Source organism: Carcharodon carcharias, chromosome 30, assembly GCF_017639515.1.
Source record: "Carcharodon carcharias isolate sCarCar2 chromosome 30, sCarCar2.pri, whole genome shotgun sequence".
In the NCBI taxonomy this organism is placed as follows: Eukaryota; Metazoa; Chordata; class Chondrichthyes; order Lamniformes; family Lamnidae; genus Carcharodon; species Carcharodon carcharias.
In genome coordinates, this window is record NC_054496.1 from 13,012,491 (window position 1) to 13,138,144 (window position 125,654).

The 125,654-nt window shown below is 44.2% G+C and overlaps 3 protein-coding genes across 8 annotated transcripts; all 3 read right to left on the minus strand.

Moving 5' to 3' along the window:
- Positions 1-7,856: 7,856 nt before the first annotated feature.
- rnf11a (ring finger protein 11a) lies at positions 7,857-24,542 on the minus strand. Of its 3 annotated transcripts, XM_041177248.1 has the most exons (5): positions 24,320-24,455; positions 19,659-19,893; positions 10,826-10,891; positions 10,230-10,399; positions 7,857-8,095 (listed from the first exon to the last, which is right to left on the minus strand). In XM_041177248.1, the coding sequence occupies exons 2-5, from the start codon at positions 19,734-19,736 to the stop codon at positions 7,924-7,926; spliced, it is 486 nt and encodes a 161-aa protein (XP_041033182.1). In that variant the 5' UTR covers positions 19,737-19,893; positions 24,320-24,455; the 3' UTR covers positions 7,857-7,923. The 3 variants fall into 3 exon arrangements, with proteins under 3 accessions (XP_041033182.1, XP_041033180.1, XP_041033181.1); XM_041177246.1 differs by lacking the exon at positions 19,659-19,893 and having other exon boundaries at positions 24,320-24,542; XM_041177247.1 differs by lacking the exons at positions 10,826-10,891; positions 19,659-19,893 and having other exon boundaries at positions 24,320-24,533.
- A 7,983-nt stretch (positions 24,543-32,525) lies between these two features.
- On the minus strand, positions 32,526-72,048 carry kri1 (KRI1 homolog). Of its 3 annotated transcripts, none has more exons than XM_041177243.1 (19): positions 71,926-72,048; positions 70,619-70,692; positions 65,086-65,191; positions 63,364-63,469; positions 62,622-62,673; positions 59,854-59,903; positions 58,788-58,878; positions 55,943-56,020; positions 53,466-53,578; positions 47,118-47,250; positions 45,535-45,630; positions 44,856-45,026; positions 44,665-44,740; positions 43,491-43,606; positions 41,284-41,425; positions 40,378-40,508; positions 38,655-38,719; positions 38,044-38,139; positions 32,526-33,124 (listed from the first exon to the last, which is right to left on the minus strand). In XM_041177243.1, the coding sequence occupies exons 1-19, from the start codon at positions 72,020-72,022 to the stop codon at positions 32,617-32,619; spliced, it is 2,301 nt and encodes a 766-aa protein (XP_041033177.1). In that variant the 5' UTR covers positions 72,023-72,048; the 3' UTR covers positions 32,526-32,616. The 3 variants fall into 3 exon arrangements, with proteins under 3 accessions (XP_041033177.1, XP_041033176.1, XP_041033178.1); XM_041177242.1 differs by having other exon boundaries at positions 63,364-63,472; XM_041177244.1 differs by lacking the exon at positions 71,926-72,048 and adding an exon at positions 71,309-71,354 and having other exon boundaries at positions 63,364-63,472.
- A 5,042-nt stretch (positions 72,049-77,090) lies between these two features.
- On the minus strand, positions 77,091-85,148 carry LOC121271305 (cyclin-dependent kinase 4 inhibitor D-like). 2 transcript variants are annotated; one of them, XM_041177201.1, is made up of 2 exons: positions 84,982-85,148; positions 77,091-81,226 (listed from the first exon to the last, which is right to left on the minus strand). In XM_041177201.1, exons 1-2 carry the CDS (start codon positions 85,117-85,119, stop codon positions 80,852-80,854), a joined length of 513 nt encoding a protein of 170 aa, XP_041033135.1. In that variant the 5' UTR covers positions 85,120-85,148; the 3' UTR covers positions 77,091-80,851. The 2 variants fall into 2 exon arrangements, with proteins under 2 accessions (XP_041033135.1, XP_041033136.1); XM_041177202.1 differs by lacking the exon at positions 84,982-85,148 and adding an exon at positions 81,365-81,849.
- Positions 85,149-125,654: the final 40,506 nt, after the last annotated feature.

Below are 125,654 nucleotides of genomic sequence, written 5' to 3' on the forward strand. Positions count from 1 at the left end.
GCAGTTGTTGTTCCTAGATTAATAATCCAGAGATCTGGACTAATGAACAGGAGACGTGTTCAAATCCCACCACAGCAACTGAGGAACTTAAATTCAATTAATTAAATCTGGAATTAAAAGTATCTTACTTGTGACCATGCAATTACCAGGCTGTCATTAAAAACACATCTGGTTCATTAATGTCCTTTATGAAAGGAAATTTTATCTCCAGATCATTAATGCCGCACATTGGACTGCTAGGCCAGTAACAACCACAATGTTGCCATACTGCCAACGTTAGCATTGGAGATTGGGAAAAGGAAATCTGGAGGCATTGGGTCCATCCTATCTGTGCCAATACTTTGTTTAGAGCTTTGTAAAACCACTTCTATATAAATACTGTGACTACAACAGGTCAGAGATTAGGAATCCTGTGGCAACTCACCTCCTGACTCCCCTAAGCCATCTACAAAACACAAGTCAGGAGTGTGATGGAATACTCTCCACTTGGCTGGATTAGTGCAGCTCCCACAATATTCGGGGAGTTTGACACCATCCAGGTCAAAGCAGCCCACTGATTGGCACCCCATCCACAAACATTCACTCACTCCACCACTGATGCACAGTGGCAGCAGTGTATACCTTCTACAAGATGCATTGCAGAAACTCACCAAGACTCCTTATACAGCACCTTCCAAACCCACAATCACTACCATCTAAAGGGACAAGGGCAGCAGGCATATCGGAACACCGCCAACTGGAATTTCCTCTCCAAGCCACTCACCATCCTGACTTGGAAATATATAGCCATTCCTTCCCTATTGCTGGGTAAAAATCCTGGAACTCCCTCCCCAACAGCACTGTGGGTGTACCTACATCACATGGACTGCAGCGGTTCAAGAAGGCAGCTCACCACCATCTTCTCAAGGGCAATTAGGGATGGGCAATAAATTCTGGCCTAGCCAGCGACACCGTCATCCAATGAATGAATAAAAAGTTCACATCCAACAGCCCCAGCACAATAATACCACAGGCTTCGTAGAAATCAATGTGCAGTTGATACTTTATTTTTTTTAAAAATATACATACTTTTACATGATTTATGTTACCAGCAGCTAGTATAAACTAACAAAAGATATCATTTGTACTCAAAATAGCGTATCGGGCAGTTTTGGATTTCAACATCTTGACTGAAATGTGTTTAGGTTGATTTGGGTAACAAAAATGAACTAATGGGAAAATAGGCTGTTCAGGGCTGAGCTGACGATCGCTTAAGGTGGTAGTCAGTGGGGGTTTTGAGGCTTGTAGCTAGCAAGAGACTGTGTGCAAGAGTTACCATATTGTCGTTCTATGTTCATTGTCGCAAAAAACAAGGCTCCTTTACACTCAAATACAGAACCAATATCTCTGCCCCAAGTGATGCAGAAGATAGTCGTGCAAGGCTGAAGATAGGAAGAACTTGGAAATATGAGGCATCGTTAATGTAGAAAGTCTTATGTGCAAATTAAACAACCACCATTTTAACATTGGGAATACACAGCAACTGCAACTGAAAGAATAAGCCCTTATAATAGAGAGATTCTGACAAAGTACCTCTGCCACAAACAGGGAGCTGTGTATATTGTCTCTTTCCTACTTTTACTTAAGCTTGCCATTTTACAGCTCCCCTTCTTTAACCTCTGCGGCTGCAGTTACTCTTGATAACATCAATTCTTGGGCTAACACTGAGATGCAGTCTCCAGCCTTGGACACTCGGGATTAATTCTCAGCCATGCGAGCGCATTGACAAAAAGTACTGACTGCAACTCCAAAAAGTGCAGATGATATGTTTTATTTATATCCTTGAACTTTTTGTATTGCTCACGTATTTTCCTCTCTGAGGACAACAACCTCTGTTAATTGTGATGACCTTCAAACTTAACAGATATGCAGAAACATCAGTAGAAACATGGGGTGACTGGCTGCTTCAATTCTAACCTGAGGGCACAGCCACCCACTCACATTAAGGTCAGGCACCGACCCCATGGGTTTCTGAAACCTGTTATTTTCAGTGTGCACTCTACACTATAAAATCACTTCTAAATGTTTGCAACCAATATTTTCCTCACCTGGGCTGTATGATTTTATCACATAATAAATGTTCACTCACTGCTGCCAATTCCCAGGCAAAGGTGGAAACTGGCCTCAGACTGGGGCCCTTTGCTCATCATTCATATAACATGCTAGGTATACATGTACAAGTTAACTCCTGTGACATTACAAACTCCAAGTACTATCTTTAAGTAAAGGGAAGTTAGAGAGCGGGTATCATTAAACCACAGCACACAGCCACAATTCAGTCCCCGTTTTAAAGTCATGCTGTGTATCCTTATTTTTAGATTTCCATTATAAATTCCTATGCCCACATTTATAATGGAAACTGCCTATGGGTGTGCAGCAAGCTTCCATAGGCAGATATGATTTCTAACATACTAAACAAGCTGCTACAGTCCTTAAGTATTGCACCTGATCCATGTGGATTTCAGTCACACAGTCTGAAAAGTTAATTAAATGAAATTCTCTCTTTCAGCTCTCCTCTCTCCAGGTAACAACCCAGGCATCATTCTCCCTGTCCAATAGACGGGTCAACCCAGCATTGCTCCCTCCAAATTACCAGGGTAAAATTAAGTTGCTCTTAGTAAAACAGTGCAAGACTAACAACGATGCTTAAAAGCCAATCATCTGATTACACTCTGTATGTATAGCAAGATCCAAAAATCAAACAGCCACAAACTTTAATCACAGGTTATAGTGCAATCCTAGAGACATTTCAGTCTGCAACAAGATCTGTGGTAGTGCATGGGTTAAAGAGCACTTCTAAGGTTTACCCCACTGTTAGCCCATTAGGTAAAGGTATCACCTGGTGTAATACTTAGCCAGAGACCAGTAAGTTATAGGTCTCATTATCGGTTGGTAATGAATAAGCTGATCTCAGTTGAGCAATGTGTTGGAGTGCTGTAATTAACTAAGTGCTGACAGACATCTCAGGCTGAATTTTACTAGCCCCCAGATGGGTTCAGATTGATTCCCCCCACCTTCACTGATTTTTAAAAATTTTAATTTACTTACATGATGGTGCCCTGAGATCGCAGGCATACCTCAGCAGCACATACCTCTCTGGATGGCACTGCTGAGGGTTCACAGCTACCTGCCCTCTGATATATGGCAGACTCCAAAAGCAGACAATTCGGAGCCTGTCCCACTGAGGATTTGCAACCCTCATTTCACCCTCCAAGTTGGGGGTCCCAAAAACTGTGGTAAAAATTCAGCCCCTCTCGTCAGTGTTCGAAGGAGGTCTTGTGATACAGCGGGTAGCGTCCCTGCCTCTGACCCAGAAGCTCTTGGTTTGAGACCCACTCCAGGACTTGACAGCCAAGGAAAGTACGTTCATAATGAGGCCAAACGGTTATCAACTTTTTTATAAATCCTTCCAACAAACTTACGGCAGGCGGTAAGAGCAGGAGAGATTCCTGGTCAGCCATGCTTGATGCAAGCTATAGCTCCTGGTGACAGGCTGATGACCTGTTCCAGGAACAAACCAGCCATAAAAATGGACATGAGCACATGCTTTGTCTGCCTCATGGAAGGAGAGCTCCAAGTCTAAACCAGTGTGCACTGCTGGACTGTCCGCACATGGACATGTCTGTGATAATGATTCTGTGCTTAAATAATACACCAAAAGTGGCTATGTACCACTAAGGTGAGGTGGAATTACAGTCATTCCTGGTGCAATCATACCCGTCTGAGTTAGCTTCAAGAGTGAGGGGAGAGAGATCCTTTTATCCCTCTTCCAAACAGAAATCAAGTCCAACCAATGCTGAAGTGCGACTGTTCTGAGATTACCTGAAACCTAACCAGCAGCTGAGAAATCTTAACGCTCAACATTCGAGCCTTTTGAGTGCAAATGGTATCACCTGATAATAATCCACAATTTAATATCTGGAATGGGCAGTTGTCTTATGAGGAAAGGCTGGGCAGGCTAGGTTTATATCCACTGGAGTTGGGAAGAGTAAGAGGTGACTTGGATGAAACATATAAGATCCAGAGGGGACTTGACAGGGTGGATGTGGAGAGAATGTTTCCTCTTGCGGGAGAATCTAGAACTAGGGGGTCACTGCTTAAAAATAAGGGATTGCTCATTTATGACAGAGATGAGGAAAGATTTTTTCCTCTTGGAGGGTTGAGTGAGTGGAATTCTCTTCCTCAAAAGGTGGTTGAAGCAGAGACTTTGAATATCGTTAAGGCAGGAGTAGATAGATTCTTGATAAGCAAGGTGGTGAAAGGTTATTGGGGGTAGGCAGGGATGTGGAGCTGATGCTAAAATTAGATCAGCCATGATCTTTTTGAATGGTGGAGCAGGCTCGAAGGGCCTATTTATTATGTTCCTTAAAACAGGAGGAGTTTAGATGAATGTATTTTGTACCGTACAATTTGAACCCAAAGAGGTTTGACTTGCTCACATTCCTGCCCAGGCTCCATAAGAACAGGAGGTCATTTAGCCCCTCAAGCCTGTTCTGCCATTCAACAAGATCGTGATCTGTGACTTAACTCCATCTACCCACTCACCTTAGCCCCATATCCTTTAATACCTTTGGTAAACAAACATCCATCAATCTCAGTTTTAAAACTAACAGTTGATCTAGCATCAATTGCTGTTTGCAGAAGAGAGTTCCGAGCTTCTACCACCATGTGTGTGTAGAAGTGTTCCCTAATTTCACTCCTGAAAAGTCTGGTTCCAATTTTTAGACAACGCTCTCTAGTCCTGGAAACCCCAGGCAAGTTGGAAACATCCTCCGAGCTGGTGACCCAAACCAAGAGTTTTTAAGTAAATAAGGCTGCCCTAGGATACGGAGGAAGGTTCTGGCTTCAACCCCGGCCTGTACAGGGTCAATGGATCTCAGTTGAGATTAACATCGTTGATCTTCCTGAATTCTGCTGGAGTCCCCAGGAATGAAGGGTTAGTCTGCTGAAAGCTGCTGCAGACCAGTGAAGGAAAAAATAAAATCATGCGGACATCGAAGTGTTTTTCATTTTCTATGAACTTTTTGTTATTACTTGTAAAAATATTGGAATATGGAGGGAAGAAAGTGTTGGATGATTCTTGAGTGGCTGTTAAGGATTCTAGGAGGTCTTGCGGCACAGTGAGTAATGTCCCTGCCTCTGAGCCACGGGTCCAGGTTCAAGCCCCACCTCCAGGACTTGATGACCAAGGAAGGTGCATTCATAATGCGGCCAAACAGGTGGAGTATCAACCTGCAAATCCTTCCAACACACACCAAAGGCAGGCGGTAAGAGCAGGAGAGACTCCTGGTCAGCCAGGATGGAACGTTGGAGCCTCCACCATCACTGTCCGTGGTTCCAGACTACAACATGCATGTAAAAGTGTACGTTACCACAGCAACTCAGGCTCCCTGGGTGAACTGTAACACACCCTCACCATCAAATACTCTATTGGCTTTCCACTTGGCATGTGAAGGCAGAGCCCTATGAGGATGGACAGAGTGGCAAACAAAGGCAGGAGGCATGTGGTGATACCCCCTGGCTTGGCAACACCTGGTTGCATTAGGGGTTGGATCATAATCCAATGATCCTCTGCTTGACAGTGCACATCAGTAAAGGGTAGGATAGGTCCCAGCCCATTGTCAAATAACCTGCCTGCACTCACAGTCCAGCCTGGTGCTTGAAGGCAGATAACTTGAGTATGACAAGGGAGAGCAGCAATCATCCTCGAAGAGCCCAGCGGTGGGGAAGCAGACTCACAGATGGCACCAAGTTACAAAGGCACTAGATTCAACAGGCCCGAGGAAGGTCTGCATTTCAACACTTCAAATGGTAAACAAAACAATCCTTCTATTACTTATAAATATTTAAAGGGGAAAAAAAACTACAGCACTGTGGGGGAAAATGAACTAAATGAGCAGGTCTACCAACAAGCCAGTACAGACATAAGGGGCTAAATGGCCTCCATTTGCACTGTAATATTTGATTATTCTAATTGACTATTTTACAGCTTTTTGGTTATTTAATCACACAAAATGTCAGAAAATCTGTTACTTGAGCACCTTAGGTACAAGCTCTCTGCAGTAAAGGATAAAGTGCTGTGAGACTGATTAAATCAAAGTCTTTCTAGCCAATCCCTCTCTAAGGCTGCGGGAACTCGTTCCTTCTTCCATACGTCATTGCTAGCTGACAGGGGGGACTTCAGCAGCTCTCTAGTGTTCCGGCAGTCCGCTGCATGGAAATGACTTAGTTCTCCTCCCAGGGTAGCCTCTGAAATGTACCCGCCCTTCACCACCCACCTCCCCTCCCCACGACAGTGCAGGGAAACGCACGAGCTCCACACTGCACTTGACTTCCAGCTGGCCAGGATCAGCATTCCAGTGGTGAAGCTGATGGGTGCAAAATGTCGACACCTGACGTCCACCACAGGACCCAGCAGGCTCTGCAAAACAGTGGTTAAAAAGTAAACACGAACCAGGGCCATCACTGTGCTATCTTGCTTATTCAAATGCAATTAGGGATGGGCAATAAAAGCTGGCTTAGCCAGCGACTCTCACATCCCATGAACGAATAAAATAAAAAACCATCACGTGGCGGTCTCAGAATAGGTTGTGCTAGAAGCTCAGCTGCCCCTGGTGCAGCACCGAGCTGGCTGATCTCAGCAGGGGACTATGGTTGCAGCCAGCTGGTGCAATCCCCCTCAGCTCCACGGGTCAGAGGAAGGATAATCTGAATTCCTGCCAGTCCAGTGACTGCTGAACAAGTGATGCTCAGCCAGGGAACAAAGAGAGCACGTACACAGGAAACACTCACCAGCTCGAAGCTCCTCCTCCAAGTCGCACAGCATCCTGAATTGGAAATACATCGGCCGCTCCTTCACTGTTGCTGGGTCAAAATCCTGGAACCGCACACAACCGCACCCCCCCCAACCTCCCCCGCTCCTCTAACAGCACTGTGGGTGTACCTACACCACATGGACTGCACTGGTTCAAGAAGGCAGCTCACCACCACCTTCTCAAGGGCAATTAGGGGTGGGCAATAAATGCTGGCCTGGCCAGTGACACCCACAACCCATGAAAGAGATGCACCTTCTTCCCCCACAACCAACTGGTTGAATAACTTTCCAACAATCTCTGTCTAGTCTCGGGGCACCGCAACATTTCAGAGGGAGAAGGGCCTGACCTTTGCATCCATTGTACCCTTTGTCTCCATGGCAGCATCAGGCCACCATCCCCTCTGTTCATTCAGGTGGCCCGTTCCTGGCACTGCTCTAACCCTGTCCGCTTCCAGTCCAAAACCTGAGCCCCATTACATCAGACGGGCAGGAAGCCTAACCGTCTCGGCGGGACATGAGGGAGCTGCCGTTACCCTACTGAATCCCAGGATGGGGCAGCACTTGGACAGAACATCGATGCAAAATCAACAAAGAAGTAAAAATCCAACTTAAAAGTCAAAAAAATGTACAAAGCTTTTGCCCTGGTCTCCCAGTAAGCAACACAGTTGTGTGTGTGTGTGTGTGTGTGTGTGTGGGGCCAGGAGCGAGGCAGCTAATACTGCATGTGTAGAGAAAGCTAAATCCAAAACTCCTTTTGTGCTGTTAGAGTGGGGCTACTGCTCCCACTTTGGTTTTAATCACATCCCTTTTAGCCAGTTAGTGTTAAGTAGAAGATTTGGCCAATTGACTGTTTTCCCAGTTGGAAAAATGCACTGTCTGGTACACACCTAAAAGCTATGGTTCGTTTTGGTGAGATGACAGGATATTTCTTTGGTCTGAGTGAGTGCACGATTCTTGACCCCCCCCAACCCGCATCCCCCCCAACCCACCCCCTCCCTTCCAACAATTTCTTTTTCCCTTTGGCAGCAAGACATTCAAAGTGCAGTGAGGCTTGGAGAGGCCGAGTTAAGTCAGTTGGTCTCGTAGGATGAGAGCAAAGCCGCGTCTACGGGTTCCATACATGAAGGGCATGTGAAGGATCTCATGAGCCACTCATCGATGCATTCCATGTGGTATATGTGCATGCATGGCAGAAACCGGATAGGATCGCCATACACAAAGTCCATCATACAGATCACACACCTAGGAGGGGAAACAAAGCATAGATTAAATGGTACAATTTTATAAAGGATGGGTGGTGGGGGGAGGGGGGAGGGAATGAAGGAGCAGGGAGATCTTGGGGATATACCCACATTCACAAATTTTTGAAGGTGGCAGAAATGGCAAGAAGGTTGGTTTAAAATTAAAAGCATAGAGGTTACAAATGCTGAACTTTCATAATAAATATAGACACAGAGTAGAAAGTTATGGTGAACCTTTATAAATCCCTGGTTAGGCCTCAGCTGGAGTAGTGTGTCCAATTCACATTAGGAAGAAGTATCAAGACCTTGGAGGGTGCAGAGGAGATTTACTAGAATTGTACTAGGGAAAGGGGAATCTTCAGTTATGTGGAGAAACTGGGACTGTTCTTCTCAGAGCAGAGAAGGTTAAGGGGAGATTTAACTCAAGTTGTTCATAATTCTCCGGGGTCTTGATAGTTTCCCCCGTTTTATTCTGTTTCCTGTTGCAGGAGGGTCAGTAACCAGAAGACATAGTTTCAAGATAATTGGGGGAAAAATATAGCGGGGGGGGGAGAAATGAGAATTGTTTTAACCATTGTGTTGTCTTAATGTGGATGGCGCTGCCTGAAAGAGCAGTGGAAGCAGATTCAATAGTAACTTTCAAAAGGGAATTGGATAAATACTTGAAGGGGAAAATTTTGCAGGGCTACAGGAAAAAATTGAGCGGTTGCAACGAGTTATACAACTCTTATAAAGAGCGGGCAAAGGAACGATGAGCCACCTGGTCTCCTTCTGTATGATTCTATGTTTAGAACTGATCCTGAAAGGAGTTTCTTGTAATGAGCGTGCACTCCCTGCCCGCCACACCAAAGGTCTAGGAAGCTGTTCAGCAGCCAGAAAAAAAGGGTGTTACGAGATCGAATTTCTAGGCTAACACCTGTGTTCTTTCCATTGTTAGGTAAATGGGAACATGCGAATTAGAGCAGGAACACAGCAATGCAGAGAGGAGCCAAGAAACAGCACCGCCACACCCTGGCGCCTGTTTTCTCTTCATCCAATACTAGTTACAGTATAGGACAGAAGCATGGAAAACTTTCCTTAGTAATATAATCAGCCTGTGACACACACATGAATAATGATCACTAGGACCAAGTACCAAGGGGGAAAGATCCACCCGAGCGACAGTCAGCAGGAGGGGAGAACGTTAGCAAATAAAAAATCCTTGTTTATCAGGCAACTCGACAGTGTTTCGATTTGATCCATTTCTGCACACTTGAAGGAGTCATCGATACGATGCAAGTTTACACCTGTTGTAAACAGGATACAAAGATCATGGACATATAAAATTTATTGCTGCTCCGTTCTTGACAAGAAATTTGTGCTCTGCCACTTATGGCAGAGAACACTCTGGGATATCGCCCAAGTCACTATTCCTCACACGTCAGTCTGTGCACATGCCTATCAACAGGCCATCTGACCATGGAACGCATCGCACCCAAGACCTGAACTTGTCCTCACCCAACACCCATGTTTGGGTTTTATTCTCTGCATTGTGAACAGGGCAGAAACCTCAGCTGAATGTTCCCTCCCTATTGCAGGGTCCAACCAAAAAACATTCCCCTCCCCCTGTTGAAATTAGGAACAAAGTCGGCAGCGAACCTGGGGCCTACTGAGTCCGTATTGCTCAGTGTTAGACTGGGAAGAGAACCAATCCACTAAGCAATCAGGGAATATTCGTAAGCTATTAATACTAGTTCATTTGAACCATGGAACCAAACAGCACAGAAGGCCATTCTACCCATTATGCTTCTGCCAGCTTTCTGAAAGAGCTATCCAGTTTATCCCACTTTCCTGCTCTTTGCCCACAGTCCTTCAGACTTCTCCCTTTGAAAGTTGAATCAGCTACCACCACCTTTCAGGCAGTGCATTCCAGATCACGACAAATTGCTGTGTAAAGAAAATGGTCTAAATCTCCCGACTGCAATAGTTTGCCCATTATTTTAAATCTGGGCCCTCTGGTTACCGACTCTCCTGCCAGTGAAAATAGTTTCTGCCTGACCACTCTGTCAGAAGCCCACCTTAGGAAAGGATAACTGGAGTATCCCAGCTTCCTGTCATGCTGCCCCCAGCTCCCTTTCCAACGCACTCATACTTACTCCTTTATTTTCTTGTTTTGGCTGTCCTTGCCAAAGTCAAAGCTGCCTTTGGGTAGGTGCTGGATCAGACCAAGTCTCTGCGCTATTCGGATCTGTTCTTCCTCTGTCAGCTGAGTTGCCAGGCGGGTCTGACTGGGTGTTGGGTGATAAACTGGAATTTGCACTTGTTCCTGAAACGCATGCAATTCATTTGTTAGGGAATAATCTGTATGCAACAAGATCCCCAACACTCACTCCCTCCACTACTGACGCACAGTGACAGCAGTGTGTACCATCTACAAGATGCACTGCAGCAACTCGCCAAGGCTCCTTTGACAGCGCCTTCCAAACCTGTGACCTCTACCATCTAGAAGGGCAAGGGCAGTAGGCACATGGAAACACCACCAGCTGGAAGTTCCCCTCCAAGTCACTCATCATTCTGACTTGGAACTATATCGCCATTCCTTCACTGTTGCTGGGTCAAAATCCTGGAACTCCCTCCCTAACAGCACTGTGGATGTACCTACACCACAAGAACTGCGTCGGTTAATCAATAATGATTATTAAATCTTCAATTAGGAACACAAATTAAAAAAAGGGTAGAGATTGAGTTTTACCAGGTTGTTACTAGTAGTGAAGGTCTTCAGTAGAGCGGAGAGCAGTCGGGATCTGGAATGTTCTACCTGAAGTAATTTTAAAAAGGAGTTGGACGGGTAATTGAGGATGAGGAACATACAGAGTTACAGACAAAAAGCTGGGAATGAAGGACTAAACTGGAATGCTCTTCCAAAGTGACATTCTAATGCTCTTCCAAAGTGGGCTGAATGGCCTCCTTCAGTGCTGCATGTTTGTATGACTCCACGGTTCAAAAAAACAGCTTATCACCTCCTTCTAGAGGACAATGAAGAATGGGCAATAAATGTTGGTCTTGCTAATGGCATTCTCGTCCCATGAACAACTAAAAAGATAAATAGGGACGAGGAAGGCCATTTGACCCCACTTAGCTCATCCATCCAATTATTTCTTACTATGTTTCTGAGGTTTATTAACCTCTACTCTCCCGTTTGCAGTGGAAGAAGGGTCAGCACCCAGAGGACACAGATTTGAGGTGATTGGCAAAAGAACCAGGGGCAACACGGGGAAACATTTTTAAAAAAATGCAGTGGGGTTGCTGTGATCTGAAAGCACTACCAAAAAGGGTGGTGGAAGCAGAATCAATAGAGAAACATTTGCAGGGTTAGAAAATAAAACGTAGGAGCATACGAACAAGGAGCAGGAGGAGGCCATTAGGCCCCTCAAGCCTGCTCCACCATTTAATAAGATCATGGCTGATCTGATAGTAACCTGAAATCTGCATCCCGCCTACCCCTGATAACCTATCACCCCCCCCTGCTTACCAAGAATCAATCGATCTCTGCCTTAAAGATATTCAAAGACTCTGCTTCCACAATGTTTTCAGGAAGAGAGTTGCAAAGACTCATGACCCTCAGAAAAAAAAATTCACCTCATCTCTGTTTTAAATGGGCGACCCCTTAATTTTAAACAGTGACCCCAAGTTCTAGATTCTCCCACAAGAGGAAACATCCTCTCCACATCCACGCTATCAAGTCCCCTCAAGATCTTATATGTTTCAATCAAGTTGCCTCTTACTCTTCTAAACTCCAGCAGATACAAGCCTCACCTGTCCAACCTTTCCTCATAAGACAACCCATCCATTCTAAGTATTAGTCTGGTAAAACTTCGCTGATCTGCTTCCAACGCATTTATATCCTTCCTTAAATAACCAATACTGTACATATTACTGCAGATGTGGTCTCACTAGTACTCTGTATAACTGAAGCATAACCCACCCTACTTTAGTATTCAATTCCGCTCACAATAAATGATAACATTCTATTAGCTTTCCTAATTACTTGCTGTACCTGCATACTAGCCTTTTGTGATTTATACACTAAGACACCCAGATCCCTCTGCATTTCAGAACTCTGCAAATCTCTCACCATTTAGATAATATGCTTCTCTTTGATTCTTCCTGCCAAAATAGACAATTTCATATTTTCCTACATTATACTCCATTTGCCAGACCTTTGCCCAATTAATTATCCTATCTATATCTTTTGGTAGCCTTCTTTTGTCCAATTCACAAGTTACAAAGATTGGTAGGAAAATGTCATCAGCAAATTTGGCAACCACCCCAACCATCCCTTCATCCAAGTCATTTATATAAATTGTAAACAGCTGAGGTCCCAGCACTGATCCCTGTGGCATGTCACTCGTTACATTTTGCCAACTTACTTATGCCTTCTCTCTGCTTCCTGTTAGCCAGCCAATCTTCTATCCATCCCTATATGTTACCCCCTATACATGAGCTTTTATTTTCCACTTTATCAAATGCCCTCTGGAAATCAATCACAGTACAAGCGCCGGTTCTCCTTTATCCACAGTACGTTACTTCCTCAAAGAACTCCAATAAGTTGGTTAAACATGATTTCCCTTTCATAAAACCATGTTGACTCTGCCTGATTACCTTGAACTTAATCAAGTGCCCTGCTATAGCTTCTTTAATAATAGCTTCTAACATTTTCCGTATGATGTGAAGCTAAATGGCCTGTAGTTTTCCGCTTTCTTTCTCCCTCTCTTTTTGAATAATGGGGTTAAATTTGCTGTCTACCAATCTAATGGGACTTCCCCCAAATATAGGGAGTTTTTGAAAAATTAAAACCAATGCATCAACTATCTCACTAGCCACTTCTTTTAAGACCCTAGCTCCAATAATTTACTCAATACCCACTTCTCTGGTGATTGTAATTTTCCTGAGTTCCTCCCTCCCTTCCATTTTCTGATTTATAGCTGCTTCTGGGATGTTACTGTATCCTCTCTAATGAAGTCTGATGCAAAATACCTGTTCAATTCATCTGTCATTTCCTTGTTTTCCATTATCAATTCTCCAGGCTCACTTTCTATAGGACCAAAGCTCACTTTGTTAACTTGTTTCTTTTTAAAGTATTTATAGAAACTCTTATATTTGTTTTCATATTTCTGGCTACCTTTCTCTCGTGCTCTAATTTTTCCTTCCTTATTAATCTTTTAGTCACCCTTTGCTGTTCCTTATATTCTGTCCAATCTTCTGACCTTCCACCTATCTTTGCAGAATTATATGTTTTTTCTTTAAGTTTGATACTATCGTTAACCTTTCTAGTTAACCACAGATGATGTGTCCGTCCCTTGGACTGTTTCTTACTCGTTGGAATGTGTATTCTGAAATATTCCCTTAAATGTTTGCCATTGCATCTCGATTGACCTATCCCTTAACCTAATTTGCCAACTCACTTTAGCCAGCTCTGCTTTCATGCCCTCATAATTGCCTTTATTTAACATAGTCTCGGAACCACTCTTCTCTCTCACTCAAACTGAATGTAAAATTCAATCACATTATGGTTGCTGCTACCTATGGGCGTCTTCACTATGACATTAATCCCACCTCATTGCACAATACCAGCTCTAGTATAGCCTGATCTCTGGTTAGCTCCAGGACGTGCTGTTCTAAGAAACTATCCAAGAAACTTTCTATGAACTCCTCGTCTAGGCTATCTTTGCCCATCTGACTTTTCCAGTCTATATGTAGATTAAAATCTCCCATGATTATCACCGTGTCTTTCTGACAAGCTCCCATTATTTCTTCCTTTATATTCCACTCTACCATGTGGTTACAATTAGGGGGCCTGTACAGGGCTCCCACAAGTAGCTTCTTGCCTTTACCATTTCTCATCTCTACCCAAACCGTTTCCACATTCTGGTTTCCTAAACTCAAGTCATCCCTCTCTATTGTGCTAATACCTTCATTTGCTAACAGAGCCACCTCTCCACTTTTTCCTCACTTCCTATCCTTCCTAAATGTCCTATACCCTTTAACATCCAGGTCCCAATCCATGTCCTCCTGCAGCCATGTCTCTGTAATGGCCATCAAAGTGTACTTACTTATTTCTATATGCACTCTCAGTTCATCTGTTTTGTTTCAAATGCTTCATGCATTCAGATACAAAGCCTTTAGTTTTATCCTTTAATTCTTTTTATAACCTCTAGTCTCATCTGTTGATTTACTGTTAGATGTGTACACTCTATCCCTTCCAGTCATGGTCTGTTTTTCATTTCCTGTAATAATACTTTTTGCTTTTGCCTTGTCTCTACTCTTTGATTTACCACATCTTCTCAAATTTGATCCCTTGCCTCCCCCCACTACTTAATTTAAAACCCTCTCTACTTCCCTACTTAGAGGAACTAGGGGACATAGGAGCATTGGACTTATGAGCAGGAGTAGGCCATTCAGCCTTTCTGCCATTCAATAAAATCAACTTGGTGGTGGTCTCAACTCCACTTTGCTTCCATCCCCCATAACTCTACCAAAGAGTTGGCACAGGATGAACGGGCCGAATAGCCTCCCTCTTTGCTGCATTGTTCCATAATTCTATGATAAAGTTTTTAAAAAGCAGACGTCAGGTAGGAAGTGCATTGCCTGATAAGATAGGAGTTATACAAACCAAGAAGTCCTAAGGTTGACCTGAGCTGAACCCAGGATTGCAACAATTCATCTGAGCACGCAAGGGCGAGGAAAGAGCAAGGCAGGGGAGGGGTATATGGGCTAAGGACCTGGCCCTGATCACTGTCCTGTACCAGGAGGTACCAGCGAGGGCGTTAAGCAGGCCAGTCGCAGATGCATCTGTCCATGATAGCATTGATAGGAGTGACCACCACACAGTCCTTGTGGAGACAAAGCCTCGTCTTCACATTGAGGATACCCTCCATCGTGTTGTGTGGCACCACCGCCGTGCTAAATGGGATACATTTCAAACAGATCTAGCAACTCAAAACTGGGCATTCATGAGGCACTGTGGGTCAGCAGCAGCAGAATTGTATACAACCACAATCTGTATACATATGCCCAGGCATATCCCCCACTCTACTATTACCATCAAACTGGGGGTATCGACCCTGGTTCAATGAAAAGTGCAGGTGGGCATGCCAGAAGCAGCACTAGTCGCACCTAAAAATAAGGTGTCAACTTGGTGAAGCTACAGCACAGCACTACTTGCGTGCCAAACAGCAAAAGCAGCATGCGATAGACAGAGCTAAGGGATCTCACAACTAACAGATCAGATCTGAGTTCTGCAGTCCTGCTACATCCAGTTCTGAACGGTGGTGGACAATTAAACAACTAACCGGAGAAGGAGGCTCCATAAATATCTCAATCCTCAATGATGGGATAGCCCAGTCCATCAGTGCAAAATACAAGGCTGAAGCATTTGCTACAATCTTCAGTCAGAAATGCCGAGTGGATGATCCAGCTCGGCCTCCTTCAGAGGTCCCCAGCATCACAGATGCCAGTCTTCAGTTAATTCAATTCACTCCACATGATATCAAGAAACGGCTGAAGGCACTGGATACTGCAAAGGCTATGGGTCCTGACAATATTCCAGCAATAGTACGGAACACCTGTGCTCCAGAACTAGCTGTGCCCTTAACCAAGCTGTTCTAGTACAACTACAACATTGGCATCTACCCGGCTATGTGAAAAATTGCCCAGGTATGTCCTGACAATAAAAAGCAGGACAAATCCAACCCGGCCAATTACCACTCCATCAGTCTACTCCTGATCATCAAGAAAATAATGGAAGGGGATTGTCAACAGTGCTATCAAGCAGCACTTGCTTAGTAATAACCTGCTCACTGATGCTCAGTTTGGGTTTCAGCTCCTGACCTCATTAAAGCCTTGGTTCAAACATGGACATAACAGCTGAATTCAAGAAGTGAGGTGAGGGTGACTGCACTTGACATCAAGGCAGCATTTGACTGAATGTAGCATTAAGGAGCCCTGGCAAACTGGAGTCAATGGGAATCGGGGGAAAACTCTCCACTTGGCAAAAAGGAAGACGGTCTTGGTTGTTGGAGTCATCTCAGTTCCAGGACATCACTGCAGGAGTTCCTCAGGATAGTGTCCTAGCCCAATCATCTTCAGCTGCTTCATCAATGACCTTCCTTCCATCATAAGGTCAGAAGAGATGTTCGCTGATGATTGCACAATGTTCAGCACCATTCGCAACTCCTCAGATACTGAAGCAATTCATGTCCAAATGCAGTAAGATTGGACAACATTCAGGCTTGGGCTGATAAATGGCAAGTAACATTCATGCCACACAAGTGCCAGGCAATGACCATCTCCAAAAAGAGAGAATCCAACCATCTCTCCTTGATATATAATGGCATTACTGAATCATATAATGGCATTACTGAATCATGGCTGAATCCCCACAATGAACATGCTGGGGGTTATCATTGACCAGAAACTGAAATGGACCAGCCATACAAATACTATGGCTACAAGGGCAGGTCAGAGGCTTGGAATCTTGCAAAGTAACTCATCTCCTGACTCCCTAAAGCCTATCCAGCATCTACAAGGCACAAGTGAGGAGTGTGACGGAATACTCCCCACTTGCCTGGACGAGTGTAGCTCCAATAACACTCAAGAATTTCAACATCATTCAGGACAAAGCAGCCCGCTTGACTGGCACCTCATCCACTTACTCCGCCACCAACTCACAATGGTAGCAGTGTGTACCATGTACAAGACGCACTAGAGCAACTCACCAAGGCTCCTTGGATAGCACCTTCCAAACCCAAGTCCTCTACCACCTAGAAGGACAAGGGCAGCAGATACACAGGAACACCATCACCAACAAGTTCCCTCCCAGGCCACTCACCATCCTAACTTTGAATTATATCACCGTTCATTCACTGTCACTTGGTCAAAATCCTGGAATTCCCTCCCTAACAGCACTGTGGGGTACATACATCACATGAACTGCAGCACCTCAAGAAGGCAGCTCTCAAGGACAACTGGGGATGGGCAATAAAAATGCTGGCCTTGACAGTGATGCCCACACCCCATGAAAGAATTTTTAAAAATACCCTCTGCAGCAGGCACAGAATGCTGGCACTCAATTCACAGCACATACAGATTGCTACTGGCAGCGGAGCAACTGTACACCAGGGAGCATCCAGGAAAAAAGGGTGAAATATCACAGGAGCATCAACCCAACAACTGCACTCTGGAAACCCATCATTGTTTACCCAAATTATCAGAACTCGGGGCTCTTAGATTGTAAATGCAGCAACACGACCGAAAATAGTGCTTTAACAGACCAATTAAATTACTCAACTCTGCTAACCAGGCCACTTTTTAAAAAAAAATAAAGTGCTTGTAAGCAGATAGAATGTACACTTAATTAACAGACTCTAAATGAAAGAGGAACATCAAAATAACTTGCAGTGAAATCACTGCTTTCTTTACATCACTCGCCCTCCATATATTGTGCCGTTCTCTCAGCTGTTCGAAGCTCTGGTTACAGCACTTGGAAACTTATGCCATTAGGTAACTGGATTGTGACATCTTTATCCTGCGCAGTGCTTTGAGTAAATGGTGTTTTTTTTTTAAGTTCCTATTCTTGTGAAACTCTCTGCTTCCCCCACACCCAGTTTCAGTCTTCTCACAAAGTGTTCTTGTGAAAGCCAGGCTTCAAAGATGTTTGGGTGCCAGCTGTGGCTCAGTGGGTAGCACTCTCGCCTCGGAGTCAGAGAGTCAAGAGTTCAAGTCCCACTGCAGAAACTTCAGCACATAATCTTGACTGATCTTCCTAGTGCAGCTTTTAGGGGAGTGCTGCCCTGTCAGTCTTTCAGGTGAGACATTACATTGAGGCCCTGGCTGAGCCAGAGTGGATGGGGAAGATCCTGTGGTCGCTACGTGAATAAAGTATCCGAATTTGGAGAGGAGGGGACTGGAGGAGTCAAAGGATTAAACAGATAGAGTTGGAAAGGGGAGGAATTAGTACAAAGGCTACCCAGTAGTTAGCGGAATCAGTGTATGTTCTGGTACACTTATACCCACTAAGACCGGAATTGAAACTAGCCAAACCTTGCAGCAGGATTAGAACCCCAGTTTAAGAACTAATGTGCCAAACATTGCACCACTCAATTCTCCCAACTACCCCTGTTCCCCCCTAAGAGCACTGTGGGTGTACTTACACCACAGGGAGCGCAGCACATTAAGAAGGTGGCTCACCACCACTTTCTCAAGGGCAATTAGGGATGGGCAATAAATGCTGGCCTAGCCAGTGATGCCCACACCCCATGAATGAATAAATTAAAATCCTTGCCTACGAAGCAGATAAATTCAGATTACAGGTACCAACACTGAAGCAAAGAGTCAAAGTTGCTTTCTGTATTCAGTAACGATCTATGTTAACATGTACATTAACCTACTTAACATGCCTAGTACAAACAGGGCAGAGAATAATTGACATCCACAATGTGCAATGTTGCATGTGCAAAATTTAGCCACACCAATTCCTGAATAACTAACCTCACCTCTGCCTGTGGCAAAACAAACATGGCAACCAGCAGCATTCAGCACAGCTGGAGACATGTCAGGATCACCAGACACCCCAGTGATGCTTAGGGTAGCCCACTTGGCGAGGTGACTTGCTGTGCCATCCCACAGGCACCCTCCCAAATCCCATCTAAATGACTGAATAGTACAGCACAATAGGCTATTCAGCCTGAATCTGTGATGGCTCCTTCCAAGAGCAATCCAATTACTCCCACTCCCTTGCTCTTTCTCCATATCCCTGCAATTTTTTTTCTCCTTCAAATTATTTATTCAACTCCCTTTCAAAGGCTACTATTGAATCTGTATCCACCGCTCTTGCAGGCAGTGCATTCCAAATCCTCACCACTCACTGCCTAAAACAAGACTTTTCTTGTGTCGCCTGTTTTTTGTTGTCAATCTCCTTACATTTGTGCCCTCGGGTTATCAGCCCTACAGCCACTAGAATTAAGTTCTGTTCATTTATCTATCTAAACCCTTCTTGATTTTAAATGATCCAGGAGCTTCAGCGGTGAGAATTGGGCTATTGGACCACAGACACGAGGGGGCCCGTACTCACTCAACATTCTGCAGCTTGCACTTCCCAGCAGGAGTGAGGTTACTGGATAGTGATCAGGAGCAAGAATCTCAGGTAATTTTCACCCCCACTCTCCCACCCCACCACACCCACACCCCACTTTGTCTAACCCAAAGGCTGCAAGGCCAAACATCCTGTCCACCCGATTTGAGATCACCGAAGCAGGTCATCCAATTGTCCCCTTTGTCCGCGTGGTGATTTTGACTGCCACTGCGGTTCAGAAATCATCAAGAATGATTCCTGAGGTAGAGCATACCGCTGGCACAATATTCTCTCTATAAATGTGAATTTACATCACATCCCGAGCTTCACCTTATTAAAAGCTCTCAGAAAGGTTTGAGTGGTATTTTCAAGTACAGAGGCTGCCAGTGCTGCTGCAAAAGTAGCTTCAGTAAATCCACCAGCCCGTCAGTAAATCCGCTCGCTTCTCACTTACTGTGCTCTGTTCTCTGTGAGCCCTTTTCCCTTTCTGTTCTTCCCGAATTCTGATCCTCTCTTTCTTACTCTCAGCCATGTTGTGCTGTTTCCCTCTCTCACTAAGCCCGTGGCCTTTTCTCTCTCTCTTTTCTTTTTTGTGTGTGGCGCACTCTCTGGTCTCCACTGGCTTTACTGCCTCGACTCTCTGGTCTTCTATAAGCCTGCTGACGGGCTGATTATTGTAGAAATCCTAGCTGCAAAAGAAAAAGCCACACGGTGGTCAGTATTGGGAGCTCTGGTGCTTTAATGTTCTAAAGCGTAGAAATAACATCCTTCACATAATAAAGCAGGCTTTATAGTTTCCCACATTTTGGACAGTGTGATCCTCCTTACAGCAGTGGTATGCATAGCCCCAAGCTCTATTTACAGTCCATCCCTGTACCCAAGCTCCAAGATCCAATCGCAATCCTTCACCACCATAGCTCTGCTCCAACCTTACAGGCCTCACCCCTGTAACTGTGGCCCTTGACTTGTTGCTCCATCATCCCTCCATTCATGGCCTGCCCGCCTGTGGGGTGTCGAATGAGTTCCCAAGCAGCGATAACAAAACCAGAAACCCCCTAAAGGAATGCCAACACAGTTTACCCACCCCACCCCCCTACCACTCCACAACACAACAAAACTAAAATAGAGCTGGACGAGTCTGTTCTTTCTTCATATGGGGGAAGTGCCTGAAATCTACTTGGCAAAAAATGCCCACGGTGGCATCTTTGAAATCAGAGCATGTGGAATCAGGTAGATCCCCTATCACGTCACTCAGTAAAACGCCATTCTCTGGCAGTCCTCAACCATGATGCCAGCTTGGAAGGCCCTTAGCAAAACTTCCTCAAGGGCCGTGAAAGAAGGGTCTTTGAATATATTTAAGGCAGAGGTAGATAGATTCTTGATTAACAAGGAGGTGAAAGGTTATCCGAGGTAAGCGGGAATGTGGAGTTGAGGTTACAATCAGGTCAGCCATGATCTTATTGAACAGCGGAGCAGGCTCGAGGGGCCAAGTGGCCTACTCCTGCTACCAAATCGTACGTTCATATGCCAGTTAACAGTGCCACTGAGTATACAGCAAGCATCAAGCCAGCCCTCAGTGAACAACCATCTTCACCAAATGGATGAAAAGTGACGCAGACATTCAAAAGAGTGTCCAAAGGTTAAGAGCTCAAGAAAAAAGGCAGCCTCCTGAACAATTACACAGCGAGACAAAAAAAAAGGTACCTGGAAAAACTCAGCAGGTCTGGCAGCATCTGCAGAGAGGAACACAGTTAACGTTTCGAGTCTGCATGACTGTTCAACAGAACTAAGGAAAAATAGAAAAGGGGTGAAATATAAGCTGATTTAAGCGGGGGGTGGGTGGGACAAGAAGAGCTGGATAGAGGGCCAGTGATAGGTGGAGATAACCAAAAGATGTCACAGACAAAAGGACAAAGAGGTGTTGAAGGTGGTGATATTATCTAAAGGAATGTGCTAACTAAGAGTAGAAAGCAGGATGAGCAAGGTATAGATAGCCCTAGTGGGGGTGGGGTGAAGGAATCGAAAAAGGTTAAAAAGTACAGATAAAACAATGGATGGAAATACATTTAAAAATAATGGAAATAGGTGGGAAAGAAAAATCTATATATATTATTGGAAAAAACAAAAAGGAGGGGAAAAATCGGAAAGGGGGTGGGGATGGAGGAGAGAGTCATGATCTAAATATTGTTGAACTCAATATTCAGTCCGGAAGGCTGTAAAGTGCCTAGTCGGAAGATGAGGTGCTGCTCTTCCAGTTTGCGTTGAGCTTCACTGGAACAATGCAGCAAGCCAAGGACAGACATGGCATGAGAGCAGGGTGGAGTGTTGAAATGGCAAGCGACAGGGAGGTCTGGGTAATGCTTGTGGACAGACCGAAAGTGTTCTGCAAAACGGTCACTCAATCTGCGTTTGGTCTCTCCAATGTAGAGGAAACCACATTGGGAACAACAAATGCAGTAGACAAAATTGAACAGCGAGAGTGTGCTCATGATAAATGATGCAGCTCTCATAGGTAATCCTAACCTTACTCTCTTACTAGCTGCTGAAAAGTTATAGAACCAAGGCGAGTAGGCAGAGTTAATCACTCATGACCTACTTGAATAACAGAACTGGCTCAGAGGGCTAAATGGCCTTCTCCTGTTCCTATTTTTTCCCCTTTTCAATCACTTAAACTCCTCTTACACACCGAGAACGTTTCAAACAGTTTCTCAAGGTGGTCAATAAATTTCCAAAGGCACTAATTCTGATTGTTCAAGCGCCCTCTCTCTGAAACCCAACATCTGGAAGAAACATAAATGAAAAATGCCATACCTCTCCCCTCACTCTCATTCAGTTCACAGCATTTCCAGATCTGGTAGTAGCTGAGCCGGATCCAGATTAAAGTTCTATTTACTCAGTCCCAACCACACTGTTTAATGCCATTCTCAGAACTGGGCCCTCTAAGATTCTCATTTCTCTTACACACATGTTTGATCAACAGGTGCGTTTGAAGGGAAAGCTGGTAAACAGATGAGGGAAGGAATAAAAAGTTACACTGAAAGGATTAGAGGAAGAGGGCAACAAGCAAGTTTGCGTGGAGATTAATTGCTGGGCTAGGCCTGTTGGGCTGAATCAGGGTTTCTCACCTGCAGAAAGAATTTAACTGTGTCAACCCCATCTTTACTGTTTATTCTTTCTTGGGATGTGGGCATTGCTGGCAAGGCCAGCATTTGTTTCCCATTCCTAATCACCCTTGAACTGAGTGTTTTGCTAGGCCACTTTAGAGGGCACTTAAGAGTCAACCCCATTGCTATGGGTCTGGAGTCACAGGTAGGCCAGACCAGGTAGGAGTGGCAGATTTTTCCTTCCCTGAGTGAACTAGATGGGTTTTTATGACAATCATTGATAGTTTCATGATCACCATTACTGAGACTAGCTTTTAATTCCAGATTCATTAATTGAATTTAAACTCCACCAGCTGCCCTGGTGAGATCTGAATCCATGTCCCTATAGCATTAGCCTAGGCCTCTGGATTACTAGCCCTTAACATCACTGCAATGTCACCACCTCCCCCTATTGAATCTTCTAAACACCTCGGTTAGATCACTAACCAATCTTCTAGACTTGCAGAAATATGGGGGAGAGGAGCAGCGAAGTGGGTGTTGAAATCACTCTCTTTTGAGCCACTCAACAGATGCATCATCATTTTAATGTCAGCAAGCCCATGTCAAAATAAGACAAGTCATCAAAATATTTGAAGGCTTTGTGTACTTATATACAAATTTAAATTCCAGATTACTTGAGGGCAGTTAACCTCGCTGCATTGAGAATAAAATTAGGAAAGCTATCTTTCAGGATGTGTGTGTTTGTATTGCTCTGAATGGAGACTGACAAATTTGATGAAAGAAAAAATATTTATATGGAATAAACCTTGAACCCATTTAGGACACGTGAATTATTACTCAGAAAAGCAACTCATCTATTATAATCTCAAAAATGCTCACCAGCATTCAATTCCAGTACTGTTAATGCCTTTCTTTACTGGGCAAATTCTGCTGAAGCCACAGTCTCCTCCTGGCAGTTCCACGGGACTGATTCCCCTCCAATCTTTATGCTTTGAGCCTTGGCAGGCTATTGGGCCATGAAGTGCATCACAGACACATTCCATCCCATCCCCCATCAAGCACTGGCCACGATAAGTGAATAGGAGCAGGGACCTTGCCTGATTTTTCACAACCTTCACATAAAGGTACCAACAGTCCGGCATCCAGGGCCGCCCAAGCCATTAGGGAATCAGCGTTCTGCACACTCTATCTAGCTCGGTGACACACTGGCTAACCAATTAGACTTAGGGCAGAAGGAAACTTGGAATCTCTTTTCATATACTTCAGAGACACAAACGCAAGATCAGTTCTGACACTCCAGTGCAGTACTGAGGGAGTGCTGCACTGTCATAACAACAGTGGCTGCAGGCTTCAATAAAGTATTTCACTGGGTGCAAACGGAGGTTGCGAAAGGCGCTACATAAATGCAAAATGTTTTTTTTTAAATTAAAAACACTTCGATAAAAAGTAACGCACCGAACGCAAAAGGAGGTTGCAAAAGGCACTATACAAATGCAATTTTTTTTCAATTATACACGCTTCAATAAAGGATTGCACCGGATGCAAAGAAGTGTGAAAGGCCCTACATAAATGCAGAAGTCTCTTTTTAATTACAAACGCTTCAACAGAAAGTATTTCATCGGGTGTAAAAAGGGGAATTGGGGGAGAGAGAGAAAGAGAGGGGGGGGGGGGCCGGGTCGTGAAAGGCGCTATCAAAATGCAACAACTCAAATGCAAATGTTTATTTTTCTTTTAATGGGAAAGGCTTCACTAAAGTGCTGATCGGGTGGAGGGGCAAGCGGTATGCAAACGCAAAAGTTTATTTCTTTAAAACCCGCTTCCAATAAAAGAGTTGGAACGGGAGGTCGCGGAAGGCGCTATTCAAATGCGAAAGTTTGTTGTTGTCGTCGTCGTCGTCGTCGTCGGGTTTTTTTTTCGCGATCCTCCCAGACTTTTTTTTCCCCTCCTCTCTCTCTCTCTCTCTCTCTCTTTCTCTCTCTCCACCCCCACCCCCACACCAACACACACCCACCTGGTAGAGTGGTGAAGGTGGCGGTGGCAGCATGAGCAGCAAACCCGGGGCCGGCTCCGAATCCTGGGCTCCCTCCGCAGCGGCTCCCGCTCCGGCGTAACTCGCCGAGTCATTCAGCAGCGAGATGTCATCGCCCGTCTGCGATTTGAAGCAATTGCCCATATTTTTTATAGTTTTTAAAAAAAGGTGTTTTTTTTTAAAAAAAAAAGTTTAAAATGTTTTATTTATATCTATATATTTATAAATATATATATATATTTATATCACCAGTGCACCAACCCTCGGCCCGGCGCCGGCCTCCGACATTTTTTTTTTTGGCCTCGCCTCGATCTCTCGCACTAACCTGATGGATGCTGATTTGATTGACACTCGGCTTCACCCAATCGCCTGCTCCGTTCGGAGAGGGACGGACCAATCAGAAGTGAGAGGACGCAGGTTTCCGAGAGGGGAGCGGGGTTTTTTTTTTCAAACCGGTCGGTCCATCCGAACTTGCTGGGTGGGTTTTGATGGACACCTGGTCTTGCAAAGTGGGGCGGGGCTGCTCTGGGCAGTTTGAGTGAGGGAGGGAGGGAGGGAGGGAGAGAGAGTCGGGGTGGGGGAGGGGGAGGGGCGAGAAATGGGCGAGGTTATACGTCAGATTGACAGCGACAAGCTGCCATTCACCGGCCACTCCGGGTTAGCCAATCAGCGTCGGGGAAAGGCGGGACCAAGTGAGGGCATGGGGTAATGATGTCCTGAATGGGCAACGTCAAAAGTCATGGGCTGACATTTCACTGTGGCTAGTTCAATAATGTGCTACATACCAGAGTCCATAGCCATGAGAGACACCAGTCTTTAATTCTGTACCAGCATACATTTATAAAAACAAAAAAACTGCGGATGCTGGAAATCCAAAACAAAAACAGAATTACCTGGAAAAACTCAGCAGGTCTGGCAGCATCGGCGGAGAAGAAAAGAGTTGACGTTTCGAGTCCTCATGAACCTTCGAAGGGTTCGAACCCTTCGAAGGTTCATGAGGACTCGAAATGTCAACTCTTTTCTTCGCCGATGCTGCCAGACCTGCTGAGTTTTTCCAGGTAATTCTGTTTTTGACCAGCATACATTTGCAAGGATGGACAGTGGTAATGTGGCTGGATTAGCAATCCAAAAGGCCCAGGCTAATGTTCTGGAGACAAAAACAAAAAATGGTGGGGAAACACAGCAGGTCTGACAGCGTCTGTGGAGAGAAAGACAGAGTTAACATTTCGAGTCCACGTGACTCTTCTTCAGGAGAGACTCTTCTTCTCCTGGAGACGTGGGTTCAAATCCCATCAAGGCAGCTGCTGGGATCTGAATTCGATGAATCTGGAATATAAAGCTAGTCACAGTAGTAGTGACCATTGCTTGTTGTAAAAACCCATCTGATTCGCGAATGCTCTTTAGGGAAGGAAATCTGCCATCCTTACCCAGTCTGTCCTACACATGACTCAGACCTTTCTTAACCTACAACCTCAACCACCTCGAAGGACAAGGGCAGCAGATGCAAGGGAAGTTCCCCTTCAAGCCACACACACCATCCTGACTTGGAACTATATAGCCGCTCCTTCACTGTTACTGGGTCAAAATCCTAGAACTCCCCAACAGCACTGTAGGTGTTCCTACACCACATGGACTGCAATAGTTCATGAAGGCAGCCTCACCACCACCTCCTCAAGGGCAATTAGGAATCGGCAATAAATACTAGCCTAGTCAGTGACACCCACACCCCATGAAAAAATAAAGACCCACAGCAGTGTGGTTGACTCTTAAGTGACCTAGCAAGCCATTCAGTTCAAAGGCAACAAATGCTGACATTACCAGTGATGCCCATATCCCATGAAAAAAAAAAATGAATATATAAAATGGAACTATATAAATTGCTGGATTTTTGCATACCGTTCTGGTCACATTAGAGGAAGGACATAATTACTCTGGAGAGAGTACAGAAGAGATTTACAAGAACGTCGCCAGGGCTGAAAAATTACAGCTATGAGGAAAGATTATGTAGATCAGGTTTTTCCTTAGAACAGGGAAGGCTGAGGGGTGACTTGGTTGAGGCATACAGAGGTCTCTTATCAGGGGCATAGATTTAAGGTGATTGCTAGAAAGATTAGTGGAGATACTGTGAAAACCTTTGCACCCAAAGTGTAATTAGCTGCCCGGATTGGTGGTTGAGGCAGAAATCCTCAATTAATTTAGAAAGGTACCTGGATCTACACCTGAAGTGCTGTAACCTGCAAGGCTACGGACTGGGTTCTGGAAGGTGGAATTATAATGGGCGGCATGGTGGAATTAGAATGGGCGGCTAGGTTTTTTAGCCGGCACAGACACGATTGGCTAAATGCCTCTTTCTGTGCTGTAACTTTTCTATAGTTCCAAAGATAAATTTTAAAAATCAAAATTAGCACAAGAATCCGAGGTGCCAGGAGGAAAATATTTTCTTACAATGCAGAGTGTTGCTAGCTGAAATGCCGAGGGAAGCAGATGTAATAGTAACTTTTAAAAGGGAATCAGATAAAAACTTGAAGGGAAAACATTTGCAGGGTTAAGGGGAAAAAAACAAGGGATTGCAATTAATTGGATAGTTCCACCAAAAATATACAACAGGCTGAACTGGCCTCTCCCTTGTGTGCCACATCATTCTATAACAGTTAACTAAACATCATGCACAAGGTACATTTACCCATATTGTAACTTAGTGCATGGATATTGAAAAAGAATAGGAACAGGATTAGACCATTCAACCATATAATTAGAGACTCCATCTAGCTGCTTCAGTTACATCACCCTTATTAACCCTGTCTAACAAAAATTGGATTTGAAGACCTTTGTAGGTGGTAACTGAGGGAATGAATTCCAAAGTGTAGAGTAACTGGGGAGAATCAACTTAAGAGCAGAAAAGATGGTGCAATGAATCTCACTGTGCACATTGAGGGGTTAGGAGTTGTGCAGGTATGGGTACTTAATAGTTTCAGTGCAAGAAAAGAAGCAGTGACCATGTTAGTAACAACACAGGGGAAGGCAAGGATGATTTAGAATAGTTGTGCAGCACTTTCATCATAAACGAATTATGAAGTGTTAGATTTTAAATGTGATTTGCATCACTGTATTGTGTTTTTATAAGCGTAATAAGGAGGTTGACCAGACAGACCCCTTTACCTGAAGATGGTCCCTGCCTGAAATACTATTTACTGTATTTCTGGGTAACGCCATCATGCACAAGATATGCTATACCTAACTCAGTTACAAATGGAGCTGAGATATCAGAAGAACCAAATTAAATCAGTGGCATTCACAGGCTATTCCCTCTAAACAAGACTTCTCCCTGTTGTGTGGAAGCATTGAATAGAGGCAATAGTCTGAGTATAAATACTGCATTCTAAGCTGAAATATATGATGCAGAGCTGACCAAAGCACATGCCAATCAGCAAGCTTGAATTCTCTTATTCTGATTTGAATCTGTCAACACCAAGTTAGCTTCCTATGTGAGTTCTTTGAGAATGAATGGCTTCCAAAAATTTCTATTGTCCTCATAATGCAGGACTCTGCTGCGGATTAGTGCTTGCTTATCAGCCAGACAATCTCGGACTGTGCTGTGTTCAGCTATTTTCTGATGCAATGCGAGATGTTTTTTGGAGTCCGAATACTCTTCCATTACACCAGCTTGATGAAGTACTGATCTTCATTCTGGCCAGAAAGTGTGGTTCCACTATTTGCATTTCATTGAAGCGCTGAGGCAATATGCTGGTCATTTATTTCATTTGCTGTTACATTTACTTATAACTATAGCAACTGCACTTCTAGGTCACAAGCAATCATACTGACTGAAAATGTTCACATGGGGCTGGAAAGTTGTGAAACTTTGTAAAGGATATTACACGGTGAGGAAATTGCATTAACATTGTTCTTTTTCAAAAAGAGCTCTTACGCAAAAGACAGTACATTCATAGTCAAGTCCAGACTGTGTGTGTTATTCCAACCATGGAGGGCATCACAGCTCATCCCTGTGTCATAACTCAATATCCATTTCTCGATAGGAGGCAACGGCCAATGATCAGATGCAGGAACAAGGGAGCAAAATACTGAGGATACTAGAAATCTGATATATAAACAGAAGATGCTGGAAACACTCAGCAGGTCTGGCCACATCTGTGTGGAGAGGGTGTTAACTTTTCAGGGTGTTAACCCTGTATCAGAATTGGTAGTGCTTTGAGATGTTTTTAAACAAGCAGAGGAGTGGCGGATGGGAGGACAAACAAAAACGGTAGATGATCTGTGATAGGGTGGAAGGCAGGGGAGGTTAACAAAAGGCGGGTCTAGAAGAGGTGTAAACGTGAAAAGCAGAATCATCACCAACAGCTGCCGTCCAACAGCAAACCAAATTAAAAAAAACCTGGGCGGAGGTTGTGATCTGAAATTGCTGAACTCAATCTTGGGTCCAAGAAGTTGGGCAGTGCCTAGTGAAAACATGGAATGCTGTTCCTCACGTTCAGAAATAGAAATCCTGCTTGGTTTGATTTCCCTCTGACTTTCTCATCCAAGAGCCCAGGGTCCAGTTGAGGTGCTTCAGCTTGAGATTAGCCAATTAGCCAGCACAGCACAGACCAGTGAACCGAACCATTTGGAGAGCACAAAGGCACAGTCTTCGCTACAAGTTCTATTACATTTGAAATTTGAATGTTGGTCGACATTACGTACTGATGATTTTTTTTAGATGGGATAACACAGGATGAGATTACTTCGTGGTGCAGCGGGTAGTGTCCCTGCCTCTGAGCCAGAAGCTCCAGGTTCAAGTCTTATTCCAGGAATTGATGACCAAGGAAGTTCCATTCATAATGTGGCCAAACAGGTCGCGTATCAAGCTGAAAATCCTTCCAACATACGTCAATGGAAAACACAATCGCAGAACAGAAGAGATTCCTGGTCAGCTATGTGATGGAAAGAAATTGGAGCCTCTATCATCACTATCCATAACAGACAGGCTGCGTCTGAATCTGTAACCTGTCAGAGGTCATAGAGGCATTACCCTTACCCTAAAGTATAAATTACAGGCAGATGCAGCTGAGCATTTAAGAAGTGAATTACTTGTGGTATTCAGCAGGATTAAAACGTTTGAAAATACTACGATCTGAGAATTATCTTTCCACTCATTTCGCACCCCCTGCCCCACAAACAACACATCTTGCTTATAATGATTTGTTGTTCTTGGTTTACACCAGCAACCCTTTGGCCCCAGAAAGTACAGCAACTGGTTCAAGTAGACCACCAGCTAAGCAGGGTGCCTCATGTTTTGATTTTGACAGGAACAAATAATGTGTTTAAATTACCCTCTCCGCTATTTTAATTGGAGTTGCTAATCTGTTTACTGTAAAAAGAATTAACATTCCAAATAAAACGATGATGATGAAATTTCATGCGGGTATACCAAGCATTCACACAATAAGATTCAGAGATGAGCTTTAAGCCAGAATGACAAAGGCAGACACACTTATAGGAAATTGTGTCTGTAGGGATTGTTACCAGAACGGTGTGCATCAGATGGTATACTGCAGTGGGACAATGCTGCAATGAAGAAAGCATCATAAATATTACATGGCCAAGTTATCTAAGGTTTAAGGAACAATGCTTAAATGCAATGAAAACAACTGAATTAAACTTTAACACAATTTCCATTAGTTTTCAATGTACTCATGCCTGTACTAATTTTCTAATATTACCTTTTATCTAAAATGAGCAACAGCATAGAGGGTGAGGGTGAGGGGGGGGTGGGGGTAATGAACTTTTATTTACACTGTTTCTGTAGAAAATGCTTCAGTCAAAATTTGGACTTGAGCACCCAATGGTACTGAACTGGCACAGGCTCAATGAGGCATCGAATCAGCTCTTTCTAGCTGGAAACCAACATGACTGGCTTCCATGAAGTCTGGCTTTCCAATGCAAGACAAAATGTATCTCCCTGTGGTCACAGATTCCAACCCCATTGTGTCCTGTGTTAGGTGGAATTCCAACAGGACTGCTCACAAAGCTACAAATTAGCACCAGAATTCCTGACCTAGGGTGAAAAATAGGGGAGAAAAATAAAGTCAGCCAAAGCTCCCGCTCCGGATCATGATCTGCATTAGAAATTGCTATGTTTACCTCTCCTTTTAGCTGAGATAACAGGAAGAACACTTAATACGCAAAGCCTAGAGGTGCACACATAAAGAACAAAGTGTGGCAGTCTTCTGTCTTGTAAGATGATGGTGGTCAACTCTCTGTAAGCCTTGCCTGGTGTGGCTCAGCGGCGCACTCTGGTTTGGCAGTGAAGACAGTGGGCTGAGAAGGTGCATGTTCGCCAGCCTCTGTTTTCTCGGGGCCCTCTTCTTGGCTGGCTGAGTTTTTGGTTTCTGCTCACTTCTTAGAATATTCATCCAAACAGTCAGCCTCCAGAGGTCATGGCCATCAGCAACTGTCCCCCAGCTGCCAGTGTCAATATCTGCCATCTTCATATCTCACTTGCAGGCGTCCTTGTAACATGTACGGACTCCCAGGAGGTTGTGACCAAGTGACCGGTTCACTATACTGAAAGTCTTTCAGATTAGGGCTGTCATCCATCAGATGAATGTGGCTGAGTAAGCGCAGACATTGTTGGTTTAGCAACAAGTGTACGCTGATGCCATTAGCACACTCCAGGACCTCAGAGTTGGTGACCTTGTCCTGCCAAGAGATGCAGAGATGTTTGAGACAGCAAAGGTGGAAATTGTTCCAACTTCTCTCCAGCCTAGGATATGTTGTCTAGGTCTCACCAATGTAGGAGTGCCCTGAGGATGCAGGCTTGGAAGACTCGGGGTTTGGTGTTCTCAGTCAGGTGGGTTTTTTTTGTTCCACACGCTCTTAGTCAGCTTGGACATAATAGCAGCAGCTTTTGCAAATTGCAAGTTGATTTTAGCATCAAACAACAGATTGTTGGTGATTGTGGAGCCTAGATATGTAAAGATTACAAGAACCTCCAAAGTCATGATATAAGTGCTGATAGATAGCAGATTGATAATATCCTAGACCATGAATGTTGTCATCCTGATGCTGATGGTCAACCAAACTCTTTATAAGCGTAAGTCTGTCCATTTGCCACTGAAAGTGTTCCACATAAAGAACAACCACTGAGTTAAGAGACTAGGGTGAACAGACAGGATATTTAATTTGAAAACCTTTGTCCTCACCTAACATTACCCCAGTTTTCCTTATTAGTGTCGGAGTCAAAACTGTTGCCAAGTATCACACTTTGTAGAAATAACTGCCCCAAAGTGTTGCTTCACTAGGCAGCATTGGCTCTCCTTCAGCTCACAGGGGTACTGGTGAACATAATTAAGCACAAATTAATGACAAGATTAAGCCCGATCAATTTACAGGCGCCAACATCTGTTCCCTTTCAACAGCAGCCAGCTACACTCTCGAGATCGGCCTTCAAATCTCACAGGAACATGCTTTTCTGAAGTTCTCAACCAGCTAGAGTGCTCCTTTGGAGGAGGGAGCTTTTTCCTTGATTACAAAGCATACCACAATTTGCAGAGTCACCAGATTGCAGCAAATTACACAATTGGAGCACAGTACAACGATTTTTTTTTTTTTGATGAAGCAACAGAGAAAGTTGACAAAGGGAAAGCATTGGACGTTGTCTATATGGATTTTAAAGTGTTTGACTAAGTGCCACACAATAGGCTGGTTAATAAAACTGAGGCTCATGGAATAGGAGGGTTAGTGTTATCTTGGATAAAAAATTGACTCGAGGACAGAAAAGATGAGGTGTGGTAAATGGTAATTTTTCAAACTGGAGGATGGTAGCAGGACACAGATTTAAGGGTTGGGCAAAAGATGCTGGGGGAACGTGAGGAAGAACTCATACACAGTGAATGATAATGAGCTGGAACACTCTGCCTATGAGGGTGGTGGAAGTAGGGAAAATTAATGATTTCAAAAGGAAATTGGATGGGCACTTGAGGGAAAAATACCTGCAGGTCTAAGGCAGGCAATGGGTCTGATTTTATTGCTCTACAAAGAGCCAGCATGTTGAGGGGGCAAATAGCCTCCTTCTGTGTCATAATGACTCTATGAAACAAAATGCCCTTCAGTGGGCCAAATGACTTCCTCATTCTTGATTTTTCTTCCATCCTTTCTTATTATACCAAACAAAAAAAAAATCAATAGGAGATAAAGGATTGTGTCATTTTATTTGACCATCTGTGATAACAAACCGGCTTATTTTCACATTATCATATAAAATAATCTCGCTCAGTAGAAAATCAGTCTTTGTTCTGTTTCTTTTTCTCTTTCTTCTTCTGCTCTCTGATTATTTGTTTAAATTTCAGTTTGCGTGGGTTCAGTCCATATGCCTTCAGCCTCCGGCCACTGAACAAATGTCCACCCAAATGCACTTGGGAAGTGAGCAGCATATTTTTCTTAGTAAATTTCTTCCTTTTCCTGACTGGATGCTCTGATTTTTTTTGGTGTGCAATGGGAGGAGCTGGAGATTTTTCTTTATCCTCCTCTTTGCTGGCTCCCACTTTCTGTGGGGCTGCTGCATTTGTACTGCTCTTTGAGTTGGCAACCAAGACGTCTTCATCCTCTTCACTGTCCAGTCCAAACACCTGCTTATTCTCGGCTTCCAACCTCACTTTCTTTGGACTTGATTCGGTGGATGCCTCCTCAGCCTCTTCCGCTCCCGGCAGTTGTGGCTTTCTCAGTTTGTCCCTTCTCTTCTTCCCAGGTTTGGTTTTGGCAGCTGCCTCATTCCTCTGTGATTCGTCTTCCCTACAAAGCAGCAATGGTTTTTTTTCCAGTTAGTACTTTTATCCATCAACCTTTAATACAACAGTTACAAAAAAGAGGATTAAATGTCTCAGTGGGGAAAAGACACAGCATATCAACAGGGCGGACTGGTTGTGATCTATGGTCAGCAGCAGTGACAGCAGAGGCTCTAAAGTTAGCTACAGCACCCTTTCAGCTGAGGGGGCTGGTGGCCGTCATGTCAAAGACACTGGCTTTTCAACTTTGTTCCTCAAATCTAAGCTCTAACCCAGAATGATGGATGAAATTCTCAGGAGAGAACTCTAGAGCATACGTGGACTCTATCCTAACAAATAATAGATTGGGGTGGAGGATCAGGCCAGAGTCAGAAAGGCAGAAGATGGATGCTGATAGGCAGGGCTAAAAGTGGTTTTAAAACTAAGGTGCAAAAATCTTTAAAATATTTTTTAAACCAGGTGAGAACTTTGATTTCAATTAAGATGTTGCATTATATAAATTAACATTTTCTTTGCATGTGTTAGATTTTTCGTTTGAAATTCTTTCCTCCCATTGCTGGCTGTTGAGAATAATAGCCTTGTGTGCACAGCCCTACAGCCAATCTTTACTAATGGGCAGTGGGGCTTACAAAGACAACAGGATGTCTGGCTACGGAGAAGGTTACACTGATGGGGTAGGAGATGCCCTTCTGAGGTTGGAGCAAAAGAATATCCTTGGGGTGTGTAGTTTTACCCTGTATCGTAATTGTGATGTAACAGAATTGGCAGTGCTTGATGCTGAAATAGAAAAGCATGCCAACAACCCTCACCCCTTAATGATAATTAATTAAGAAGTCATTAAATAAAAAGAGGGAGCCAGGATAAAAACAGCAGCCAGGAAATAAAAAATACAAAATCAATACTTTTGGGTATTAGTCTATACACTCCAGCTGGTGCTTAAATATGTGATTCTATATGCCAACTCAATTTAGGTACATATATCATATGTTTGCCAGTAAAGAACTTGAGTATTGCTGTAAAAAAGAAACATGTTGTTGAAGCTTTTCGTCTTGCACTCATCAGGACAGAATCACAACATCCAATCTCAAAGGGAACAACAATTTGTACTGTATGAGAAAAGGGTGCTAATTGTTGGCAAGTGGACTCTGATTGGTCGAAGTTGCCATGGAGAATTAAATTCAAACCAGGCAAGTTTCCTCTGGTTGGTCGAGGTTGCCATGGGGAATGTTCCAGCGAAACACTGTTCCCCCAAAGCTTTTGTTTGGTTAAAAAGGTGCAATGCCTGGGCATGTTCTTTTTATTTGCAGAAGATAGGCCCTGCGTGTGAATATATGTAGCTTCTACCAAGCATAAGTGAGCCCCATTGCAAGCCCAAATGATAATCTTGAATTGGTTTGTTGGTGTCATTCTTAGCACACTCAAGATTGTTAAGTAAGTGCTGCCCAATGGCAGACCCTATGCTCTGAGTTTTGCAAGCATGGCTGGTTGCAAACAGCTGAAGGGATGTGCTTTTTTCAAACGATCCACCAGTCATTGGTCCTATCTACTTGGCACAAATTCACACACCACATTACACATGCATGCAGTAGGCAGAATGCCTTTTTGGCTTGAGAGCAGCACCCTGTTAGTGGAGAATACCATCCATGTTGCTACTGCAAACGTTTAGCTTCAACCATTTTGGGATAATTTATCCTGAAACTGGGCACTTTACAGGTCCAAAAAGTGGTAGCCTTAGGCTCAGTCATGAGTTTGCATGATATATAGCAAGCAATGATCTGATTGCAGTAGCCATTATCCCGCAGGACAGCTTTGATGTGCCCTATTTCGACATCAAGCTTGCATGGTGAGCAAATGGCTCAGGCCCCATTTATGAGGCTGCAAATAAGGCCAATCTTTTCACATGTGCAGCTGTAGGAGTCCCAACACATATATTGACCGGTGAAGGTAGTCTTGCAGTAGACAGGAGTAGAGAACCCATTAGCAGATTTCTCAACTCACACGTCAATGAAAAGGAGCTTGTTAGACTGCTCCATTTTAAAGGTGAATCTGAGTACAGGAATGAAGCCCATTAAGGTGTATAAGGAAGTTCTTACATGCAGCTGCAGATTCAAATATGGCAAACGTATCATCTACATAATGGAAATATGCAAGGGAGTAGGAGGTTAGGGGCCATTCCATAAAAGACATGTTTCTCATGGAAAACAACAAAAATGTTAGCGAGAGCTGGGCTTAGAGGGAAACATCATCTATTGGGCATACATGGTGTCATTAAAGCTGAACTCAACTGCATGAGTTTCTAGGCTCATACAACATAGACAATGTCCAGATTGCCATGATATAGTGATGCGGCACAAAAGTCTATGGCTTCCTTGAGCGGTATACTGGTGAATAGGCTAGCAATGTCGAATGAGCACATGGACATAGCATTGCTATCAATATGCAGGTCTTGTATAGTCTTTGCAAAGGTGAAGAGATCCTTCACCATGACTTTGGAAACTTCACTCAGAACTGGTTGTAGCAATTCACTCAGCCATTTGGTCAGTTCACATTGTGCAGAACCAGTCATAGATAAGATAGGGCATAAAGGGACATCATGTTTGTGTGTATTGGGCAACTATTACATATGTGGGCATAGTGAACCATGGGGATGAATCCTATCATATACACCACCAGCCAGCTCATTACTCTTACACAAGTCTGGTTAAGCTTTTGTAACTCACTTTCGAGCAGAGTTGGACAGTCATTCTGCGCGGTGGGTCCAATGGATATGAATTTGGATCCCTCATTAAGAATGGAGTGCATTTTATATAGTCACACTGGTTAAGAATCTGTCAGGCTTATAGATATGTATATCCAGGTTGGCTGGGTTAGACTTGTGTAAGAGTAAAGAGCTACCTGGTGGTGTATATGATAGGATTCATCACCATAGTTCACTGTGCCACATAAGTATAGGTTGTCCATGACACACAAATGTGATGTTCCTTTATGCCCTATCTTATCTTTGACTGGTTCTGCACAACATGAATTAGCCAAATGGTTGAGCGAGTTACTACAAACAGTTCTGACCAAGGTTTCCACATTTACAGTGACAGATTCCTTCATCTTCACAAAGACTATACAAGACCTGCATTTCGATAGCAATGCTTTTTCCATGTGTTCATTCGACATTGCTAGCCCATTCACTAATGTGTCGCTCAAGGAAGCCAATCAAAACACATTGCTATTGACTGATCTATATTCATTGAACTTATGAACCTAGCAACTTCCACAGTTGAGTTCAGCTTTTAATGGCACCATGCATGCCCAAATAAATGGTGCTGCCATGGGAACCCCTCTACTCCCAGCTCTCGCTTACATTTTTGTCAGTTTCCACGAAAAATGTGTCTTTGATGGAATGACCGCTAACCTCCTCCCCCTTGCATATCTCCATTATGTAGATGATACATTTGCTATATTTAAACCTGCAGCAGCATTTAAGAATTTCCTTGCACACCTTAATGGACTCCATCCCACACCCAAATTCACCTTCAAAATGGAACACTCTAACGAGCCCCCTTTCTTCAATGTGCTAATTGAGAAATCTGCTCATGGGTTCTCGGGTGCTGTCTACCGCAAACCTACCTTCAACGGTCAATATACTCATTGGGATTCCTACAGTCCTACACAACAAGATTGGCCTTATCGGCAACATCTTAAATAGGGCCTGAGCCATTTGCTCACTGTGCAAGCTTGATGCTGAAATAAGGCGCATCTAGGCTACCCTGCAGGTTATGGCCACCCCGGTCAAATCATTGTGCGATATACAGCAAGCAAACTCATGAATGGGCCTAAGGCTGCCATTTTTGGTCCTGAAAAATGCCTAGACCACCTCAAGTTACCCTGGAAGGGTAAGTTATCTCAGAAATTTGAGCAACAGGTGAAGCTATGCAGTAGCAACACAAGTGGTGTTTTCCACTAACAGGATGCTGCCGTCAAGCCAAAAAGAAGCTCTGCCTACCATACAAATGAGTAATGCAGTGTATAAATTCCAGTGCCGGTGTGATGGCAGGTATGTAGGCTGTACATCCCAATACCTGGTGGATCGTATCAAATGGTACATCCCTTCGGCTGCTTGCAATAGACAGAGTAAGGACCATACTCAACAGCCTGTGCTTGCAAAACTCAGAACATAGGGTCCAATGTTAGATGTGATTCCGCAATTGGACAGCACTTACTTAACAATCTCAAGTGGGCTATGAATGAAATAACAACCAATTTAAGATCACCAGTCGGTCTCGCAATGCGGCTCACTTATGCTTCGTAGAAGCTACATATATTCACATGCAGGGCCCTGTCCTGTGTAAACAAAAAGAACATGTCCAGGTATTACGTCTTTTTCAACTAAACAAAACTTGGAGCACAGTGCTTCGCTGCAGCATTCCTCATTGTAACATCTCGTCCAATCAGAGTCGATTTGCCTGGTTTGAATTTAATCAAAAGCTTGGGAATAGCTGTTGCCTAGTGCATTCTCCATGGCAACCTCAACCAGAGTCCATTTGCCAACCAATTAGCATCCCTTTCTCCTACAGCAGAAATTGTTGTCCCCTTTGAAGTTTGGTATTCTTGCAATTCTGTCCTGATGAGTGCGAATTAAAAAGCTTTGAAAGCAGGCTTCTTTTTATAACAATATACATATAAATTAAACGTCGGGCATGCTGTTTTGGGCAAGAAAACAAAACTCACTCTAAGTGCAAAGCACAAAACTGGATATTAGGTATTGTGTGTTTTTTTGCCCTAAATGACATGCAAGCTTGTTCTCAAAATACAGCACGAACACTTAGTCATTACGATACACTTGTTGAAGCCGCCACTTCCTTCCTACAAACTAGTTGTTGCAATTATGAAGATTGCTGACAGTATTTGGTACAACCAGTGGATTACACTTACTGCAGAGCGAAAGACTTAAAGGTCTGCTGCTTTTTCCTCAGGTTCTGGGCTTTCTGCTTGTAAATCTTCAGGTCATGAAGCTCTTCCTTCTCAGTTCTGTTAAAATATAACTTTTTTTATTGGGTTCTCATGTATCTATACATGTACACATTTGTGCAATTAATTTACACACAGTTACGTATTCACACTAATTTTATGAAGCCATTGAATACTTAAGGGTACATTCATGTATTTTAATGGGGTCATTACACACAGAGGTGAACATTTACATAGATCAGCTAACTCTGCAAAACTCAGGCATCAAGCCTCGGATCTCCTTGGTCTGCCCCTTCCCGCCGGTACATTTTACCAAAATCTTAATTGCACAATCATGGATATTCCCACAAATGAAGCAACAACTTTAACAAAAAGGTCACATTTGGGAATTCCTAACCCTGCAAAGGAATAAACATAGATACAGTAAAGATTTACACCCCTGTAGGACTTGGGACTATGGACTTGGGATTATTTAATTTGTACCCAAGCCAGCCCAGCTGTACATTTCACAAAATACCAAATATATAGCGTGTCTAGCAGCATTGCAGGTCCTTGTTTCACTTTTACTCACTAACCTGAACTGGCAGGTTTTCTTTAGTGAACACCAAGCATTAAGTTCCTTATCATCTGCTGCCAAAATCTGCAAACAATGAGAAAAATGTTACATCTCTGGGTTGTCGAGCTAAAGACATACATGAGCATAAAGTTCACTGCAAATTTGTTGGTGAAGATGATCTCAGTTCAGTACGTCAAATGATATCGCAACAAGCTCTCTTTAGGAAACAGAGGAAACCTTCACAGGCACAGAAACGATGTCAACACGTAGCGACTGGAGGAATCTTCTTACTTATTCCTGCCATGTGGGTGCTGTTGGCAAGAATCCATGCCTGGTTACTGACTGAGTGCTGTTGCTTGCTTCATAGCAATGTTTGCACAAATAAGTAGTCAACCTGACTGCCTCAGAGGGCATTTAATGTCAACCACAGTGCGGGACTGCAATCACATACAGGCCAAGCCAGGTAAAGGTGGCACGTTCCCTTACCTGCAGCGAAGGTTTTAAATGACAATGCAACAGCTTTCATGGTAATTTTTCGGTTCCAGCTCACAGAATTACCATTTTTATTGACTTCCTAATTTGCCATAGTGGGATATGAATTCCCTGGGATTCTAGTTCAATATGTTGGTTATAGAAAGCTTAAAAAGTGACTCGTTCAGAAAGAACCTTAATCTAATCACTGAATCAATCTAATTCGAGGCTGAAGCGAAGTGTGAAGAACTCACCTCAGTAATTTTCCATTGTCATGCACTACTCACTGCAGAGAAATGACACTGTTCTGAAGTCTTCACCAGTGCATCCCTAAAACCAGTTTCTTGCTCACAAGCACCACGGCCAACTTACATATGGAGCCTTTGATGTAGTAAAATGTTCACAGGAGCATTAGCCAACAAAATTTGAAACCAATCCATATGAAGGCATATTAGGATAGTTGGGGGAGATAGTGGTATAGTGGTGATGTCACTGGACTAGTAATCAAGGGGCCCAGGCTAATGCTCTGGGAACATGGGTTCAAATCCCACCATAGCAGCTGGTGGAATTTGAATTAGATTAATAAATCTGGAATGCAAAGCTAGTCTCAGTGATGGTAACCATGACAACTATCAACAACTGCTGTAAAAACCCATCTGGCTCACTAATGCCCTTTAGGGAAGGAAATCTGCCATCCTTACTGGTCTGGTCTACATGTGACTCCAGATCCACAGCAAAGTGGTTGGCTCTTAACTTCCCTCTGAAATGGTCTAGCAAGTCACTCAGTGGATAGGCAACAAATGCTGGCCTTACCAGCGCCATCCACATTCCATGAAAGAATGAAAAAAAGTTGACTTAGGTTCTAAGGAGAGCCTTGAAGGAAGACAGCAAGGCAGAGATAGCTGAAGGCAAGGAGGGACGAAGGAGAGAGGACCATCCTTCCAATTCATCATCACTGGGCATGATTTCAGTCAACTATATTCTTGTGTTGAGGAATTCTCTCCCAAAACCATTATACCTCTGGCCTTCAAAAATTTCCCCCAAAAAAAACCCTCATCCACTGTGCTTTTGGTGTCTTTCCAGCTCAGTATCCACTTTGCTTACCCTCCCTGAGCACTCAGAGCATTATAAAAACACCAGGCTATTGTGACTGAAAGTTGGCACCATCTGATCTTTGGGTCTAAATAGCTTAGAGCACATTGTGCAATGGCTTTGTCCATTCAGACTCTGGAGGGCGTCGGGTTTTATCCACAAGAAGAGTACAAACATACCTCGTCTGTACTGAGCCCAAAGTCATTAGGCAGCACCTGCCTGTACTTGAACCTGCAAGGCAAGTCATCGATTATATCTTCATAATCCAGCTGGTAGTACTCATCCAAGTACTGTTCAAAGGTCTTGTCCTCTGTAATAAAAAAAATCTAGTCAAAAGCATTAAACTCGATAAAGGTTCAATGTTACCAGCCACCAATAACACATTTAAAATGAGTCAAGTGGAAGCGCACAACATATCTCCTCCCCTCCAATAAGATTGGTCATGTGAAGCACAAGTTAAAAAGAATTATACAGTTAAGTCCAACTGATCGATTTCAGTGTTTATGCTTCCCGTGAGCCTCCCGACACTTTGATCAACCCTTTCTACCCTGTACCGAATCTCTCCACTCCCTTGTCCCTCATGTATGCATCAAACCTATCAGGTTCAACCACTCCACATGGCATTGAGCACCATATTCTCATTGCGCTGAAAGGGAGAAGGGAAATATGCACCAAATTATGGGACGCTGCAAGAAATATACATATACATGGTTCAGGAAGGGGAACCAAGCATGCAGCCCAGCATGGTGTGGGGTTAGCTCGCTTGTTCAATTGCCATTCAATGTGCCATAAATAAAACCTTGAATTAAACTATTTTTTGTTGCTGTGCTTGAGTCAGGAACATTGTATATTTCTGACACTGGGCTCAGCATCAAGCACTTTTAGGTGAGATATAGCACAGCCAGAGGCATGGTAAAGCTCCCTCCATTCTATCCCATGCTACACCAATACGTGCGACATCAGTGACTTGGTTCAGACCGTCCACTCAAATTTATGATGTCAGAGAGATGAGCCACCATGAGGATTACATTTTTTTTTTAAACACTACCATGGAGAGTGCAAATCAGACCAGCAGAGACACTTACTGGGATCAAATGCTGGCTTCGATTTGCTAACTGCCTCTGCAAATTTAGACTTCCGCCTTTTCTTGCCTATGAGGGGAGCATCTTGTTTTTTTTTCTTCTTGGAGGAGATCAGTTGTTGACTGGGATCATAATCTGCATCCATCTGTTAGAGAAATAATGATCTTTCAGAGCTAATGCACAGGAGAGTAAAAACAAATGCAGTCTAAAGCCTCTCATCTCCCAAGTCTTCCACCTCTCTCCCCTAAAGGCATGGATTCATGGCTGCTCTGAGGAAATCCAGGTAATGAGTAGGAAAGGCATAAGACATCAATTCTTGTTTACAGGGATTGAACCCAAGATCTTCCATGATCTGGGAGCTGCCCAGCCTGTATGGCACTGCCACTAGAATGCAAGCGTGCCAGCCTCAGGTGCACATAGGATTGGGCACGCCTGCCGTGTCATCTAAAGCCATCACTCACACAGGAAGAATAGCCTGTTGGGTAAGATAGCAGTAGGCTGGTGACATCCATGGGTCTGTAGTTCAGCAAGAATAGGAAGGGAGAAAGTAGGGATCAAAAGTAATGAACATCTCCCTTAGCTGTTCATCAGCCAATCATTGGGACAGGTGTCTTTTTGAGCAGTGCAAAATGCAGACTCGCAAGTGGCCCAAATTCAAGTTCAAGTTCAAAACAATTATTTTAAATGGGTTAATAATACCTGTGTGACAATAGTGCACACATGAATGCAAAACAATACCAAGTGTTTGCACAATAACAACAGTTGGAATTTCTAACTTCTAGGGCTGGATTTATGTTTCCCAATGGAGGTGCGAATTGGGTCTCAAAATGCTGAACTTAGTTTTTATTTGTTGGGAAAGCAATTTTTCTCTGCCTTCCTGACCCCGCCCCATTTTCATATGGCCTTGTTGCGGGTCGGGAAGGCCTTGGGTGCCAAATGCACACACCCCTTCCGAGATCAGGGTCCCTATTGTGATTCACCACAGGAAAGTTGCTTTTCCTCCAACACAAATTTCATTGCTGGCGTGAGTTTAGGAAACCGTTTAAAGAAAAATACAATTCCTTGGAGAGCTCGTGACCATTGTGGGAAGCTTGCTTAGGATTTTGGAACATTCCGAAAGGTAAGGGTAAAATGTTTTCAAACTTTCAAATGTCATTATTAGATGCTATGTATGGTAACATGGATGTGTTTTCAATGCAATAATTCATTATTGGGATCTGTCCTGTAAAGGTATGGAAAATAATGCATTAAAAAATGTAATAAAAAAAAAAAAATCCTGTCAGCCTCCGCTGTCATTTAAATTGACTAACAGCTCTGGCTATTAAAAAACAGCTCAGCTTAATAAAGTTGAAAAAATGTCTTCACCTGCTCCTCTCCATTTATTGACAGGCAGTCTGTTTTGAAATGGAAATGGGACACAGTTCAGTTCTGCCGGTTTCAGGCAAAGTGGCTGGAAGCTATTGTTATGACAGCCATAGCCATTACAAATGCTTGGCTGGGTTTCAAAAGTGTACAATGGATTCAGATCAGCAGGTGGTCTATTGATCCAATAATGATTCACACTTTTAAGCTGTAATAACAGAATATGCCTTTGATGTGTTTGTTTATAAACCTAATAGGCACTTAGAGGATTACATTTTTTACACTGGAAATAGTTCTTTTTTCCAATATCAATGACAGTGTTTTGAATTATTAGATTGGTAGAAGTTTAACTTTCCCCCCCACCCCCAGCGATTTTAAAATAATTCCCACTGTACATAGTGGATACTTGGTGAGTGCCTATGGAGGGGATGGGTGATCTGAGAGGGCATAGGGGTGTGGGTGGGGATGAAGGGTGATGTTTAGGGAGCTTTTAAATGATATTAGAAGCTGGGCTGCTGTGTTGGTGGACCAAGGCAAGTCTTCTAACAGGCCCACCTCCGCGCACACACTCCTCACAGACTTCATCACGGCTTGCAAAATGCACTGTGAACCTGTCCCCGGCGTGAAAAGACAAAAGTCCCGGACAAAGTCACACGTGGGTCGGACATGCATTTTGGAAAGTGCAGAAGTGCACAGGTCGGGTTCTCCTGAGCCCACAGGAAAATCCAGGGAAAAAATTGAGAAATCTCTCCAAAAAAAAAAAAATCATAGAATGGGAAATTTCTACAGAGTAAATTCAATTATGCAGCAACGTCAATTCACCATATGAGAATTCAAATAAAGCTTACAATAAAATCTGGATCATCGCAGTGTGGTTCAAAACTCTCATGCTGCCACTGTTTTTCTCCCTCTTGCTCTGCGTAGCCATCTTCCTTTCCTGTCCATGTGTCCCAATTCCACTCATCTGATATAAATGTAAATAAGAATTGCAATTAATTCATCTTATCTATTCAAAAAAGTATACAAGTAATGCATTCTTTGCTTTTTTTGCTAGAGTCTCATCTCATGTGCCCTCCTTTGCCAATAAGATTGGTTAAACAGTGGCTCTCAGGACTTGCTAATTATTTAACCATTATTAGCATTACATCTAAGATCCGCAGTATTTTCATCCAACGTCCATAGACAAACACAAATTTTTCCAGCAGAAGGCACTCAACAGCAATCAGGAATGGAAACCTTTCCTGAGGGTGACTGAAGTGCCACCTTGTCGCCCAACTTGAGATCAGCTAAAGTCGGAACAGAGCTGAGGTCAATCCTAGGGATGTGTGCTATAAGGTATGTTGAAACGTGCAAGGGAACATTCCCTCTTATGGGGTCCTGTCAACTCCATGTCACATGTTGGGAATGTTACAGGAATCACACCAACAGCACTCCTCAGTCACAGAATGCGCAAATGAAAATGCATGCTGTAACAATGTGTAGAAGGGCAAGAATGCAGTCAACACAAGAGCCATTTCAAAAATAAAACTTCATTGTAATTAAACTTTTGACAACTTGACATTTACACGCACACATACAAAACTAAATTTAAAAATAAATATGTTGCTCATTTTGGGCAGTGCATCAAGTTACAATAGCAGGGAAGAGGAGCAAACATGGCTCCAATGGATACACACAAAGCTGAGAACTGAAAACCAGAGTCCAGGCAAACAGAGCCCATTTCTTTTGAGTGACTTGGAAATGCAATCACTTAACATATTTCTAACCATACCTTTAAAAATGTGGCATTTGTCTTAGCAATTTAGCAATGGATCAGGCCTGGCTAGCACCTTAACGTGACAACTATGCCCCAGGTCCCAATCCACCCATCCATCCTGGTGACTCCACAAGTAATACTGAAAATGCATTGTGAATATGTAGTCCACCTCCCACGATTTCTGAGAGCGTGGAAACTCATGGACTTTAGTGTGGCTGTACTTAATTTACATCTTTCAATTAAATTTCTAAAAGATGATAAGTTACCACCGAATTCCTCCTCATTCTCAAACTGTGGTTTTTGCTCATCTCCCACTCCATAATAGTCATCATTGAAGAATTGCTGCAGGGAGAAAAATTAAGAAAAGGTTTTCTGGTCAGGAAAGCTTGCTTTCATTTTGTAAAGTGGCAAAACTAACTCTGCAAAGTCCAGTTTCATTTTGCATCTTGTATCAAACCTGCATGAGCTGGTCGTGCTTTACTGGGTCAAAATCCTCCTCCAAGTGCTGCTCATTGAAGCCAACGGTTTCATTCCCGGTTATCTCCTTTAACCGGTTCAGCTTGTTGATTATCTCCATCCTCTTCAGCTTCTTCAGCTGTTTTATCTCCTCTTGCTTCTTTTCCTTCTCCTAAAGGAACCATTGACGAAGATGGAAACAAAAATAGGGAGCTTGTTTATGGAGCTTTGCTAGGCAGGCCAGCGCCCTGCAATTTCCCTGCTGTGTTTGGATGGTGCTTGGGGATTTCCCAGACACAGTGAAACCGAAGAACTCACCATGTGCCGCATTGTGGGTGCACAACTATTTATCCCTCTGTGATGCAATGTGCTAGTCCACTGTATATCTGGAGCTGGTAGTGGGAATGGGAATTGAGGGCTGTGCTTTACACATTGGGAGAAAAGGCTGAACTTTATAGAGTAGTGATGGGACTAGAGGGCTGCATTTTATACACTGGGGGTAGTCAAGACTATTGCTAAGTTAATATGCACTGCACATAAGTTGGGTTAAAACTGGAGGAAACACGTTCAATACAATCAATAGGCAATCTGTGGAGAAATATTCCAAGCCCTCACACAGGCACCATTCAGCCTTAATGGTAATTTTAAATCAAGTGAAAATAATCGAAAAACACGCTTACTTTTTTCTTCCTTTCCTTGATTTCTTCTCTTTTGCGCTTCCTTCTGTCGTCCTTTGCTCTGACTGAGGTGGCAACTGTTCTTGGGTATGATTTTATCTTTAAAAGAGGGAGGAATGCATCAATGTTTTGGAGGGTCCCAAAGCCCCAAACAAAAAAAAAAATCATCAAACGACCCTGCAGAGGCTTCCAGGAGTGCAGCTAGATATGACACTGCCCTTTCATCACTGTCTTGCCATGGGTCTGTGCAAGCAAGGATCAGAGCAGAAAGGTGACTGAAAATACCATTTTATTTAAAAGGGGAGTTCTTATTCACAGAATCTCACAGTGCAGAAGAAGCCGTTCGGCCCATCAAGTCTGCACTGACACGTGAGGAACACCTGACCTGCCTACCTAATCCCATTTACCAGCACTTGGCCCATAGCCTTGAATGTTATGACATGCCAAGTGCTTATCCAGGTATTTTTTAAATGATGTGAGGCAACCCGCCTCCACCACCCTCCCAGGCAGTGCATTCCAGACCGTCACCACCCTCTGGGTAAAAAAGTTTTTCCTCACATCCCCCCTAAACCTCCCGCCCCTCACCTTGAACTTTGTACAGAAAAAATGGGAAATAAAGGAAATTCAATACCTCACACCAAATCTAGCTTATTACTGTAAAATGTACATGTTAATGTGCCCATCTTTACAACTATAAATTGCCATACCCATGTTTCCCATTGAATTTTGTGCATCAACTGTCACAACCATGGGGAAAATTTGCAGGACAATAGGGAGATTATAGCCCTTAATTGTTCAGTGCTTTCATAGAGCTGGAACAGGCACAACAGGCCAAATTGTCCCCTTCTTGTGCTGTATCATTCTATTATTTTATCAGTGGTGCTGCAACTTCTGTCCACCAGGGAGTTATTTGGAGCAAGCTTCAGAAATCAATTTACATTATTGCAATATCAACATTCCTGTTGTACTTTCAAAACTAAACTGGTTATTCATGGCTCTCCCCCAACCAGTTCCTTTCCACCATTCCTGACATCTTTCTCCATGTCTTGCAACATCACACGGGCAAACATATCATCTGCTCCTGGTCATCTTTCGGTGGCACTCTGCCATCTTTTCTGGAAGCCACATACATGAATTTAGCCACTATTTTGCTTTTTGTCTCCCCTCACCACCTCCGTCCATTATTACTTTCCTGAAGGCATTGAAATGTGCACCTGTATAGAGCGACAGAAGGCAGCTGGCCTGGGATCTCTCTCTCCTGGATGGCCATGCCTCACGTGGAAGCCTACTCGAATGCTGGCCGATAATTCAATAGCCAGACCGCAGCTGAACCCGATCCTGTCCTCTCCCAAAAGTCACTCTTGGGCAGTGGGTTTTGGACAATGATCAGGAGCAGGAAACCTTGTCAGTTCCTCCCCAACACATCTCTACCCAGGATTGGGTTGGTTTTAAGCAGCTAGCTGAGCAGAATGAACAGTGAAATTGGGACTTTACTTACATCTACAAATAAAAGAACAGCTGTTGTAAATGAGACTAATGAAGCGAGAGATAAAATGCTATCTATAGACAGACAGCTTTCTGCTTACAAATTCTGCATCGGGTTCTTCAAATCTGAAGTTATACTTTCTTTCAAAGTTTTCCTGTTTCCTCAGAAATTGCTCCCCATCATCTTCAGAGTCGTCCACTTCATCCTGAACAATCTCATCATAAGTGGGAATTCTTCAAGATCAAGACAAGGAAACAGGAAACAAACTATGAGCTTGCATCAAGCTGTCTAAAATGGAGGGAGCTTCCCACAAATGTCTGCAGTGTTACGACTGAAGAAACCAAATTATTATACGTATGAACATATGCACAAGTCTAAGACTAAACATACAAGGGTACCTTTCTCTTCCTCCTCAAGATCTGGGTCAGCTACAAATTGGTCAAAAGGTGAGCAACAGCAGTTGTGCTGCAATACAGTGGAATCTAGCCGTGTACAAGTTTAAGACCACATTTGGGGAGAGGAGGAGGAGGAGAGAAGAGAAGATTTCGGGGTTGTTGCAGATTACACATTAACACTTAGGTTGAAATCCATTGAAGGCAGGTGGGTTGAATGTCTCAATGCAGTTCCCAGTCCAGCATTATATGTTATTGTCATTCAGGGACCAAAGAATATTTTTTTCTCTTTTAATTGGCAATACTGGTGCAATTCAGGGTGCTTTTTGTTTGACAATTTCTCCATCACCAAAGCTGATGCCTCCCTGTTGGGATACAGCTGGAAAGGCCAGAACATCCTCTGTTGTTGACCTAAATTTGTTTATTGGCAGGATATCTGATTGTCATGCAGGGCATTTAAAGCAGAGCTCAATATGACTTGAACATGGAGACCAAATTATGTCTACTTTCCCTGGTCCAATGATCCCACAACCTTTAATCCCACTTAATCTGAAGATAACTCTCAGTCTTGACACAATTTATGAAATGTTACTGGACTTCAATTTAAAAATCTTCATTTTTTTCTGCCCCCCCCACCCCCGCCTTGAAGACATCTACTTCTGCTGATGCAGTTTTATCTACATCGACAATCTACTAGTATCTCAGCCAAATGGCCATTGAAGCGTCAGCCAAAAAAGTGACTATTGAACCATGAAGCACATCACTGTCAAGTCTGGCTTTGTCTTCACCAACAGTTTATGAGCTGGCAAACAGCAAGAATTATGATGTTGCCATTTAAAATAAATTACACTTTTCCCTCAAAGGTTTCCTTACACTGGGTCAGGAGCAAGTCTGGAGACACCCCACTCAGATCTCCACCTGTATCTCTTGTTGATGCAAAGGAAAAGGGGAAGAACAAAACTAGATGCAATCAATTTAAGATACTCATCATGAAATCAAATAGGGAATTCATGGGGATGCATGGGAACACCACCACCTTCAAACCACACACACTCCTCCTGACTTGGAACTCTATCGCCGTTCCTTCACTGTCACTGAGTCAAAATCTTCGAAGCCCCTACCTAACAGCACAGTGAGTGTTCCAACAACACATGGACTGCAGTGGTTCAAGGCGGCAGCTCACCACCACCTTCTCAAGGGCAATTAGAGATGGGGAATAATTGCTGGTCTAGCCAGTGACACTCACATCCAATAAATGAATAAATAAATAAATTTTAAAAACAAGGAACTTCTTTACCCAAGTAGTGGCGAGAACATGGAGCTTGCTACCACAAGGAGTGGTTCAGGCAAGTAACATAGACGCATTTATGGGAGGCTGGATAATTACATGAGGGGGAAAGAAATCGAGGGTTATGCTGATAGAGGTTAGCTGAGGAAAGATGGGAGAAGGCTCGAATGGAGCAATAAAGACCAGAATGAACCAGTTGGGGTGAATAACCTATTTTTGTGCTGGATAACCCCACGTAATGTAAAAGGAGTAGCATGCAATCAGCACTGATGCATCATGGAACATGATGCTGTGTACATTTTAGAAGCTTCCATTTTGGGGTAATCAAGAACTGGATCTTAATGGACTGTTTTTGTCCCTAGCTAAGGACTCGTGAAGCACATTGTTTGGCCTTGAGCATTGAACCAGGTGAGATTAGCTAACAGATTATGGATTGAATAAGGAACCTCTAATAGTCTATATGGCTGAGTAATACACCAGTTGGTAAATTTATCAGTCAAACCATAAAGAAACTAAACACTTACATATGGTGGGTTGGTGCTGATAACAACTTATAACTATATAGCACCTTTAACCGGAGCATTTATCAACCAAAATTTGACAATGATTCACATGAGGAGACAATGGGATAGGTGACCAAAAGCTTGGGTTAAAGGAGCATCAAAAGGAGAGAAAGGTAGAGAGGCAAAGAGGTTTAGGGGAGGGGATTCCAGTCCTTCGGGGCTGGCTTGGCAGCTGACGACATGATCACCAATGATGAAGTAATGAAAATTTGGGGTGTTCACGAGGCCAGAACTGGAGGGGCTCAGAAATTTACAAGGGCTGGAGGAGTACAACACCGGGGCTGTTCGCCTGCATGAGCTACTCTCCACCTTGCAGGAGCAGGGGATATAGCAGGGGCATCAGAAGAGGTCTGAATAGGGTGTCTCTAGACCCTCCTCTTGATCTAACCTAGTGGCATCTCACCAGGAAAAAAAGTAATTATTTTAAAATTTTAAAATAGAAGTTTCATAATTCCCACTCGTTGCTACCTCATATTTCATTAGTCAAGTTTTTTGATAACATATGATTGGAATTAGGCAATTGCTACCAGCAGTCAGAGGTCTCCAAACCCTCCCTTGACCTGGGTCAAGGAAGCTCCAAATTTGGAGGGAAAAATGTATTGTGTTAATTTTTAGATTAGCAGTTTCAAAATTCCCACTTGTCGCCAGCTAATGTTTCATTGGTTAAGACCTCTAACGACAAATCTTTGGAACTGGCCAATCAGCTGTTTATAATACCAGCAGTGAGTGGAATGATTTGCAGGCCCTCCTCCCTCGACCTGGGTTAAGCAGGTGACACTTTGGGAGGGAAAAAAGTAATTTTGTAATTTAAAAAAAAAAAAAAAAAACGACGGCCGATTTCGTAATTCCCGCTCATCCTCAATTTATATTTAATTGGCTGAGGCATCTGATGATTCACTGCAGAAATTACTCGACCAGGTTTCGATACCAGCAGCAACTCATCGAAAGACACGTCAGAGCAGCCAGTCAACCCAGAGCCAGAGAATTAAGTGCCTGTGGCTCAGTAAAATCATCGTTACTCCATCAAACAACACTGTATCAAGGTGACACATATCCTTTGCCCCAGATGGCTGACCTGCCAGTGCCCTAACTTTGACATGTAACAGTTCACCGGGGTTACAGTCAGAGAACTGCAGGAATTCGATTCGCAAGTTAGGACCATAGGAACAGGGAGGGCACCATTCAGCCCCTTGAACCGGTTCCTCCACTCACATAGATCATGGCTGACGTGCATCTCAACTCCATCCACCCACCTCAGTTCCGTAACCCTCAACACCCTTGCCCTAACAAAAAAACCCATCTAGCTCAGTTTTGAAATTTTCAATTGATCCACAGCCTTCACAGCTTTTTGGGGTTAAAAAAGTGTTCCAGATTTCTACTAGACTGCGTGCACCCTGAACACCCTAGCTCTAATTTTAAGGTTAAGCTCCTTGAGCTTCCACTTAAAATGGTGCTTACATTCTTACTGTAAAGATGAGGAAGAAAAGGCAGTTTTATTTTCGGAGGGTTGGGAGAGAGGGGAGGTGAGGGTGTGGCCGGGGAGGGAATAAGGAAAAGGAGGGAAAATGGTGGCTGTACGAGCATTGCATTGGGAACTATATTTTTTAAAAACTGAAAAGTTTATTCTCCTCTCCACTCCATCCCCCCATATCTATGTGCTGAATGGTGAGGTTACAGGTTCCACAGGGTTCGTATGCCCCACTTAATACCTCAAACAAATGGCCATTTCTCATGTGCAAAGCTGTGCTATTCAGCAGTGAAGGGCACCACCAACGCTTCAGCGGAGTCAGTAGATGGTGATCAAAGGCAAGAACCATGGCTGGTGGGTTTCCCTTCCCTAAACCCGAGCTCAATTTTACAGCAACATTCTTCACAAGATCTTCATCTCTAAGTTACATGATTTTAAACTTTTCTATAAAGAAGCACTCTTTGCAAATATACACATACTCCCAGAAGCCCCCTACAATTATACACACAATTCCAGAAACCCCTACAATTACACACACACTCCCAGGGGCCCCCTACAATTACACACACACTCCCAGGGGCCCCATACAATTACACACACACTCCCAGGGGCCCCCTACAATTACACACACACTCCCGGGGGCCCCCTACAATTACACACACACTCCTGGGGGCCCCCTACAATTACACACACAATCCCAGGGGCCCCCTACAATTACACACACACTCCCAGGGGCCTCCTACAATTACACACACACTCCCGGGGGCCCCCTACAATTACACACACAATCCCAGGGGCCCCCTACAATTACACACACACTCCCAGGGGCCTCCTACAATTACACACACACTCCCAGGGGCCCCCTACAATTACACACACACTCCCAGGGGCCCCCTAAAATTATACACACACACACACACACTCACTCCCAGAGGCCCCCTACAATTACACACACACACACACACTCCCAGAGGCCCCCTACAACTACACACACTCCCAGAGGCCCCCTACAATTATACACACACACACACACACTCCCAGAGGCCCCCTACAATTATATACACACACACACACACACACACCGAAAGGCTCCCGACAATCACACACTCCCAGAGACCCCTTACAATTACATACTATATGGAAGACACCTTGCAAACAACAATACAGAACAACATACAACAGGAACACCTGAAAATGAAAATCCAATTGCGGGCTACCCTTTATCTATATTTTCTGTTGATGTTGTGTTTTAAAAATGAGTCAAACGACAACAGAAATAACAATCGTGAATTCTTGAGACAGTGTGTTGTTAGGCGGCAATACACAGGGCCCCGATTCTTCAGACCCCTCAGTACTGCACATTTGAAAACATTATGTTGAAAAACTCCCATGGCATTATTTCAAAGAGCAGGAGAGTTCTTCCCAGTGTCCTGGAGTCAATATTTACCCCTCACTCAACATTACCAAAATCAAATTATCTGGACATTTACCTAATTGCTATTTGTGGGACCTTGCTGTGTGCAAATTGGCTGCTGAAGTTCCTACATTACATCAGTGACTATACTTCAAAAGCACTTAATAGGCTGTAACGTCCTTGGGAGCAACCTGAAGTCGTGAAAGGTGATACATAGGCCTGGTTCCTCCATCACCCCTGTGAATGCTGACCTACATCAGTTCCCAGTCAATGCAGTGTCTTGACTTAAAATTATCATCCTTGTTTTCAAATCCCTCCATGAACTCACCGGTCCCTATCTCTTTAATCTTCTCTAACCCTACAACATACCCTGCCACCATGTGGAATTTCTGCTCTCCTCAAATTCTGGCCTTTTGTGTACCCCCAATTTTAACTGCTTCGCTATTGGTGGCCATGCCTTCAGTTGCCTAGGCCCCACCTTCCCTACAACTCTCTGCTGTTAATAGAATCCAAGCCGGTTGGTGAAGTCAAAACCAAGACATGGAGCTTTTCTTTGAGACAGTATTGACTTTGTTTAGTTTTACAGTTCACCCCCCTCGCCCCCAGTGTCCAGAATTCCATAATTATACGAGCTCAAAGTACTCAATTAAACAATACCCTTGACCTGTGTATTCTAACAATATCATTAACAAACACCTCTCAAAGGAGGAAAGCAAGGTAAAGACACTTATTAAAACTTACCTCTTTGACCAGGCTTTTGGTCATCTGTCCTAATATCTCTTTGTGGGTCAGTGTCAGACTTTGCTTTATAATGCCCCTGTGAAGGGTCTTGGACATTTCACTATATTATAAGTTGTCATATAAATGCAAGGATTTTTTGAACTGTTATGATTAATATTTGCCAACTTGCAAGTACACTTCAATGCCCTTTTTGGTCAAAGCAACACCCGAATAAGCATTCCTGAGCTTTATCTTACACATACTGTACAACATGGACTGATAAAAGATATCAGCACCCAACAAAAATACCACTGCTGATTATTCAATTTTAAATGACTAAAATTGCATTGTGCAATAAAACAGCTGATTGTGTCCATAGTTCATCTTTCTAGTGCACTATTTTAAAGAAGCCATTAAATCATTTCAGATAAACATCTTGGCTAGAACATGAACACAGTCACGCACTCTTACCACACGGCACAATTTTACCTCAAATGGGTTCAGAACATCAGAAGGAACAACTTATTTCCAAATTACTCAAATGTTAAATGAAGTGATGGAATCATGAAAGAATTTGAACATGGCACTTAAAATTTATCTTACCTCTCTTCCTCCTCTTCCTCCTCATCAAGATATCGCTTATTGAGAATATAGTCCCGCAGGAACTTCTCTCCCTCTTCCAGCTGAGGATCATTCCAATAATCCCTCAGGTATTTCTGCATCACAACAAATTGAGATTCAGTAAAAGGAAATATATTTTGAATAAGTCTAGCAATTCCCAAACACTTAGCAAGGTGCCACAGTCCGGCAGCATAGCTAGAAAATAGACTTGAAACATTATCTCTCGGATTCCCAGTCTACATTAAACTGCCTTGGGAAAGTGAGAGCAGCGCAGCAAGGCACCTTCCTCAAAGGGAGGGAAACTTCAGGCAAAGATGCCATGCCATTCTGATGAGAAGCCAACAAATCCTCAGATAACAGCACTGCTGCAGTCTTGCCATCCACTGGCCAACAGAACTAGACTAATCTTAACAAGAATTTGATGTTATGCTACCTAGATTTATGTAGGATTACGTTTTTAAGGTGTTATTTTTCTCAATACGCTTTCTCTTTGTACAAATGACGTGTGCCAACATAGAAAGTGATTTTCTGAAGGGACGGGATCTTCTTAAAAAATATATTTTCTCAACAGCCATTGTACAGAGGGCAGATGATACACCCTCTGACTTCAGTGCAACTCTTGAAGCAGGTTACTAGTTGGCACAGGAACAAGGATTGCCTGCATTTCATTTAGCACTTTCCCACTAGAGCACATATGAGTTAAGTAATGCTATAAGTGAAGGGAAAAGCAATCAACAAAATGAATCCACGTCTGTGGAATGCAACTTGGCACAACATCTTTGATGAATTCTGTAATTCTGTACACTTAGAATGTGGAGTGTGACATGCTACCAAAGTACTACAGCGTGGCCTAAAACATTCACAAATGTACTCGTCTCCCAATGGGTCTAGGCAACGGCAGAGCACTGTCTCTCTCCTTGCATCCAGGGCTAGACAGAGAAATTCCTAAAGCTAGGCAGCTTTATATTTCAAACCAGACCAATTTATAAGGCACTTATTTTTTGACAACAGTGTTTGTAAAATAAGGCTTACAGTAAAATAAAATTAGGAAATAAATCATAAAAGCCAATGATAAAAGTCACCCCATGTGCTAATTAATACCATTTATATGACGTTTTTGATGCAGATAAACATGCCAAGCTGTTTGACATAAGCATGAGACATAGGGTTACTTTGGACAACCTGGAAAGTCACTAGATTTCAATACTGGTATATATACAGGGTAGGCCCTTCACTGAAAGGTTTCACATGGTCCGGGGTTACACTTTGAACACTTCTGGTTGAAAAAATTAATTTAGTTGTTTCAATGTAACGTTAAAAAAAACTACCTTTCAAAGCCACTTATTTAAGAAGTGTTCAAATGGAAATGGCTCATTTTTAAAAGCAGATTAATCCTAAGAGTAGCCAGTTTTTAGACAAAATTATATTTGCAGGGCCACTCCAGGATTAAAATTTGGCCTGAGCATTGGTGAAACCCTCCCTTGTCTGGTAATACATTCAGTTGTGGTGAGCCAATGGTACTTGCTGACATCAAGAGACTAATTTGTTTTTGACTAGGGTCAATGCAGGCAGTCATTCAAATGCAAGGGAAATGCAAAACCTGGTGATGCTAGCAAGTGCGCGGTCAACTATGGAAAACCCTCACAGGACTGAAACTCCCATGCATCAAAGTATTTGAAGCGCAGGAAATTACAGATCTAATCTCTGACATTATTTCAGCCTTGTGCAGGGTAATTATAAATTGCCTCTGGGCTATGAGCAGCAATGCACAACTTCAGGGAAGTGAAGTTGCTGTACTGCTATATTAAACTGTAAGAGGGGCATTTTTTTGATCACTGTGGCCATTCTTTACGTGAAAGTCTGGTTAGATATCTGCAAGTGCCTGCTTTACAATAAGTCACTGATCTGGCTATTTCGTCTCCCATCCAAAGCTCAGAGATATTACAATCCTTTGTAGCACCCTGAATACTGCCCCAGCCAGGATCAGCAAACAAGGTAATAAATTTGAAACTTTTTTTTTTGGCTAAGTACCACACCGGGGAATGCAATTTCTTGTTATAACATTCATACCACTAAAGTGCCAGGCAACGAATATCTCCAAAAACAGAGAATCTAATCAGCTCCCCCTAATATTCAACAGCATTACCACTGATGAAACTCCTCACCATCAATATCCAAAGGGCGGTGGGGGGGTTACCGTTTTCCAGAAACGTAACTGAACCAGCCACATAAATATTGTGGCTACAAGACCAGGTCAGAGGTATTCTGCAGCAGGTAACTCACCATGTGACTCCAAAAAGCCTTTCCACCGTTTATAAGATGCAAGCAAGGATTGGAACATCTTTGCGCCCATTTTTAATATTATAAAATGTAATATGAATCAGGCAGATTATGCATATGCACAGAGATCTCATGTTTGCTCATGCCAAGTTAATGATAATTAAATAGGGAGTACTCACCATGTCTTGCAATTCCTCCTTCGTTTGTAAATCATTTTGCCCTTTCAGCCAGTTAATGTAGGATTCTTCCTCTTTTTCCTTTGAAAGGGGAACAAGGATTGATCACTACTGACTAAATTAAACTAATAGGCACTAACATTTTCGTCAGTTTCCATATAAAAAGCGTTTTTGGTGGAATGACCCCCTAACCTCTTACCCCTTGCAGATTTCCAATATGTAGATGACATGTTTGCTATATTTGAATCTGCAGCTACACATAAGAATTTCCTTGCACACCTCAATGTGCCCCATCCTGCACTCTAAATTCAGCTTTGAAATGGAGCAGTCTAATGAGTTCCCTTTCCTTGACGGTTTTCTGCCAATGGGTTCCCTAGTACTATCTGCTGCAAGCCTACCTTCACTGGTTAATATCTGCGTTGGGATTCCTACAGCTCCACGGGCTACAAAATTGGCCTTAACGGCAATCTCATAAGTAGGGCCTGAGCCATTTGCTCAACGTGCAAGCTTAATGCCGAAATAGGGTGCGCATCAAGGTTAACCTGTGGGAAAATGGCTGCCCCGATCAGATCATTGCTCAGTGTATATCGCGCATGCTCACAAACGGGCCTACGCCGACACTTTTGGACCTGAAAAGTGCCCAGTCTCAGGGCAAAGGCTCTCAAAAATTTGAGCAACGGGCGAACCATAGAACACTACAGCACAGAAAACAGGCCACTCGGCCCTTCTAGTCAGTGCCGAAATATTCTTCCGCTAGTCCCATTGACCTGCACCTAGTCCATGACCCTCCAGACCTCTCCTATCCATGTATCTATCTAATTTATTCTTAAAACTTAAGAGTGAGCCCGCATTTACCATGTCAGATGATGGTAGCTCGTTCCACACTCTCACCACTCTCTGAGTGAAGAAGTTCCCCCTAATGTTCCCCCTAAACCTTTCCCCTTTCACCCTAAAGCCATGTCCTCTCGTGTTTATTTCTCCTAACCTAAGTGGAAAGAGCCTACTTACATTTACTCTGTCTATACCCCTCATAATTTTGTAAACATCTATCATATCTCCCCTCATTCTTCTATGCTCCAAGGAATAAAGTCCTAACCTGTTTAATCTTTCCCTGTAACTCAACTCCTTAAGACCCGGCAACATCCTAGTAAATCTTCTCTGCACTCTCTCAATCTTACTGATATCCTTCCTGTAGTTAGGCGACCAGAACCGCACACAATACTCCAAGTTGGCCTCACCAATGTCTTATACAACCTCACTATAAAATCCCAACTCCTATACTCAATAGCGAAACTAGCCATTTCACACTACCACTATGCAGTGGCAACTTGAGTGGTGTTTTCCACTAACAGGATGCTGCCGCCAAGCCAAAAAGACATTCTGCCTACCACGCCATGAGTAATATAGTATATGAATTTCAGTGCTGGTGTGATGCCAGGTATGTAGGCCAGATGTCCCAATGACCGGCAGTGGATCGTTTCAAACAGCATGCCCCTTCAGCTGTTCACAACAGGCAGAGTATGGATCATACTCAATCAACCTGTACTTGCAAAACTCAGAACATAATGTCTAATGTTAGATGGGATTCTGAGATTGGGCAGCATTTGCTGAAAAATCATGACTGTGATAAGAATTACACTAACAACCAATTTAAGATTATCAGTCGAGCTCACAGCGTAACTCATTTATACCTGCTAGAAGCTACATATATTCACATGCGGGGACTTGCCCTCCGAAAGCAAACGGATTATGTCCAGAAATTGCATCTTTTTTGAATAAAAAGCTTGGGGGACAGTAGCTTCCTGGTGCATTCACCATGGCAATGCCTCAACCAATCACAGCCAACTTGCCAACCAATCAGCATCCCTTTTCTTGAGCAGTATAATTTGTTGTTTCCTTTGAAAGTTGATATTCTTGTATCTGTCCTGATTAGTACAAGATGAAAAGCTTCAATAGCATGTCTCTTTCTTCAGCAATAACAGACACTGTTCACAACATTATCCACTGTACTCCCATGGGGAGGAAATGAAAATGTGGAAAGCAGGAAATTTAAGACAGCTGGGGTTCATGGCATTTTGAAGCAATGGCTCCAGTTAAGATTGAGCATAAAATAACAGAATGTTCGTTTTCCATCTTGAAAAGTGTCTAGCCTGGCCTCTCATCAGTCATACCTCATAAATTCGAACCGCCTAATTTTAAACAACACAGTTGAGCAGAGTCAAAGTTGCTCAGTAACCAATATCAGCAATGACCCCGAAACCCATGCTATTGGAATATTGAAAGTCGAGTGTTAGTTTATGAATGAACAGAAAGGATTGTACATTTTGCACTCATTTCAGTGTTCACCCCCTCACAACCTCGTTGCAATGTTACATTGACAGTAGGTAATGATAGGACATAATGTGACATATCTCATGTATTCCTACACACAATGTGGAATTATTACAATTTTATATGAAGAGTTAAGGCAACAATGAAAATGTGAATTGAAAACAAAAAATGCTGGAAATACTCGGGTCTGGCAGCATCTGTGGAGAGAGAAACTAAGTCAACATTTTGAGACATCTTCTTAACATTTGACTCGAAATGTTAATTCTGTTTCTCTCTCTACAGATGTTGCTAGACCTGCACTTTCCAGCACTTTCCGTTTTCATTTCATATTTCCAGCATCCGCAGTATTTGGCTCTTATAACGTGGAGCCGAGCGATAAGATAAAACATTTGCCACACAAAAAAAAAATTTCTCCTGGTAATGGATGTGGTGACCCACACTTGCCCCAAACTTGTCATCTTGCCCACACAGTCATTGCAGCAGAGAGATCAGGAACGGAGAATAAAAAAATAATCACCTTCTCCTCTTTAGATTTCATCCGTGGTTTCAGAAAACCAAAGTCACCATCGTCGCTGTCCTCATCGTTGTCTTCAACAAACTTACGAAAACTAAAGAAAGCGCAGAACAATCGATGAGAAAAGCTATGCAAAAAACTTTATAATGTGTAACTTCGAGGAAAGTGAGTGGCATGGCAGGTTAGTGTAAAATCTTTTCCCTCTGACCTCCGAATCCAGCTCGAGTCATTAAGGTGATGGAAGGTTATGGCCCTTGCCAACTGGTAGGGTCATACCTAGGTGATACGAGCTCCCATTTCACATTGCCAGCACAGTTCAGATGAGCCTCCTTCTGCCCTGCCTAGACCAGGCCTGGAGTATTATATAGGTAGCAGGTGGGGCTTCAGTTTAATATCTCATCTGAAAGACAGCAGCTCTGAGAGTGCAGCAATCCCTTAGCACTGCACTGGAGTGTCATTCTAGATTTTTCTGCTCAAGTTTCTGGAGTGGGGCTTGAGCTCACAACCTTCTGACTCAGAGGCTACCCATGGAGACGCAGCTAGACCGAGACAGAAACAATACAGACTCAGACTGTAATTTTTCAAAATTGGTGCCAAAGTTTTGGGGTGGCAAATTTAACTCCATTCTTCCACAATAGGAGATGGGATTAGGCAAGAAATTATGGGGAAGTTAGCCTAACCCATTGGTCGATTAACTGCCTCAACTCTATCACATGGGGTCAAATTACTTGCACTTGGAGAAACAGGAGTTAATTGGGGCTAGACTGCTAAAATGTCTTGACCAACTTTATATAATGCACTGAAGAAATTTCACAGAGGTCAGGAAAAGAAAACGAGGTGGATGTGTTTTATATACTTTTTTAATATACCCAATAAAGTATCATATGAGAGACTTCTGGCAAATAAAACGACGTGGAATTAAGAGTATCGTAGCCATTTGGACAGGAAGGTCATCAGAGCAACAAGTAAAGGGTAAAGGAAGATTCCTGGTCTGAAAACAACAATTAGATGGACGGACTAGGAAAATGTCATACTGCATTCAAGCAAGGACTAGTTCTTATATACTCACTTTTCTCTCAGTTGTTTCTGTTCTTCCATATAACTGGGGGATGTTGCTCTCTGAAAGAAGATCCAACATGTCATCATCACAAAAACAAAGAAACTTTACATTCTTGTTTGCAGGCACCTTTTAGAATAATGGTCTACAGAGACTTCTTCAGATACCTAGAACATTGAAAGCTGAGGGAAACATTACTGACATGTTCATTGAAAAGAATTCCAGCTTTTCAAGATACCAAAACTTGTTTTATCAAACTAAATTAATTCCCATGATGGCCTAGCGGATAAAGGTACGACTCTGTGTAAAGTGGCAATGACTAAATGATCATAGGCTTGGATGCAGGTCTGTGCTGAATTAGTTGATTTGAGTAGGGCAGTAGTGGGAAAGCCACAAATGATTTTGGCTATGTAGCAGAAAAATACATCAGCCAGAGTCTTCTTGTGACTGCTGTCCAGCAACCTTTGTTGGAAGGTACATGTGCACTGGTGGCAGGTAAAACGAATATAGAGTTCAAAACAAAAACAGAATTACCTGGAAAAACTCAGCAGGTCTGGCAGCATCGGCGGAGAAGAGTTGACGTTTCGAGTCCTCATGACCCTTCAACAGAACTGGGTAATATTAGGAGAGGGGTGAAATATAAGCTGGTTTAAGGTACAGGGTGGGGGGATGGAGGGAGAGAAGTTGGGAGGGGAGGTGTGGTTGTAGAGACAAGCAAGCAGTGATAGGAGCAGATAATCAAAAGATGTCACAGACAAAAGAACAAAGAGGTGTTGAAGGTGGTGATATTATCTAAACGAATGTGCTCATTAAGAATGGATGGCAGGACACACAAGGTACAGCTCTAGTGGGGGGTGGGGTGGAAAGACTAACAGGGCATAAAAGGTATAGATTTAAAAATAATGGAAATAGGTAGGAAAAGGAAAATCTACATAAATTACTGGAAAAAACAAAAGGAAGGGGGAAGAAACAGAAAGGGAATGGGGATGGAGGAATGAGTTCAAGATCTAAAGTTGTTGAATTCAATATTCAGTCCGGAAGGCTGTAAAGTGCCTAGTCGGAAGATGAGGTGTTGTTCCTCCAGTTTGCAATGGGCTTCACTGGAACAATGCAGCAAGCCAAGGACAGACATGTGGGCAAGAGAGCAAAGTGGAGTGTTAAAATGGCAAGCAACAGGGAGGTTTGGGTCTTTCTTCCAGACAGACCACAGTGTTCTGCAAAGCGGTCGCCCAGTTTACATTTGGTCTCTCCAATGTAGAGTCTGCATTGGGAGCAACGAATGCAGTAGACTAAGTTAGGGGAAATGCAAGTGAAATGCTGTTTCACTTGAAAGGAGTATTTGGGCCCACGCAAAAGATGTAACACGTGCCCTTTCACTTCCTCTCTCCTCGCCATCCAAGGGCCCAAACACCCCTTTCAAGTGAAACAGCATTTCACTTGCATTTCCCCTAACTTAGTTTACTGCATTCGTTGCTCCCAATGCAGTCTCCTCTACATTGGAGAGACCAAACGTAAACTGGGCGACCGCTTTGCAGAACACCTGTGGTCTGTCCGCAAGAAAGACCCAAACCTCCCTGTCACTTGCCATTTTAACACTCCACTCTGCTCTCTTGCCCACATGTCTGTCCTTGGCTTACTGCGTTGTTCCAGTGAAGCCCAACACAAACTGGAGGAACAACACCACATCTTCCAACTAGGCACTTTACAGCCTTCCGGACTGAATATTGAATTCAACAACTTTAGATCTTGAACTCCCTCCTCCATCCCCATCCCGTTTCTTCCCCCTTCCTTTTGTTTTTTCCAGTAATTTATGTAGATTTTTCTTTGCCTACCTATTTCCATTATTTTTAAATCTATACCTTTTATGCCCTGTTAGTCTTTCCACCCCACCCCCACTACAGCTGTACCTTGTGTGTCCTGCCATCCATTCTTAATGAGCACATTCGATTAGATAATATCACCACCTTCAACACCTCTTTGTTCTTTTGTCTGTGACATCTTTTGATTATCTGCTCCTACCACTGCTTCCTTGTCCCTACAACCACAGCACCCCCCCTTTAAACCAGCTTATATTTCACCCCTCTCCTAACATTACCCAGTTCTGTTGAAGGGTGATGAGGACTCAAAACGTCAACTCTTTTCTTCTCCGCCGATGCTGCCAGACCTGCTGAGTTTTTCCAGGTAATTCTGTTTTTGTTTTGGATTTCCAGCATCCGCAGTTTTTTGTTTTTATCTCTCAGTATAGAGTTCAGCCTGGGTCAATTTCAGCTTAGGGACAGATGAGGAGCAGTTATTTGGGGAAAAAGGGGCATCTCAGCTGACATTTTACTGTGTTAAGGGCATTATATAAATGCAAGTTAAGTCAGTGCCTCTGAGAAAAGAAGGGAAAGAGTTATAAAAATGGGCAGGGATTAATGAATCCTTTTTTCTCTCTACCTTTCCAAACCTATACCAACTGACCAGACTTTGCTACGGATATGCCAAACAATTCTGCAGACTCAACACAGAACCTTGCTCCTAGGTAATGATCCCAGGTAGTGAGCTAATCTTTACACTTAATCTTTCTGAATTTTTGGAAACCACTGATAATTTCAAATTGGTAACCAGAAGCTCTCTCCTCCCCCACCTCATGGTCACACTACATCAGAGTGAGAAGAATATCAAAAAGGTGAAACAAACACACAAAACAAAACATAAAAACTATGTACATAATCCCGTCTTCCATAACATAGGCTAACAAACCGCATAAACACAAATAAAATAACTTGCTGCATTCCTACCTCAATTTCAACTCTTGATTCTTCTTCATCACTCTCTTCATCTTCATATTTCCTTTGTAATAAAGATAAATACATTTAAGGAAAGGAATAAAAGAATAGTCGTTTGGTAGTACAGAACTTGAGCACTGCCAAAAAATACATTGTGTTGTAGCTTTTTGTCTTGCCCTCATCAGGGCAATTGCAAGAATACCAATGTCAGGAGAAGCAACAACTTTATAATGTATGAGAAGAGAGTGCTGATTGGTTGGCAAGTAGATTCTGTCTTTTTCAGTATTAAACAAAAGAATGTTCTGGGTATACAAATTTTACACAAAGATAATGGTGAAAATTGGTATCCACTGAAGACACTTTGCTTACAGAAGTAGTTTGCACTCATTGAAAGATTGGATCATTCAAACTTTTGATTCTTCCTCCAAGTGGGAGACTCCTTCCCCACACTGAGTGCCTTAACTAGCAGGCTGGCAAAAGGTGGATGAAATTCTTCTACTTCTATAAAAATGGGAAAACCATTCGTTTCTTCCCCATAAGCGATAGCCCTCTAACAAAACGATGAGAATGCATGGCAAGCAAATGCCAGCTTCTCACTAATAGAAGGATGGCGATCTCAACAAAAAGTGGCTTCAAACATCAGCCACAGATGTGAATGAAATTGAGACGGGATGGTAGCTGGACCAAAATAGATTTAAATACAGAGAACATGCTATAGTTCCAACATTCCTTAACATCGCCAAATATGACTTACCCCTCCTTTTCAAGAATGACCTTCCTTTCATAATCTTTCAGGTACATTGGTTTCTCCTTTTTCCTTTTATTTGCAGTCCTCTCCTCATTACCTTCTTTGCTGGATTCTGCTAATAGAAGGTTTGGGAGGTTACTGTCAGGTTCCCTCTAGTAACTGCATCATTTTTCCACCTGTCTCTCCTCCTTACCCACCCCCGGACTGATGCCAAATATTCATAAAATGAAACCATACTGGAAATCTGAAGTGGGAAAAAAATGTTTGATATGCACAACCGGTCTGTCTGTAGTTAAAAAAAAGAGAAAGACAGGTTAATATTTCGGGCGGAGACTTTATCAGAACAAAGCATCTCACTCGAGGCATGTAAGCCACTCTCTTTTAGATGCGGATGAACCTGTTGGACGCATCTGATATTTTCCATTGTTAGATAAATGTAACCAGGTGCATTGCTCAACCAATATTTCTGGCACTTGCTTACCGGCAATACTCAAGTTTGGTAACCATGTGCAGGTGTGGTGAAACATTATAGTAATTCTTAGTTTGATACTTAAATGGCTAGATAACCATCACTTCTATAGATAAAAGTAAAATACTGTGGATGCTGGAAATCTGAAACAAAAACAAAAATAGCTAGAAAAACTCAGCAGGTCCGACAGCATCTGTGGAGAGGAAGACAGAGTTAACGTTTCGAGTCCGTATGACTCTTCATCAGAACTTCTATACATCACTTCTATAGGTTCCACGAAGCATTAAATTTGGCTCAGTGATAGCATCATCTTGGAATTTAGAGTCACAGGCACAAGCTCCACTCCAGGACTTGAATACATAATCTGGGCTGACACTTCTGTGTAAGTACTGAGTGAACGCTTAATTGGCAGAGGTGTCAACTTTGGATGAGATGTTAAAACAAGGCCCTATCTCACATGGATGTAAAAAGATCCATTGAATCAGTCGACAAAGCACAGAGGAATTCTGCCAGTGACCAAATCGATATTTATCCCTCAGCTGACACCACTAAAATAGAATATCTGGTCATCTACTTTATTACTGTTTGTGAGATCTTGTTGCGCACTAATTGGCAGTTGTTTGCATACATTACAACTGTGGCTGTATCCCAAAAGCAATTCATGTGATGTGCCAATGAGTTCACAGCCAAAGATTGTGAAATACATTATATAAATTACACAGATAAATTAAAGTTTTCTTTTTGTCCTCAACAATGGGCAAAATATCATATACGACGTGTGTTTACATAGTGAATTTAACATAAGGGGGGGGAAAAAAGAGGGTTAGGGAGGAAATTCCAAAACTTAGAGCCTACATCACTGGTGGACAAAAGGGATGCCCAAGTGCCTGGAGTTCCAATATTTTAAGTGGAGTGGAGGAGTTTATAGAGATAGAGAAGGGTAAGACCAAAGCAGGAGTTGAAAATGGGAATTAGAATTTTAAAACTGATGTATTGGTTGTCCGGAAGCCAATGTAGGTCAGCGACCACAGGTGTGATGGTACAACAGCACGTTAAAGAGCCATGTCACAGATTGGTCAAAACTCCTCAAACAGAGGATGTGGGAGAGAGAGGTGAGAAAACATTGCCACCACTGAAATTTCCTAAATGACTGAGCATTCACCATGTGGGGGAAAGTACCAACACTTAGGCATTCAAAGTTGCTCAACTCAATTAACCACCTAGGTACCATGTACTAGTCAAACTGCAACAGGGCCTACCTTCCACTGTGTAAAACTGTGCATCTTTTTGGTAGATTTTGGGATCCTTCTTCTTCAACAGAGATAAGGTCCTGTAGAAGTCTGCATCCAGTTTGGGGTCAGTTTCCTTTTAAAGAAGCACAGAGGAATCTAATTATTGGTCAGACATATTTGATTTGACCTGCATCCCAAAACCAAGAAACACCTCACAGGTGTGGGAAAAAAATTCTCACTGCTAAAACAACATGACTTTGAAACTTGCAATTTGAGAATTATTTTGTTAGCGGGCCATTCATTTAGGAGGAAAAGCAAGACTCTCCCAATTTTAGTCAAAGTGGAATATTTTTCCCAATTTTATCTCATTCATGGTTAATTTTAGGTGCCAGAGTGAGCAGTCTCTGGGAAAAAAACCTGTGGAATGGGCTGATCGAAGACTGTCCATTGGTACACAAGCTGATAGAAGTGCCGAGGCAAGACACAAAGAACGTTTATGAGGTTTCATGCTACTCACAGCCAGCTTGGTTATGCTGACTAGCCAACCCTAGTCACTTTTTAATGCCAAAATGAGGTTAGGCATTTACTTCATATCCCTTTTGTGGATAAATATCTCAAAAGTTACCCAAAAGTTCCATCACCAAATGAACTTATGAAAATTCTTTACAGTTCTGGTGTCCTTCAGCAATCACTCTTACCAAGTTAGTGGTAATTTGACTCAGTTGCAATTGCTCATGAATCTCAGTCAGCTCATAGGTTCATAACCTGCTCCAGCACTTGAGCTTTTAAAATGGGCTGATGCTTCAGTATACTGCTGAGGGAGTGCTATACTGTTACAAAAGAGAACAAGAACTTGTACTTATTTATATGGTGCATCGAACACAGTAAAACGTCCCAAAGTGTTTCACAGGAGCGTTATCAAACAATATTTGAGGCTGAGCCACAGAAAATGATATTGGGGCAGATGATCAAAAGCTTGGTCAAAGAGATAGGTTTTAAGGAGTGTCTTCAAGGAGGGGAGAGAGGTAGAGTAATTTAGGGAGGGAATTCCAGAGCTTAAGGCATTGGTAATTGAAGGAAAGGCAGCCAATTAAGAAGAAATGAAAAATACATATGAATATACAAATCAGGAGCAAGAGTAGACCATTCAGTCCCTCGAGCCTGTTCCACCATTTGATAAGAACATGGCTAATCTGACTGTGGCCTCAAATTTACTTCCACGTTCACCCTCTATACCCTCTCACTCCCTTGTCAATCAAGAATCTATCTAATTCAGCTTTAAAAATATCCAATGACCCTGCCTCCACCGTTTACCAGGGAAGAGAATTCCACAGACTAATGACCCTTTGAGAGAAAACACAGGCCAGAATTTTCCCCGCGATGATTTGGGGGCGGGTCCCGCTCGCTGAGGGGAAAATGACGCGGGATGACGTCGGGAGGAATCCCTGGCAACATCCCGGGCCATTTAAATTCTTAGGAAGGCGAGCGGACCCGCCGACCTGTCAATGGCCAATTGAGGCCATTGACAAGGTAGTTAAGATAATTAAATACCTGCCCGTCCAACCTTAAGGCTGCCAGGCAGGCCAGAAGCCCCAGCAGGCTCCAGATTATTCATGAAACTTCATCCACTGGCGGGATGAAGTTTCGTGTCCGTTTTTTTAAAAACGTAATAAATTTTAAGTGTTTATTATTAACATGTCCCATCTCGTGTGACACTGTCATATGGGGGGGACATGTTAATTTTAATATTTTTCTATTTCTAGACTTTACTTACCTGTTACGAGTCGCCCTGAGACAGGACTTTGCCTCAGGGAGCAGTGCGCTCTTTCGCACGCAGGTGTAAAAGAGCGCACTTTGACAGATGGGGATTTGCTCTCCCCCCCCGGAATAGGAAGCGCTCAGGTAGGCCACTGGGCGGGCCTTAATTGGCCCGCCCACTCAAAATGGCGGCGGGCCCCGTTTTGGGGCAGGGGTCGGCTATCCGCCCGCTGCCGAGCTGGTGGGGCCCACACACCATCCGAGGGCAAAATTCTGCCCACAGTCTCATCTCCATCATAAATAAGAGACCCCTTATTTTTAAAAACTGTGTCCCCTCGTTCTATCTCTCCCATCCTCTCAGCATCCACCCAGTCAGTAGGGATGAGCAACAGATCAGAATTGGAGGAAGGCAGAGGTCTCAAGAGGTTAAAGCAGGGCCAGAGGAAGTCAGAGATTGGGATGAACGATGCCATGGAGGAATTTGGAAACAAAGTTGAGAATTTTAAAATTGAGTAATTGTCAGGTCAGATGTCAATGAGCATAGGAGGGACAGGTGATCGGGACTTGGTGCTGCATTCTTGTTTGTCTGTTCAGGTGGATACTAAAATGTTCCATGGTATTATTTGAAAAGCACCAAGCACCTCTCCTTCCTCACACTGCACCAAACATCAACCCCACCCCACCCACACCAGCTCTTCAAGCCTGCTCCACCATTTGATAAGATCATGGTTGATCTGGCTGTAGTCTCAACTCCATTTTCCTGTCTTCCCCTCTGTAACCCTTGACTCCCTTGTCTATCAAAAATTTGTCTAACTCAGCCTTGAATAAATTCAATGACGCAGCCTCCAATACTTTCTGTGGAAAAGAATTCCATAGACTAACAATTCTTATCTCCATCTTAAAAGGAATATCTCTTATTCTTAAACTGAGTCTCCTAGTTCTAGATTCATATAGATATTTGAGGGAATCCCCATCTGACCTCTACCTCGCAGAAGCTGAGCGTCAACTCGCAGACACTTGCTCCTACCTCTCCCTGGACCATGACCCCACCACTGAACATCAAGCCATTGTTTCCAGGACTGTCACTGACCTCATCTCCTCTGGGGATCTTCCTCCCACAGCTTCCAACCTGATAGTCGCCCAACCTCGGACGGCTTGCTTCTACCTCCTACCCAAAATCCACAAACAGAACTGTCCCGGTAGACCGAACGTGTCAGCTTGCTCCTGCCCCACGGAACTCATTTCTCGTTATCTTGACTCCCTTCTCTCTCCCCTTGTCCAGTCCCTTCCCACCTACATCCGTGATTCCTCTGACACCTTACGTCACATCAACAATTTCCAGTTCCCTGGCCCCAACCGCTTCCTCTTCACCATGGACGTCCAATCCCTCTACACCTCCACCCTCCACCAGGATGGTCTGAGGGGCCTTAGCTTCTTCCTCGAACAGAGGCCCGAACAATCCCCATCCACCACTACTCTCCTCCGTCTGGCTGAACTTGTTCTCACACTGAACAATTTCTCCTTAAACTCTTCTCACTTCCTCCAAATAAAAGGTGTGGCTATGGGTACCCGCATGGGCCCCAGTTATGCCTGTCTCTTTATGGGGTATGTGGAACATTCCTTGTTCCAGTCCTACTCCGGCCCCCTCCCACAACTCTTTCTCCGGTACATTGATGATTACTTCGGTGCCGCTTCATGCTCTCGTCGGAACTTGGAAAAATTTATTAGTTTTGCTTCCAATCTCCACCCCTCCATTATTTTCACGTGGTCCATCTCTGACACTTCCCCTCCCTTCCTTAACCTCTCTGTCTCAATCTCTGGTGATAGACTGTCCACCAATATCCATTACAAGCCTACCAACTCCCACAGCTACCTCGACTACAGCTCCTCACATCCCGCTTCCTGTAAGGACTCCATCTCATTCTCTCAGTTCCTTCGCCTCCGTTGCATCTGTTCTCATGATGCTACTTTCAAAAACAGTTCCTCTGACATGTCCTCCTTCTTCCTTAACCGAGGTTTTCCACTCACGGTCGTTGACAGGGCCCTCAACCGTGTCCAGCCCATCTCCCACGCATCCGCCCTCACGCCTTCTCCTCCCTCCCAGAAACATGATAGGGTCCCCCTTGTCCTCACTTATCACCCCACCAGCCTCCGCATTCAAAGGATCATCCTCCGCCATTTCCGCCAACTCCAGCATGATGCCACCACCAAACACATCTTCCCTTCACCCCCCCCGTCGGCAGTCCGTAGGGATCGTTCCCTCCGGGACACCCTGGTCCACTCCTCCATCACCCCCTATTCCTCAACCCCCACCTATGGCACCTCCCCATACCCACACAAAAGATGTAACAGCTGCCCCTTCACTTCCTCTCTCCTCACCGTCCAAGGGCCCAAACACTCCTTTCAAGTGAAGCAGCATTTCACTTGCATTTCCCCCAACTTAGCCTACTGTACTCGTTGCTCTCAATGCGGTCTTCTCTACATTGGGCGACCGCTTTGCAGAACACCTGCAGTCTGTCCGCAAGAATGACCCAAACCTCCCTGTCGCTTGCCATTTTAACACTCCACTCTGCTCTCTTGCCCACATGTCTGTCCTTGGCTTGCTGCATTGTTCCAGTGAAGCCCAACGCAAACTGGAGGAACAGCACCTCATCTTTTGACTAGGCACTTTATAGCCTTCCGGACTGAATATTGAATTCAACAACTTTAGGTCTTGAACTCCCTCCTCCATCCCCACCCCCTTTCTGTTTCTTCCCCCTTCCTTTTGTTTTTTCCAATAATTTATTTGGATTTTTCTTTTCCCACCTATTTCCATTATTTTTAAATCTTTTATGCTCCCCCACCCCCACTAGAGCTATACCTTGAGTGCCCTACCATCCATTCTTAATGACCACATTCGGTTAGATAATATCACCACCTTCAACACCTGTGTTCTTTTGTTTGTGACATCTTTTGATTATCTGCTCCTATCACTGCTTGCTTGTCCCTACAACCACACCTCCCCTCCACTTCTCTCTCTCCCCCCACCCCCCCACCCCACCCCACCCCACCTCACCTCACCTTAAACCAGCTTATATTTCACCTCTGTCCTTGGATTCACCTAGTTCTGTTGAAGGGTCATGAGGACTCGAAACATCAACTCTTTTCTTCGCTGATGCTGCCAGACCTGCTGAGTTTTTCCGGGTAATTCTGTTTTTGTTTTAGATTTGCAGCATCCGCAGTTTTTTGTTTTTATCTCATATAGATATTTGAGGAATTGGGCAACTGAGAGGTGTTCATTCTTGGGACTAGCCAGAAAGCCTCTTTCCTTATTTCACATTTTGCACTTTCCTATTCCCTGATGATCTTCCCTCAGCCACCTAAAATAGATAAACTGATCGTTCAGATCGTTGCTGTCGACTGCAGCATATTATCTACAAAATGTCCGCCCCACTAACCTTCACAACAACGCCCTTTAAGTAATTTACTGTACGTGAAGCACACTGGGACATCCAAGAAAGCTTTTCAGCATCTCACCTCAAAAAATGTGAAATCTTCTTCATAGGATCAAAGGAAAAGATACTTCTGTATTGCATTGTTACCCCCAACCCTTCCTCCTATTATTCCTCAAGATTGTAAGTAATCCAGGCCTTTTATCCCAAATCCAGGAAATCAGAAATGACTTAAAAATGATGGAATCTGACTAAGGTTCCCCTGTAAAACATTAACATCTTCAGTCTGCTGCTGTTGGAATTTTCACTTTTTAAAAATATATATTTTTTGGTAAGCGGGGAAAGCAAAATTACAAGTTTAGCATACTTACCACTTCACTCTCATCGTCAGATTCAGAGCTGGAAGTTTCTTCTTCACCTGCTGTATCCCCATAGCGATCCTTCACTGAAAAACAAAGAGAAAGATCTGACCGGTTTTTCTTGTAATCGGTATAACTAAAATTCTGAAAGCATAACATATTCTGTTCTATTTATCCTGCAGATTCATTTCTCCTTCACTCTGAGCATTACCCATTCACAAATTTAAACCACCATGAGAGAAAAATATATTTATATATACACACACAAAATATATTTAACATTTACAAAATTTGTAATAAGCCTTTGCTGCCATATTTTAAATATATATCAGATATAAACAAATGTTTTGTACTTATATTAAAATATATTAGTAAAACAATATTAGATTATATTTTATACATATATCTTTACTGTACCTATGGTATATATAAACAAATGTTTTGCACTTATGTACATAGGAGAAGAAGGTGGCACAGTGGTAATGTCACTGGGATAGCAATCAAAAGGCCCAGGCTAATGCTCTGGTGACATGCACTCATTCTGGAATTTGAATTTGATTGATAAAATCTGGAATCAAAAGCTAGTCTCAGTAACATTGGCCACAAAACCGTCATCAATTGTAACAAAACCCATCAGGTTTCAGATTTCCAGCATCCGCAGTTTTACCCATCAGGTTCTGTCCTTAACAAAAATAAAAATACCTGGGGAAAAACTCAGCAGGTCTGGCAGCATTTGCGGAGAGGAGCACAGTTATTTTTGTTTTGGTTTTCCAGCATCCGCAGTTTTTTTGCGTTAGGTTCTGTCCTTAGCTAGTGACTACCTGCATATGACTTCAGGCTTACAGTAACGTGGTTGACTCTTAACTGCCCTCTGAAACGCCCTAGAAAGCCACTCAGTTCAAGGACAATTACGGATGTGCAACAAATGTAACGCCCACATCCCATGAAAGATTTTTTTAAAAGAAAACACATATATATATTCCACTAATATATGTTTTACTGATATATTAGTTAAACATGCAAATAGGTTTTATATAAAATATATCTCTACCATACTTTGATGCCTATTTAATTCTACTGTAGAGATGGGTTATACATTGAGTTTTTCCTTTTACTTTATATTGATATTTACAATGCACGGTGAGGTGTTGAATACTTGCAGTGGTTTGATTGATTTGGGTGAGATTGTTCTGTAAGCGTTGGAGTCTGAGGCCTATTCCAACAGGCTTCGTGCTGCCACAAAGCTTTTTAAAAAAAAAACAAAACAAATCAAACCAAACCATTCCTTCGAAAGACGCCTTTTTGTTTGATATACTCACGCCGTTGCAGCTCCTCCTTCTGCCGGTATTTCTCGTACCTGCCGGCGAACCGCTCGTTGATTTTCAGCTCCAGGCCTTCCTCCATTGCTGTTGCCATGCTCACCGCCCGACCCCCCCCCCCCCCCAGCGCTTGCGGTCAAAGGTCAGGAGCCACCGCCAACCCTCCACCAATCACAGGCTGCAAAAAGGGCACACGTGATTGCAAAGCCCTCCTTGACCACAGGCAGCAGCAGTCTTGACCAGACCAGACTGGACTCAATTGTTCATTGTGTACGTTTTCAAAGGTAAGTTACTTCGAAATATGAATTCTAGGTAAAGTTCCTTCACAATTTAAAAAAAAATGTTTTTTTTAAAAAACTCACTTTTTAAATAAGTTTGCAATCTGGTACCAATCCTTTTTCTCTCCTTCAGATGTTTATTCTTATTGTTCTCCCCGGCACAGCTAATCCGTGCCTCATCCACACGGCCATTAACTTCTTTTTATTTATTCTTGGGCTTGGGTGTTGCTGGCAAAACCAATATTTATTTATGCTATATCACAACGAAAGACTTGCATTTATAGGGCACTTTTCATAGCCAGAAGATGCCCTCAAAGCACTTTACATTACAGCCAATTAACTGCTTTTGAAGTATATTATAATAATTTTAGACAATATTTGTTATATGTATTTGTTAGCTATTGGCCCCTTCAGAGGGCAGTTAAGACTCAACTTTGAGGTGCTGCAGTTCCTCTTCAGTGGTAGAGTGGAATTACTGTGTGACAAGTTGACATGGGAAAAAGAAAGATGTGCATTTAGATAGCACTTTCCACCACCAGATATGTGAAAGCACTTTATAACCAATTGGAGGAAGTGAGAGGAGTTTAAGGAGAAATTGTTCAGTGTGAGAACAAGTTCAGCCAGACGGAGGAGAGTAGTGGTGGATGGGGATTGTTCGGGCCTCTGTTCGAGGAAGAAATGGAGATGATCTAAAATAGATGATCTAGTCATTATCACATTGCTGTGATAAGTAGTTGAGAGTAGTTACTGTTGTAACGTAGCAAAAGTGACAGCCAATTTGCACACAGTAAGCTCCCACAAACAGCAATGTGATAATGACTAAATCATCTATTTTAGATCATCTCCATTTCTTCCTCGAACAGGGGCCCGAACAATCCCCATCCACCACTACTCTCCTCCGTCTGGCTGAACTTGTTCTCACACTGAACAATTTCTCCTTAAACTCCTCTCACTTCCTCCAAATAAAAGGTGTGGGTATGGGTACCCACGTGGGCCCCAGTTATGCCTGTCTCTTTATGGGGTATGTGGAACATTCCTTGTTCCAGTCCTACTCCGGCCCCCTCCCACAACTCTTTCTCCGGTACATCGATGATTGCTTCGGTGCTGCTTCATGCTCTCGTCTGGACCTGGAAAACTTTATTAATTTTGCTTCCAATTTCCACCCCTCCATCATTTTCACATGGTCCATCTCTGACACTTCCCTTCCCTTCCTTGACCTCCCTGTCCCAAGATTCATTACAAGTCTTCCGACTCCCACAGCTACCTCGACTACAGCTCCTCACACCCCGCTTCCTGTAAGGACTCCATCCCATTCTCTCAGTTTCTTCGCCTCTGTCGCATTTGTTCTGATGATACCACTTTCAAAAACAGTTCCTCTGACATGTCTTCCTCCTTCCTTAACCGAGGTTTTCCACCCATGGTGGTTGACAGGGCCCTCAACCATGTCAGGCTCATCTCCTGCGCATCCGCCCTCACACCTTCCTCTCCCTCCCAGAACCATGATAGGGTCCCCCTTGTCCTCACTTATCACCCCACCAGCCTCCACATTCAAAGGATCATCCTCCGCCATTTCCGCCAACTCCAGCATGATGCCACCACCAAACACATCTTCCCTTCACCCCCCGGCGGCATTCCATAGGGATTGTTCCCTCCGGGACACCTTGGTCCACTCCTCCATCACCCCCTACACCTCAGCCCCCTCCCACGGCACCTTTCCATGCAACCGCAGAAGGTGCAACACCTGCCCCTTCACTTGCTCTCTCCTCACCGTCCAAGGGCCCAAACACTCCTTTCAAGTGAAGCAGCATTTCACTTGCACTTCCCTCAATTTAGTTACTGCATTCACTGCTCCCAGTGCGGTTTCCTCTACATTGGAGAGACCAAACGCAGACTGGGTGACCGCTTTGCGGAACACCTTCGGTCTGTCCGCAAGCATTACCCAGACCTCCCTGTCGCTTGCCATTTCAACACTCCACCCTGCTCTCATGCCCACATGTCTGTCCTTGGCCTGCTGTAACATTCCAGTGAAGCTCAACGCAAACTGGAGGAACAGCACCTCATCTTCCGACTAGGCATTTTACAGCCTTCCTGACTGAATATTGAGTTCAACAATTTTAGATCATGAACTCTCTCCTCTATCCCCACCCCCTTTCCAATCCCCTTTTTTCCAATAATTTATATAGATTTTTCTTTTCCCACCTATTTCCATTATTTTTTAAATGTATTTCCATCCATTGTTTTATCTTTGCCTTTTAGCCTATTTCGATCCCTTCCCCACCCCCACTAGGGTTATCTGTACCTTTAATATCACATTCCTTAGATAATATCACCTCTTTTCTATTTTTCCTTAGCTCTGTTGAAGAGTCATACAGACTCGAAACATTAACTGTGTTCCTCTCCGCAGATGCTGCCAGACCTGCTGAGTTTTTCCAGGTATTTTTATTTTTGCTTTCATCTATTTTAATGTTGATTGAGGGATAAATATTGGCTATGACAGCTGCTCATCTTTAAAATAGGGCTGTGGGATCTTTTACGTCCTCTTGAGAGGGCAGAAGGGGTCTTGGTTTACATCACATCTTAAAGGCGGACTGATTTGATTATAAATATAAAGAGGAAAATTTATAATGGAACAATCTGACACAAAAAAGTTGACAATTGGAAGTAAGGTTTTGCGAACAAGGGAGTGTGCAGATTTAAGATTTTTTAAAGAAATTATAGATATCAATTTATATACTCAAACAACATAGCTCCAACTGTAGTCCTTGTTTGGAGTAAGACTGATGTTAAGATAGTTATGAATAAACCCAAAAGAGAATTCAGGTAAACCTCTACTCAGAGTGGTGAGAATGTGAAAGTCACTACCAAAAAGAGTAGTTGAGGCAAACAGTGTAGATACATTTAAGCGGAAGCCAGATAAAGGCATGAGGGAGATAGGAATAGAAGGTCATGCTAATTTGTTTAGATGAAGAGATGTGGGAAGAGGCTCACATGAAGCATAAACATCAGCATAGACCCATAAGCTCAAGTGTCCTGTTTCTGTGTGGTACATTCTATATAATTTAGTTTAAATTCATTGATCCCACACTCTCTGTGCAGAGAACCACGTTCAAAGGGAGCTGAGGTCAGAGACAGGGCTGGAACACTATAGCACTGAACTCTGACAGGTGCTCCCGAGTGTGGTTCCCCACATGGATTGGTAAATTTAACCACATGATTTTTGACTATTCATTTTGCTGATAAGTTCTCATCAGCATTGACAGCTTTATTGTTATAGAACATTTGTTTTTTAAAACAAGCAAGCACCAATAAAACTTGTGCTTATGTATCTTCTTACTATATTGAACTATCCTAAAGGTGATTCACCCAGTGAATTGCCTTTTCTTGCACTGTAATAAGAAGTGCAAAGTAACTAAGTAGTGCAGTGTCTAATACAGTATCAATAAATGCTGCAATGACTGTTGCTTTGTAGTAAACTGCAAGAAAACATTTTAATTTTTGCAGTAGGTAGGATTGTTGATATTCAGAGTGAGCACTTCCCATCTTCTCTCTCTCTCTCCCTCCAAATCACAAAAGATTAATTAGAATTGTCATCTGCTGCTAAAACTAAAGTAACATCATAGGGCAATGCTGAGGAAGAATAATTGTGAAAATGTTGGGAACACCCTAGTTCTATACTTACTTTTGTTATAGCCATTACCTGTTGGGATCCTGATTCGACAGTTCCGTAATAACTTGCCGGAAGGCGCAAAGGGTTTGTCTAAGGTGACTTACCTGAATATTGATTTGTGGAGCCTGTGCCCTGGTTCTGCTGTCCCCATTGAGCCCCATTTGGGATCAAGGACTTCTATGCATTTGTGCAAAGTGACTTTTTTCCACATCAGTTCACATTGTGATTATTCATTGTGCTGGGGTATTGCTGTTAGCTTTTTACTGGGAGAAATACGTCTCTTTTAACCACAAATTTATAAAGTTCTTCTCTTCAGTTCCATAGAATCATAGTAACTTAAAGCACAGAAGGAGGCCATTTGGTCCATTGTGCCTGTGCCGGCTCTTGAAAGAGCTGTTGTGCTTAATCCCACATTCAAGCCTTAAGAACTCTCTTCTGCAAAAGGCAATTGGTGCTGGATCAATTGTTAGATATAAAACGGATATTGATAGGTTTTTGCTAACCAAAGGTATTAAGATAGGGAACAAAGGCAGGTAGATGGAGTTAGGTCACAGATCAGCCATGATCTCATTGGATGGGAGAACAGCCTTGAGAGGATGAATGGCCTCTTTCTTCTCCGATACTTTTGGATGATAACCCTGTTATTTCCTCACCCATAAGTACCTGTTCAACTTCCTTTAAATAAAATATTAATGGAATAAGCTTCTAGTACCTTTTCAGGTTGAACATTCCAGATTCCAACAGTAAGGGATAATAGTTAAAGGGTTGTGAGAAGTCTTTTATCTCCCTGCTTGATGTTCGCTGTCTCTTCTAGAGGTGTTAACATATGATGGATACGGCTCCATTATTAACCCCCCACCCCCGCCACCCTACCACATACCCCCAACAGCGCTCACCTCCAAGCCAATGCAGTGGGCATTGGCAGTCTATCCAATCACAGAAGGCATCACAGCCAAGTATAATCCTGTTCTCATCTGGGAGTTCCACACAGGTGAGACTTGCACATGCAGTAAGAGTAAGCAACAATCAGAAGCAGGAACACTGGCTGATTTACTTTTTTTCTCTCTCCATTTCCCACTCCACCCCACCTCCCTTCAGTGTAATGAAAACAATTGTAGCACTCGTACTGCCAATTCCATCATGTCATGCAGTAAACCTGAGACCTTCACATCTGTGTGGCCCGTGTAGAGCAAAAAAAAACAACACACTCAATGTCCATATTAGAATTTTCCAAAAAAATGTTTTATAATTTATTTGCAGATTTTTAAAAAAGTATAATATCCACCAAACAACAAATGTCATAAATATTATAATTATGTGCAACATCAACCAAATTACAATCCAGCAACCTATAAAGTCTTTAAACATTCCCCACCCCTCCCCACCACCCCCTGCCAACCCAATCTTAGTTTTGAGTTTTGTCCCTTATTCTTCCCCACTTTCCATGAGGCCTGGAGTCCAACTGGGACAGGTTTCCACAATTTCCAGCCAGTGCCACACCTCATTTGACCATTCTCAACGTAATGTTTTTTAAATGTGAAAAAAACCTTTGTATTCTAGGCAAACTCCAAACAGTTTAAAAACGACAAACTCTTTATCAACAACAAAGTGCGTCTACACGGCACTTTTAATGTAAAAACATCCCCATGCACTTCACCAAAAGGGCGTACAATGTAAATGACCATTGAAGCAGAAAGGAAGAGATTAGGATGCGTAAAGAAAGGCTAGCTGAAAGACATGGGCTTTAAGGAAGAACTTTTAAAGATGGATAGAGAAGTGCAGAATCAGAACGGGAGCTCTGAAGGACAGGGTCGGAGTGACTGAAGGTTGGCCCACTAATGATGGAGGTGCAACACAGAGAAATTTGGAGTAGGAGCTCCGTGGATGGTGAGGAAATTGAGGGTGAAGGATGTGGTTCTCATGGATGAGGTAAGCTTGGAAAAGGCAGAGGAAAAACAGGAATAGGGGCAGGGGAGGAGAGATGGACAAAGAAACTGCACAGTCCATCATTATATCACTGCTAGAAAAGGAAAAAATGGCAAATTTGAATTCAATCTTTGGAACAAAAAGCAAGAATAAATATACATCTATTTTTTGATGTTCCCTTTCTTAAATTATAATTTTGGTTTTTCTCTCAGTCCTGAGGGACCGTTGCCTACTTCTTGCTGAACCTGGTTGCAATCACGTAATGACAGGCTAGTGGCCTCCTTCTGTGCTGTAACCATTCTATGATTCTGATTCAGCGGGGACTGAAATCCCTGACTGAAAACCTCTGGGTCACCTCTTCAGCACCCTCAGAACCAAAACCCAGTTAAAGGCAATACACCTACTCTGCAAGGAGCTAGTTGCCAAGTCCCTCTGAGTGTAGGAGCTGAATGGATAAATAACTTTAAAATAAACTGTTAAATTAACTTTTGTTTCTCCCATACATCTTATTGGAGTACCATCACTGGTAGCACACTTCTACCATCTAGACAAAGCTTCTTATATCTGCAGCACCACTCTTCTAACAAAAGATCATCAACCTAAAATGTTAACTCTATTTCTATCTCCACAGATGTTGCCTGACCTACTGAATATTTCTAACATTTTCTGTTTTTGCCTACCAAAGGGAAATTTAATCATCACTTTTATTTAACTAATGAAATGTTCCAAGGCACTTTGAAGAAATGAAGTTAATGAAACAAAACTTGACACTGAGCCACACAGGAGATATTAGGGAAGATGGCCAAAGAGGCATATTTTAAGGAGGGGCCTTAAAAGAAGAAAGAGAAATAGAAAGGCTGAGAGGGTTAGGAAGGAGATTCCAGAGCTTGGGTCCCAGGCAGCTGAATTCATGGCCACCAATGGTGGAGCGATTAAAATCAAGGATGGTTAAAAAGCCAGAATTAGAGCTGTGCAAATGTCACAGAGGATTTTTGGCAGGAGGAGATTAAAGGTAGGGAGGGACAAAGTCATGGATGGATTTGAAAATTAGGATGCAAATTTTAAAATCAAGGCATTGCTTGACTGGGAGCCAAAGTAGGTCAGCAAAAAAGTTTTGAAGAATGAGTGGTGATCTCATTGAAACCTGCAAAATACTTAAAGGGATACGGGTAAGATCTTTCCTCCTTTCGGGGAGTCTAGAACAAAATAAGGGAGAAACCACTTAGGACCAAGGTGACGAGAATTGTTTTTAATCAGAAGGTTGAGAGTCTTTGGAATTCTCCACCTCAGAGGGCTGTGGAAGCTCAATCATTTAGTATGCTTAAAACAGAGATTGACAGATTTCTAAATGCCAATGACGTAAAGGAATATGGGGCTAGTGTGGGGAAAAGGCTTTGAAGTGGATGATCAGCCATGATCATATTGAATGGCAGAGCAGGCTTGATGGGCTGAGTGACCTACCAGTGCCACTATGTTCCTAAACACAAGGTGTTGAGTGAATGAGACTTGGTGTGAGCAAGGACACGGACAGCAATGTTTTGGATAACCTCAAATTTACGGAGGTTAGAGTGTATGAGGCCAATTACGAGTGCATTAGGATAATCAGGTGTAGAGGTAATAAGATATGGATGAGGGTTTCAGCAGCGGAAAAGCTGGCAGGGACAGGGTTGGGCAATGATGTAAAGGTGGAAATTGGCAATCTTAGACATACTTGAACTGCTAATCAGTGTTGTTTTCTAAGGACAAGGAAGTTGAAATACCAAAATTTCACAGAAGCATTCATTGGCTGAGCTACTTTATCCATTTATTTGTATTCAGCTACCACACCCAGTGACACGAACACTATGTACTAACTCAATGTTAAAGAAAATCTTGTTCAATATCCCAATGCAAAGGATACTCTATAACCAATTTGCAGCTGCCTACAAATATTGGTAGGACTGTTGTTCACTCAGTAGAGCATTTACTATGACAATGTCATTATGGCAGCATATAGAGCATTATAATCAGTACCTGTATAATTCAGCACAAGCAGGGTTGTTACTTTATGATAAAAATAGATTTTAACAAAGTTATTACCAGACATTCAGGAACCTTTACCTGTACTTTGTGGATTATATTCCACAATTTTGCCTATTTATCCCATGGAAATTGAAAACCAGTGGTCTTGCAGTTGAACAACATTCAAATTGAGAACCTAAGAATTTCACATTTTTAAAAAGAGATTAAGTGTGTTCCCATTTTGGAAAAAAAAGACATTTAAAGCTATGCCTTCAGGATGAAGGGTAGTTAATCTTCAGATATAAATAAGCTTAAATATATATGGAATTAATAAAGCACCAATGACTGAAATTCGCTGCTACATTAACTGCTGTTTCCTTGTAAGAATAAAGGGAGAAAATAACACAAAGTCACTTAATGTGTACAGTACAACTCATTTCGCTTTGCTTTTTTTTTTACAGTATGTTAAATCATTGTAAACACACATTACTTAAAATAATGAAGTCCGGGACTTCATCTCCCTAATCCAGAAGATTTCTCTTTTAGAGACATTTGTCTTCCAGGAGGTGTTCCCAGGCTGAACAGTGAGCTCCATTCAACCTCAGAGACCCCCTCAATCAGTGCAGACCTCCACATCCAATTGACGGCTCCTGAGTATTCCGTAGACCAAACTTCTCTTCCATCAAAAGTCCCTTGGACTTCCTCGTATTATGCGATAGTAAATTAGTGGAACTGCACAGGTGTAATGTGCTTTGGAGCTCTCCTGCAGAGGACACAGTGCAGTGCTCAGGGCTCTTAAAGCGATACAAGCGAAACACCCTTGGCTCAACTGATGCTGGCCAGCAAGCATTTTTTGGAGGAGTTGCCACCGTGGGTCAAAACCTAAAGGGATGATTTCGGGGCGAAAAAAGGAACATTATACAATGGGTCCACAATTAGCAGTGCAAAGTAGGAGTCCGATATGGCGGAAAGGAAGGATTCACAGCATGGCTAAGACCATGGATTGAGCGAAGTAAATTATAAGCAATGTCAGCATCTCTTAACAGGCCCTGAATCAGTGTGGGGTTTGGATCTCCATAGCTTGCAACTGCTCCTCTAACCAGGCCACTACTCCAGTTCTGTTGGAGGCCCTTGCGAGGTCCAGTGGGGTTTGCCCATTGGAATTCTTTTGCAGGATGCTTGACTTTGGAGCCAGGTACTGGACAAGGTCCAAGTAGCCCTCTTTGGCAGCCAGGTGTATGGGCAGGCAGCCCGTGGCATCTCTGATGTTAACGTCCGCCTTGTATTTCGTCAGGACCATCATGGTATCCAGGAAACCATTCCGGGCCACATCATGTGCCGGAGTGAAGCCCCATTTATCCTGGACATTGGGCTCCGCCCCGTTCTTCAGTAGTTCCTCTGCGACCAACGTGCTGCCCAGCATCATCACCTGGACAGAGGAGCACAAAAAAGCAGGGGTTTAGGATGTTAAGTTTAACCAAGCAGCTAGATTTATGAGATTTGCCAATGAAATCAATCCAACCATTGATAGCGTGCGCCATGTACAGAAGACACTGCAACATCTCACCAAGTCTTCTTCAATGGTGTGTCCCAAGTTTATGACCTCCATCACCCAGTAGGGCAGGGGTAGCCAGCACATGTGGATTTCGTCACCTCCAAGTCATAGACATCCTAACTGGGACATATCTTGCCGATCCCTCATTGTCACTGGATCAAAATCCTGACGCTTCCTTCCTAACAGCACCTTCACCACACGGACTGCAGTAGTTCAGTGAAGACCTAGCACTGTATCAAAGGCAATTAGGGATGGGCAATAAATGCCAGCCTTGCCAGCAGCACCCACATCCCAAGAATGAATGATGAGATCGACATAGCAGTGGGAACAATATTGCAAAACGATGGAATGAATTTATTTTTATTTTAAACTAATAGATCTCATGTAACAATGCTCACAGTGAGTCAGAAGATGTGTGGATTTATCATGGAGCTGTTTTTCCAAAGTGGGTGTAACATTCGGACTAAATAAATCAAATTCTACTTTTATTAAATGGTATTTTGGAATCTATAACTGGTGTTTTGGGGGATTGAATTCTAAAACTTTCTCCACTTTACTGTGAAAGCTATAAACAAGTGACCCTTGTATATGCATTCCTTGGTCTTATTACAGGTATTGTTATCTCTAACCATTTGGGTAAGTGAAGAATATACGTGCGATCTGAAGTAGGCTATTCTGTCCCTCATACATGTTCTGCCATTCAATTAGACAATGGCTGACCTGTATCACAGCAAGATGGTAAACAATAAGATTTACCAATTGTAGGTGGACATTTGATCATTGAATGCACTGAGGATGGGAAATGAGGCTTAACTGCACTTGTGGGGCTAGGAGTGAGGGGTTGGTGAGTTGTGGGCTTTGAGAACAGTGGGGGGGATGGTTCTTGGTCTTTGGGGATGGGGCTACAGGGGCTTCACAGCATAGGATTTTGTTTTGATATTGCAACACTGTAGAGAAGGAAGCTAAAGTTAGATAGAACTGAAGGTTTAGCTCAATGGTGGATTCCTGCAGGAGTAATTACCACTTTAGGTAGGGGAGTGGAAAACTGGCTGTAACAGGCAGAACCTACTTGCTTCCCGTTTAAATTAGCGGACAGAGGGGAAAATAAAGTAGGGGTGGGAAGGTGTCACATGTCAGCAACCCTAGTTTGTTACTTTCTAAGGGATCTTTGTATATGTTGAATTAGATTTTTTTTGTGATCAGATTCTGGACATGTTTCTGTGTGCCCCGGCGATCTCTGTCTGTCTCCCTCTCCGTCTCACAGCTGTAGAATAATGTAAACATTCTAATCATGTATCTTTCTGTCTCTCCCACAGCTGCGAGAACGTGTAGACATTGCAATTACTACCTTCCCCTGTGATTGCTATGAATTTGGCTCTGTAACAGGCCCCAGGGCGCTGGGCCGGGCCGAATGAAGTCTATCACGGGAATTTAGACACTTAGGAGTCAAAAAAAAATCTTTTGCAGAAATTAAAAACTGCCCCTTTTATACAGCAGTGATAGGCTTTCAGAGTCTTGTAGAGTCTAGACACCAATGCCTTGCAACTGTCAATGGTACGGCATCTTCCACACAACAGTGTACTAATCTCAGCCAGGGGAGGCGCGGTGTGAGGCCAGATATATGGTCAAAGGAGGAAGTAGAAAAGGCTTGGGCACAGAACACAGGACTTTGGAGCAGGAGTAGGCCATTCAGCTCTTCAAGCCAGCTCCGCCATTCAGTAAGATCATGGCCAATCTGGCTGTGGTCTCAATTCCACTTTGCTGTCTGTGCCCTCCCCTGCCCCACCCCACCCCACCCCATAAACCTTAACTCCCCAGTTTATCAAAAATCTGTCTAACCCTGCCTCGAATAAATTCAATGACCCAGCCCCCACTGCTTTTTGGGGAAGAGAATTACACAGACAAACAACCCTTTGCGAGTGAAAAATTCTCCTCATCTCCATCTTAAACGGTTAACCTCTAATTCTGAAACTATGTCTCCTGGTTCTAGTCTCTCCTACAAGTGGAAACATCCTCCCGGTATCTACCATATCAAATCCCCTCAGGACCTTATGTGTTTCAGTAAGAAACCTAATATCCATAGCCAGACCATTCAGGAGTGAAATTGAGAACACAGGACTTAGGAGCAGGAGTAGGCCAGTTGGCCCTTCAAGCCTCCTTCAGTAAGGTCATGGCTGATCTAATTGTGGTTTTAATTCCACATTCCTGCCTGCCCTATCAGGAAATTATTATCTATTGGGAAACAACTCTAAGCGCAAAGGGTGATAGAAGTTTAGAACTCTTCTGTAAATGGCAATTACTTGGCAATTTGTTAATTTTAAAATTGAGATTGATAGGTTTTGTTAACCAAATGTATTAAGGGATATGGGACAAAGGCTGAGAAATGGAGATAGGAAAAGATCAATTATGATTTTATTGAATGGCGGTACACGCTCAAGGGGCTAAATAGCCTCCTCCGGTTCCTATGTTCCACTCCTCCCAAGACGGTGAAAACATTGGGAAGGAGAGCCAATGCACTTAAAATGGTAGCCATCTTCAGTATGGTAACACAGCATTAAACCTTGCCTGTAAAGTGTCTCCGACTGTGGGAAGACAAATAGTTTTAAGATCCACAGGTGCTGAAGTAGGAAATCTCAACGGGATCGGGCGGGCGGGCGGAATTGGTTGAGGACCACCACAGATTGCCCCAACTTCCCATCCAGGACCCTTCGCCCACCATCAGTGTGTGTGTGAGAGAGGAGGACAGTGTCGGAGTTGGCTATGGGCTCACTGCCTATGGAACAATACGCTCTTGGTACGGGCAGAGGGCCTTAGGGAGAGTCCGCTGTTAAATACTTACCGTGGACGCCAAAAAGCACTGTGTGAATATGTGACATCAACCCATAATAATTCTTCTAACCTCGCCCATTCTTTAAATGCTTTAACCCCGTTCTAATTTAAAAATGTTCTTTACTGGTTTCGGTTTTAATTAGGAGTCTTGTATAAACCGCAAAGTGTAAAGTTAGCTGAATGGCAATTCTGCAAAACAAGCTGTATCCGCCCTAGACATTCCCAGCTTCAGGCTCCGCCCTTTCGTAGTAAAAGTAACGTAATTACTGACATATTCCTCAATGATTGTCCCTTTCGCTATTGTTTTAAAATGAACAGCCGGACCTTTTGGCTCTGTCTCTACTTCCCCGACCTTCCACCCTGCCAAAAAAGCCGCTGGGGAAAAGTTTTGGAGGGACATGTCAGCGGGTTTTCAACATCAGCCGAGGGCTTCATTCACCAAACTGCGACGACCCCGACTGGGTTACCAGCCCAAAAAACTGCGCCTAAACAAACGTCTACACCTTTCGGCGCTGTCGCAGAACGGGTTAAAGCTTCCGCGACAGGTAGAACAGAATGACATCTTCCCTCAGATCGCAGCCCAGGGGCAGCGCCTGTACGGGTCCCGGTGCCCCTTGCAATTACAAATTATTAATGTGGTGCGTTCGGCAGCAATGCAGGACTTTCGGAAACCAGAACTTGTAAACAAAAGATGTCGACATAATGCCAAATGGCTTTAGCCCGGGATAAATGGGTGCGACCACAACTCGGGGCGAGGATACAAGTACCTCCCGATTAACCTTTCAAGAGGCACCACCAACCTGCAGTGCGGTTTGTTCGTATTTATTCACCGCATTAGCGTCCACCTTCTTCTCGGTCAGCAGTCGCTCCACTTCTCGCCAGTCTCCCCGCGCGGCAGCGTTGGTCAGCTTGTTCCCGTCCGATACGTTTTTGCCCATGTTTGTGGTTTTTTTTTTCCTTATTTAACCTTTCCCCCCCCCCCCTCCCTCCCTCCCCCCGGCGCCGCCAACACTGGACCCGAGTGCTTGCCCGATGCTGTTGTTGCTGCTGTAAGCTACAGTCTTGTCTCTCCGCTGCCGGTCAGTCAGTTCAGCGTCCCACCCAGCGGTGACTGACAGGCGCGACCACCAATCAGACCGGGCAGCCGCGCAAATTGCAACCCAACCTTCCGCGCCGGCCAATCGGAAGCGCGGAAGGCGCGCAAGCCGCTGCGATAACAGCTGACGTCAGTCCATTGTGACGTCGTCTGATTTTGTTACTTGCGCTGGCCGCACACGCGCGGAGACCCCCCCCCCCCCCCCCCTGCGTCCCCAGAGACAGTGACAGCTCCCAGGCAACATCACCACAACTCTGCACTCGGCATAGACTCAGTCAGCGACCACCTAAAATATCTCACTCACACGCTGACTTGCATTCAGCGACTTGATCACTCTGACAGCACAAGTGTTCTGTCATGCAGCCGCCAAGAATCCAGCCCCCCTTCCCCATCCCGCAGCGCTTAATCACAATCTAATTTTGATCTTGTGTCTCCGTACACACGCCTCTGAAATTCACAAGGAAATTCAGGGCCTTCCACCCCTCCCCCCCTCGCATTTACCCCTGATCGCTGTGCTGAATTTCTTGGTCATTAACTCGGGAGTCATGGAGTTATACAGCACAGAATCAGGTCCTTCGGCCCGTCGTGACCTATCTGTTCCAATGAAAAGTTCCAATGAAAGTAGAAACCAAAACAAAAACAGAATTACCTGGAAAAACTCAGCAGGTCTGGCAGCATCGGCGGAGAAGAAAAGAGTTGACGTTTCGAGTCCTCATGACCCTTCGACAGAACTTGAGTTCGAGTCCAAGAAAGAGTTGAAATATAAGCTGGTTTAAGGTGTGTGTGTGGGGGGCGGAGAGACAGAGAGAAGTGGAGTGGGGGTGTGGTTGTAGGGACAAACAAGCAGTGATAGAAGCAGATCATCAAAAGATGTCAACGACAATAGTGCAATAGAACACATAGGTGTTAAAGTTAAAGTTGGTGATATTATCTAAACGAATGTGCTAATTAAGAATGGATGGTAGGGCACTCAAGGTATAGCTCTAGTGGGGTTTTTTTTATAATGGAAATAGGTGGGAAAAGGAAAATCTTTATAATTTATTGGAAAAAAAAGGAAGGGGGAAACAGAAAGGGGGTGGGGATGGGGGAGGGAGCTCACGACCTAAAGTTGTTGAATTCAATATTCAGTCCGGAAGGCTGTAAAGTCCCTAGTCGGAAGATGAGGTGTTGTTCCTCCAGTTTGCGTTGGGCTTCACTGGAACAATGCAGCAAGCCAAGGACAGACATGTTGGCAAGAGAGCAGGGTGGAGTGTTAAAATGGCAAGCGACAGGGAGGTTTGGGTCATTCTTGCGGACAGACCGCAGGTGTTCTGCAAAGTGGTCGCCCAGTTTACGTTTGGTCTCTCCAATGTAGAGGAGACCACATTGGGAGCAACGAATGCAGTAGACTAAGTTGGGGGAAATGCAAGTGAAATGCTGCTTCACTTGAAAGGAGTGTTTGGGTCCTTGGACGGTGAGGAGAGAGGAAGTGAAGGGGCAGGTGTTGCATCTTTTGCGTGGGCATGGGGTGGTGCCATAGGAGGGGGTTGAGGAGTAGGGGGTGATGGAGGAGTGGACCAGGGTGTCCGGGAGGGAGCGATCCCTACGGAATGCCGATAAGGGGGGTGAAGGGAAGATGTGTTTGATGGTGGCATCATGCTGGAGTTGGCGGAAATGGTGGAGGATGATCCTTTGAATGCGGAGGCTGGTGGGGTGATAAGTGAGGACAAGGGGGACCCTATCATGTTTCTGGGAGGGAGGAGAAGGCGTGAGGGGGGATGCGCGGGAGATGGGCCGGACACGGTTGAGGGCCCTGTCAACGACCGTGAGTGGAAAACCTCGGTTAAGGAAGAAGGAGGACATGTCAGAGGAACTGTTTTTGAATGTAGCATCATCGGAACAGATGCGACGGAGGCGAAGGAACTGAGAGAATGGGATGGAGTCCTTACAGGAAGCGGGGTGTGAGGAGCTGTAGTCGAGATAGCTGTGGGAGTCGGTGGGTTTGTAATGGATATTGGTGGACAGTCTATCACCAGAGATTGAGACAGAGAGGTCAAGGAAGGGAAGGGAAGTGTCAGAGATGGACCACGTGAAAATAATGGAGGGGTGGAGATTGGAAGCAAAATTAATAAATTTTTCCAAGTCCCGACGAGAGCATGAAGCGGCACTGAAGTAATCATCGATGTACCGGAGAAAGAGTTGTGGAAGGGGGCCGGAGTAGGACTGGAACAAGGAATGTTCCACATACCCCATAAAGAGACAGGCATAGCTGGGGCCCATGCGGGTACCCATAGCCACACCTTTTATTTGGAGGAGGTGAGAGGAGTTGAAGGAGAAATTGTTCAGCGTGAGAACAAGTTCAGCCAGACGGAGGAGAGTAGTGGTGGATGGGGATTGTTCGGGCCTCTGTTCGAGGAAGAAGCTAAGGACCCTCAGACCATCCTGGTGGGGAATGGAGGTGTAGAGGGATTGGACGTCCATGGTGAAGAGGAAGCGGTTGGGGCCAGGGAACTGGAAATTGTTGATGTGACATAAGGTGTCAGAGGAATCACGGATGTAGGTGGGAAGGGACTGGACAAGGAGAGAGAGAAGGGAGTCAAGATAATGAGAAATGAGTTCTGTGGGGCAGGAGCAAGCTGAGACAATCGGTCTACCGGGGCAGTTCTGTTTGTGGATTTTGGGTAGGAGATAGAAGCGGGCCGTCCGAGGTTGGGCGACTATCAGGTTGGAAGCTGTGGGAGGGAGATCCCCAGAGGAGATGAGGTCAGTGACAGTCCTGGAAACAATGGCTTGATGTTCAGTGGTGGGGTCATGGTCCAGGGAGAGGTAGGAGGAAGTGTCTGCGAGTTGACGCTCAGTCTCCGCGAGGTAGAGGTCAGTGCGCCAGACAACAACAGCACCACCCTTGTCAGCGGGTTTGATGACAATGTCAGGGTTGGACCTGAGAGAATGGAGTGCAGTAAGTTCAGAGAGAGACAGGTTAGAATGGGTGAGAGGAGCAGAGAAATTGAAACGACTAATGTCGCGCCGACAGTTCTCAATGAAAAGATCGAGAGAAGGTAAGAATCCAGAGGGAGGGGTCCAGTAGAAACCGTGCTGGAAAAACTCAGCAAGTCTGGCAGCATACATATTTGAGTCCAAATTTCCAATTTCCTTCTGTGTTTCTATCCCCACAGATGCTGCCAGACCCGCTGAGGTTTTTCAGCACTTTTTGTTTCATTTCAGATCTTCAGCAACCGCAGTATTTAGTATTTAAGGTTGCAAATCCGGGAAATTACAGGCCGATTAGCCTGATGTCGGTCGTTGGTAAGATTTTAGAGTCCATTATTAAGGATGAGATTTCAGAATACTTGGAAGTTGCATGGTAAAATAGGGCAAAGTCAGCATGGTTTCATCAAGGGGATGTCATGTCTGACAAATCTGTTAGAATTCTTTGAGGTGGTAATGAGTAGGTTAGACAAAGGAGAGCCAATGGATGTTATCTACTTGGACTTCCAGATGGCCTTTTACAAGGTGCCGCACAGGAGGCTGCTCAGTAAGATAAGAGCCCATGGTGTTAGAGGCAAGGTACTAGCATGGATAGAAGGTTGGCTGTCTGGCAGGAGGCAGAGAGTGGGGAAAAGGGGGTCCTTCTCAGGATGGCGGCCAGTGACTATTGGAGTTCTGCAGGGGTCAGTGTTAGGACCACAACTTTTCAATTTATACATTAATGATCCAGATGAAGGAACTGAGGGCATCCTGGCTAAGTTTGCAGATGATACAAAGATAGGTGGAGGGACAGGTAGTATTGAGGAGGCGGGGAGGCTGCAGAAGGATTTGGACAGTTTAGGAGAATGGGTAAAGAAGTGGCAGATGGAATACAACGTGGGGAAGTGTGAGGTCATGCACTTTAGTAGGAAGAATAGAGGTATAGACTATTTTCTAAATGGGTAGAGAATTCAGAAATCTGGAGTGCAAAGGGACTTGGGAGTCCTAGTCCAGGATTCTCTTAAGGTTAATTTGCAGTTTGAGTCGGTAGTTAGGAAGGCAAATGCAATGTTTGCATTTATTTCGCGAGGACTACAATATAAAATCAGGGATATGCTGCTGAGGCTTTATAAGGCTCTGGTCAGACCACATTTAGAATATTGTGAGCAATTTTGGGCCCCGTATCTCAGGAACGATATGCTGGCCCTGGAGAGGGTCCAGAGGAGGTTCACGAGAACGATCCCAGGAATGAAAGGCTTAACATATGAGGAATGTTTGAGGATTCTGGGTCTATACTCGATGGAGTTTAGAAGGATGAGGGGGGATCTGATTGAAACTTACAGAATACTGAAAGGCCTGGATAGAGTGGACGTGGGGAAGATGTTTCCATTAGTAGGAGAGACTAGGACCCGAGGGCACAGCCTCAGAGTAAAGGAAAGACCTTTTAGAACAGAGATGAGGAGAAACTTCTTTAGCCAGAGGGTGGTGAATCTATGGAATTCATTGCCACAGAAGGCTGTGGAGGCCAGGTCATTGAGTGTATTTAAGACTGAGAAAGATAGGTTCTTGATTGGTAAGGGGATCAAAGGTTACGGGGAGAAGGTGGGAGAATGGGGTTGAGAAACTTATCAGCCATGATTGCATGGTGGAGCAGACTCGATGGGCCGATTGGCCTAATTTCTGCTCCTATGTCTTATGGACTGGTGCTTCGTTCATCCAGCATGTGTAAACGTTGAAATCGCGATTCATGGTGTTAAGATTTTTTTAAATTTTTCTCTATTTGCAGCCTTTGGCCCATAATTGTTGAAATAGCAGGAATGTTTTCAATGAGCACACTAGTACATTAATTGCTAATACAACCCGGAATGATTTCAACCAGGTAAAGGTGTACTCCCCTGCTGGAACTCCTCCAAGTATATCCTTGCAGTTTTGAGGGACAAGTTGTGTCAATTGGAGAGAGTTTCGGTTCACATAATGTTAAATTATATGGTGTAAGTCGGGTGTTGGGGCCCCCAAATAACTCCAAAATGGAGCCAGTGAAACCCAGCTGGCTGAGTTAGACAGATTTTTGATCAGCAAGGGCGTCAAAGAATACTGGGGGTGTGTCGGGGGAGGGGGCAAACAGGAAAGTAGAGTTGATGCCACAATCAGGTCACCTATGATCTTATCCAATGGCGGAGCAGGTTCCAGGGGGGCGAATGGCCCACTCCTGCTCCTAATTGTTTTGTTTTTGTGTTTTCTCTGCTCTGGGAGCCTCTCTGTTCGCTTCACTATGTGGACAGGTCAGTCCGAATCCAGCGTTAGGCTGAATTTGTACTAAGACTCCAGCATCACTCTAAAGTAGCCTTGCTTCGTGCAATTTGTGACGTAAACATGCCTTTTAGAATGGCTGGATTACACACTGACGCCACTCGGGTACAATATAAGGGAACACTTTATACTCTGTGGTTGTTGAGTTACTTGAATCCAATTTAAATTCTTTGGAAAGGAATAGTTCCTGGTATTAGACTGCTTCAGCAGGTAGCATTCTCTCATGAGAATTTGGACTCAAGCCCCACCTCCAGGATTTGAGCTAAAAATAAATGCAGACTGGTTCTCCAACCATGATAGCAAATTGCATTTAAGTAGCGTTTAAAATGTAGAAATTGTCTCAAGACAATATACAGAAGGTGGGTGGAGGCTTTGGTGGGTTGTGTGGGGGTGGGGGGGGAGGGGGGGGGTGTTGCGGGGCACGGTGATTTCCAAAGAAGTAGAGAGGTGGAATGAATTAAAGAGAAAGTTCCAGAGCAAGGAAGCTGCCTTCGGATATGGGAGAGCGTTATATTATTGCCACCCCTTCCGAACAGATGATCTTAGTCCCGTCTCTTGGTTCTTCGATGCTGTAGTTCAATGGAAAAGAAGTGCAGAGTGTTTGGTGTCTTGACCACATCCCTCCATAAACCCACAGCACTGGAAATACGTCAACTGCTGATTCATTCCGTGACTGTTTACGAGTTTGTTATTGAGCACATACCGCTCGCTACACTTGCCCACATAAAACCACAAATGTTTACAGTACGGAATGAGGTCATTCCGTCCATTATATTTATGCTGGACCAGTAATCCAGAGGCCCCGGCTCTGGGGACACGAGTTCAGATCCCACCACTGATAGTTTACCGAATTTAAATTCAAATCAATACAACTGGAATTGAAAGCTAGTCTCAGATGGTGACCATGAAACTATCGTGAGTTGTTGTAAAATGCCTTAAGGAAGGAAATCTGCCTAACCTGGTCTGACTCTTACCTACCCTCTGAAATGGCCGAGCAATCGACTTAAGGTCAATTAGAATGGAATGGGCAATAAATGCTGGCCCTGCCAGTGATGCCCACATCCCATAAGTGAAAACGAAATCCACATTATACCCTTCTCCCCATAGCTCAGCGTTTCAAACATTTATCCCAATTTGTGAAAACTGTGCATTAATTTACCCACCCCCTGCTGAGACTACCCCCTTCCCTCTCCCCCAACCGGAAGAACTTGGTTTCCCCTAACATTATTCCAGCTATTTCCACATTATTTTAAATCCGCTGTCTCTCTCTCTCTGTCCAAGTGGAAATAGTCCCAATTCTCCCTTGCTTCCCATCCTTGGCCATCCTGGTGAACGGCCAGCTGTGCCTCCAGTCAACTAGGCCCCAAGATCTGGAACCCCCTCCACAATATCCGCTGCCTCTCCACCTCTGGCCCTTCGATCCCTTAAATCCCGCCTCTTTGACGAAGCTTTTCGTCTACACCCACTAATATTCTTGGGTGTGTCCATGTTTTGCCTGATTATGCCTCTGTGAAGCACCTTTGGGAATATATGGTTTTTTTTTCTGCGTTTACAGGCATTATTTATTTTCAGGTTGTCGAAACTTCTCTCTGCTTTATGACATCAATTCCCACTCTCCAAAGTGGGGGTTAAAACGCTTCACAATACTCCAAATGTGACCTAACCATGTTTTTTGTACAACTTTATCATGACATCTTTGCACTCTGTGTCCTATTTATCAAACCTGCAATGATGTCAGCCTCTCGTGTACCTGGAGATTTTTTTTTCAATGTTATTGTGTGTGTTTGAGAGAGAGAGAGAGAGAAGTTGGTGTTTTGACAGATGTGGCAAAACGCGCTTTATAAATGCAATCCCTCTTAGTAACTGGGGAGATCCTTTGGGTAAAAGCTTGAATGGTTAGCGTATAAAGAACTCTGCAAAGCCCGCAGTGAAACTCGTGGGCTGAACCTTACTTGCTGCACGAATTGTTTTAAGTCCAAATAAAAGCAAAATACTGCGGATGCTGGAAATATGAAATAAAAACAGAAAGTGCTGGGGAAAACTCAGCAGGAGAGAGAAACAAGTTAACGTTTCCAGCCCGTGTGACTTCTTCGGAGGTGCTGCCAGACCGGCTGAGTTTTTCCAACATTTTCTCTTTTTTAAATTTTTGTTTTAAGCCACCGTGTTTGTTAAATACACCTTTAAACACTCTTGCCTTCATATACGGGGCTCAAATACACAGACCTTGGCTGTGAATACAATCTATGGGAGATAAATATATATGTATATATATATATATATATAAAAGAAAGCAATGCCTCCTTATACCGGGATGTGGTGTCAGTCCTTTTATGAATGGTATTGTAAGGGTTAACCATTGAGATTTGAGCACCTCCTATTCGCTTCCTGTTATTGACACTACGGGAGCTGTTGCTAGAGACGCGCTGTGGAGGCTCATCAACCAAGGGGGCGGGGGCCAAATAATCTGGACGGTCAGGTTTTTTTTTGTTTTAAAAAAAAAAGAAACACATAGTTCTGCTTGCAGACGGCCCGGCCTTCGGAGTAAGTAAATATGCAGTGTCATAAACCAGTTTATAATGAAATCCTAAACAAAAACAGAATTACCTGGAAAAACTCAGCAGGTCTGGCAGCATCGGCGGAGAAGAAAAGAGTTGACGTTTCGAGTCCTCATGACCCTTCGACCGAACTGAGTGAATCCAAGAAAGGGGTGAAATATAAGCTGGTTTAAGGTGGGGTGGGGGTTGGTGTGGTTGTAGGGACAAACATGCAGTGATAGAAGCAGATCATCAAAAGATGTCACAGACAACAGAACAAAAGAACACAGGTGTTAAAGTTGGTGATATTATCTAAACGAATGTGCTAATTAAGAATGGATGGTAGGGCACTCAAGGTATAGCTCTAGTGGGGGTGGGGGGAGCATAAAAGATTTAAAAATATTTAAAAATAATGGAAATAGGTGGGAAAAGAAAAATCCATATAATTTATTGGAAAAAACAAAAGGAAGGGGGAAGAAACAGAAAGGGGGTGGGGATGGAGGAGGGAGCTCAAGACCTAAAGTTGTTGAATTCAATATTCAGTCCGGAAGGCTGTAAAGTGCCTAGTCAGAAGATGAGATGTTGTTCTTCCAGTTTGCATTGGGCTTCACTGGAACAATGCAGCAAGCCAAGGACAGACATGTGGGCAAGAGAGCAGGGTGCAGTGTTAAAATGGCAAGCGACAGGGAGGTTTGGGTCATTCTTGCGGACAGACCGCAGGTGTTCTGCAAAGTGGTCGCCCAGTTTACGTTTGGTCTCTCCAATGTAGAGGAGACCACATTGGGAGCAACGAATGCAGTAGACTAAGTTGGGGGAAATGCAAGTGAAATGCTGCTTCACTTGAAAGGAGTGTTTGGGCCCTTGGACGGTGAGGAGAGAGGAAGTGAAGGGGCAGGTGTTACATCTTTTGCTTGGTCATGGGGTGGTGCCATAAGAGGGGGTTGAGGAGTAGGGGGTGATGGAGGAGTGGACCAGGGTGTCCCGGAGGGAACGATCCCTACGAAATACCGATAGGGAGGTGAGGGGAAGATGTGTTTGGTGGTGGCATCATGCTGGAGTTGGCGGAAATGGCGGAGGATGATCCTTTGAATGCGGAGGCTGGTGGGGTGATAAGTGAGGACAAGGGGGACCCTATCATGTTTCTGGGAGGGAGGAGAAGGCGTGAGGGCGGATGTGCGGGAGATGGGCCGGACATGGTTGAGGGCCCTGTCAACGACCGTGAGTGGAAAACCTCGATTAAGGAAGAAGGAGGACATGTCAGAGGAACTGTTTTTGAAAGTAGCATCATCGGAACAGATGCGACGGAGGCGAAGGAACTGAGAGAATGGGATTCATTTAGATAATATCACCAACTTTAACACCTATGTGTTCTTTTGTTCTATTATCTGTGACATCTTTTGATGATCTGCTTCTATCACTGCTTGTTTGTCCCTACAACCACACCAACCCCCTCCACTTCTCTCCCCCCACCCAAACCCAACCATCCCCCCCCCCCCCCACCCCACACACACACACCTTAAACCAGCTTATATTTCACCCCTTTCTTGGATTCACTCAGTTCTGTCGAAGGGTCATGAGGACTCCAAACGTCAACTCTTTTCTTCTCCGCCGATGCTGCCAGACCTGCTGAGTTTTTCCAGGTAATTCTGTTTTTGTTTTGGATTTCCAGCATCCGCAGTTTTTTTGTTTTTATCTATAATGAAATCCTGTTCAATTAGCACTTCCCCCCCCCCCACCCCCCTCCAACCATTAATTGATTGCACATTAATTTCCAGATACCGGCTCCGGGGACCCCCATCCTAACAGTAGCTGCTCGGAATTAAGCCCGGGTTTTTTTTTAAAAAAATGGTTTCAGCTCTCCCGTCAAGGTTATTTTGTGGTCGCTGCACCTCCACGGAGATAAAAATAAACTAGCCTTTGTCGAGTTGGTTCAGAAAGTTGTGGATGCGAGCTGCACCCCAGGATCTGAACATCTCATCCGGCCTGACACTTAACGGTGCAGCCGAGGGAGTGCCGCAGTGCCAGAATAGCCATTCTTATTTAAAAACAAAAAAAAAACTGCAGATGCTGGAAATCCGAAACAAAAATGGAAACAGAAATACCTGGACAAACTCAGCAGGTCTGGCAGCGTCGGCGGAGAAGAGCACAGTTGACGTTTCGAGTCCTCATGACCCTTCATTTGAGGACCCCAAACGTCAACTGTGCTCTCCTCCGCCGATGCTGCCAGACCTGCTGAGTTTGTCCAGGTTTTTCTGTTTCCGTTTTTGTTAAGCGATTCTTATTATTCACTCACCACATGGTCACTGACCATTATTGACCATTCCTAATTGCCCTTGAGGATGGCAACTGAATGGCTTCCTAGGCCAAGTCAGGGGGCATTAAGAGTCAAACCACTTACTGCTGTGGGTCTGGAGTCACCTGTAGGGCCAGACCAGGTAAGGACGGCAGATTTCCTTCCCTGAAGGACATGAGTGAAGCAGATTGGGGTTTTTGTGACAGTCGGGTAGTTTCATGGTCACTATTACTGCACTTTGCAAAGGAAGCTTCTAACTCCCAGTTGACACCCATTGACCCCTCTAGGTGTAGGCATCTCAGGTGAGGATGGGACGGGATCAGAGTGTAGTACTGGGCATGTCTTAGAATGGTACACTGCATTTACACTCCAACCATAGCCGTGTAACTGTAACACTGGCAGCAAAGTTGCAAAACAGCACGGACCAGCTAGTGATGGCCTAATAATATTGATGTTAACTAACAAACTCCTCCACAACCCACTGAAACTCAGCTTTTACACATTGAAACTGCGCAAACAACTCTCACTGCAAACTTCGATAAGGCCGATGAGTGGTTCTTCTGGTTTTCTTGATTTTCTTTCTTCTCAAAGCGGAAAGTGCGTGTTTGTTGACCCAAGGAGTCAGGTGTGAGCCAGGTAAAACATGAACAACTCTCGTGCTGTTTGTGGGAGCTTGCTGTGCATGCTGCATTTCTTACAATAAACGGTGACTACATGCTTTGAGACAGCCCGGGGTTGTGAAAGATGTTATATGGATGCATAAAATCATAATATAAATGCAGGTGCAATTGTGAATAAAATCTGTCTTGACCTCTAGGACAGGGACAATAACCACAACAAGGACTGAAACTAAGATTGCAGCCCAGATCTGTAAAGATGTTCTCAGCTCACGTGGCTTTGTACTGACAGGGAGAGACTTACACATTTGGCTCTTTTTCTCGCATTGCTGCTAACCAGTGGGCTTAAAACCAGATGCAAACTAGCGCACAAAGCTGAAAGCATGCTAACTATCTTCACCCACACACACTAGACTCATCACAGCGACCTACTGGACACACAGCCCTGTTCCCAAAGGCCAGTGGATTGGCCACTGGGTCACGACCTCCTGGACGCCATAATCCGCCACAAGGACACCTGCAAGTGAGACATGAAGCTGGCCAGATATTGACACTGACAACTGGGAGACAGTCGCTGACGGCCATGACCTCTGAAGGCTGACTGTTTGGAAGGGCATTGGAGGAGGCGAGCAGAAATGGAAAACTCAGCCGAACCGAGAAGAGGGCCCAGTGAAAAGAGGCCGGAAAATCAGGCTCCTTCTCAGACTACTGTCTTCCTCTGCAGCAAATGCGGCAGAGGTTGTAATACCAAAGCCACAGCAGGTGATGCTTAACACCAAGTTGACCACCATGGTGCAAACCATCGTCTTATGAGCTGGAAGGCTGCCACAGGGATGTACAGCCCAGTATCTTACTGGGATGGTAGAAAATTGTGTTTTTGTTTAAAAAGACTTGCTTTCATTTACCATCTTTCTCATTTCATAGACAATTGATTACTTTTAAGTCAAGCTATAACTTGGAGGGCAGAACCTTCCTCTGCTTCCTCTGGAGCCAAGTCAGGGTTCTAACCTCAGTTTTACACTAAAATTTCTTAACGTCAGCACATTTAAACCATTTCATAGTAGTGCCATAATTGTACAGTACTGTTAAGTGCAGGCTCAGACTGAACTAAACTGAAAACACTGGGAACTCTGTGACACAGCACCACCTAGAGTCTGTGTTCATAACTCCCACCCACACCTAGTACCATTTCGCCATCGAAATACAACAGCAATGGGCAACCTAGGCTGGTGAGTGAACCGCATGATTCGCCCTCCTTCATCTCAGTGGTGTGCAAGGTTGAAATCAGGCATGTGCGAAGGTTCACCAGACCGATTCCTGGGATGGGAGGATTGTCCTGTGAGGAGAGATTGGGTCGACTAGACCGGTATTCACTGGAGTTTAGAAGAATGAGAGGGGATCTCATTGAAACGTATAAAATTCTGACAGGGCTGGACAGACCGGATGCAGAGATGATGTTTCCTCTGGCTGGGGGAGTGAGGCGGGGGTGGGGGGGGCGCATCTAGAACAGGGGGTCACAGTCTCAGGATATGGGGCAGGCCAGGCCATGTAGGGCTGAGATGAGGAGAAACTTCTTCACTCAGAGGGTGTTGAGCCTGTGGAATTCTCTACCACACAGAAGCTGTGGAGGCCAAGTCATTGAATATATTTAAGAAGGAAATAGATTTCTGGACTCTAAAGGCGTCAAGGGGTATGGGGAGAGAGCGGGAGCACGGCGTTGAAATAGAGGATCAGGCATGATCGTATTGAATGGTGGAGCAGGCTTGAAGGGCCGAATCACCTAGTCCCGCTCCTATTTTCTATGTTTCTATCCATTATATAATTAGGGGCAAATGAAATTACTGGCAAAAGTTACATTAAAAAGCCCAACCTTCCACATCCACTGGTGTCAGGGCCAAGACGTTCTCCCGGGATAGGGTAATTTTGCTAACTCTGCTTGCGTATCTAGAATTTGTGGGGGGTGCCGATTGAATTGTAGCAGTGGTTTGACTGGACGCAGAAGGAGCACACGGCTCTCACAGTCAAAGTTGTGCGCAATCAGTACGTGCCTTTGCTTTGCGTACGTATCACTTTAGTAATACCGGTAGGAAACAAACTACACAAATGGAAACCAGTGGAATCTGGCAACCCTGCATGTGGGCAACAGTCAACAAAATGTCTCCTGGGCTGCATTCAGAACCCTGATGGGCCACAGGTTGCCCAGCACTGAAATACAGGCGTGCTCACTCTGTGTGATGATCAGAAAGTGCTGGGAACACTCAACAGGTCTGGCAGCATCTGTGGATAGAGAAACAATTTCAGGTCTGCGACCTTGCATCTGAGCACTTGTGCAGAAATCTGTTGTTTAACAGCAAAGGCCAGACCGGGTGAGGATGGTAGATTTCCCTTTTTACCCAGAGGGTGGTGACGGTCTGGAATGCGCTGCCTGGGAGGGTGGTGGAGGCGGGTTGCCTCACATCCTTTAAAAAGTTCCTGGATGAGCACTTGGCACGTCATAAATTCAAGGCTATGGGCCAAGTGCTAGTAAGCGGGGTTAGGTAGGTAGGTCAGGTGTTTCTCATGTGCCGGTGCAGACTTGATGGGCCAAAGGGCCTCTTCTGCACTGTGTGATTCTGTGAAAAGGGCATTAGTGAACTAGGTGGGTTTTTACAGCAATCAATGATGGTTGTCATGGTACCAATACTGAGACTAACTTTATATTCCAGATTTATTAATTTATTTTAAATTCCACCAGCTGATTAGGCTGGGCCTCTGGATTACCAACCACTGGCATTACCACTATGTTACCATCGTCCCCTAACAGTGTGCAATGTTTAACACTATTGACAATCCCATGCCACAGATATGCAATAATTTGCCCCCTAAGCGGACACTACATTCTCCTGGAATCAGTTCAATACACACTCACACATCCCATGAAAGAATAAAGGAAAAAATTTATTTCATTGGTAACGACAGCAAAACTGTCAGTGTTCACCGTCATTGTTCCATTGAAACTGACAGCATCTTTGGGAATCTGCACATTTGCAGAGAAGTGCCAAAGTCCAGAAGTGGCTGTCAGTGAGTCTAGGCTCCCCTGGAGGGTGCAATGTAGAGGTACCCACAGATTGCTATCTCCCCTGCAATTCCCCAAATTGATGAAAGCTTCACTTCTACACCATTAGGCCTTCTGTAAAAATACATTCAAAATTTCAATCTGCTTCTCGCTCACAGATGCTGCCTGACTTGCTGAGTATTTCTAGCATTTTCTGCTTCAAACAGAAAAAGTTATGCTTTGTCAAACGAGGTGTAACTGGGTTTTTAACAGCGTTCCAAGTTCAGAATCACTGCTAAACATCCTTCCTGTCCTGAATATTAATCACAGAATCACAGATTACTGTCCTGTCAATTACATTGTTAAGGCATGTTAATGTCAATTACATTGTTAAGGTTAAGAGAAATGGTGATGGTATGAATTGTCTTTGGACACATTCCGGTGATATGTCATGCCAAGTCTTTTAAGGAATTGGTGTGGGCAATACATAATGCTTTATTGCAGTGTCAGCTATGGCTCACTGGGTAGTACTCTTGTCTTTGAGGCACAAGGTTCTGGGTTCAATTCCCACTCTAATGGGTGGGACCACTGGAGCAAAAATCAAGGTTGACATTCCCAGTGCACTACTGAGGGAGAGCTGCACTGTCAGAGTTGCCTTCTTTTGGATGGGAGGTTAAACCGAGGGCCCCCATCTGCCTGCTTGGATGAATGTAAAAGATCATTAAAAGAGTATAAACAGGGGATGGGCAGACAGTGGCATATGGCTGGTGGAACATAAATTCAGTTAATAAATCTGGAAAATAAAATTAGTCTCTGTGTAGATTGTTGTAAAAACCCATCTGATTCACTAATGCCCTTTAGGGAAGGAAATTTGCTGTCTCCATGTGGTCTGGCCTTCATGTGACTCCAGATCCACAGCAATGTGGCTGACTCCTGCCCACTGAAATGGCCTAGCAAGCCACTCAGTGCAAGGGCAATTAGGGATAGGCAACATGTTTCACCCAGTAGAGAAGGAAGGAGTGGGGAAGACCTCCTTGTAAGCCTGCTCCTGGGCCTGGCCAAGGTGGCCATCGAGAAGTCCAGGCAGCTGGTGGTCAAGGGGGTTGTCCAACCTGGCTGTCTGCCTCTCTGCTGCAGCTATGTTTGTGGCCGGGTGGCCCTGGAGAGGGAACATGTGATGTCCACTGGTACACTTGAGGCCTTCTGCGACCAATTGGTGCTGCGGGGCTGGAGTGCATCATCAGCCCCGGGAATGATACTTTGGTTTAGTTAGTTAAGTTTCCTTTTACATTTTTGTTTTAGTTACAGTGCCTCACCAGGGGTTGTCACCCCCTCTGACTTATTGATTTTTTTGGTGTAATTTATTGATGTTATTTCATCAAAAGAGTCTATAAATAGGGGACAGCCGAGACACTGGGCTGTGCGGGAGGAGAGCTGCGAGACTGTACAAGTCAATAAACTCTCTCCTTAAAGAAAAGCTCTATGTCTTGGTTTCGGCTTCACCAACCAGCTTGGATTCTATTAACACCGAAAAGCTAATTTTATAATAATGGATTGTCAAATTTCTCCATAATGATAAAAAAAATTAAATATAAATAAAAAATTAAAATATACATATTGACCTTTCAAAAGTTTATCTTTATTTTAGCTTTCATTTTAATCTACTCAATCACATATTCAATTATCTGAAAATTTAAATTAAAAGCAACGGAAATTTGTAATTAAAAGTGAAGGTAATTTTAACTTCCTATTTTGACTTCCTAGTTTGCTGTGTGCGAATGCTTCAATGTGATTGGCTCCTTAACTGCTTGCTGACGTCATTGCTGTCGCACATCAAGACACCCCTTGACTTGGCGCCAGATTTGAACTGCCATCGGGAGAGGGGAAACTACGTCACAGACATCACTAGATCTTTGTGGGCAGCTTCCTTCGAGGTATTGGCAAGCATCTTTGCTTTACCACCGACCACAAAATCTGGGCTGTTATACTGACATCTTTGGCATATGGTGTAAACTATCAGGCCCTGAGGTTATTCTGGTGATAAGGAGCTTATTATATTGTTGAAAGGCTGAGGAGGCCGAGGCAAGTCGATGGAACTAAGATACAGATCAGCCATGATTTCGTTGAATGACAGAACAGGCTTAAAAGACTGAATTGCCTCCTCTTGTTCCTATGTCTCCTGCTGGTGCACAGCTGCCTGCTCTCCAGTGGACATTCTTTCTGTGCTGGGGCTTGACAGTGAACGCTGGCAACTAATGTGATCTGGAAGCCACAGCTGAGCTTGTGGACGAGAAGATTCTATTTTCTTTTTCTTTTTACCTTTTCTTTTTTCTTTTTTTCTTTTTACCCCACCCAACCCCATCTTTCCTAACTCATAGGCATTAAGGCCCATTGTAACACCCCTCTTTCCAACTTGGATGGGATTAATTATCTCGGCTTAGACTGGAGAGCCTTCCTGGCCTGTATAACTCAGTGCCAAACCAAGTAAATCGATTTTCCTGAAGAACATGGGAACAGGAGGAGGCCATTCAGCCCCTCAAGCCTGACCCTCCATTCAATGAGATCATGGCTGATCTGTGATCTAGCTCCCATTTTCCCCCATTTCCTTAAATACCTTCAGTTATGAAAAATCTATCAATTTCAGATAAACAATTAGCAATTGTATCAATTTCCATTTGTGGAAGGGAGTTCCAAACTTCTACCCCCCTTTCTGTGTAGAAGTGTTTTCGAATTTCACTCCTGAAAGGTCTAAATCTAATTTTTAGGTCTTATCACCTAGTCCTAGACTCTCCAACCAGCAGAAATAGTTTCTCTCAATCTACCCACGACTATTTGAAAAGCGACGTAACTTAATCCTTTCATATTGAACAACTACAAACAGTATGTAGGTGTCTAATGTTGAGTATGTAATAAGGTGAAGCCCAGCATGATTATATGTGAAATATTTATTTTAAGTTATACAAAAACCTAGGTTTAAGATAACATGCAAAGTAACAAGGGGAAGTTGAGAATTCTTTTTCACACTGAGTTGTTATGATTTGGAATGCCTGACAAGTATTTTGAAAATGGAGTTTCAGCTTAAGATTGCTAAACTCAAAGGGTCTGGATCCAGAACCGAGTTACATGGAATTATACTATATGGAAACAGGTCATTCAACCCAATTGGTCCATGCCGGTGTTATTCTCCACAGGAGCCTCCTCCCACCCTACCTTCTATCACCCTAGCTATCAACTTATCCTTTCTTCCTCATGTGTTTATCTAGCTTCCCCTTAAATATATCTAGGCTATTTGCCTCAACGGCTGCATGTGGTAGCTTTCCACTTTCTCTCCAGTCTCTGGATAAAGAAGTTTCCCCTGAAGTCCCTTTTGATTTTGTTGCTGGTTGGTGCAGTGGGTAGTGTCCCTGCCTTTGAACCAGAATCTCCGGGTTCGAGTCCCACCCCAGGACTTGGTGGCCCAGGAAGGTGAGTTCATAACATGGCCAAAATGGTTGCATATTAACCTGCAAATTTTTCCAACACACCAATGGCAGGTGGTAAGAGCGGAAGAGATTCCTGGTCAGCCAAGTGATGGAAAGAACGTTGGAGTCTCTACTATCACTATCCATTGTTCCAGATTACAACATGCATGTAAAAGTGTATGTTGCCTGCACAGCAACTTGGACTCACTGAGTGAACTTTAACACACATCCACCATCTTATTGTGATGTTGGACACCACCCCCCCCGCCAAGTAGAAACATCAACATATTGGTTATGTGCATACTTAAGTTTTCAGATAGTTTAAATGGATCACTGGCAATGGGGATCAGTGCTGGAGCCACAATTATTTACAGTATATATTAATGACTTGGATGAGGTAAATGAATGTACTATCACCAAGTTTGCGGATGACACAAAAATAGGTGGAAAGGCAAGTGGTGAGGATGACACAAAGAGTCTACAGAAGGATATAGACAAGTTATGTGAGTTGGCAAAAACATGTTATTTGGAATATAATGTGGGAAAATGTGAGGTTTTGCACTTTGGCAGGAAGAATAGAGGAGCTGAATATTACTTAAATGGAGAAAGACTGAAGAAAGCTGCAACACAGAGGGATTTGGCGATCCTTGTGTATGAATCCCAAAAACTAGCGTACAAGTTCAGCAGGTAATAGGGAAGGCAAATGAAATGTTGGCCTTTATTTCAAAGGGAATGGAGTGTAAAAATAGGGAAGTCTTGCTAAAACTATACAAAGCGCTAATTAGACCACAACTAGAATACTGTGAACAGTTTTGGTCCCCTTATCTAAGGAAAGATATATTGGCATTGGAGGCAGTCCAGAGAAGGTTCACTAGGTTGATCCCGGGTATGGAGGGATTTTCTTATGAGGAGAGGTCGAGTAGGTTGGGCCTGTGCCCATTGAAGTTTAGAAGAATGAGAGGTGGCCTTATTGAAACATAGAAGATTCTTAGGGGGCTTGACAGGGTAGATGCTGAGAGGTTGCTTCCCCTTGTGGGTTAGTCTAGGACCAAAGGGCATAATGTGACCACCACACAGCTGTTGTGGAAACAAAGTCCAGCATTCATATTGAGATTAACCTCCATTGTAAAAACAAAAACAGAATTACCTGTAAAAACTTAGCAGGTCTGGCAGCATCGGCGGAGAAGAAAAGTGTTGACGTTTCGAGTCCTCATGACCCTTCGACAGAACTTGAGTTCGAGTCCAAGAAAGAGTTGAAATATAAGCTGGTTTAAGGTATATGTGTGGGGGGCGGAGAGAGAAGTGGAGTGGGGGTGTGGTTGTAGGGACAAACAAGCAGTGATAGAAGCAAAACAAAAACAGAATTACCTGGAAAAACTCAGCAGGTCTGGCAGCATCGGCGGAGAAGAAAAGAGTTGACGTTTCGAGTCCTCATGACCCTTCGACAGAACTGTGATAGAAGCAGATCATCAAAAAATGTCAACAACAATAGAACAAAAGAACACATAGGTGTTAAAGTTAAAGTTGGTGATATTATCTAAACGAATGTGCTAATTAAGAATGGATGGCAGGGCACTCAAGGTATAGCTCTAGTGGGGGTGGGGAGAGCATAAAAGATTTTTTTCAAAAATTTTTTTAAAATAATGGAAATAGGTGGGAAAAGGAAAATCTATATAATTTATTGGAAAAAAAAGGAAGGGGGAAACAGAAAGGGGGTGGGGATGGGGGAGGGAGCTCATGACCTAAAGTTGTTGAATTCAATATTCAGTCCGGCAGGCTGTAAAGTCCCTAGTCGGAAGATGAAGTGTTGTTCCTCCAGTTTGCGTTGGGCTTCACTGGAACAATGCAGCAAGCCAAGGACAGACATGTGGGCAAGAGAGCAGGGTGGAGTGTTAAAATGGCAAGCGACAGGGAGGTTTGGGTCATTCTTGCGGACAGACCGCAGGTGTTCTGCAAAGCGGTCGCCCAGTTTACGTTTGGTCTCTCCAATGTAGAGGAGACCACATTGGGAGCAACGAATGCAGTAGACTAAGTTGGGGGAAATGCAAGTGAAATGCTGCTTCACTTGAAAGGAGTGTTTGGGTCCTTGGACGGTGAGGAGAGAGGAAGTGAAGGGGCAGGTGTTGCATCTTTTGCGTGGGCATGGGGTGGTGCCATAGGAGGGGGTTGAGGAGTAGGGGGTGATGGAGGAGTGGACCAGGGTGTCCCGGAGGGAGCGATCCCTACGGAATGCCGATAGGGGGGGTGAAGGGAAGATGTGTTTGGTGGTGGCATCATGCTGGAGTTGGCGGAAATGGCGGAGGATGATCCTTTGAATGCGGAGGCTGGTGGGGTGATAAGTGAGGACAAGGGGGACCCTATCATGTTTCTGGGAGGGAGGAGAAGGCATGAGGGCGGATGCGCGGGAGATGGGCCGGACACGTTGAGGGCCCTGTCAACGACCGTGGGTGGAAAACCTCGGTTAAGGAAGAAGGAGGACATGTCAGAGGAACTCTTTTTGAAGGTAGCATCATCGGAACAGATGCGACGGAGGCGAAGGAACTGAGAGAATGGGATGGAGTCCTTACAGGAAGCGGGGTGTGAGGAGCTGTAGTTGAGATAGCTGTGGGAGTCGGTGGGTTTTATAATGGATATTGGTGGACAGTCTATCACCAGAGATTGAGACAGAGAGGTCAAGGAAGGGAAGGGAAGTGTCAGAGATGGACCACGTGAAAATGATGGAGGGGTGGAGATTGGAAGCAAAATTAATAAATTTTTCCAAGTCCCAACGAGAGCATGAAGCGGCACTGAAGTAATCATCGATGTACCGGAGAAAGAGTTGTGGAAGGGGGCCGGAGTAGGACTGGAACAAGGAATGTTCCACATACCCCATAAAGAGACAGGCATAGCTGGGGCCCATGCGGGTACCCATAGCCACACCTTTTATTTGGAGGAAGTGAGAGGAGTTGAAGGAGAAATTGTTCAGCGTGAGAACAAGTTCAGCCAGACGGAGGAGAGTAGTGGTGGATGGGGATTGTTCGGGCCTCTGTTCGAGGAAGAAGCTAAGGGCCCTCAGAGCATCCTGGTGGAGGATGGAGGTGTAGAGGGATTGGACGTTCATGGTGAAGAGGAAGCGGTTGGGGCCAGGGAACTGGAAATTGTTGATGTGACGTAAGGTGTCAGAGGAATCACGGATGTAGGTGGGAAGGGACTGGACAAGGGGAGAGAGAAGGGAGTCAAGATAACGAGAAATGAGTTCTGTGAGGCAGGAGCAAGCTGAGACTTTCGGTCTACCGGGGCAGTTCTGTTTGTGGATTTTGGGTAGGAGATAGAAGCAGGCCGTCCGAGGTTGGGCGACTATCAGGTTGGAAGCTGTGGGAGGGAGATCCCCAGAGGATATGAGGTCAGTGACAGTCCTGGAAACAATGGCTTGATGTTCAGTGATGGGGCCATGGTCCAGGGAGAGGTAGGAGGAAGTGTCTGCGAGTTGACGCTCAGCCTCCGCGAGGTAGAGGTCAGTGCGCCAGACAACAACAGCACCACCCTTGTCAGCGGGTTTGATGACAATGTCAGGGTTGGACCTGAGAGAATGGAGTGCAGTAAGTTCAGAGAGAGACAGGTTAGAATGGGTGAGAGGAGCAGAGAAATTGAGACGACTAATGTCGCACCGACAGTTCTCAATGAAAAGATCAAGAGAAGGTAAGAATCCAGAGGGAGGGGTCCAGGTGGAGGGAGAATATTGGAGATGGGTAAAACGATCCGTTGAACTGGGAGAGGACTCCTGCCCAAAGAAGTGAGCCCAGAGACGAAGACGGCGGAAGAAGAGTTCAGCATCATGCCGAGCCCGAAATTCATTGAGGTGAGGGCGTAAGGGTATGAAACTAAGTCCTTTGCTGAGCACTGAACGTTCAGCATCGGAGAGGGGAAGGTCAGGGGGTATAGTGAATACACGGCTGGGGTTGAGATTGGAAGATGGGGTGGGGACGGAGGGACGGGCAGGGGTGGAGGGTCCTAGATGGGTGTTGGTGTCAATGACCTGTTGGAGCTTGCGTTCCTTAGCACTTGAGAGAAAGAGAAAAAGTTTCTTGTTGAGGCGTCGGATGAGCCGAAGGATAAAATAAAACTGGGGGCACGCGCAGCTTTGAAAAAGGGTACGGCGGTGCTGCTGGAGGGAGAGGTCGAGTGCGTTCATATGGCGGTGCATGGCACTGAGTGTGGATTTCAGAATTTGACGGGAACAGCAGTCCGAGAAACGTTTTATGTCCCGGAGATACCTGTAATCCTGGGTGGGTTCGAAACATGAGGGGTGGAATTTCAGTTGAAATCCACGTGGGTTAAGTCGGAGATGGAGACAGTCACTGAGAAAGGAGATATGGCTGTGAAAGCGGGTTTTAGTAAACACCTTGTCAAACACCAGGAGAGAAATGGAAAGCAAGGAAGGTGAGCAGGGCAAAAGAGAGGAACGGAAATCTTGTCGCAGAAAAGAACAGAACTTCTACAAGGAGGTAGGCATTTCTTGAAGAGCAGTGGCAGTCAATTAAACACAGAGATAAAACCAAAAAAACTGCAGATGCTGGAAATCCAAAACAAAAACAAAAACAGAATTACCTGGAAAAACTCAGCAGGTCTGGCAGCATCGGTGGAGAAGAAAAGAGTTGACGTTTCGTGTCCTCATGACCCTTCGACAGAACTTGAGTTCGAGTCCAAGAAAGAGTTGAAATATAAGCTGGTTTAAGGTGTGTGTGTGCGGGGCGGGGGAGAGAGAGAGAGAGAAGTGGAGTGGGGGTGTGGTTGTAGGGACAAACAAGCAGTGATAGAAGCAGATCATCAAAAGATGTCAACAACAATAGAACAAAAGAACACATAGGTGTTAAAGTTGGTGATATTATCTAAACGAATGTGCTAATTAAGAATGGATGGCAGGGCACTCAAGGTATAGCTCTAGTGGGGGTGGGGAGAGCATAAAAGATTTAAAAAAAAATTTTAAAAATAATGGAAATAGGTGGGAAAAGGAAAATCTATATAATTTATTGGAAACAAAAAGGAAGGGGGAAACAGAAAGGGGGTGGGGATGGGGGAGGGAGCTCACGACCTAAAGTTGTTGAATTCAATATTCAGTCCAGAAGGCTGTAAAGTGCCTAGTCGGAAGATGAGGTGTTGTTCCTCCAGTTTGCGTTGGGCTTCACTGGAACAATGCAGCAAGCCAAGGACAGATATGTGGGCAAGAATGACCCAAACCTCCCTGTCGCTTGCCATTTTAACACTCCACCCTGCTCTCTTACCCACATGTCTGTCCTTGGCTTGCTGCATTGTTCCAGTGAAGCCCAACGCAAGCTGGAGGAACAACACCTCATCTTCCGACTAGGCACTTTACAGCATTCCGGACTGAATATTGAGTTCAGCAACTTTAGGTCGTGAGCTCCCTCCCCCATCCCCACCCCCTTTCTGTTCCCCCTTCCTTTTTTTTTCCAATAAATTATATAGATTTTCCTCTTCCCACCTATTTCCATTACTTTTTAAAAACATTTTTTAAAAATCTTTTATGCTCTCCCCACCCCCACTAGAGCTATACCTTGAGTGCCCTGCCATCCATTCTTAATTAGCACATTCGTTTAGATAATATCACCAACTTTAACACCTATGTGTTCTTTTGTTCTATTGTTGTTGACATCTTTTGATGATCTGCTTCTATCACTGCTTGTTTGTCCCTACAACCACACCCCCACTCCACTTCTCTCTCTCTCTCTCCCCCCCCCCCCGCACACACACACCTTAAACCAGCTTATATTTCAACTCTTTCTTGGACTCGAACTCAAGTTCTGTCGAAGGGTCATGGGGACTCGAAACGTCAACTCTTTTCTTCTCCGCCGATGCTGCCAGACCTGCTGAGTTTTTCCAGGTAATTCTGTTTTTGTTTTTGTTTTGGATTTCCAGCATCCGCAGTTTTTTTGGTTTTATTTTTTAACCTCCATTGTGTTGTATAGCACTACCACAATGCTAAATGGGATAGATTTCGAACAGATCTACCAACTCAAAACATCCATGAGGGGCATCCATGAGGCGCTGTGGGCCATCGGTAGCAGCAGAATTGTACCCAAACACAAATTGTAACCTCATAGCCTGGCATATCCCCACTCCACCATTACCATCAAGCCAGGGGATCAACCCTGGTTCAATGAAGAGTGCAGGAGGGCATGCCAGAAGCAGCACCAGGCATACCTAAAAATGAGGTGTCAGCCTGGTGAAGCTATAACACAGGACTATTTGCGTGCCAAGAAGCATAAGCAGCAAGTGATACACAGAGCTACGCGATCCCATAACCAACGGATGAGATCTAAGCTCTGCAGTCCTGCCACATCCAGTTGTGAATGATGGTGGACAATTAAACAACTCACTGGAGGTGGAGGCTCCACAAATATCCCCATCCTTAATGATGGAGGAGCCTAGCGCATCAGTGCTAAAGATAAGGCTGAAGTATTCGCAACAATCTTCAGCCAGAAGTGCCGAGTGGATGATCTATCTTGGCCTCCTCCGGAGGTCCCCAGCATCACAAATGCCAGTCTTCAGCCAATTCGATTCACTCCACTTGAAACGGCTGAAGGCACTGGATAATGCAAAGGCTATGGGCCCTGACAATATTCCAGCAATAGTACTGAAGAATTGTTCTCCAGAACTTGCCGCGCCCCTAGCCAAGCTGTTCCAGTACAGCTACAACACTGCCATCTACCCGGCTCTGTGGAAAATTTCCCAGGAATGTCCTGTACTCAAAAAGCAGGACAAATCAAACCAGCCAATTACTGCCCCCATCAGTCTACACTCCATCATCAGTGCAGTAATGGAAGGAGTCATCAGCAGTGCTATCAAGTGGCACTTGCTTAGCAGTAACATGCTCACTGATGCTCAGTTTGAGTTCCGCCAGGGCCACTCAGCTCCTGACCTCATTACAGCCTTGGGTCAAACATGGACAAAAGAGCTGAACTTCAGAGGTGAGGTGAGAGTGACTGCCTTTGACATCAAGGCAGCATTTGACCGAATGTGGCATCAAGGAGCCCTAGCAAAACTGGAGTCAATGGGAATCGGGGGGAAACTCTCCGCTGGTTGAAGTCATACCTAGCACAAAGGAAGATGGTTGTGGTTGTTGGAGGTCAGTCGTCTCAGTTCCAGGACATCACTGCAGGAGTTCCTCAGGGTAGTGTCCTTGGCCCAACCATCTTCTGCTGCTTCATCAATGACCTTCCTTCCATCATAAGGTCAGAAGTGGGATGTTCACTGATGATTGCACAATGTTCAGCATCATTTGCGACTCCTTAGATACTGAAGCAGTCCATGTCCAAATGCAGCAAGACTTGGAGAATATCCAGGCTTGGGCTGACAAGTGGCAAGTAACATTCGCGCCACACAAGTGTCAGGCAGTGACCATCTTCAACAAGAGAGAATCCAACCATCATCCCTTGATGTTCAATGGCATCACCATTGCTGAATCCCCCACTATGAACAGCCTGAGGTTTACCATTGACCAGAAACTGAACTGGACTAACCATATAAATTCTGTGGCTACAAGAGCAGGTCAGAGGCTAGGAATCGTGCGACGAGAAACTCATCTCCTGACTCCCCAAAGCCTATCCACCATCTACAAGGCACAAGTCAGGAGTGTGATGGAATACCTCCCACTTGCCTGGATGAGTGCAGCTCAAGAAGCTTGACACCGTCCAGGACAAAGCAGCCCACTTGATTGGCACCACATCCACAAACATTCACTTCCTTCACCACCAACGCACAGTAGCAGCAGTGTGTACTATCTACAAGATACACTGCAGGAATTCACCAAGGCTCCTCAGGCAGCACCTTCCAAACCCACAACCATTACCATCTAGAAGGACAAGGGCAGCAGATACATGGGAACACCATCACCTGCAAGTTCCTCTCCAGGTCACTCACTATCCTGACTTGGAAATATATCACCATTCCTTCACTGTCGCTGGGTCAAAATCCTGGAACTCCCTCTCTAACAGTACTGTGGGTGTACCTACACCACATGGACTGCAGCAGTTCAAGAAGGCAGCTCACCACCACCTTCTCAAGGGCAATTAGGGATGTGCAATAAATGCTGACCTTACCAGCAAAGCCCACATCCTGAGAATGAATAAAGAAAACACTAGACCTTTGTTCAACTGGAGACAGAATAGCTAAGAGAATGCATTACCACCAAAAATATCACTGGTAAGACCTTCCCCTCAGTGCCCTTGAATTGAATGGCTTGCTAGGCCATTTCAGAGGGCAGATTGCTCTGGGTCTGGAATCACGTAGGCCAGCAGATTTTCTTCCCTAAAGGACATTAGTGATGGTTTTTTACAACAATCTATACAGAGACTAGCTTTGTATTCCAGATTACTAACTAAATTTAAACTCCACCAGTTGTCATGGAAGGATTTGACCCCATCTCCTCAGAACATTAGCCTGTGCCTTTAGATTACTAGCCCAGTGACATTACCACTACACTACTGTCTCACCTCCCTGACCAAACTTGGCATTTAAAGTGATATTAACCGGTGCATGGCACATCTCTGGACAGATATAAATTTATATACTTAATTTTAAGACTATATTTTCACCAGATTCTTTTTGTTTAATCAGAAGAAGACTCTTTTTGTCTTCTCTGGTCCACTGTGATACTCCAGCAATTGTAAAATGGAGGATGGCCAGTGACTACAGATTGGTATTCCAGCAAAAAGTCTGTTTGTTCCTTATGGGGATGAGAGCAGAATGTTGAAAAAAAAGAGATGCTAAAACTATCTTCTGGTCTAAATGTTTCAGCACAGGAAATGTCAGGGCAGCTGCTCATGAGGCCCAAAGCCCCTCAGTCCAGTGACCCGAATTTAGCTCGGAGACTAAACACGTTGTGGAAATACTTGGAGGCAACAGGACTTCAGAAAAGCATGGAGGAGCTCTCTGTCCAGCTGCTGAACAGGACAGAACTGCCACGCAACCCATACCTGGGATTTGTCCGTCGGCTCCAACAGCGGTCAGAATGGTAAATGGCAACAACAACTTGCATTTGTATAGCATACTTAATGTAATAAAACGCTCCAAGGCGCTTCACAGGAGCGATTATCAAAAAAATTTGACACCGAGCCACTTAAGGACCGAGTTATTAGGACAGACAACCAAAGACTTGGTAAAAGAGATGGGAGACTTAAAGGAGGAGAGAGGCAGGCGTTGAGGTTTAGACAGGGAATTCCAGAGCTTTTTGGGCCCAGACAGCTGAAGGCACAGCCGTCAATGATGGAGCGATGAAAATTGGGAATGTGCCAAAGGCCCAAACACAGAGATCTAGGAGGGTTCTAGGGTTGGAGGAGGCTACAGAGATAGAGAGGGGTGAGGTCTTGGAGGGATTTAAATACAAGGGTGGAGATTTTAAAATTGAGGCATTGTTAGACTTTCACTGCAGTGAGCAAGGCCTATTGACTATAAATGGGGCGCCTGGGTACAGTAGTCATGGTTCTGTAAGAGTAAAGACTACTTATCATATGAAGTTGAATCTGATCATTTGTGGACTGGCACCAGAAAAATTATTATAAAAGATACTGCATACTGGAATCTTGTTAAAAACTCAACTGGTTAACTCATGTGCATAGCCCCTGGGTTGTTAGTCTGAGATAACTAGTACACCACATGAAGTTGAATCTGATCGTTTGCAGATTGGCACCAGAAAAATGACTATAAAAGATACTGCATACTGGAATCTTGTTAAAAACTCAACTGGTTAACTCATGTGCATAGTCCCTGGGTTGTTAGTCTTAGATAACTACTATACCACCATACACAAGTGTTACTATCTAAATAAAAACAGAATTACCTGGAAAAACTCAGCAGGTCTGGCAGCATCGGCGATGCTGCCAGACCTGCTGAGTTTTTCCAGGTAATTCTGTTTTTGTTTTGGATTTCCAGCATCCGCAGTTTTTTTGTTCTTATTACTATCTAAATACTTGTGCTCCCCAGGTTTCGTTTAACCAATTCCTTGCCAACTGAAAGAATCCTTTCCGATCTGAACTTCCCTACGTTTTCTACTGCTATCGGATACATATCAGGTACAGTAACTGGGAACAGCTAACCCTGATGGAATTGTCTCACATTCGTACAGCCTACTTATACTTACTGTCTAGCCTCACAGAGACATACTGTAATGGGCACACAGCCAAGGCAGCAGAGGTTTACTTTTGACTGTGACGAAGTGCCAACATCACTGGTCTAGTAATCCAGAAACCCAAGCTAACACTCTGGGAACACAGGTTCAAATCCCACCACAGCAGCTGGTGGAATTTAAATTCAATTAAAAAAATCTGGAATATAAGGCTAGCCTCAGTAATGGTGACCATGAAACTATCGTCAGCTGTTGTAAAAAACCACCTGGTTCACTAATGCCCTTTAGGGAAGGAAATCTGCCGCCCTTACCCTGTCTGCGCCCACGTGTGATTCCAGACCCGCAGCAATGTGGCTGACTCTTAACTGCCCCTCTGAAATGGCCGAGCAAGCCACTCAGTTCAAAGAGCAATTAGGGAACAAATGCTGGCCTTGCCTCTGATGCCCACAACCCGTGAAAGAATTAATAAAGACTCACATGATTTCTTCTTCTATTGAATTCTGTTGAATGGAATACCAGAGGATGGTGTACAATAGTGGATAGTTTTTAGTTAATTCATTGTTGCCCGTTTTACTTTTCTCAAAGGGTCGTGAATCTGTGGAATTCACTACCTCAGTGTGCAGTGGATGCCGGGACGTTGAATAAATTTAAGGAGGAGGTGGACAGATTTTCAATTAGTAATGGGTTGAAAGGTTATGGGGAGAGGGCGGGAAATTGGGGTTGAGGCCGAAATGAGATCAGCCATTTTCGTAATGAATGGCGGGGCAGGCTTGAGGGGCTGAATTGCCTACTCCTGATCCTAGTTCTTAAATTCTTATGTTCTTATGTTTTGCATCATTGGGCCATAGTTAAAATGACTGCCAGTGACTCCATTCTTAATTAGCACATTCGTTTAGATAATATCACCAACTTCGACACCTATGTGTTCTTTTGTTCTGCCGTCTGTGACATCTTTTGATGATCTGCTTCTATCACTGCTTTTGCCTACAACCACACCACCCCCCTCCACTTCTCTCCCCCCACCCAACGCCCACCACCACCACCCCACCCCACCCACCACCTTAAACCAGCTTATATTTCAATCCTTCCTGGGATTCATCTAGTTCTGTCGAAGGGTCATGAGGACTCGAAACGTCAACTCTTTTCTTCTCCGCCGATGCTGCTAGACCTGCTGAGTTTTTCCAGGTAATTCTGTTTTTGTTTTGGATTTCCAGCATCCGCAGTTTTTTGTTTTTATGCCAGTGACTCTGTTGGAAAATGTACCTCAGACTGTCCCCCTCTCTCTGCTAACATTGTAATGTCGATGGTCTTCCCATCCAAATAAATGACATTCAGATAAGGCATTGACGGAATCTGTGAAACTGTACCTGAGCGAGAGTCAGTGCTTTCAGGAGGGTATGGGATGGAAGAGGAAGTGGTGGGAGGGGACAGTAAATGGGTATCTTTCATTTTCAATCTGCTCGCCATTGGAATCAAACTGAATTCCACTCAAGAACACACTGTTCAACTGGTAAAGCTCAAAGAGATGATGTGTAGAGCCCCTCAATTTCACATGTCATTCCTGAGTCTGTTGCAGGCTAACTGAAAAAGATTGCTTGCTATCATTAGTTAACAGCTCCATTATCGGATCGCACATAGAATCTTGCATCACAGAAGGAGGCCATTCGGCCCATCATAACACTTTGCAAGGGCCATGCAAATGGTCCCTTACCCCTGCTCTTTCTCATAACCCTGAAATTTTCTCTCCTCCACCTATTTAATCAATTTCCCTTTGAAAGTTACTGTTGAATTTGCTTCCACCATTTTTCCAGGCAGTGCGCTCCAAGTCACAATAGCTTACTACAGAAAAAAACATTCTCATCTTTGCGTATTTTATGCCAAATTACCTTAAATCTGTTGTCCTCACTGTATCATGCAACAGCAAAGATGGTAGAGAGTGACTTATATAGATCTCTGAATTTTTTAAAGTCTTTCTCAGGATGTGGGCTCACTGGCTAGACCACCATAATTGCCCTTGAGAAGGTGGTGGTGAGCCTCCATCTTGAACCACCGCTGTCCACGTGGTGTAGGTACACCCACAGCACTGTTAGGGAGGAAGTTCCAGAATTTTGACCCAGCGACAGCGAAGGAACAATGAGAGAGTTCCAAGTCAGGATGGCATGTGCCTTGGAGGGGAACTTTCAGGTGGTTGTGTTCCCATACATCTGCTGTCCTTGTCCTTCTAGATGGTAGAGGGTTTTTCATCAACGGTTCCTAGGTTGCTGTTACCTCAAACTCTAGTGTATGGCATGTAATCTCACCTTGCATCTGGAGTCACAACTGACAAGCAAATTAGTTACTAAGAATTTATTTTCTCTTCTCATTTGAATTTCAGGTTCCGGGAACTCGTCCCACATGTGGGGCCTGCCCAGCGTTCTGCGTTGTGTCTCTCCAGTTCATATTAGGCAGTACAGCTGGCTGCTAGACAATGTTACACCTCCCCTTGCTGCCTTACATCACACAAGTGCTTGCACAGTGAGTCCATTTTTTCTTAGATATTTCCACAACCCAGTTCCATCAAGATTCAGAGTCAGCTGTGGATCAGTGGGTGGCGCTCTTGTCTCTGAGTCAGACGGTGGTAGGTTTAAGTCCCACTCCAGAAACTTGACCACAAAAATCTACACTCCAGTGCAGTAGGGAGGGAATACTGCACTGTCAGAAGTGCTGTCTTTCAGATTAGACATTAAGCTAAGGCCCTATCTGCTTAATTCTCAGGTGGATGTAAAAGATCCGGGGCGGGGGGGGGGCGGCGGAATGGGTGTTTCAAAGAGGAGCAGGGGAGTTCTTCCTGCTCAATATTTATCCCTCCAACAACATCACAAAAACAGATTATCTGGTCATTACCACATTGCTGCTTGTGCGATCTTGCTGTGCACAAATTGCCTGCTGAAATTCCTACTTTACAAGAGCGTGTTTGAAAAATACTTAATTGGCTGTGAAAGTTTGGGATGTCGTGAGATCATGAAAGGCACCATAGCAATTGAAGGTATTTTTATTCCACTTATTCATTTCAAACAATTCGGCTCATTAACAGTAGAAAATTGTTCCGTTACACTTGTAATGTCACTAACGGATTCTATTAATGTTTAATATGTCTTGGATCTGGAGGTCGGGAAAGAGATTTTATCTTGGGATTTATCTGCCTAGATGCTGACCCGGAACATCTGGACCCACCTCTGCCTGAGGTCTATGCTCATCACTGGGGATACTGATTCAAATTTTACTGGGAGAGAATTTCCATAATGTTCTCCTGAACAGCAACTTGCATTTACATAGGGCAGGATTTAATGCTCTCCTCCGCGGCAGGTTTGGTGGCAGGGGGACATTTAACCAGTCGGGAGAGTGGTGGGCCACCTTCCCACCTCCGCTCCGATTAAGTCTGTGGCAGTGGTGGGGAAGCCCATGGATGGCCTTCCTGCCCTGCAGCCAACTGAGGCAATTAATGCCCACCTAAGGGGTATATCACACTGCTGTTGGTATTAACTCTGCAGTTTTGGTCCCCTCATCTGAGGAAGGATGTACTTGCTATAGAGGGAGTGTAGCGCAGGTTTACCAGACTGATTCCTGGGATGGCGGGACTGACATATGAGGAGAGATTGAGTCGCTTAGGATTATATTCGCTGGAGTTCAGAAGAATGAGGGGGGGTCTCATCGAAACCTATAAAATTCTGACAGGACTAGACAGGGTAGATGTAGGAAGGATGTTCCCGATGTTGGGAGGGTCCAGAACCAGGGGTCACAGTCTAAGGATACGTGGTAGACCATTTAGGACTGAGATGAGGAGAAATTTCTTCACCCAGAGAGTGGTGAGCCTGTGGAATTCATTACCACAGAAAGTAGTTGAGGTCAAATCATTGTATGTTTTCAAGAAGGAGTTAGATATAGCTCTTGGGGTGAAAGGAATCAAAGCGGGAGCAGGCTATTGAGTTGGATGATCAGTCATGATCATGTGGAAGAATAAAATACATCTATACTTGTGAGAGAAATAAACTTAAAATCCATGTATAATGAAATTACTGTAGAATGTCCCCAAACAGTCAGGCAGCCAGCACATAAATTAGCAAATCAAAGGGCCAGTGCTACCTTCCCAGGCTAAGGGGCTCCGGATGTCAGATACGGTGGCAAAATCTAAAAAAAAACTATTGTGTGTGCATTGCCCAGGATATGTAACCAATTAGCACTATCTATTTGCTAAACAATTGACATTGTCCTGTCTATTGTGCTGTCTACTTGCTAAACCATTGGCATTGTCCTGTCTAATCGTTAAATCATTGACACTGATCGCTATCCTTTGAAGCCATTTGAAACTATTGTAATTGCCCAAGTTTCTGTCACAAACCTTTTGCTATGTCTACGTGTGTAAAGAGGTGTTAGTCAGAGTGCCGGCTAGCTCCGTTGTATGCTGTTGAGCTTTCCGTGATATCACGATTATAATAAAAGGCTTCCGAGACAAACCTCCTGGGTCTGAGTGTTCACTCCGATTTCCGCGACAGATCATGATGAATGGTGGAGCAGGCTCGAAGGGCCGCATGGCCTACTCCTGCTCCTAGTTACTATGTTTCTATGTTAATCCAGTGGCAGGTGGAGGGGGGCTCGCTTTGTGGGTTTGCTAACCAGCTCCCGGGGGGAGGTCCCTCGTTCAAAAGGACTCGGCCTGATTGAGGGACCAGGCACCTGGCGGGGGCCAGGGAGGGTTGGGGGGGGGGGGGGGGGCAATGAGAGCCGCTGTCACCCCCTCTCCCAATGACACCCACCCCACCACCACCACTCACCTGTGGCCTGGGATCCAACAGCGATCCTGGACCTCGGTGGGTGTCCTACCAACAGCAGGCACCGCCTCCTCCTCTGATTGGCCAACAGCTCTCACCGGGCAGCACTTCTGCCCGTAATTCCACTACTCAGTTAAGTGCCTGAGTGGCACTAAATTCAGTGGTCCTTCCCTAAAAGAAGAGACATGGGGCTCTTGCCAGCTCTCCAGCAAGCAGACGAGAGACCCCTGTTACCTCCATTAAACCCAGCCCATAATTTGTTTAATGTAGTGAAGCATTCGAGGCACTAACAGGATTGTAATGACAAAAACTGACATTGAGCCAAAGAAGTAGACGTTAGGACAGGTGACGCTAAAGCCTGCGCAAAGGAGAAGATTTTAAGGACGAGAGATCGAGGGAGAGTCACAGAGGCGGAGGTTTAGGGGGAGGGAATTCCAGAGCTTAGGCGCACCAACCAACGGTGGAGTGATGGACGTTGGGAATGTGCAGGATGCCAGATTGAGGAGTGCCGGGAGCAGTGAGAACTGCAAGGTTAGAGGAGATATAGAGAAGCTGGTGGAGGGGGTGGGATGAGATGGGCACAGAAGACCATGGAGCAGTTCAAACACCAGGATGGCAACTTTGGTGGAAGATTGGCAGTCAACTCCGAGAAACTGGCATTAACCATTTATATTCTTTCTCCAAGGGTACTGCCAAACTCTCGAGAACACTCCGACAGAATTCCTAGGCGTACATGGGGCCTGCAACAGTCCCTGTTGTGCACCCAACCGTGAAGACAATAAAGATCAGATGCATAGGTCAGCGAGTTTTAAAAGGGAGTAAATGCACCAATCCCTCACTCCCAGTGGGAAGCCACATTCTAAGGGACTGCAGGTCAGAGAATCAGACTATTTCAGTCCCATCCCTGATCTACACAGTCTTGGAGCATATCACATGATGGTGATGGTGATACCACATAAGGATAAGCTTACAATTATACTGTGTAGAATATCATCTGGGTTTATGGCTCATTTTGCAGCCTATTACAAGTTTTGGATGGCTTTACATTTAAATGAAGCAATTTTGAATAACATTGCTCTGTCATTCTTAGGTCCAGGTGCTGTCAGCTCTCACAGCACCGAGCATATTTACAGGAACTTTCTATGACCTCCCTCCTTCTGTCGATATTCTCCTAATTTTTGTTATCATTGGTCCAAACTACCAGAAGGCCTTATCCCTTTACGCAGAGAGTCTCAGGAAGGATATCATGAGGATGGTCCAACAGCAGAGGCATGTTGTCTTCAGGTAAATCCCAGTATAGGTAATGGGATTGGGAATTGAACAAGCCAATATGTTGGAACAAGGCAAAATTCTGGATGTACCGGGGAGGTGGTGGGGTAGCGGTAATGTCACTGGACTAGTAATCCAGAGGCTCAGGCTAATGCTCTGGGGGCACAGGTTCAAATCCCACCAAGGCAGTTGGTGGCATTTAAATTCAATTAATAAATCTGGCATCGAATGCTAGTTCAATGGCCATGAAACTATTATCACAGAATTTTTACAGTGCCGGCATGACGGGGATGGAAAACCCAGGCCGTAGGCTCTGGCTTCAGGCTAGTGACCTGTCCTGGGATAAAACAAGCTATGGAAAAAGACGTAAGCATGTGCTTCACCTGCCTCATGTGTCTCTGAGTGCGGGAAGCCTTCCAAGTCTAATAAATGCTATCTTGGATCGCGTCACTAAGACCAAAAAAGTAGTCTTGGCCCACCATGTCTGCATTGATTCTTGTAAAATCCCATCTGGTTCACTAATGCCCCCTTAAGGAAGGAAATCTGCCATCCTTACCTGGTCTGGCCTACATGTGACTCCAGACCCACAGTAACTGCCCTCTGAAATGTCCACTCAGTTCTAGTGCAATTAGGGATGGGCAACAAATGCTGGCCTTGCCGGCGATGCCCACATCCCATGAAAGAATAAAAGGGGGGAAAAAAACTCAGCAGGTCTGTCAGCATCTGCAAAGCGAGAAACAGAGTTATTGTTTAACCTTTCATCGGAACTGGTAGGGATGTTACAGATTTTAAACAAATGCAGGGGCAGGGAGAGTGAGGGGAGGAAAGAACAAAAGGGAAGACTATATCCAGTGAGCAATTAAATTACAGGTGGGTGTAAGGCAAAAGGTGGTGATAATGGGTCTCGTAACAAAACAAACAATGTGTCCAGAGGAGGTGTAATGGCAACAGCAGAATCACTACTAGCACCGACTGAAAAAATGGGGAGCAGTGGTTATGACCTGACATTGTTGAACTGGAAGGTTGGGAAGTGCCTAATGGAAAAGTGAGACAATGTCCCTCAAGCTTCAATGGGACAGTGTAGGAGGCCGAGGGCAGGGAGGTCAGATTGGGAGTGAGCTGGACAATTAAAACAGCATGCGAAATAATATCCTTGTAGAAGCCTGTTGTGTCCAGTTTGATTGGCACTCTGCTGTTTTACCTACGCAGCAGGCTTTAAACATAGTCCGGGATGACCAGTTGGGAGTTTGATTCCAGCATTATAGTCAGCTTACAACCCTGCCCCAAGGGCTCCAGTCCTCTGACTCCAAGTTCTCTGTATGCTCACCACACCACCTCCCCAACCCACCATAGCCATTGACCACGGGTTTCACCTCTCTTGATCCTGCTTTTTGGAGTTCCCTCCTAAATCCTTCTGCTATCATAAGTCAAGCCTTCAGTTACCCTCCTGCTGCCTCCCTTCCTGGCTCAACAGCCGTATTCCCTTTCCGGATTTGGGAAGAACCTTGGGGTGTTTCTTTAATTGCTCTGCAATTGCAAGCGGCTGCTCTTGACGTTGTCGAGTGTCAGCGCCCACCCTTTTTCACACTGTTTTCCGTGAGTCGCTGTAACTTGCTCCTTACCCAACCCCTTAGCTTTAGAATATAATTTGATAGAGGATCAAGAATTGATTGCTTGCCTGCCTCTTTCAGCCAGGGGGTGGCTGAAACCCAGGCAGAGTTATTGCAAAGGGGAATATAATATCCATGAGCTGGACCATGCTATCTTTTCAAGTGAAGTCCGTGAGAACACAGGAATCGTCCTTATGATTATTAAGAGATAGATTATGAGACAGAAAGTAGATGATGCTTTGAACTCCTCTTATAGTCTCTGCAGCAAATAATTAACATACTCAACGGCCTGGCATTCTTTTGTTTCAGGTTACTTGTTCCAACTGACAAAAATGGAAAAAATAAAGTCTTCTCCAAGGTGAGTAACTCATTGCCAATTATGTTAATGAATAGCAAGTTGTTTGTAGAATCATCAATGTCACTGAGTAGGTTAGACACAGGCTTGAATCCCAATTTGATTCACAATCTCCACCTTATCAAGGAGCTGGTAGGTGCTGACCAAAGACTGGGAAAATTCCCATTCCAGGAAAGGAAAAACTGAATGGAAGAATTGCACCGTGAAAAGTCCCTAGCACCTCATAAACTTCGAAGTAATAACTTCGGTCTACCTTCTCAAGATGCCAGTAGTGTCTGCATGGCTCAGTGGGTAGCACTAGCATCTCTGTCTCGAAGGTTGTGAGTTCAAGTTTCTCTCCAGAAAGCTGAGCACAAAATCCAGGCTGGCACTCCCAATGCTTTACTGAAGGAGTGCTGCACTGTCAGAGGTGTCATTGTCACATGAAATGTTAAACCAAGGTCCCATCTGCCCTTTCATGTGGATATAAAAGATCCCATTGCATTATTTCACAGGGCTGGTGATGTCCTGGCCAATATTTATCCTTTAATTAACATCACTAAAAAAACAGATTATCTGAGCATTATCGCATTGCTATTGTGGGAGCTTGCTGTGTACAAATTACATTTCCTACATTATTAAAAGAACTTAATTGGCTGTAAAGCACTTTGGGTTGTCCTGAGGTTGTGAATGGTGCTATATCAGTGCAGGTGTTTCCTTCTTTCTCTATTAGGAACTGGCAGTAAATGCTAGATGTCTTGTGATGTAATGGGTAGCGTCCCTGTCTCTGAGCTTAGAAGCTCTGGGTTCAAGTCCCACTTAAGGATGTGATGACCAAGGAAGGGGCATTCATAATGTGGCCAAACAGGTTGATCAGCAACCTGTTAATGGCAGGTGGGAAGAGTGGGAGAGATTCCTGGCCAGTCATGCTTGATGTGGAGTGGCACCCCTCAAGCTATAGGGTGGGATTTTCCAAGCCTGCCCACCACAGGGATTGTCCAATCCTGCCAAAAGTTAATGGACTGGGTCGCTGAATGTCCCGCGGTGGGTCCTGCCATGACGGGGCCAGAAAATCCTGGCTATGGTTCTCCTGGCTTTAGGCTAGCGACCTATTCCAGGATAAAACAAGCTAAGCAGCCTCATGTGTCTGTGGGTGCAGGAGGCTTTCTCAGTCTAATAAATGCTATCTTGGATCGTGTCACTAAGACCAAAAGAGTAGTCTTGGTTCAGTTCGGTCCGGGATTTACTCATCGCTTTGAACCATTCCTCTTTTCAGGATGAAGTGATGAACCACACCGAGGCCTTCTTCACGAGCGTCCTGGCTGCTGTCTCAGAAAAGCAGCTCATCCGACTCGAGTGTCTATGGCGACTGAATGCCGCGGGCAATGACTTTCACAGGGGGGCAAAGCTATACAGCCTGAGTGTGGTTCAGTCCTCTGAGGCGATTGGAAATGAGAGGTACAGGCCAAAGGTGCATCCTGCGGATTGAGGTCTTGGCGGGATCCACAGATCTGTGAACAAGGAGAAGAGAAGGTCAACTTGAGGGCATGAATGTGCATTGATTAATGGGCTTTTTAAACTAAAACTCAATCCATCCCCCAGCTCCCTCATCCCTATGTTTCTTCCCTTCACATGTTGCGATATGGTTCCACTTGCCTCAGCCATTCTCTGGTAGGTTGGCTTAGTCAGTGAGGCCACATTTTCCACTTTCCTTTTAAATTTAAAGGGATGCATATGCACCAAAAAAATACTTGTGTATTAGCATCATATCTGGTCACACTTGACACTTGCTCGCACATTCCACTAGAAGGCACTAGAGGAGCTCTGAGACTAACTATACAAGTCCTACCAATGCAGGTTTATTTCAGATTTCCTGACTGACACGACAATACAGATTAAGCCTCTGATTCACACAGCCCTGCACGTATACCAACTGAGCCACAGGATCTCTCTCATCCGCCTGAGAGGGCAAACGGGGCCTGGGTTTAACATCTGATCTGAAAGACAGCACCTCCAACAGTGCAGCACTCCCTCAGTCTCTGCATTGGGAGTGTCAGCCTGGGCTTTGGACTTGAACCCACAAGCATGGTGACTCAGAGGACAAGGTGGTACCCACGGGGGAGGCAGTGGCATAGTGGTATTGTCATTGTCTAGTAATCCAGGGCAATGCTCTGGGGACCTGGATTTGAATCCCACCATGGCAGCTGGTGAAATCTGAATTCAGCAAAAACCTGGAATTAAAAGCTTGATGACAACCAGGAAACCCTTGCTGATTGCCATAAAAACCCATCCGGTTCACTAACGCTCTTTAGGGTTGTCTTTACCTGATCTGGCCTACATGTGACTCCAGATTCACAGCAATGTGGTTGACTCCTAAATTAGGAATGGCAAATATATGCTGGCCTAGACACATCCCATGACCAAATTTTAAAAAAAAACTCAGCTACAGACTGTTTGCAGCAAAAGCCTGGTCACCAATTGTAAGGTACCAATTCAAAACGGTGTCAACCCTGGAAAGCTCAAGCTTGCACTTTGCTGATAATACCAAGCTAGGTGGGAAGATAAGCTGTGGGGAGGATACAGAGAGGCAGCAAAGGGATATAGGCAGGTTCAGAGTGGGCAACAAGATGTCGGATGGAGTATAATGTAGGGAAGTGTAAAGTTATTCACTTTTGTCATAAGAATAGAGAAGCAGAATATTTTTTAAAGATGTGAAATTTGTAAGTGTTGACGTTCAAAAAACCTTGCGTTTGCCCATACAAGGAATGCAGAAAGTTAGCATGCAGGTGCAGCAAGCAATTAGGAAGGCAAATGGCATGTTTATTCCAAGGGTATTGGAGTACAAGAATAAGGAAGTCTTGCTCAGAGTTTTTGTGAGGCCACATCTGGAATACTGTGTGCAGTTTTGGTCTCCACAATTAAGAAAGGATATACTTGCATGGAGGCGGTACAGCGAAGATTCACTAAATTGGTCCCTGGGATGAGAGGGTTGTCCTATGATGAGAGTCTGAGTAAATTGGGTTCATATTCTCTGGAGTTTAGAAAAATGAGAGGCGATCTCATTGAAACCTACAAAATTCTGAAGGGGTTTGACAGGGTGGACGCTGAGAGATTGTGTCTGCGGGTCCGGGAGTCTAAAACACGGGGGCACAGTCTCAGGATAAGGGGCCGATCATTTAGGACTGAGATGAGGAGAAATTACTTCACTCACAGGGTGGTGAATCTTTGGAATTCTCTACCCCAGGGGATTGTTGATGCTCCATTGTTGAATATATTTAAGGCTGGGATAGACAGATTTTTGGTCTCTCAGGGGATCAAGAGATATGGGGAGTGGTGGGAAAATGGAGCTGAAGCCCAAGATCAGCCATGATTGTATTGAATGGTGAAGCAGGCTCAGTGGGCCATGTGGTCCACTCCTGCTCCTGTTTCTTGTGTTCTTAGGCAAGTTCCTCAATATATTTGAGACAGGTTCATGCAGAGATGCTGAATTAAAGTTTGGCTTCAACCAAAGGCAAAGATGAACGTATGCAATTAAATATGGAAAGTGGTAATATAGGTTCCTCACCTATATTACCAAAATACCAATCTCTCGTTCCTTTTCCTCCCTCTGCAGGATTTTTGATTTCTCCGAGCATCCTCTAATCCATCTTTATTCCAGCATCTTCCTCCAACGGACCCATGCTGAAGCCTATTGTGGGATATTTGTCCCAAGAGAGCAGGCAACTGATAAAGACTTGCAACAACCACGGACTAAAGCCACTTATAAGCGTAGGTATCGTGCAGAGTCAAATATCATTCTATCATACAAATCTCCCTACAGAAAGCCACTCAGTGCCCCATGCCCAGGCCTGTGTTGAACCTAGTTCTCTCCAAATGATATTGAGTCTAATCCTGCTCCCCATACCCATTGAATACTTGAAATCTAGAAGCTACTGTTGACAATATTAGAGGATAAAGCCTTAATGTGTTCAAATGACCTCAATAGAGGTAACATTATAAGGAAATAAGAAATAGGAGCAGAGTAGGCCATAAGGCCCAATCAGCCTGCTCCACTGTTCAATCTTCTAGCTCAAGCCCACTTTCCCACACTATTCCCATATCCATTGACTTTGCTCCAGTCCTAAATCTAGCCATCTCAACCTTGAATATACTCAATGACTGACCACCCAAAGCCCTCTGGACAAGAGAGTTCCACCCCTCTCAGTGAAGAGATTTCTCCTCATCATGGAAGGTTGTGAATCTTTTGAATTCTCTGCCCCAGAGGGCTGGGGATGCTTAGTCACAAATGTTGGTGATCAGAGGGTTTGGGAGTCCTTGTACAAGAAACACAGAAAGTTAACATGAAAGTATAGCAAGCAGCTGGGAAAGCAAGTAGCATGTTGGCCTTTATTGCAAGGTGATTAGCGTACAAGAGTAAGGAAGTCTTGCTGCAACTGTACAGGCCTTTAGTGAGACTATACCTGGAATATTTGTGTATGGTTTTAGTTTCCGTACCTAAGGAAGGGCACTTTTTAAAATTCTTTCATGGGATGTGGGCATCACTGGCTGGGCCAGCATTTGTTTCCCACCCTAATTGTCCCTGAGCAGGTGGTGGTGAGCCACCTTCTTGAGTCGCTGCAGTCCATGTGGAGTAGGTACACCCACAGTGCTGTTTTGCCTTAGAGATAGTTCAACAAGTGTTCATTAGATTGCTTCCTGGTACCAGAGGGTGTCCTATGAGGAGAGATTGTGTAGAATGGGTCTATTTACCCTAGGGTTGAGAAGAACGAGGGTCATTTAATTTAATAAAATTCTTATGGGGCTTGACTGAATAAATGCTGAGAGGATGTTTCCCTTGCTGGGGAACTGCAGTTATAATCTCAGGATAAGCAATCAACCATTTAGGACTGAAATAAGAATAAATTTGCACTCAGAAGGGTGTGAATCTTTGGAACTCTCTACACTCAGACTAACATTGAAAATATTCAAGACTGAGATCGATAGAATTTTGGATGCTAAAGGAATCAAGAGATATGTGAATGGGCAATTTAAGGTAAAAAAT

Excerpts from the sequence above, each read along its gene's own strand:
- LOC121271305 (XM_041177201.1), bottom strand. The coding sequence starts at position 85,119 with ATGGGCAAAAACGTATCGGACGGGAACAAGCTGACCAACGCTGCCGCG. Across the intron at positions 81,227-84,981 it reads ACGAACAAACCGCACTGCAG|GTGATGATGCTGGGCAGCAC; the intron begins GTTGGTGGTGCC and ends TCCTCTGTCCAG.
- kri1 (XM_041177242.1), bottom strand. The coding sequence starts at position 72,022 with ATGGCAACAGCAATGGAGGAAGGCCTGGAGCTGAAAATCAACGAGCGG. Across the intron at positions 47,251-53,465 it reads GAGGAAGAGGAGGAAGAGAG|AATTCCCACTTATGATGAGA; the intron begins GTAAGATAAATT and ends TTGATCTTGAAG. Across the intron at positions 43,607-44,664 it reads GAATGAGGAGGAATTCGGTG|ATGAGTGGAATTGGGACACA; the intron begins GTAACTTATCAT and ends CATTTATATCAG.
- rnf11a (XM_041177246.1), bottom strand. The coding sequence starts at position 24,481 with ATGGGCAATTGCTTCAAATCGCAGACGGGCGATGACATCTCGCTGCTG. Across the intron at positions 10,892-24,319 it reads CACCTTCACCACTCTACCAG|GTAGAACATTCCAGATCCCG; the intron begins GTGGGTGTGTGT and ends AAATTACTTCAG. Across the intron at positions 8,096-10,229 it reads CAAAACAAGAAAATAAAGGA|GTGTGTGATCTGTATGATGG; the intron begins GTAAGTATGAGT and ends TTCCCCTCCTAG.